At 45.5% G+C, this 144,179-nt stretch overlaps 1 protein-coding gene across 1 annotated transcript; it reads right to left on the bottom strand.

Moving 5' to 3' along the window:
• Window positions 1-36,080: 36,080 nt before the first annotated feature.
• LOC138453331 (coiled-coil domain-containing protein 171-like) lies at window positions 36,081-106,589 on the bottom strand. The gene is made up of 4 exons (XM_069606053.1): window positions 106,505-106,589; window positions 87,851-87,971; window positions 75,079-75,133; window positions 36,081-39,880 (listed from the first exon to the last, which is right to left on the bottom strand). The coding sequence occupies exon 4, from the start codon at window positions 39,797-39,799 to the stop codon at window positions 36,689-36,691; it is 3,111 nt and encodes a 1,036-aa protein (XP_069462154.1). The 5' UTR covers window positions 39,800-39,880; window positions 75,079-75,133; window positions 87,851-87,971; window positions 106,505-106,589; the 3' UTR covers window positions 36,081-36,688.
• Between the last annotated feature and the right edge of the window lie 37,590 nt (window positions 106,590-144,179).

Below are 144,179 nucleotides of genomic sequence, written 5' to 3'. Positions count from 1 at the left end.
TTCCTCCAAGGCCAAGAAGACACAGGCCTGGCAACTCGGACGAAGGTGGGTTTTCAGGACATACTTGCTGTTCCCGGATCCGATATTCCCTCCTTGCTACTCCTAATGTAGTCTTCCTGTGAAGTTGCACCATCTTGTACCTCTCCTCCCTCCACGCCTTGGCCCGGCCTGCTGGAACTTTCCTTGTTCTCTCTGGCCAATAAGGGTACCTGTTCTCTTCCCTCCTCAGACCTTGCAACTCTATCTCCCTCTATACCTTCTCTCTGTTCGCCTCCTGGATAGGGAATGCTTCTCTACCTCCCCAACAGCCTCAGTTCCTCCCACCTCCATATAGTTCTCCCTCCAACCTCAACACCTCTCACTTAAGATGGTAATATTTTCCTCCCAACCTCCCCTTTAGCTCTCCCGCCAATCTCAATAGGATTCTGTCCAGATGGCAATTCTTTTTCTAGCTTCCTCAATAGATCTTACTCTACCTCTTCAATATGATCTATTCAGTTGGTATCAATTGCCTTATCCAATGTAACTTCCTCACTTCAACCTCCAACTCTCACCTCCCGACTATCGTCAAAAGGATAACCTATGAAACAGTTTTCGAAGTTGGGTTAGTAGAAATGGTCCAGGCAGTAAATCAGAATAACATCCAGTTTCAGGAAACAGAGAAAAATCACAAAATACTTTCGAATGAACAAAAGAATAAGATGAAAGACTTTCAGGTCATGGAGTCTCTGAAAAGGTAATAAGATTTCCCCAACTACTAACACATGGACATGGTTATATCTAGCTTCAATCCATGAGGTAAAACCAAGTGGCGCATGGGTTGGGCGATTTTCTTGTATATTGAAGTTTGAGAGGTCACTTGTGTTTTTGTTTTTATTTACAACATGTTGTCTCAGAGAATTAGTAAAAGTACTTATGATTGAATGGGAGAATAGTCCTCTAGTATTTCAGTGAACATTCTCGATAATGGAGTCTGCACATCTGTGCACATAACATATTGTAACTCTTTTGGTAAGACACAGCAGTTGAGATACTTTATGATTGAACACGCTGATCAGAAAAGCAAGTGTGCTAAACCAAAGCGTGTGCTAAACCAAAGCATGTGCCCTTTAAAGCACTCAGTGTCTTAGGGGCAGGAAAAGGAAAATTACTGACACTTAATATCTGCTTAGAATTTTGAACTTAAGAAAGCAATATATGGGTGCAGAGGATTTAATAATTGTCTTCCACATTCAAATAACAGACCTTGCAAGAAAACTGCAAAAAGGCAACGCTAGACCCTTTTAGTTAGAAAAAAAGAGCTAAATATAGGTCAAAATTATGAGAAGCGTGTACAACAACCTACCACAATAATTATTGCATTGCACAGCAATGGCGCCGAAAAAACAAGAGAAATGAACATCCCTCCTGAATCAAAATATTGCTGTTTCGAAAATGACCTGCAAAAAACAAGATAATGTTAATAAGCAGAGGAGTAATTTGCATAAGGAACATATTTCTGAATGAAATGACAGTATACTAGTATGAAAATAAACCCTTACCCTGCCACCTCTCGTGGTAATGCATATATTTAAAAAATATCAACATACCAGCTCATAGAATTCTTTCACATTAGAATGTCATGGTTTTTTTATACTGCAACTGCTGGCCAAAGCCAAACCAGATCTTGAGAGGCCATTTACAAACCATCCATAGGCTGTGAATATTTTATGCTGCAAATTATAGAACAGAATCCAACACTAACCTCTGCAGGAAAGGTTTATTTGCTAGAACACGGTACACATGTGAATGAGGGGACAAATTTGATCTGTAACAGCTTCATAGTTACTTATGGACCTATCAGAAGAGATCTTATAACTTTATTTAGCATTCAGATATGTTTATTAGTGTTCTTGTAACTTATATGGACACCTAAATGTGCATGAAAGAACACCTGTGCTCCATTTTCTAGGAACACCCACCTGGTTTACTAGAGGTATTTTTACTTTACAATATAAATCAATGTCATAGCTCTGTCTGGCTTCCATCACAAACCACTGACGTCTAAATCACATCTGAAACAGGACACATTAATGGAGGTTGGCATTCTTGAAAATCTAACAGTCAGTAATTTGGCATTGTCAAGTGGGGGTAAAGACCATGCTCAGTTGAGGGCCTTACCAAGAGGAAACACAGGGCCAGATTTAAAACTAAGGGGGAAGGTGGAAAGGGAGGTTGGTGGGGGTGTAACCCAATCCTTACCCATTCCCTTTGTGCCCGTCTGCAAGTTTGCAGTAACCCTTTGTCTCACACCATAGCCAAAGACAAAAATACTGGCTAGGTCTTTTCTCTTTTTCCTAGAAAAATGAATTGTGAAGACGGGCCAAGGGGGAGCAACCTAACAGTGGTCTACAACAGTGGGGCCTGTGCAAGAGAGCAACCCTTCAGCATCTTGCACAAACAGCAGTCAGAAGACTACTGCACCAAGTCATCCAAAGCAGAGCGGGCAAGCCGAAGAAATGGGTAGATGCAGGCAGGGAAGCGGACTGAACAGCACTCAAAAGTAACAACTGCAGATGGCTGCTGCAAATCCTCTAAACCACCAGAAGCAGAGACCATAAACGTAGTATTAGGCGGAGATCCCTGGCAGGGGTTCACTGACACAAAATTGAACATTGATCCTTCTCGGCTGCTATGGAGGCTCCACAGCAAGAAAGCGCAGAGGAAGTGGGACGCATGTTATTTTTGTTCCCGATACTTACACAACCTAGGACAGGAAAAACAGAAAAGAATTGGATAGCGTGATGAATCCTACAGACTCATTAAACCCCTGCCTAAAGTCTACTCCCAGGTGGCCAGAGAAAGGTAGACGCTTCCTGATCCTGAACTTGGGGGTAGTGTTCTGCGGGTCGATCACCTGGGAGGAGAAAAGGACCAGGGTGTGAGGGAACTCCTTGGGATGATACACAATATTTATCTTCCTCTAGGGAGGATGTCTCCTTAATGCCAAAGTATGGAATGGCGTGTTGTAATAATCATCTTTACGTTCCACAGGATACACATATAAATAAGGGTGAAAACAATCAAACTCCAAGGCATTGGGAGTAATAAAAAGAAGACTTGTAAAGTTAAAATCTTATCTAACGCCCAATGGTACAGTGAAAGGAATTCTGTGAATAATAACGACCAAAAAGAACTGCCTTCCCCTTTGCAATCAGGCCTGGTAACTAATCCTTAAGAACATTGTAAAGAACAGACTCAGGCATAAAATTGAAATTGACCTCGAAAAACTGGCTGTCATTAAGGACTTCAAGTCCCATAATTTCCCCAAGTATTGAGAAGAGGAAGAGGGCTAAAAGCAAAAAAGGTACAATGCAGCAGGAGTGGTCAGATTATTAATTCAAATGACCCACACCTGAGGAGACAGAGGCTTAAAAGACTCCCTCACTCCCCCCCCCCTCCCTCCCTCCCTCTCAGGTGCATGCCAACGAAAAGAAGATGCAGGGGAAGCAACAAAATAGCATTTGCATCAGGAGAAGCAGTGTAGCAGAGAGCCAGCTGCAAAGGCTGCATGGTTTGTGCAGGAAGCAAATACAGATGTTGGAGGAAAGAGGAGAAAGGCTGGGACCACATTGCAGCAGAGCGCAGCTACTGGTACTGAGAGGGCATCAAGCTGGTCTCTGGTGGCTGGTGTGCACCAGCGGGCCTTGGGAGCAACAGGGGCTCCAAGTACAGGTGGCGCGAGTGAAAACGGACGAAAAGAAGATGTTTGCTGGGTCGTGAGGAGCCAGAAAAACAGAGGTCCTGTGATCGGCGAAGGGACAGGAGGCGCATGTCTTACATGGTGAGTCCACATGCTGGAAAGTGACCGAGAAGCGCTTCGTACTCGCTCGCATGTTCAAGGCAGGCATTCAGCAGGAGAGCAGTGCTCACGTATGAGAGAAAGTGGTTCGAAAAAAAAAAACTAAATACCTGTTAAGCACAGCAAAAGTCTTGTATAATAAAAGCAAATGACTAACTTTGAATGTGCAAGTCCCTGGAGAATCCAGCAACCCGAAGGGGCGTAATTGTTGAAAACCAATACCTGCAAGTATTGTCCAAGCGAAAAGCAACTAAAATCAAGGCAAACACAATACAACATAATACCAACGACAGAAGGGGCCCAATTAAAGCTCCTTAAATTGTGAAACCTGTTGCCCATACTTATTACAACATAGGGTAAATGCTGGTGTAAACTCACATTGCCAAAGCCAAGAGAAAGGCAGATTGAGACCCTATGCTTGTCAGCGTTTGGTAACGTGCAGTGGGAAAACAAGAGTGACAAAAAGGCTGCTCTTCTGGGAAAAGAGATTCAGAAGGAGAGGAGCATTATTTACAGAACATTAAACAGTACTGTGAATCCTGTTTCTCTAAAGAGTTTTAAAAGTGTTAAAGCTGAAAATTGTTGAATACTGTGAAGCTGGTGCGACCCTCTGGTCAGTTCACCTTAAACATAAGAGCACTTGTTGTGAAACATTGTTCTGGCAGGGGAGTATACCAAGATGACAAACCTTTGGGGGTAGTAGGCCTGGCATGGGAGTAAACCAGGTGTAAGTCGAAGAAGTGCTACAAAGAGGTCCTGACAGACAATGTATGTGCTCGTGTTCTGAAGAAAAGAGCTGTGTAAAGCTGCCAAGAAGTTGTGTTTCTGATCAGTTGTGGAAAAATAATCCCAAAACAATTATTGTTACTCTTGATGAACTGTAAAGTTGTTCTTTATCCAAGAAGGATGAATTGTAAAATGAAGAGTCTTCTATTTTCTTTGTGAATCAGAGTTTTGGAACTTTCTGTTGACAATTGAACTTGCAAAGAACAGTGTTAGAAGGTTGTTGCAGACAAGGATTTCCTTACTTTCTTTTCTTGAACTGTGAAGCAGAAAGCTAGTGAAGGGGAATTTCCCCAGATTCTAAGAGATTGTGGTTACAATCATTGTTATGAACTGCCATACATTTCCATATTTATTTGTTGTATGTACACGTGTGAGTGACAGATATCCTTTATTAGAGTGTTTCCATTTTAGGCTGGGAAATCATTGTTAGGATAGGGATAGTGAGGCGTTTATCCAACCTTGTTCAAATAATAAAATGGCATTGAGAGAACCTCACAAAGTGGTCCACCTCACATTTCTAACCCCCCACAATAGGGAGAGGGGGCAATCCCTACAGAGGAGGGGCAATATAAGGCAGTAACTAGAAGCAGCAGTGTGGGTTGTTCGTGTGAGGTCAGATGAGGTGGTGGACCAAGAGACCAGCAGGAAGCAAGGAGCAGCGAGTGTGAAGGAGTTTATTTTATAAGGTGAAGTATTGGCTTAGTGAGTGCAACGGAACAGCAGTGTGACTGTGCGCGTTTGTGTGGCAAGTAGGTTAAGAGGGTTAGAGCAAAGGGTGTATATAAAGTGAATGTTACTGAATCGAAGCAGGGGGTTTGCGTAGGGGTTTGGTTGGGGGGTAGTAGTGTAGGAGAAGGTGGTAGTAGTAGTAGTGTAGTGGTGGACATAATGGTACTGTAGAGTGTGTTAGTAGTGCAGCAGAGGGAGTGGTTGCAGTGCAGAGGAGGGAGTGGTAGTAGAGAGGAGTAGCTTTAGTGAGGAGTGAGTAGCAGTAGTATGGAGTAGGGAGTAGTAAGGAGGAGTAGCATCAAAGTGTGGAGGCAGTATCTTAGAGGAGTAAGAAAATCAGAGGGACAGAGAATTGGTAGGTGGTGTGAGACAGAGTATACCAGAAGAAACAGTAGTAAAGGTTGAGCGTGAAAGACAAGGAGTGAATCTATCAGAGTAACTGTAAGGCAGTACGAAAACCCGATTAGATCATTAAAACTAGTTAGAATAGCGACAGTTCGGTAGTCCCTGCATTTATGGAAACAACTCCAGCACAAGACAACAGTTAGATATTAGGGGAAACAGTTTGGTAGCACTAACCGAGGGTTACAGATGAGGTACAGAGATAGAAGAGGGAGAGAAGAAAGAAGAGAGCAAGCGTAAGAGTGAAAGAGAGGGCGCGAGAGAGAGCACAAGACATTCATAGGGCCCACAAAAATTAACCCTTGTGGCATCTTTAGGGATTTGTGCGATTGTTGTGCCATCTGTGACCAAAGTGAATGGACAAGAGCTTCCCAATGCATCGCTGAGAAACCTGTTTATGCTGTTCAAATGCATAAGAAAACCCCTAAACTGATATCTCTCAAACAGAGCATTGGGCAGACACATTTAAAGAAAATTAAACCATGAAAAAATATTGTTGGTTATCAAACAATGCATGATCAATGAATGTCCTTAAACTAAGGAAGCTTAGGTAGCCGCACCCCCTCCCCTCCTAAAAGACCCATGCCAAGCTCCCTGTATTGAACTCTGAGCTGGTAATATAACTTGCAGTTGCACAGCACTCCACAACTGTTCTTTTTGAAGCATGCTGTTGAAATATGAAGGCCACTCCGCTCTGAAATATATTCAGTTTCAGCTTAGAAATCTCAAATTACTTCCAATCTGTTACGTTATGATCCTCGCTCCCGTTACATCCCTTTATTTCTCAAGTATCCGCTCTTTATCTAGCCAATTGGCAGATTTTTACTGTGTCATGTTGCATAGCTATCCTATAAAAGGTAAGATCCCATGAGAAGGCATCAGTAAAGGCAAGTTACTAGGGTATGCTCGCTAAAAGTCCTTAATCTCGGGAGGATAGCTCAGGGACAACGTGCTCGCCTTGGAAGCAAGACGACATGAAGCAACACAGGTTGGAGCCCCGGGTCCACGCTTAGAAACCTCTGAGTATTAAGCGTTTATAACTAACCAATCATATCATAACCTCTTTTGTCAGTTTCACCCATAATCAGGTCAAGAATGCTCTTCATAGAGCACCACTTGTGACTGGCCATTCTCTACAGCCAGAATATATTTTGCTGTTGAAGATACAGGAGATGAAGTCCGCCTTGGCTCCACGTTGGAAGGGGCCCCACCAGGTCTTGTTGGTTTCAAACACAGCTATTAAAGTGCAGGGGCACTCTGTGTGTGACTGTCCATGGAACCGATTGGAAGCAGACAAGCACGTGCAAGCTGAAAACAAGCAATGCCTGCTCTGTGCATTTATGTTATATTGACTTTGCTACTGGTCTCCAATGCCTCTTCCTCCGAGTTGATGAAAAGCTATAAATCGCTCCAACATGGTTCCCCCACCTTAGAAATCAAGACATGGACATGGTACCTGAGAAGGTAAATATTCATCTGGCAGTGGAGGGCATGTGGGTTTATGGGAAACTGGGAATGTGGAGTAGATTTGCTGCCAGATTTACTTCCCAATCCTGCTATGTGTCCCATTGGGGTTCTTCCCTATCCGTGTAAAACCCTTGCTAATTAGATATCTGATGAGGATTACCTCTGTGCTTTAAACACTGAGTGGAAATCATGCAAATTGACCTCCACCCCAAATGAGTTTGTAAAGAATGAAACAATTGTTGCTATACCAACCCCAGCCTATGAAATGTACCCTGAACAGTCCCATCTATCAGACTTGCTACTGCTATTCTGTTTTGCATTGTACATTGGGACGAAAAGACGACCATATATTGGTACCGCTATTTGACTAATACAACAAAGAGACCACAGGCACCGATTTAGTAGGATAAGACTGTAGTGATAGGAAAGGACTATAATAATTCCGTGAAGCTATATTGCCATTTACTATCAACGTTGACTTCCAGACCACCACATAGGTGGGGAAGGGAGTGTTATAACACTACTCATGCTTTATGCAATTTTAGTACCCGGCGAGAGTCAAGTAGAATGCAACACGCATTCTGATTGGCTCTCGCCGGGACCTTACCCGGCCGAGAATCCTTCGAATCTGGGCTGGGACTCCAGCTGCCTTGTCCTCGGTTGGGGGGCGTGGCAGCCCCTCAGCCAATGAGGAGACTCGAAGCTGTGCCATCCCCGCTCCGAGCCTCCCCACGGCTGAGAGGCTGCCTCTGCCCCCTGCTGGGGACTCGGGTAAGCTCTTTTTTTTCCTTCCTCCCTCCTCCCTCCTCCACCCCACTTACCTTCTTGCTCCTGAGTCCCTGGTGGGGGATGGTGGCAGCCTCCAGCAGTGTGGAGACTCCGCGCCTCCACACAGCTGGAGGCTTCCATCGTCCCCTTGTGTTCCCAGCGCGTCCGCTCCCGAAGGCCGCCATGGAAAGAGAAAACGCACTCCCGTTTTCCCTTTCCCGGCGGCAATTTTCTTGGTCGTTTTTATTTTCTTTTCGGGACAGAAAAAAATGCTTTTAGTGACCCGGTCACGCATATAATGCGGGCCGGGGTACTAAAAGCAATATGACCCTCGCGGCGGGGCATTACCGACTCAGGTAATGCCCCGGGGCCTTCGTTCGGGCCTATAACTATGGGCCCTGGGGCATTACCTGAGTCGGTAATGCCCCCGCCGCTCGGGTCATCTTGCTTAAATAACAGTTATATAACAGAACACGTACTTCAATCCTAGCTTTTCCTGCATTTGAGGTTGATGAAGTCCTGAAAAACACAGATCTGTAATCAGACTCTGTTATGATACAAAGGGCAAGATGGATAGATCGGGGTTTCGGTATGTTATTCCGAGCACCACTCTAGGGACACATTTTCACTATTCTCCTAGTCCATGGTCTGAGTTGCAGATCAAAACACAGTTTTCCAGCTGTTGCATTCGGGCCGCTATCACCCTGCAACAGCAGCCTGAATAATTTTACAGAGGAAGAAAGAAAAGGGAATTAGCCGACTGAATTTGGTAACGGGCCAATCCTTCTCTTGAAGCTTGGGTGTATATTAAAGGGGCAACGGTTAGATGGTAATTTAGGCCGGTTCGAACAAGCAACAGGTCTATTGTCTGGGATGCAGCTCACCAACACAAACATTGGGGAGCAATAGGTCATTGTAATTGGGACTCTAAGTAATCTCACCAGAGATGTCCTAATACAGCTTGTAAATGGAGTAATGCCCTCTGGAGGAATGGTATTATGGGAAATGAACCCAGACGACCTGTGTATCTGAGAAGTGACAACAGCTGGCCAAGAATCATGGCGAATGATTTGGGATTACTGGAAGACATGTGACCCTAGTGAGAATTCTTGAAGTCAGTAGATGGACCTGGGGATGTCTAGAGTGCACCATCACAGCAAAGGGGCCAATGAAAGGTCTCTTGGCCCCCATGAGTAGAATTGTACATGGCCCATGGGCTAGATGAGACTGGGTCACGCACACAGAGAAGTGTGCGAAGTGTGACCGCCCAGCAACTCGGTCAGATATTTGATAACTGCCCCAGGAATAACCCTGAAAAAGTCCGAAATTAGATCAATTTGAAAATTACAGCCCCTTCGATCACCCCAGCTGTAATGTCTTACAGCCTGATTCATGGAATTATTTACGTGAAAAATGCAGATTTGCGCGCCTTTCTGCCCGAAAATCCCCATTTGCAGTATGGGGATTTTCAGCCAGAAAGGAGCGCAAATCTGCGTTTTTCACGCAAATAATTCCATGAATGAGGCAGTTAATTAGTTGGGAAACGGTCAGGTGTTATTGGTAAGTAACAGGATTTGTTGGGATGTGAAGGGAACTGAAATAGCGTTGACTGGTAGACTCTCGCTTCAAGTTGAAGATGTGTATAGAATTGGTGTCAGTTCCTACATCAGGTATACGTTTGCAGACATGAGCTTGACAGTTGAATGTGCATTGGCCAGCAGCAGAAATGAAATCAGTCACCATATTCAAAGGAAATCAGTAAGCCACCATATTAATAAAAAAAAAAATAATAATACTTGAATTGATTTTATCAAAAGGTAACAACAAAAAGACAAGAACTTACAACCAAAGATGAAAACGCACACAAATGACACAATCAGCGGACCCCCAATACTCCCAGATCCTCCCAATGCTTAAGCAGTCAAAGCAAATTAAATCTAGCTCATAAGTCAAGGTTCCTCCAATTATACCAAATCTAGGTGAAGATATACAGACGCCCACAGGGTCTATACACCAGCTCCTCCATTAGCAGGCATTCATCCAAGTCTTGTTCCCACAGAGATTTTGTACATTCCTTTTGCTCCCCTCCACCTCAAGTTCATAGCAATATTCCATTGAGCCAAAAATCAATGCATTTGCAATAGAGTTTTTCATTTTGGTGGTAGGTGTCTCACTGTAAACCCCCCTCCCATCCCACGACATACCGAGCTCAAAGAGATTCGGGTCATTTAGTAAGGGGTGGCCCAGCATGCAAGACACGCATCTTAACCGCAAGCCAGAATACATGGATTTTTGGGAATAACCAAATTGTGACATAGGTGTCCTCTGCATCGTGGCATTGCAAACAGTAGGTGTTTAAGGCACAACCGCACTTAAACAGCAGATCCCTAGTATAGCATACTCTGAAGAATTTTAAGTTGCACAAGACTGAACCGAGCCAAAAAAGCCATCTCCAGTGGCACCATCAGAGCCTTGTGCTAGCCATCCGCTTCAACAGGCCCAGTAACGGACACCCGGTTCTGTTCAAGCTTACCCATAGACCACCGAGTGAAATTGAGGACCACCTAATACAGAGTCCAGACTGCTTTTTTGGGAATGAACTCCAGATTCAAGTTGTCCTCTAAAGGGTTTTGGTCCAGACAGTCCTAGTTCCCTCCAAATTGTGCATGCAAGGCGTGCCCAGATCGAATATATCGGAACCTGTCCACGGGCGACAACTCATGCTTTTTGCATTTCTAGGAATGTCAATAGCCCATCGTCTGTAAGCATGTCTTTCAACAGACATCAATTTTTCCCCAGCCAGTGTCTAGCAAAAACAAGTTTGAGAATGAGCAGTCACACTGACAGGAAGACCATTGTATTGATTGACCTTTAGGTTAGTGATGGAAGAATCTTTTGCCCAGTCTAAAATATAAAGAGCCAATGATGAAAAGCATTTTAAAAATCTAGAAAATATTAGTTGATGAATTGTTTTAAAATTAAAAGTGCTCTTAAATTTGTATTTTATTTCTAAAAAGCTTGTGGGGAGTGCATTTGATTTAGTTTTTTAATGCACTTTTAACTGCAAATCGTCTAACATTGTGTATCTCATCCAATGCAAGAAATGTCAGCAAGGAAAGTGTGTAGTTTAACCATGCCAGGAATCTACACAGGCACAGCATTGTGACAGACTAAAGGAACCCCTGGTTTTGGCATTTAGAGGAGATGTCCAAAAGAAAAGACACAGAAGAACATGGGAATTCAATTTGTTAAAGACACTCCACCTAAAGAATAGAGGTTTGAACAGACATCGGTGTTATGGCTCATTATGGTAAATTTTGAATCCTAGCTCATCAGGCAACATACTATGCGGAAGCAATGCCAGTAATGTACCTTTCAGTTTCATTTTTCATTTAAGCTATTTTACTTTGGTGCCAAAACATAGAAGTCATGCAGCGTTTGCCAATACATTAAAAAAATAGATCGAAGTACCTAGCCAAATTAATCAAAAACGCAGAATCCGTATCGGCTGCCGAATGAGGGTCTATGGCATGGAGAGGCGACAGTGTGGGCCTTAGCATCGCCACAACAGACTTCATTAGAGAGTGCTTAGGCCTAAGAGGACATCCATGGCAACTCCCTCCTAATTGATGAGGGCGCACTTGACTGATCACAGTGACAATTGTCAGGTCAATGATGGAGGTTATTTTAATTTCCTTTCTTCCTTGACTGGGACCGGATTTAACGAAACTTACAGTGCTTTGTCCACAGTGACAAGAGTTAAAGGTTTTGCAAAACGTTTTGTAATAAACTAATATGCAATAAATAAATAAATAATATGTTTACATTTTCTTTTTTAAAGAACTGGCCGAACACTAAATTTTTGTAATGTAAAATTACTTTTATGCAATGTACGACATACATTACTCACTGTAATCTTATTTCTGATGATTATATCTGCTTAAATTCACATGCTGTGCATATAGTCCGACATCTAGTGGTAAGCGCAGATTATTGCATTTTCTATTCGAAAATCGAAAAGGGATGTCAACATGGGTGTGACCAACACTATCCCTAACGTGACGTGTAGTGTACCCAAACTTCCTTACGCGTCGAGGTACCACCAGTTGTTTTTGTTCTTCCGTGAGGGAGCCTTACAAAAGCGTTAGTACAGAAGAAAGAAGGTGTAAGATGTCTATGTTCCATCTACTCCAAGAGGGGAGGAAGGGTGGGTGCATGTGAACCTAAGCAGATACATTACTTGCGGTAATCGTATTTCTGATGATTGTATGTGTCTGATGTTTGTGAATCTGCGTAGATTCGGCGCTAGCGAGTAGTACCAGGAGATGGTGGTGGGATGTGTGAAGGAACAGCAGCAAAGAGATGTCTTAGCACTGCTTGTCCCACCTGAGAATCAGACTTAAGAGTGTGTGTCTAAACAGTACTGTTGGGTGAACATATGAACAGAACTCCAGTTCCTTATTTGCAACTAGAATCGAGAGGAACAGTTGCAATTAATGATATGGCAGCCACTGTGCCTCGAGTAGCGCGAGCTCTAGGCATAAAGGGAAGATTTCTCTTGGTCAGAGAGTAAGACACAGCGATACATTTAACAATCCATCTGGAATTAGCTGATTTAGAGACAGGATCCCAGTTGCCACTGAGACAAAGAATGGTTTTGTTTTTCTCAGAAGTTGCGTTTTTTCAAGGTAGTATATGACCGCTTCTCTCAGCTGCGCTAGTAGGCTTCTGAAAGAAAGTTCAATTGATTGGTTCACATAGAACTTCGAGATGTATTTAGGTGCAAAACAAAAAGGTGTGTGCACAAAACCACCTTATCTTTGTGAATAGTCACAAATGAGTCCTGAACTGACAGAGCCTGCAGTTCACTGACTCGTCTTATAGAGGTAATGGCCCCCAAAAAGGCAGTCTTGTAGGTGAGGGCCATAAGACTAGCCTTATGCATTGGGTCAAAAGGAGGTCCCATTAATCTTGTGAGAACAACTTCTAAGTCCCAGCCAGGAGTTGGGTTGGAAATAGGAGGATTCATTATGTTTACCCCTCTCCATAAAAGGGGCAGCAAGGTTGACCTTTAGAGAATTAAAAACAAGTCCTGAGTCTAATAGGTGCGTTACATAAAGGACCATATCTTTAGGTGAACAGTCCATGGGGTTGATGTTCTTAGAGTTGCACTTACTGACAAACCCTTTCCACTTACTGGAGTAACAGTTCCTGGTGTTAGGTTTACGTGCCTCTTTAAGTATGTCCATAAATCTCTAAGGTAGTTGGAGATGCCTAAACTCGGACTTCAGGAGTCAAGATGCTAAGATTCAGTGTTGTCTCTATGTCTTGTGACAGTATGTTGTAGGGGCAGGGCAGTTTCCAAGGACGGGAGGCTGACATTCTCATGAGATGAGAAAACCAAGGCTGTCAAGCCCATATTGGTGCCACCAGGATCACTGCGACTTCTCCCTGGTGCATCTTGTGCACTATCCTGTTGAGAAGGGGTGTGGGATGGGTAGGGGGGGGACCATAGGCAAATGTCCCAGACTATGTTATCCAGAGACTGTTCCCTTTGGACCACCTATGTGTGTACCTGGAGGCGTAATCTGGGCATTGGGCGTTCTCCAGATTCACAAACAATTTGATGTCTGGAAAACCCCATTCCACAAAGACGTTGAGAAGAATGTGCTCTACGGGTAGTCTACTGAGCATGTACACCAGAAGATTGTGTTCCCCTGGAACATGTTGAGATAGTAGGAACATGTGCCCGAGGCCCACTTCCAAATGTTCTGGGAGAGTTTGGATAGCCCTGGAGAGTGAGTGCCCCCCTGTTTGTTGAGATAGTAGATGGCTGTGGTGGGGCCTTCCATTCTAGGTGTGCTTGGAAGACTTTTAGGGCTTTGAACACTGCAAGTAGTTCTGACAGGTTGATGTGATTGGATGCTACTGATAGGGACTACATGCGGTGTGCAGTTTGTTGAAGGTGAGCTCCCCACTCCGACAGAAATCTGTGGTGAGAGTGGCCTCTATTGCGAGGAAGGTAAAGGGTTTCGCCTGCAGAAGGTTTTGCTTTAACCACCACTGCAGAGACTGAACGAGGGCTACAAGACAACCATTGGATCATCCCACTGGCCGCTGGGTTGACACCATTGGTTCGACAGCCACTCCTGCATGGGGAGCATGTGCAGACGGCACGTGGAACTAGGAAGACGCCGGATGCCATCATACCCAGCAGCAGCATGGCCTTGCGTGCGGTTACCCGGCGACTGGCTACTGTTGAGATGGATTTCTGAACTCTGACCTGGTGGGCAGAGGTTCAGGAGGCCAGCCTACTTTCTTGGAACAGGGTAATCTTCTGGACAAGCCAGACCAACCAAGGTAGCTTGGCGGCGGTCAAGACTAGGTCGCAGGAGGGGTGAGGGTGACTGAAAGACCTCAATGAGCACACAGATTAAAGGACACTTACAAATCACTTCCAGTCAGGTATAGATATATTAAAAATACATATATATTTATTTAAAGGCCTTTAGTTTCAAACACACAAGTCAAATCATAGTAATACTTATAAGGCCAACACAATCCTATCTAAATACATATATACAAGACCAATGGGGTCTAAAGGGTTAATGCACAAAATGGGTCCAAAACCTAAAAGTGGAAGGAAACAGGCAGTACAAATAGTCTTTAGCCCATTCTGCATACAACACACTACTAACTAAGAGGCAGTCCTATCCCTAATAAGAGTGGAGCCTAATGCTCAAATGTACATGCAATGCAAGCGCACGTGGTAGTTAAAATGGACAAAACGGGGTCTCTTCAAGGGTCTGTAGCAACTCAGGAAGGTGGGTGAGGCGATGAAGAATAGGTTCCCACTATTCGAGGAAGGTCTCCACTTGCGGGCAGAGTCGATTCCAAGAGTTGAGAATAGTTTGCACTAGCAGTGGAAAGGAGAGGGGCCCCCAGGGGCCACTCATGCGTAAAAATGGATGGAGGCACTAGGGGCCACCGGCTAGGGTTGCGATTACTCACCGACCCCCAGCGCAATCCGGACCAAACTTCGGCAGTCAAGCCCACTTCAGTTGCCGGTTCAAGTGTGGCAATTTGGCGGCTCTGCGGCTTTCAGCGACGAAGATACAGTGATGAGTCCCAAACGGGACAGTGGTGATTTCTCCGCTCTGGGTGGATGGATCAGGCCAGATTCACTGCAGCAGGCTTCAGAGACAAGAGGGGCACAAATGCAGCGCACCTGCAAAGGTAGTCACCACGGCTGGGCGACACGGTAACTGTGTATGCTCTGGTTCAGGCACACTGGTCTCACTTCAGACATGGAAACGCCAAGTGTACGAAATTCGGTGTGAGGGTGGCGTGAACACAGGCCTAGTGATATAACAAGTTTCGAGGGCCTCCTCGAAACGGCAGCAGAGACAGAGCAAAGGTCCTGCGTAAGCTGGTTGGGCCAGGGACACTTCAGAGAAGGCTTACTTGCAGGGTTTCATAAGGTGCCCAGAATAGTTGGTCCCACTATTCCATTGGGTCGAAGCGTCTTCGCAGATCTTCTAGGACAACCAGATGCAGAGGGGTCCCACAGGACGACAGCAAGCTCAGGGTGGCAAACCTTCCAGCGGGTCACCAGCGGTTCCTAGACTCGCCTTCTTAGCTTCAGGATAGTTGGATCCAGTGAGAACTCCAGAGATCGACATGGTATGGGTATTTGGGGGCTTCTATTATTCAGAATCTCCTTCGCGCCAAAGTGAAGAGGACCAATCACGGACCACGGTGGTATTGCACATTCGCACCACTCCAGACACTTTGGCACCCAGGATGTGTTTTGGGGACAGACACCCCAGCCCACGTCCTGGAGGCACACACACAAGGCATGCAGAAGCCTGCAAAAGCTTTGGCGTTTCACGGGAAAATGCATGCCCAAATAAGGACTGACCCGGGTCGACTCGACTTGGGGAAGGCAAAGGGGTAAAATGGCCAAAGGACAGGGCAAAGAACCTCATTGCATGGCCATTTTGGAGCCAGGCCACCTATTAGTGCCAAACGCGGTAATCACGGTTTACCTGGCACGAGTCTCCGGCTAGGAGCCAGTCATCGAGGTAAGGATAAACAGGGATGGACTGCCTTAAAAGGTATGCCGGCGCTACTGCTGGTACCTTCACAAACACCCTTGGGCCCATTGCTGATGGGGATCACAAACACCCTTGGGCCTGAGGCAATGCCAATGGGGAGAACCTTGAACTGCTAGTGGGGTACTCTGTGTGCTGGCAACATTGAAATATGAAACTATGTATCTTTCATATCCAATGTGGCCATGTAATCCCCCTGTTGCAACTGTGGGATTACTTCCTGAAGAGTTGTCATCCTTAACTTTTGAGGTCGGACAGATCTAAAACAGGGAGAGAAAACCAGAAATGCAGGTGCCCCTTAACCTAGAATAGGAGGGTTTGGGGGGGGAGGGGGGGAACAAAGATTAACAGAAAAAGGTTCTAGGACTTATCAAAGAAACTTTTATTTAAGGTTCTTTTTTTCCACATTAAAAAAATCAATCGTACAATTAATTCAAAAAACGTCCAAACCCAAGAACAGCCCACCACTAACGAAAGATAAAAAAATCCAGCAAACACATACACCTATTGTGTCAATAAATGTGTCTGTAAATGCAAATCATATACTCAATCATACCAATCATACCATCAGAAACTCATTCACACTCAAAAATAAAATATACACAAGAAAAACAATTCTCAATGTAAAATTTCATTAGTCATGAGTGAATCCCCTGTGATTGAACCTTTGCCTGATGCAGTGATTCCACACTCCACAACTGCTGTAGTTAATACAGCGGACGATTCTGCCAAAAATGTGGCGCCAGATGAACGCAAACAATCCGAGAATATAACGGAAACTAGTGACAAATCTAATTGCGCATTCCTGTATCACCAACCAGTGCTCGTTGAGCCGATAGAGCTGTCTCCCCTACCCCCGGCCTGCCTCCCTCTCCCAAGTGGACAAACCAGCACCATTAACGTCACAAGATCTTAGTACACAGAGTGATTCCATCATCCCGTTGGAGAGAAATGGCAATTTGCGACCATCCATACCTCCCCCTAATGACAAAGATAGGTTACCTCAATCACCCATTTTGTTTGAGCACTCATCACACAACATAACACAACTCCTCGGCTCTATTTCATTTACAAAACCAACGCCTAGGAAAAAAAAGTGTTTCTTGCTCTCATGGGACTCTGCTGCCTCCATCCCTTGCCTACCCGCAAGTGAACATTACACTGACAGCCATGAACATGGCGCTAATGTCCCTGACTAGACCATTTGAGGGGTTAGATAGCAAAGTTAGCTATCAAACTTCCTTAATTACTCAACGAAACGGGATCCTGTGGTTGATCATGTTAAGCGCCACAAGGTAATACCAAACAAAGTCACTGACCCCACCCCCCTATAGATGGAGACAATGTCTAGGTAAGACATTCCTGTTTCAATCGGAAGAAGGAAAATAGCTCAGCAATATCATCAGCATTGGGGTCCACTCCTTTAGCTGCTCCACTGAACATAGCCCATGTTACTACTGATGCAAAAAATAACTATCCTGACTGAACCCAAACACTTGTGCAAAATGGACCAGTCGATTTCTTCAATAAATCAAAAGAAGCAAGCATTTAATATCTTCGCTCCCAAAGTGAAAACTTGTTCAAAACTCATTCCAAATGTAAAGAAGATAAAAATTCTACTCCCATACTTGACAACTATGTTTGGAATGGTCTATACTAACTCCTTATACCTGGTTGCACCGGCACACCAACTCAAACTACAAAGAGCCCAACACGCTGCCACCAAACTCCTCCTCGCCCTGGGACACAGATCACATCTCTCCCGCTATTCGAACCCTACACTGGCTCACAGTAGGACGAAGAGCCACCTACAAGACCCTATGCATTACCCCACGAGCAGTGCAGAAGACCGGCCCAACCTTACCTTCAAGAGAAGATAAAACCCTACCTCCCATCATGCACCGTAAGATCAAGCACTGCCCTCTTCCTGGTGATTCCAACCTCCAATTCGATTAGGATTGGAGGATCTGCTTTTTCAACCTTGGCCCAAACTCTGTGGAACTCACTCCCCCGCATATTCAACACACCCATGACTGCATGGCCTTCTGCAAACTTATAAAAACCTGGCCCTTTCCGTAATGCTGATTATGACCATCTAAGGCTGCTGAGACTTGCAACCTGATAATTTTCAGAGAGTCCCCGAGCAATAACGCCACTGAATGGATTGCAAACGCGGACCTGAAATCCGGAACAGCGAGCTTGTTAGATGACATCCTCCTTACAGCCGCTCACCTCTCATATCGCCACGCTCCCTCTCTACTCTACACCAACACACAATTAGAGCACAGCCCCCCCCCGTACCCCCCTCTCAATCAATTTCGGCCTAGCTGTTCACATACGAACAATACTTCATGAACACCTCAACAACGCAGCTATACTCCTTCAAAATCGACCAAGCTTCACACATAAGCGTCCTACACAGGCCTCATGCAGCCTGAACCCAGTCCTGGTGACCATCCTCCAGACTTCCCACATTCAACTGACATCAAATACCACCTCACCTAATGCTAGGATGCAGCTACCATCAGACAATCGCTCCAGCTGCACACAGAATCGGTGCACCCAATGACACCTTACTCTCTCGACTGACCTGGACTACGGTCCCCAATAACATACCAGTCCATTTCGTTTGGTCCAGAAGTCAGGGTTCCCAAGAAAATTATCTACGACCCTGTAGTTAACCAGTCCCAACCGGTCTTGACGTATAGAAATTTCAATATGTCTTCATCAGGGAAATAAACGCACTATAAAACAGAAAATTCAAAAAACCATCCATAAAGGCATAGTCCATTGTACACATATACTAAAAAGCACCATTTACAAAAACCATACCCAACAATTGGAGGTATTAAAGAAACAGGCCTGTGGCGAGACAAGAGACATTGCCGTCCCAGAGCCGCCAGTGTACCATTGCAAAAAGAGGCGGTGGGGGGTTATCCCCAAGGAAAAACTACAACAAGCCACATGTCAGTCAACATAAAGGGATGAGTCACCACCTAAGTGCACAAATGAACATGGATTATAACCATCACTGCAATAGATAGTTTTCTTTACCGGTTGTCTAAGACAGGGCGCATGGTTAAATGCTTTTTGGGTACAAGGAAGTATATCGAACAAAAAAACCTTGTTTACCAGGAGATGAAGGACGACCTCGATGTCTCCCTTTTCTAGCATGACCTGGGCCTGCTCCAACAGGATTTGCAGATGCTCTGATGAGTTTTCTGCGCGTAGCAGGGTGGATGGAGGAATTTGACGCAGTACCCGAGGGCAAAGGTCTTGAATACCCACTGATTTAGAGTGATCCCCCTCCCATGCGTGGGTAAAAGAGGTTAGATGTCCCCCAAACAGGGAAACATGAGAGGGGACCCATAACCCCAAATCTTTTAGAGGTGAAGACCGGGGAGCTTCTGGAAGCAGAGTTCCTTCCTATGACTTTTACTCGTCGAAAACCCCTGCAGAGGAGGAGATTGAAATCCACCAGAGGTACGCTGACCGGAAGACAAATGGGTTCCTCCTGAAATATACTGTCCCTGTGGGGAGCAGGAGAAACACTGCACGCATAAGGACCAGCGGGTACCGAATTCTCCTAGCTGGACGAAGGGTTTGGCCAAGATCTGATTGAGTGCTTTTAAGTTCTCATGCTCCTTTTTGGCAGTTTCCAATGCCTCATCAACCGCCTTACCGAAAAGGACAGCATCCTCCACTGGTTAATTGATGAGGGAAGAAGGGTTTCTGGCTTAAACCCGGAGTTCTTCAGCCAGGCATGGCGTGGCAATTTAGAAGAGTCCTTTCGGAGAGGAAGCGTCCCGCTGTCTCTAGGGTATTTTTAAGAATATTCTGAGTGACCTGCCATCCCTCCGCAACTATAGCTAGAAGCTGGGTGCGAGCGAGTCCCGGGACAATTTGGAGGCCCTGCTGGATGTGTCCGCACTGAAAGTCACTGTAGCTTGCTAGGAGCATGGTACTGTTGCCAATGCGGGTACAGAAGGCGGCAGAGGTGGTGACACGTTTGCAGAGAGCATACAATTTCTTGAAATCCTTGTCTGGAGGGGCCTCCGACTAGGACAGCTGCACTCCTGTCTTTTTTCATGTTGTTGTGACAACTACGGAATCCTGATGCACAGAGGGTCCGATGGTGCCGGGTGGAACATCTTCTCCACTCGAGGGTGTCAACAGAAAGGGGGCCAGGCGTTTCTTCACTGAATTCAACAGAGGAATAGCCTGGCTGAATGGGACCTTTTCTTTAGGAATGCCCTCCACAAAGTCCAAATCAGGGACAGCTTCTTGGGTGGTGATTTTAAAAATGATCATCCGCCTCGTTAATGAGCATTACATCGTCGATGGGCGACGAAACCCTAGATTGGGTGACAAGAGGACTGTCATGGGAGGTAGGGGCCCAAGCATGGCCACGGTCAGGGACATAATGAATGTCGTGGTTGTGATGATGGAAATGCATTGGCGGAACAGGGCCTCTGTGTCCTTGTCCTATAGTCCTTTTATCATGTGTGTTCTATGTTATTTTCTGCACAGGAGTCCATGTGGGACTCCTGGCAGTGCAGCTCTTCCTCTTTTTGGTTGTGGTGAACAAACCCTTGGGATACCCTTATGGCACCAAAGGGTGGGGGTACAACCCTATATCCCAAGTGTATGTTTTAGGGCGCCTATGTGTGGCCCACACAGCAGGGTATGGGCTGATGGCAGCTCCATGCCGAATTTGACAGGTGCTCCGAGTATCTTCTATTTTGGGATACCCAGGCCCTGCCATTGGATTCAGTTGATTCCCGATAGGAGACAAGATGGCCCCAGTTTCCTCTTGCTTTCTATTGCCTGTTAACTTGCTTTCCCAAAGTCTTGGGAAGCCCTGACTCGGTCCCTTCCCCGGACTGGCTGCTGGGTGGAAGTTCCATGTATGGTATAGTGGGAAAGTCCAGGCCAAACTGGCTGGAGCCTTCCCTGTGACTATATGCTGTGGGTACACCCTTGGGTGGGACCTGGGTAAATGGAGTGTGTGACTGATATGCATTTCATGTTATGGGTGTCTGGTTTCTGGTATCTGACACAAAGACTGAGACTGGTATGAATGCAGTGTGGAGTGCTGAATGGCTGAGTGCATGTCCAAATCCACATTCCGTGTTTTGAGTGTCTGGGTGGAGAACAATGTCCTGAATGCATTGTGACACTGATCGGCTGCCTACCTGCATGAATGCCCTTCTGAATGATTGGTTGCCCGAGTGTGACCCAGCAGAGTGAATGAAAGACCAAACAATATATCTGGGCACCTCTCACTGAGGGAAATCTTTCAGACGCTGAAGTCGAAACTTGATGATTACCTTGAAGCCCAGCTGGAAGAAGGCTTTGCTGCTGCTTTCCTTCGCCGCAATCTGAAAGCTCTTGTGTCTCCAAGAACTGATCCAAGAGATGACCTGGCTAGGAGACCTCTTCCCGAGCTATGAGGGAACATCGTGCACCAGCTAACCTTCACCTAGGCTCCCTGGAAGTCGGTCCTTGAAAGGCTGCCGACTGGAGACTGGGACGGCAGAGGAATCGGAAGGGAATCGGCCAGACATTGAAGTCCATTGCCGTCCACGACCAACATCGCCGACCGGAGCCGCAACGCTCCTTGCCCAAGAAAGACACTGAATCAAGTACTCCCTTGCTCATCACTTTTGACCACTTTGTCCTGCCGGAGAAACTCAAGGTCGCTGCCGAACAGAGGAGAATCTGCCAGGGGCTACCCGAAGAACTCAAAGATTCCAACGAAGATACAGAAGCCAGCCATGGTAGAGTCTCGATCGCCGCCACCAGCCGCTGCCGACCCGATGCCCTTGCTGGGCCAAAGTTCTTCACTGACTCTTTGCGCCAACGAACTGTCATCGAGGTGCACTGAACGCCTCATCTTCACAGGACGTCCACGACTGATCGTCAACAAGCATCGCAAGGACCGAAGCAGCTGCCTCTACAACGTTGTTCACCCTTTTCCTTGTGGAATCTCGACGATCCATGGCTACTGCCTTAAATTGAGCTCACGCAAGAAGGGTCCTGTTAGGGAGAATGCTCTTATAAGGCTAATTTCCCAAACCTAGTGAGTCCCCCAGCAGCTTTGCTGGATTTTTGGGGTTCGTTTCTTTCTCCTGCTAAGAGTGAGACTCTTTTTCTCCCACTCTTAGACATGATTTGAGGTATATCTTTGACTTGGTATGTGCTTATGGGCCATGGGGTCTTTTACTCCATAGGGTATCATCTGTTTTTGTATATGTGTTACACAGCACCCTCAGTGCAGTAACACAGGGGTGTCATAGTGACCCACCAAACATAGACACCATACCCTGGGACTGACTACTGTCTCCCAGGGCATGTAAAGTCACCATTGGCTTTACTAGTCCAAAATTGTGAACAGAATCAGTACAGCCATCATATTGTGGAAGTACTGAAAGGGGTTAATTAGATTACTCCTGGGTGTGTTTCCAAGGGGGCACTGTCCAGTCCCCCCCCTTGTCGAGTTTCTGGCTGGTGGCAGTGGTTACCACGCAAAATATTCCACCGGAATATTTCCTATGGGAGTTTCCCATTCATTTTAAACGCACCACTTTTTTGGTGCATTGTAAAGATACCGCCGGTTTATTTATTTAATATAAAATCACTGGTTGGGTCTTTTTGCCAGAACTCTTTCACAAAATGGCGTTCGTGTCCATCTCTGTAACTCCAACCAAGGTTGGGCCCTTTGTTCCACTTTTTGGCGGGCTTCTCCACAGAAGCCCTCCAACTGGTGCCACTCTGTCTGGGATTCACAGGATGTGTGGGTAGGGGAATTGGCACCTGGACTGCGTTACCTTAGCAACAAAAGTCGCACTCTGTCTTGATTGGCCCAGTGGTGAGCCGCCCAGCTCACCACTTAGCATGTATGAGTGACAGCTAGGCTGTTTGAATGGGGGTTTTTCTGCATAAAAGCAGGGCTTTTGGGACTGGAACTTCAGAAGTCGCCATGGGACCCAAGAAATCCGAAGAGGGGAGAAGCTGAGCCATCTGCAACGACAACACCACCGGTGGAGCCCTGCTGCAACAACCTCACCACTTCCCCGACGACAAGAGAAGATCTTCAGCTGCAAGAGTCTTCTCCCTCTGAGCTGGTGGGGACAACCAGTTCGACATTCACCTTCCAGGATGCCCCTTGGTCGAATCGCCAATGAAAAGCACCCCGGTGGCCGGATAGCCAAGCTTCAGTCCACTGGGACCGCGAATAAAAGGAGCGCACCTTTTAACCGAACGAACTCCGCGGCTGGTTTCATCTCTGGGCGTGCAACGACTCCAAGTTTCCTCCTCAACGAGATCTTCTCTTCCCCTGGTTGAAACCACGAACTGCACCCGCTGCTAGGAACAACTGCCACCGCTGGAGCTTCCTCACTTTTAAAGGTACTGTGTTCCGCCTGGCCTCCCTTTCTTTGGATCGCTAAAGGTGACCCTTAAATCCTCTGCCTTTGTAAATCTCACACTTCCAAGACATTCCATAGTGAACAGAAATATACAAATCAGAGAGCCTTCTTTTAAGAAAGCATGTCTTACATGTATGGAGACGCTCAATAGACTGGACTGCTTTGACCATGCAAAGGCAAGCATCATTTTCAACAGTGCAATATTTCCAAATGTGCCTGCAAAGTAACAGCATAGTAGTATAGAACTATGACAGGATCAGGAAGCTAACCATGTCAAGAGTGGATGAGGGGCCCTCTCAACCTGTAGCAGCAGCCCTGCCAGGGTCTTTACCAGGGCCATTCATGGCCCAGACATGGGGTGCAGGAATTAGGAGAGCCCCAGTCTGAATTCCTTCAATCTGTGCCTGGTTGATTCAAGAACCAAAATTACCCAACACTGGTAGGCCCATGCATAAAAAGGGGGCAGGGCTTAAAGTGTGCTGGATGTGTTGTGTCGCATGTGTTTTCTTACTTGTAAACCAATTCCATGGGAGAAGGAAGCCAGCTTTTGGCTGGGGGAACCAGATGAGTTAGAGAACCCTTGGATTTGGGTGAGTAGGGGGCAGACGGGAGGATAAAGTTAAATGAGAGTCAAGGAAGTGTGGATTGCTCAGATGGAAGGATGGTGCAGAGGTGCATCGAGGAGGAATGCTGAAAGAGTATACAAGGTGAAGTATTGGCTGGTGTGAGAAAGTGTGACTTAGGTGCGCAAGTGCATGTAAGGTCAGTGAGACTAACAGACGGAGAGTCGGCGTGAATGTGATTGATTGGGGAGGTAAGGGTGAAAGGAAGGCGACTGTGGAAGAAGGGATGAGGAAGGTGAGTAGAAAAGTAGAGAGTAGAAAATAGAACAGTGTAGAGGGTAGAGTAGTAGTGTGGAGAAGGAAGAGTAGCAGTGAAGAGTGGCGGAAAGTAGGAGTAAGAAAGGGCATCATAGGGATAAAGTGGACGGGCATGAGGGAGAGACAAAGGATTCCAGGGAATCATATGGAGATTTTCAGAAAAGTGTGCAATGATCTGGCACTAAGCACTAAAGGTGTGATAATTGAAATGAGAGTTGCATCGGTTCTGGCCACACCCTCATCTGTTCCCAACCATGAATGAAAGTATAAGCGGAGAAGGGTTGTGTAAACTGCTAGTGAAACACTAAGGATCATATAGCCGCCATTAGAGTAGAAAAGATTGATGCAACGCAAGTGGGATGGGAAGTAGTTTGCACTTTGGAGGTTGCTGAACCCCCCAGACAGGGTCATACATGTAGTATAGAGATGGGCAGGTAGGGGGAGGATGCAGCATACATGGGTATGGAATAATCAAAGGGGGTAGGCAAAAGACCCAAAGATAATAAACATGGTGGAGAAAGAACAGACGTACCGGCATTACTCAGACCAAACTTTGCAAAGCCTCAATTCTGGAATTCAAGGCCTCACAAAGCTCGAACAGTATCCCAAATGCCGGTGGAGGCGGATGTGGGCGGGAGAGGGGGGCTTCTGCTTAAAAGTTGAAACCGCACCAGAAAACGTTTCCCAGGGCACACAGCATGCAATTATTAAAGTTAATTAGCTCCAGTTGGTAGCAGTGAGAAATACACATTTACTTGAATACCAGGTGCAGATAGCTACCGTGCCAATTGATCCTATAACGAACGAACACAGAGCCCCAAATGGCTGCCGGAGTAAGCGAGCACACACACACACACACACAAAATTAGGACATCAGAAAAAATCCAATAAATATATGAAATTGAGCTCTGAACAGTGGTCCTCTACCACATGATCGAACAATGGTCATTTATTCCAGGCCCAATTAGACAGTGCACCTGTAACTTACTTTCTTTGTACATCCAGACACAGATGGGATGCAAAGGTCACAAACAGGCTGGCAGATAAGGCCTCAATCCTGGGAACGAGAAGGAAGTAACTTCTTTAAACTGGATCATAGAGGTTCGCCCATCTCTCTTTCCCCACCATGTACCTTGGCACTGCATAAATGTGCCTGAGGCCGGATGAACAAATAACTGACCAATGAACTAGGTTGATCTTATCGACTAGTGTAGTAGGGTGCCAACCAATGGCATGTTAAATAAATAATTTATAGAATAATCTATCTAGGAGGAGTGATTTATAGTGAAAGAACCAATAGTAGACAGTTTACTTATAGGTAACTATTTATTCTATATACCACTAACCAATCAAATGAGAGCAGAAGTGTGTATGATTATTAACTGTGGCATCAGCTATAATGTTTTTCTTACTTAAACCTTGTTGTTCCTAATGCCATTTTGAGTTTGTCCTTTGTGCTCCCAGCGGCTGTTTGTATCAGGAAAAAAAATGATTTTCTCGTGCACTTGGGAGTTACTCCGTTATTGAGTTTTCCTCTTATTGGAATATTTGAGCCTAGCCAAGGCAGAGAGCCAGAGGTTTCAGCACACTGGATTGGTAATTAATGCATGCAAAGATCCAAGTGTAACCTCTCCAGGACTCATTGAGAGCCCCTTTGATTTTCAACTGTCTAGGAAGGACAATACATTTCTTCTTTGTGTGGGCCCCATGTCCAACACACATAAAAATGTGTATGGGCACCAGGGTGTGACTGCTTGCCAACCAGAATATACTGTGCATTGACATCAATTATCAAAAACCTGCATACAAGTCTGAGAGCAGTCAGCCATCTTGTCAGATTCCTACAGATGGGTCTCTAAAGTAAACATTTCAATAGGCAAGCACTACTGTGCTTCATGCCTGAGGAAGTTACTTCCAACTATTTTTGATTGTGGCAGTGACAAATATGGTTGAAGTCCGTTGTACTGACAGGGTCAAAGACGTGATAAATTGTAACCAAACTATGAGTGTCTCCAAAGTCTTTGAAAATCTCTCTTGAAAAGCTTTAAACTTTTGGGACCTTTTGGTTGAGAACTTTCAAATACATTAGAACCCAACAGGCAAGTAAGCCACAAGACTATGGTCAATATGTTTGGAATCAGGGTTTAGCGTTCAATTACATTCTGGAACTCAACAGCAAGACCCTAGGCCATGCATCACCTTAGCTCAGGGGACAGGGAACAACAAGACACATTTGAGACTATTATGGGGAAAAGAGATATTAGGTTTGTTTGCCAAAATGTTATAACTACTGAACTGGCCCTACTTGATCAGAAAAAAGTAATTGTGCCTTGGCATCAATGCAAAGGAGTTCCTATTTTTTTTTATTGTGTTTAACCAAATTGGTTTTTACAAAAGAAAATCGATGCTTTCATTATTAATACTTGTGGAGTACTTAGGACACCACTTTTGGTCGTGCGGGTTCAGCATGACTAAGTGCAGGCTCTTAGGGTAACAGGGGGCAAGATGGTATCTGACGAGTTTGCTCTTTTTAGTGCCACTACTAAAAATGTAGCTGCCATCTGGGACCATCTAGCAGAATCGCCTGCCATCAGTCGAAACCAACCAGTTTCTTCATCTAGAACGGAGCCGTCAGAAGTAAGTGGTGCCAAGTACAATTGTCTTTCAGCTGTTAGTGCTGGGCATGACATGAGAAGATGTCAAATGGTTTCCACCTGGTCTGTACTTCCACACAGCCGACAATTAGATATAGTCGAATGTGCTTGAATAGCCAGGATTTCCCTAGTGTGGAGCAGATTCAACCGTGCACGCATGAAAGTTTTCCTAAATTCTTTCTCTGGGAATTTTTCACAGTACTTCAATGGGACCTTCAACTGATTGTGAGACGGAGGTAGGTGCTTTAGGATCTTGTATAGCAAAATTTTCTCATTGGTATTTATCCAATCCTGGTACTCAAGTTTCGCTTTTACTCGTCCTGGATTCATAATTAGTTTCTTCCGAGCAGGCGACTTCTTCGAGCTTTTCAAGAACTTTTTTCACCCAAGCAGCTAACGGTTTACAAGTACCTTTCTTGATTTCCGATGCCACAACCTGGTTTTCCTATTCCTAGTTAGCAGCCAATAAGAAGCCATCAAATGTGCCAGTGAAATCTTATGGCTGCTTAGAAACATGGTGCTTTCCCATGTGTTCCTGTCTGACCTCGTTTCACCTGTCGGACCTTTGCCTCTGCCCATACTTAACTGCCTCAACCCATGTCAACAACCTCCTTTTCCTACCACCCAGAAAAGTTCACACTTATCGCACCATGGATGTTTACTGCCCCCAGCTGACTTCATCCTCACTTCTCGAGCAGCTGCCGACTCCAGGTCAACCATGGCCCTGGCCCAACCAAATCACTGAAATGGGAGACAAGCTCTGTACAGAGCCCCAGCTTTCATTGCATTGACTTTTGTTTTAGTTTTCTTAATTAAACAAAAACACTATTAGCTGTGATGAATCCTGTGGAGTCATCACTGATCCCCAACATAAGCTCTCCCACCGTATGGCAAAGGGAACGAGGGCAGTTGCTAATTGATCCTGGTATTTATAAGGGTTATAAAGGCAGGATCACACGGAGGAGATGGCTGTCAGGGAGATGTTGTGACCCCATCAGGTGAAACGCGGTATTCTAACCTTCTAGATGAAGACCCCCGCCCTTCCTAGATTCCTGATGGCATGTTCTCATTATACCAATCCTTCCAGTGGTAAAAACCCTACAACCTCTTCTTGCCAGAGACCGTAGGCGGGATACCATTCACACATCTAATGTACATAATGCTCACTTAACATCTACTAGTTCTGACATTCTTGATTTGAACAAGGATCCAAAGCAATACAGCTTTACAAAATGTAAACACTTCTATGGACTCCAACTCCCAACCTTCATTACTGGGACAAGGAAGAGGAGAAAGGAGTTAATGTGGAGCAGAAAACACACCACGCTAAATGTGCAGACTAGTTGCTGTAAAGACAATCAGCTGTGCGGGACATTTAAAAATGGTGTGCCTTTTCAAATTGAAGAGAAGAGAAGAGAGATGCAGATCGGGCGCAACGGAAAGCAGAATCGAAGGCAGACTCACACGAGCGGGCTAAGCTAAAGGAGGCAGGCGCTTCCTACCGGAGTGGAGAGAGAACGGGAACAGTATAGGGAGTGCTGAATGGGGACCGCCTAAGAGCCAGCAGCAATGGAAAGGCTGTCAGGGAGGCAGTCACACCGAAGAACAGCAATTCCATCAGCGAGTGAAGGAGAAGCCAGCAGGAGAACCGCAAGAGGGTCTGCAGACTGGCAAACACTTTCCCGCAGCAGGGACTTTGCTGCAGCCAGACACCATGGGTCGGAGATGCCAGCAAACACCAGCGAGTCTGCCCAGGAGTATTGGGAGCCCCAGGGTGTACTGACAAGCACACAATCAATTGAAAACCTATAGTGACTATCAATCAAGTAATGTAGAAAGACATATGAGATGTTGATATGGGGAAAGCTGGAGTACATTTTGTCATAAGCAAATCAACTTTTAATGAAGAAATTGAAAGGCAAGATCTGTACAAATCTTCATATATGGGAAGTCAAAATGGGGAAGATTGGAACAAGCATTGCCACAAGCCAATTGATACTTACTATGAAGTTAAACCAAACATGAACAAGTCTCCATTTAGGAGATGCCAATATGGGGAAAGTTGGAACAAGTAAGACCTGGAGCCAATAGAGTATAAACCGTGAAGGAGTAAAATTGTGTTAATCTTAAAGAGAACTGAAAGATAAAAGAAAAGACTAAGACCTGGTGAAAGTGGTACATCAGGCAATGAGGCTTTGGGGTAAAAGATACCTGGCAGAGCAGTATACCAGGGGATCTACTAAGCCCAGAGCAGGTTGCCGGTCAGTGGAGTACACCAGGTAATCCATCTAGAGTATGAGAAAGGAAAGACATTGTGGAAGGTCCCTGGCAGTAGAGTATGACAGGAGACCATCTTTATTAAGTTGCTATGTAAAAGAGACGATTTGCCATTCCTGAAAACATCAAGTTACAAAGAGACAATTCTAGAAAAATAAAATTTTCATCATCTTTAAGAAAATGTTAGATGAAAGACATTTCTACTACTCTTAAAGAACAACATAACTTTCTCAACATTCTACCTGAAACAGTTCAGGGGAAGGAAATCGCCCCCTCGATACAAGGATTGTTTTCTTGGATTTTCATACTTAGTACACCCAATTTGAGGAGTAAAGACATTTACATTTCACCTTTTGTGATTCATTTTTTTTTAAACTCTCTTTATTGTATTTAGTAAAACATGAGTATAACCAGAAGCAGTATCAATAACACCCCCCCCCATATTCCCGCCTCCTATCAAACCCCAAACACATGAAACGGCTAAGATAAGATTGCCAGTTTTGCAAGATCAGAGCGGAGTCACTATTTCAAAACAGGTTAAGAATCTGGATATTGTGGGGACACCACTGAAGCATATAGACCAGGGGTGCACAACTGATTTTGACAGAGGGCCGAAAGTACCTTACATGAGGGCTATAGTGGGCCGAAAAGTAAATGTGGGCGGGGCGGTAGGCAGGGCGTGGCAGGAGGCTTTTTAAATCCCCAATTTGTACTAAACACATGGAAAAAGAATGTTTTTGAGGGGTAACGATTTTTATTTGCATTTCAAACTTACATTTTGTACTACACATTTTCCATTGTTATAATTTATTTCTATTTAGTTATTGTATCTCGCCTGTTTAATTAACTTATATATATTTTATTGACCCTAGATACACTATGCCCCATGTCCCCCTCACCCCAACCAAACACTATGCCCCATGTCCCTCACCCCCAACCAAACACTATGTCCGATGGCCCCCTCACCCCCAACCAAACACTATGCCCCATGGCCCCCTCACCCCCAACCAAACATTATGCCCCATGGCCCCCTCACCCCAACCAAACACTATGCCCCATGTCCCCCTCAACCCCAACCAAACACTATGCCCCATGTCCCCCTCACCCCCAACCAAACACTATGTCCCTCACCCCCAACCAAACACTATGCCCAATGTCCCTCACCCCCAACCAAACACTATGCCCCGTGGCCCCCTCACCCCCAACCAAACACTATGCCCCATGGCCCTCACCCCCAACCAAACACTATGCCCCGTGGCCCCCTCACCCCCAACCAAACACTATGCCCCATGGCCCCCTAACCCCCAACCAAACACTATGCCCCATGTCCCTCACCCCCAACCAAACACTATGCCCCATGGCCCCCCTCACCCCAACCAAACACTATGCCCCATGGCCCCCCTCACCCCCAACCAAACACTATGCCCCATGGCCCCCCTCACCCCCAACCAAACACTATGCCCCATGTCCCTCACCCCCAACCAAACACTATGCCCCATGTCCCTCACCCCCAACCAAACACTATGCCCTGTGGCCCCCTCACCCCCAACCAAACACTATGCCCCATGTCCCTCACCCCCAACCAAACACTATGCCCCATGTCCCTCACCCCCAACCAAACACTATGCCCCATGTCCCTCACCCCCAACCAAACACTATGCCCCATGTCCCTCACCCCCAACCAAACACTATGCCCCGTGGCCCCCTCACCCCCCAACCAAACACTATGCCCCATGGCCCTCACCCCCAACCAAACACTATGCCCCATGTCCCTCACCCCCAACCAAACACTATGCCCCATGGCCCGCTCACCCCAACCAAACACTATGCCCCATGGCCCCCTCACCCCCAACCAAACACTATGCCCCATGTCCCTCACCCCCAACCAAACACTATGCCCCATGTCCCTCACCCCCAACCAAACACTATGCCCCATGTCACTCACCCCCAACCAAACACTATGCCCCATGTCCCTCACCCCCAAAAAAACACTATGCCCCAAGGCCCCCTCACCCCCAACCAAACACTATGCCCCATGGCCCCCTCACCCCCAACCAAACACTATGCCCCATGGCCCCCTCACCCCCAACCAAACCCCCCAACTCAGCACACACACACAAATATGCACCAATACAGACCCGAACCCCCACCCCCCAACTCAGCACACACACACAAACATGCACCCATACAGACCCGAAACCCCCACCCCCCAACTCAGCACACACACAAACATGCACCCATACAGACCCGAACCCCCCCAACTCAGCACACACACAAACATGCACCCATACAGAACCAAACCCCCCACCCCCCAACTCAGCACACACACAAACATGCACCCATACAGACCCGAACCCCCCCACCCCCAATCAGCACACACACAAACATGCACCCATACAGACCCGAACCCCCCACCCCCCAACTCAGCACACACACAAACATGCACCCATACAGACACGAACCCCCCCACCCCCCAAATCAGCACACACACAAACATGCACCCATACAGACCCGAAACCCCCACCCCCAACTCAGCACACACACACTCAAGCATGCACTCATACAGACCCGAACCCCCCACCCCCCCCCAACTCAGCACACACACAAACATGCACCCATACAGACCCGAACCCCCCACCCCCCCAAATCAGCAAACTCTCAAACAAGCACCCATACAGACCCAAACCCCCACCCCCCAACTCAGCACACAAAAAACATTCAAATCAAAACATTCATACACATCCTACACACATCCGACACCCCCCCACCCCCGTATCTCAACATAAACACAAAATACATTCAAATACAAACATTCACACACCCCCCCACATCTCAACATACACACAAAATACATTCAAATACAAACATTCACACACCCCCCCACATCTCAACATACACACAAAATACATTCAAATACATTCATATACATCCGACACACCCCCCCACCCCCGCCTCTCAACATGCACACAAAATACATTCAAATACAAACATTCATACACATCCGACACACCCCCTCACCCCCGCATCTCAACATACACACAAAATACATTCAAACACAAACATTCATACACATCCGACACACCCCCCACCCCCGCATCTCAACATACACACAAAATACATTCAAACACAAACATCCATACACATCCGACACACCCCCCCACCCCCGCATCTCAACATACACACAAAATACATTCAAACACAAACATTCATGCACATCCGACACACACCCCCCGCAACATACACACACAAACATAAAGCAAAACAAACCCGACACACAAACACAAACAGACCACTTACCGGAGACGTGCTGGAAGGCAGGCAGGTAAGCGGCAGGTAAGCTGGAATGCTGGAATCTTACTACGGCTGGCGTGGTCCAAGGCTGAAATGCCTTCCGGCATCAAGCCTTATGGACCACGCCAGCCGTAGTGCTGGCCCTCCATTGGTGCAGCACACACGCATTACGTGGCTCGTAGGAGCGACGTGATGCGTGTGTGTGCTGAGCCAATGAGGGCCAGTGTTTTCACCGGGCCGGAAGACAACAAAGACTTTCCTAATGGAGGGCGGCCGCGGGCCGCCCTCCATTAGGAAAGTCTTTGTGCCTCGCGGGCCGGTCAAAAGGGCATGGCGGGCCGCAACTGGCCCGCGGGCCGTATGTTGTGCACCCATGATATAGACACTCTGCAGGTACTGCAGGACTGGGGCCCAGTCTAACTGGAAGTTCTCGGTAGTTCCCTGCACCTTGCATGTCATCCACTCCATTACTATAAAGTGCCATACCTTCCTGAGCCACTGGAGTTGTGAAGGGGGTGATCGTTGCTTCCACCCCTGGGCTATCACAAGCCATGCCGCTATCACCAAAACCATGACGACCTTCCGCTGACGTCTGGTGTGGGTTTTCACCTCGAGGTCCCACAAGCCCGCCAGCCAGATTCCGTCCCCCAGCATTTCTACCCCTTGGATCATTTTCCCGGCTTGAGCTTTAATCTCATCCCAGAAGGATGCAATACTCGGGCAAGTCCCCCACATGTGCCTCCAATCGCCCACCTGACCACATCCACGCCAGCAGAGACCGTCCATTTCTGGGTACATTGCTTTCAGTTTCTTTGGGGTTAGATGCCATTGCAGCAAGATTTTGTGCCACATTTCCCTTAAGTGGATGGATCTCGTCAGCGAGGTGACACTACACCATACCTCCTCCCACTGCGACCGCGGGATTGCCCTCCCCAGAGTTTCCTACCACCTCCTCATGTAGAGCCATTTGACCTCCTCCCCCTGCGAGTTCAGGTGGGCATAAAGGTTAGATATCAACTTACTTGAGCCTGGGTCTGTTATCATGAAGGTCTCAAATCGAGTGAGGTCTCTCGTCCCAGCCTCCACAACAGCCAGGGAGGAGAGCCAGTGGCTCAGTTGGGCGTACCGGTACCCATCTAACGCTGTCACCCCAAGCTCTTGAACACAGTTTTCATATGACCTTAGCGATTTCTCTAAGTACATATTGCCCAGTCTTGTATAGCCCGCCTGTTTCCACTGAGTGAAGGCCCTCAGGTCCATCCCCGGCGGGAAGTCTGGATTATGGAATAGTGGTGTAAATGGGGATGGGTGTGAGGTCAGGTTCCCCCTCTTTACTGCCGTGTCCCAAGCCTCCAGGGGGGCTCCCAATATCTCACTGAGACGGGTATTGGCGTGCCTATGCCTTTTGTGTGCCCAAAGGAGATTGGAGAGGGGCCCCCAGCGACCGCAATATCCTGCTTAGCCCATTTGGTCCGTGGGGCGTCGGCCACCCATTCTCTTATAACCCTCAGTTGTGCTGCCTGGTGGTACCTTTTGAAGTGTGGGAAGGCCTGCCCCCCTCCATCGCTGCTGCCGTCAGAGTGGTCGACACTCTTGGTCTCTTGCGCTGCCATACATAGTCCGACGTCATCTTGTTGAGTGAATGGAAGAATGACTTAGGAAGTAAAAAAAAGAAAAAAAAAGAAAATAATAGAGTACCTTGGGGAGGCTCGACATCTTCACTGCCGCCATGCGACCCCACCATGAAGTAGACAGCGGCGTCCTTGCGATTCATTTATAGTGCGAGGGTCAGCTACGTTTTGGACACAAGGACAGTTTGCGAGAAATTGACGATTGATTTTTAGTTTGTTTTCATGGGCATGGAAACTCTTTAGGATAGGGATAGAAATGCCTTTATCTAACCCTTTTTATTTTAATAAAATGTCGAAGAAAACATTACAACTTTGTGTCCGTCTCTCATTTCTGACCCCTCACATAGCACACTGACAAATGGCAGGTGCTAATAGTATTAATTCCTGCACTCATGGGCAGGCTTTGCCAGTAACAACCCTGAGCCATCCCCGATACCCTTGCTTTGCTTGGGTCTACCATGGCTTGGACTGGTGGGCCATTACCAATAAAGCATGCCTATGAATGTGGGAATTAAACAGTACAGTCCAAGAAAACTTCAGATTTATTTGGACAGGTAAACACTAAGGAAGTGACGTGCATCACAAAAATACAGTTTTATAGGAAGATTTCTCTAAAGAGGACACTGCCATATTTACTAACTCAACAGCTTTTGCTTCAGCATAAGAACAATAGCTTAAGGGAGAAGAATAATTGGCCAGTGTGGGTCATCTGTCATGTACAGCATAAATGAAGAGTGCCAAAATGCATCTTCCGATGATGTGTGAAGTTTGGAGCAGTTGTAATTCAGTTGGTCAACTTGTCTTGGGTCTGGCGGGCCATTCTGGAATATTCAACATTGAGATGTAGACTACCGTTGGGGTAATGCAATTACTGTCAGCTTGATGCCACCCAGCTGAGAAGACATTTTCCATTGTAATGGCACAGCCTGCAGGTTATATGGTAGTTTGTGTTAGGGTTACTGTGAAATAGTACAGTGCAAATTTAAGTTGGGATGTCCACAATGGTCTTTACTCAGTCATAGGATTTATATATTTCTTTTAATGTGGGCAAGACATTTTGTTTACAAGTAAGCTTGTTCGCTGTGCTGAATTATGGCTGCCACCTACCTCATGCACTCTAGCGTGAACCAACCAATGGAACAGCCTCTGTTCTCAACAGTAGAGAAGTTCCATCTTTGTAGACCATTGCACACACTAATCCAGATTAAATGCCTTGTTAACCAGAAAATACATTTGAAATATGGTGTACCTACCAATAAACATCAGAAAACTACATGGACAAATCACCTACAAATGCGTCTATTAAAATAAAAGCTTTGTATATTAATAAACCGAGAGTTTGATTCCTTCAACTTAAGAGGTTTTCATTATTAAACCATTGAAAGGAAATAGGATCACATTGGAGGTTTATCCTTAAAATATATATATTTAAGTGCCTTTTTTTTTTTTTTAAGGCTGGCAATACTGCACAATGGGCTCCTTCGACAATATACAAATAAGCCAAAAACTGTATTTGATTATTCTATGCAGTTACTGAAAGACTAATCCTCAAAAAATGATGACTATATAAATCTGCACATGGTTGCAATCTACTAGCCAGGCATAAAACCTCACCCCCCCCCCACCTTGATTCTCTAAATGTACACAGCACACCATTTCTCACGCGCCATTGGCTACTGGCAAACTGGCATTTTGAGGCTGAACTTACAGACTAAAATAGATAGGGACAGCAAACCAAACGAGAGGAAACTGGTGACAAAATACATCGGTGCCGATTCTAGGCTGACTGAGTGACTGAACGTGACTCGATTGTTGCATTGGAGAAACACTTTATTCTGGGAGAGAATAGTGTGGTATACAGTTTATTTTACTGTTCACAGAGGCATGGTTTCCTTAAAGACAAGGACTTGTGCACCCCAATCTGACCAATCACATTACTTCATTTGTCCTTTTCGCCTAGTATTCACCAGATGTAAATATTGATACATAACCATAGCACTAGTTTACATGCAAAGTGACCTTTCCTGAGCCCTGCAGCAATAACACGTTTGCGTCTATAGTTATGCTCTGAAATGCAATTGGGTTGCCACCATCATTTTTTGCAATAAATGTATTAGCAGTTATGGTGCGACAAATTAAATTGTCAGAACACACAATTATCAGAAAATGCAACAGTAAGTAGCATCTTAAGAATCAACACAACATTTTATTGTGTAATCAGAAAATACAACAGGTTACCCAGCACGCAAAATAACTGTTTTAGGATCTCTTGGCTTCCATGAAATGGGTCCATGATGTTTTATCAATGAATTGCAAGAGAGAAAACAGGTTTACCTTTTTCTTACACTGTAGTATCTTTGGCTACTACTTCAAGTGTGAAAGTTTTAAAAGAAAAGCATGCCTATGTGCCTAGATACTTATTTTGCTGATAATTGAAGACAATTTTCTGCCTTATGGATACTGTCTTCTAGTTCATGCCTTTCCTGATCTGGATTGCTAATGTGTGTACTAATCTGTCCAAGACATGCATCTTTTCTTCGCATTTCTGACTTCACCTTAGATAGATTAGAGTGTGAATAACCCTGTATTTGGCGATTTTGAGTGTCATCAGCTTCTATGATGACTTTTTCAACTGTACATTTTAAGGCGGCTTTCTCCAGGCGCATAGCCCGTCGTTCTTCTTCACATTTTTGTAGTCTTTGCATAAATTCACATATTTGTCTCTGCAAGGCTGCTAAACATTTCAGTATGGGTTCTTTGCTAATGAAACCCGCTTTCACAGCCTTTGAATCAACTTTATGAAGCCCACAGGCCAACCTTTGAGACAATGAGCCTGCATTAGCTCTGAGAAGATTTCTACTCACAGGTACATTGGTCATGTGGAGACAAAAATGTTCCATTAGCTTGGAAAAAGAACATCTGGCAGCATTTACAATTAAATGTCCACTCGAACGAGCAGACGTATCCGTTGTGCTCAGAATTTTCTGTAAGTCAGATACAGAGCGTATAACAGAACAAAAATGGTCAGAGTTTCGAAACCAGCTCACTAGCTCATGCAAACGTCTTTGTTCGCTTTTCTGCCCCGATAACTCCCTTGGTGATCCACCACAGACTACGATTCCTGCACCTTCATTGATGACATCAATCCAGGTGAAAAGAGAGTTGCATGACTGGCCCAAGTATTGAAGTCTATTTGCTGCCAAAACGGCAATAACACCCTTTCGGAAAACATGGATCATGCTTTTAGGATGTTTGTTCTTTATCTTGGAGTCATGCTTCTTTTTTTCATGTGCATTGGAGAAAGCTTGTGTCATTGCCCTAATTTCTTGTTTCACAACCTCATAGGTTTTAAGCTGCTCCTGGAGAATGTCTCTTTGGAAAGACAGTGCACATGATCGGTTATAGAGAGGGCATAAAGCCCCTGCCATGAGGGCACAAGCTATCAAGAGAGAAGCACTCTCTTGTTGACTGTTGACTAACTGATCTTTACATTTGGAATTTTCAAGAGACAATCTGTCCTTCACCTTTTCAAGCACAGCAAACCTTTCTTTGGTTTGATCAAAAATCTCCTGACTTTGGTCAGCCCTTGACTGAGACTCCTTGAGAAGAGAAGAGAAGTGTAGTGTCAAATCGTCCTTCTGTTTCTCGCAACTTTTTTCCTGATCCTTCATTGCACCAGTAATTTCTTCCAAGGTTTCTTCATGGGTCCGCTGAAGAGCCCTCATAGCATCATCCTTTTCCTGAAGCATTTTAACGTACCTACATACCTTTTGCTTTTCCTTCTCAAGTTCTTCAAGCAAGTAATTAATGTGTTCCTGTATGGAGTCATAAAGTTCACGAATTGTGAAGTTACCCATCAGGACATCGGTCCTTGACTGTAGCCTACTGCCAGAAACAAGATGCTGATATATACCATATAAATCCCTCTTCGTATCCTCTGCATCCACCTTTATTGACTGCATAAGGCTCTCTGCCTGATGGTGACATTCCGTTAAAAGTTCTTTGTCTCTGTCCCAGGACTGGTTTGTGAGCTGCAATTGTTTTTGCAAATCGTCTATCAACTGTTTGCTTTTTACATAAACTTCACGAAGCTCATCCAACTCCACACTGACCAGAGTCAATTTCTTGTTTGTGTCCTGCAATCTTCTACTTAGGTAAGAGTTACACTCCTGGGCAGTCGCTGCCTCTTTACCTTTCTCCTCATATTTCTTTTTAGTGTCCCCCAGCTCACTATTTCTCTGAGCTATCTGGTACTCATACGTCAACAGAGTTTCTCTCAGTGCCTTAATGGATAAACTAGGGCTTTGACAGTCATCTGTGCGAGTTCTACTTTTAACACTTGGGATGAAAAAGGCATTCACTAGGGCCTGCAAATCCCTGTGGAAATCTCTATGCAAATCTTCAAGAGTGATATTACGTGCTTTTATCTGTTCAAGGTCTTTCTGTATATCCAGATAAGATTTTTCATTTTTCTGAAATTTTTGTACAAGGTCTGCAATGACCCCATCCTTCTCCTCTTGTTCTTCCTTTAGCTCTTTCACCGTACTAATGCAGTCTTCCTGCAGCTGTGACAGCTTTCTAGAACATGCTTCAGCATTTGCCCTTTCCTTCTCACAAATAATTTCTAACTCTTTGTACAGTGTCCGGATTTTATCCAAATTACAAATGGTTTCTGCTTGACAGACCTTTTCTGTCTGCAAGGCTTTTTCCATTTCTTTAATCCGCAAGTGCAGTAGGTCTGTATTAAATTTAGAATCACGAGAAGCGGCACACTCTGCTTCAATATCATCTTTCAACTTTTGTTCCCTCAATGAGGCAGCCTCAATCTCATGTTTCAGTTGTTGTTCTCTTTCACAATAGCGATTCAGATCCTTTTCCTGACGTTTGATTGATTCATGACAGTCAATCCTTTCTGTTTCCAACTCCTCCAACCTTTTGTGTGTCTTTTGGATAATTGTATCCTTCTCTTGAAGTGACTTGTCAAGTTTATTTCTCTCAGAAGTCAAAAATTCGTTCTCTTTTTTGTACGTTTTTATAATGTTGTCCTTTTCTTCCAAGTTCCATTTTAGCTGTTTCTCTTCCTCCTGCCAATTGTGCTGTGAAATATTAAGAATTTTCTGAAGGTCGCTCAACTTTTTCTGCAGCTCTTCTTTTTGTGCTTTGAGCATTTCCTGTTCAGTATTTGCGTTCACAAGCATTTTCTCTAAAACACATCTTTCAACTCCAGCGTCTTTCCTGGCAACAGCTAACTCATATTCAAGACTTTGCCTAATAGCTTCTCCTTTCTCAACTTGTGATCGTAATTTAGCTGTCTGGCTTTCACAGTTTAATAGCTTTTCATTGCAATTGGTCAATATTTCCAGTTTTTCCCTTTCTGCCAAATTCAATTTACGTCGGAGTTCTGCATGGATGTCAAAATCACCTCGTCCAAGGTTCTGTGACTTTTGAAGCTCATTTTGAAGCTCACAAACAGTGATCTGCAGTCTTTTTACTTCATCCGCAGAGCTGCTTAGCTTAGCAGAGGTCATCGTGACAACTTCTCAGGCTTTTCTCTTCAGCCTTAGTTGACGTTTTATACCGCAATTTCAGCTTTTAATCCAAGCCTTCACCTGCATCATCAAAATAGGATTCAACAATTCAGTTCAAAAGTTTATTTAGAGTTTAGACAACACACAGTTAACATACTGAAATTCAAATACAACTCATGAGATCAATCAGTAAGGGGCTTGTGCACCAACAACACAATACACGCATTCACCCAGCTGTCCAATAAAATAAAACGACACATGGAAGAATTAAGGAGACAAATCAAGAAGCCCTCAAGTGCCACGAAGGATGCAAAACAATCCAGCATAAAACGATAAAAGACACTTAACTCCTCTTAAATAAATAAGAATGTCAATAATGCTACTGTGCAAAAATAAGAGCCATTAAATATATTATATTGTTAATAAATGCTGCACACATGAAATGAATGGGTCATACTAACACTTCTGTTACAACTATATTCTTTGCGTTGAACAAAATAAAATCAAGAATAGAATTAAAATAAATCACCTACCACCCACAGGATCCAAACAGCTCCAAAAGAAAAGACAATCACAGATCGTACTAAAATTAAGACCATTCTAACCAATGCTTCAGGATTCTAAATTCCTGAGTTCACTCCAAGCCTACATTTAAGATATCTGCTACCATATAGTCACCAATTCCCGCAAACAAAGCCAACCAGTATCCAACTGGTTGTGCTCTATCCCAGGGATATTATCACTACCCACTTTGATAAATAACAATTTTTCAAAGTGTATCAACTTGTAGTTACTCCAGTTAACTGTTGCTACTTTCCAACTAACACCAGAACTGACACTTGGACGCATGGCTAACACACCCCAATCACGGTCTACTAAGAACATGCTGAAAAACCGAAAATGAAGCTGCTAGTGGGAGGTGTCCAGAGCCACCTGGTTAGAGGTGTGAAATTATCCTAGGGGTAAGACTGGATTCCAACCAAAAGATAGATCAAACTCCCTTTACAAGTATCTATGGCAGAGCAGTCAGTCTACACTCAAGGGAGGCGAGACAGCTGGTGGACAGGTACATTTAGTTAAAGTATGCAACTCAAAAATATACACTTTATTACACAGTAACATAGCCACTAGAAGGTCAGTTTAGGACACAATACACCACAGTGTAGGTAAAAACAGAAAAAAGGTCCTAGTATGACCCCTATCACTCCTGTATCTTATACAAGAACTATACTTCGAAATACACCTGGATTATTATAATGCTAAGGTGTGCGAATAACGAGAATGCCTAGACCCAAGCAACTCAAATTACTTGGTCATGTTCAGAACCCACAATGCCAACACATGACCAGTTACTGTCTAGCGTACAGGGAAAACATATCATACACAGCTAAATCCTATACCAAGTATGAACCTAGAGGAAGTGAAGGGGTACAGCAATTTAAAACAATGCCCAGTGGGCCAACAAAGTCAAATAAAATCAGTCAAACAGTACCGGTCTGAACAGGGCCTAGTTTGCTCCTATCCGTTTGGCCATTTCCACAGTGAATGAGTTTATCTAGAGGAGACTATGGGTATTTCTCAGAATCCTACTCGATTCACATAACAACCACTATCACACATCATACAGATACCCTTACAATCACCCATCGTGCAGGCACTAATATTTTTAATAACCAGTTCATCAACAAGGTCCAAAAAATATCCAATATCGGGAAGAAAACCAGGCATACCTAGTTTAAACTACGGGGTGGAAGCTAGGGGTACAGGGCTACCTTGGAGTGAGCCCATGTCAGAACAACAGCCATTTTAGGCCTACCTTGTGGTCTGCACAAACCAAAGCGACGACCTAAAATAAAATGATTGGTAAAGGGGCTTAAAAAGCCCATATTACCCCAGTGACTACTATACTGATATTTTGAGCTACAAATGCAGAACCAAAAAAAAAAAATTATAAAAATAAAAAAAAAAAAAAAAAAAAGGACTGCACCCTGCCAAAACTAAATTAGAGCCGCCGCCACCACCTTAGATCCCAAGACACACGGTGAAGGGATCAGCCTGGTGCCAAACTATGGTAATTAAGCAACCCTGTCCTAGAAGCCATATGGGTTAGCATGCAAAAAGCTCATCAAACAGGATTGTAGTGACAGGAGAAGATCTTGTGGCCACAAGAATGTCAATGACCCCAAAAAAGCAACAAGCAAAAAGTGTAGGTGTCTCATAAAATGGGACAAGAGACCCCCACACACGTAATTCAGTCCTAGCAGACGCTCTTGCCAACACTAGTTTCCTAAATAGGGAACATATTGTATTGTATTGTTTAAAAAGGGGCATGAAAAATATTCTAACATTAAATTACCAAATATTTACCATAAAGTGGAAACAAACATTAGCAGAGCACTGTCAGTTTTCTAAATAAAAAATCCTTTATGTTGGAAAAGGTACATTTCTGCCTTAAAAAGCTTGATGCAAATTTCTTGCACGAGATGCAACTAGGTCACATTAGAGGACTCTCCTATGAGTAGCAGAGGGGCTCAAGTGGCAAGGGATGCACACCAGCAGGTTGAAGTAGGACCTGGAGGTGGAACAGGGAATTATCAGTCTCCCTCCATAAATCACAAGCAACCAAGCTTCAAAAAAGTGTTCAGGACTCTGCCTTGGGTGCCATAAATTCGGCTCCTGATTTGGAGACAAAGGAAAGGGCGCAGAAGAACAAGCTTGAGCTACATCCAGACAATTATAGAGATAGAAGACAAAGAGCCTGGTGGCATTTATATTCCAGACAGTAATTTAGATCAATCCACAAATGGAAGAGAAGATTAAGAGTTTGCAATGCGGAGGCTTGTTTCACAACTACTGACTAAAATGTGACCCAGAGACAAAGACAAAAAGCCTGCTGAGAGTTATAGCCTGTAGAAGATGACCTTTTCAAGATTGGGAAGGGACATGAAAGTGAACAAAGCCCGAAACACTTGACAGAGCAGAGACGCAAGTCTGTTTTTTTTTTTTATAATCCATGGTCGGACAAAAACAACATAACCAATGGAGATCAACTAATTGCTGGTAGCAGAGTTTCAAAGGCAACATCTCCCTAAATATTGGTGTGGGAGATACCTGCTGCTGTGTTAAACCAGCATTGGCAAAGCCAACAGTTTTGGCTTTTGTGTAGGAATGGGAAAAGCACTTGCTAGACATCTGGCTATTTATGGAAGCATATGCAAAATGGTGCGAGTACCTGGCATCAAATAGCAGTACCTGACTGCCCAATACCAAAAATACTGGCTTTGTCAATGCTTGCTTTTAACAGGATGTCAGTGAAGGACACGCATAGTGCTCATAATTCGAGTGGGTGAAGGCAGACCTGGTTAAGAATTTGTTTTACACTAGTACCGGGTATACAGCACCAATTAAGCCATGAACTCTCAAAAGACTAGTAGGCTGTAGTTGGATGCAGGGTTAATAAGTTAAGATTTATTGCTGTGTTAACCTTTCCACCAGCCCCTCAGTATAAACAGCAAAACATGCTTATTTTTGCCTCAGCCGGCTTGCGGTGAAAAGGGTTAATCAATTCAGTGTTCGTAGGAATGTCCTCTTAGGCTTCTCGCCTCTTTGAATGAATCATAAACAGCTCACATAAATTCCTTTTCTCGGACGCTAGCTTTCTGTTCCTTCACCAGCTGTCCAAAATGGGATTTCAAAACAAACAGAAAAGATAAACCCACGGAAGCACTGTCTTTTGAAATGGCTTGCAGCCGGGTTTCCCTTGTCAGTGAATCTGCCTCGGGTGTGTATTTCTGCGCTGCCACTCCTCGAGCCTTTCTTGGCAGAGAGTCTGCCTCTTGATAAGGATCTCCGCAATGCCGCTCCTTCAGCCTCCTAGTATGCCCAATGTACAGCACCTGGGGATTCCTCCCACTCACTCCTCTGTGGTCTCCGGCCAGGGCTGCCGCTGTAATGAGAGGCACCTGGTGAGTTTCCCGGGGCTTCTTTTAAACCACGCTCTGCTCCTCCCCTCCATTCAGCCTCCACCCGCCTTTCCTGCCCACTTCCCACACCTGCAGCGTTTTCCTTCCCCCAATCCACCCCGTTCCATGCACTGTTTGTCCATCCCAACCTGTACTTCTGTGTGTACCGGCCACTATACCATATGACTGGGCTGTACCTATACCGCATCCTTTGTTCATTTTGTCCTTTCCCCCACCTTGCCCCATTTCTCGTGGTGGGTTATGGGACATGTAGTTTTACTTTGCCCTGCTGATTTAACCTTTTGGGGGCTGGGTCTGAAAGTTAGAATGGGGTCGTCTTTTATCTCCATTGCCTCTTTGACCGCCTCACAGACTGCTTTGAAAAAACACTGTCGGGCACTACAAGAAAAGTTTGATGGCAAGGTTTGATAAAAGTAAAGAAAAGTTTGATGGCAATGTTTGATAAAAGTAAACTCCAAGAGTTCCATTGAGGAGTGGTTTTGGGTGGGGAGGGCAGGAACTGAGTGGGAATGGCCACATTGTTTAGCATGGCTATGGACAGTCAATGGGTGGGCAAATAACCAAACACCTACAAACTGTGTGTTCCTCACATGACATTTCTCCCTATCTGTACTCTAATGCAAATGTTTTGGCTTAAAGGTGGTGCAAGCGCCATCTAATAGCAGAAACTAACAAATTATTTAAAAGGGATGTAATAAGGCCAAAAAATATGAGGGCTACTCCCTGCTTGCATCAAGGACTGAGCAGTGCCCATGCAATATATTTTGCTCCCAGACTCACACCATTGATTGCAACATGTATTCTATTTCATTGGTAGCGAACACTCCAACAGGTAGAGAAATACAGAGTACCAAGGGGTCTTGAGTGTGTGTTTGCAACAGTTTGCATGGCGGTTTACAGCAGCAGTCTCAAATGTTTTGTCTCGAGCGCTCCCCTCTCCCCAGTGTAAAATAATGTTGGTCAAGGCCGCAAATGTTGAAACTACCAATATTTTCCGGGGTACCTCCAATACCCCTCGACCCCATCCAGAGTTGATTAAAGAGGAAACTTCAGTCACTCTGGGAGACTGAGCGGTGGATGTGTTCCTGGGAACCCCTCTCTTCTTCATTTATATCTCAAATGCTATTTATTTAGATTTTGGAAGCGCCTCACAAGCAATGAAGCAGTAATTACATCATAATTTACTGCAGACCTAAATACTTTATTGGTGTGTCGTGTTCAGCAAAAAGTAAGGCTCACAGAGGTGATGGATGGCCCAAAAATGCAATAATAGTGATTGTTATATTCTCTGGACTAATGCAGTGAAAAGGTTCATTATTAGAATATGCAATTTCCAACCATCTTGCAAGTTTGGGTCCAGTTGTCTTTTCAGAGCCTTCAGGAACCGAGATTCAGAATGCTGTTGGCTACCAGATGACTTCCGTCCAAGCAAACCCCTTTTTGGTAACATCCAGTAACCAAGCTTCTTCTTTCTGTCAATCCTGGGTGAGAGGAATATCTAGCATGAAAATGACAATGTGTGATGCACAGTAAGAGAAACGTTTTAGTTTTCGCCACCTGTGAGTGCTATTTCATACACATTCTGAATATAAAGGCTGTGTCTTTAAAGCGTTTTTTGAAACACTTGTAATGTGAATGGACAAAGGGTTCCTTGTGCTTAATATGTTAAAAGCTTCAATGAGAGGATAAATCGTTTGTTTGCCACCAGAAAAGATCTTCACGCGTGAAAGCTCATTTGTGAAGTTTACGTGGAAAGTGTAACCGTACTGTCACATTTACAGCTTCAAGCTTGTACACTGAAGGAGTGATTTTAACAAGTGATTCTAAACTCATCCATCAGCATTCCCTGTAACAGTGGACGTTCTGAACAAAGATTCTGAGAACTGAAGATCCATCTGTGAGCCACTGCATGACGAATTCTTGTTAGATCTCAGCACATGTAGACTTATACCAATATTAGAGTTAAGGTTCCATCCTTTATAACGTAATAGCCTGTGGGATATCAATAGTTACATGCATCTATACAGGCTGTGCTGCAGGGCCCACATCCTAAACCAGTTGTACTATACACATTCCTCTTTTCTTAGACTGATAGATTACACAGTGGGCATCCAACTTTGATGAGGATTTTCTCTTCAGAGAATTTCAATACACAACGAGTTTTGGCTCACTCCATAATCCAGGTGAATAATGTCTCTTGAACATGGGAGATTGTAGAGATAACACAATTGAAATGTAAATGATTTTCTGTTTGAGATGACTGATATGATATTTTGTTGATCCTTATTTGTTGTTCTTACCTTGAAGAACAGGAAGATTGAAATGTACTGGAATGATGAAATAATGTTGCTCCTGATGGAGGTGGAATCACGAAACGCATTGAGCTCTGTTCTATATATGGTTTGATTAAAATAACTATATTTTAGGGGAAAATAAGTGCTTCTTTGGTTTTTGTCATAATCAGAACAGTCATAGATTTTATATAATTTTTACTGCATTGCAGGATAGTGGTGTGCAGGGGACGCAAGTGTCCTTATTTCTTTGGGACGCTTCTTTATTTCTCTTATGACTTGCAGCCTTGTGGCAGGGTGGTATTACTCTCCCCCACACCCCAAGTATATCTAATTACCAATTTAGCTTAGCTTACACATTTCTAACCAAGGTGTACAAGCTCATTGGGGCTCCTTTTTTTATGTTAATTGTGCTCTCATCCCCTGCAAGTGTTCTCGCAGCTTCTGCTCTACCCACGTCCTCTCCCTCCCCCACCCCGGGTTCCCTCCTTTATAAGGAGGCCTCTGAGCGTAGCCTTGGCAGCCTCCCATTCCATTTTCCACTGCACCTCCCCTGTGACATTGGTTTCAAAATAGAGGCCAATCTCCTTTCGCAAATAGAGACGAAACACAGTGTTCCTAAGCAGAACATCATTGCATCGGGGCCCCACTCTTCCCCTCCCCTCCTCCACCCACCAATCCTCTGTGGTCAGAATAGGTCACTGCTTTCTCTGCTGGTGACCCCACCATAGCTTCCTGTTCCTGGGGGACAAAGAGATCAATCCTCATAAATTTGGTGCAGGGGTGACAAAAGGTGTACCCACCCGAGTGAGGATACCTGGACCTCAAACATCCAGCCAAAAGTGATCCTGAAGCAACAGCGCAAAGGCCTTATGCTCCCTCACCCCGCACAGACCACCAATCCACGGTTGGATGTGCGATAGCATTAAAATCAACCCCCCACTAGTGCGGACCCCCCCCCCCCCCCAGTCCTCCAATACTGCATACACCCTCTAAAGGAAAGCCAGTTGGTTGGCATTGGGAGCATACAGGGACACCAATCTGAGCTTGCTCCCCTGCAGAAGGCCATTCACTGCTACGAACCGACCCCAAAACCCTCTCTGTACCTGGACCTCCCTCATCTGCATGTAACAAGACAGGATCATCCCCACCCTCTCCTTCTTACTGGTCCTGTGTGAGGCCCAGTATATACTTGTCCAATATTTGCCCCCTTCAATACCCGCTCCCTCCCTTCCCTATAGTGTGTTTCTTGTAGAGAAAAAGCCAAATGGGCTTTAGGCAACAGGATTGCAGTCAGCAACCTTTTAATCAGGGAGTTCAGCCCGTCACATTCAGGGCGGCAGATTTCCAATTAACCATTTTCAAATTTCATTTTATTCCCCCTGTCCTCCCCCGTGGTCAAGCCAGTACACCCATGACGCGTCGAAAATATAACACACGTGTCCCCCACCACTGCTACAACTGATTTAACATATGCAACATGCTCAGGTATCAATACCCATCTGGGGTGCCATGCCCCAACTCTCGAAACACCCAGGTCACTAGGGTAACAGAGTGAGCATCCCCGCCGAACAACAACATTGCAAACTTCCCGAAACACCACCCTCCCACCTCAAACACGAATCAAACATCAGTCGACTCACAAGCCCCCTCTTCAGCCAGGGGCCTTTGATTGGGATGCCTTGACTTTTTTTGACTTTCTGGCAGCCCTTTGGCTGCACAAAGGCACCATTTAAACACTTGTGCAACTTGCGTTGGCCATCTCTCTCTAGGGTAGTTCCTTTTTCTTTCTGCAGCTCTGCCAACAGTTGGTTTACCTCTTCCCCGTGTTTGAATTTGTAATTCCACCATACTCAAAAGAGCAAAGGGGAACCGCCAACGGTAGCACACCCATTCCCCTCCTGCAGCCATTTGGTTAAGGGCATGCATTTCTTACTTTGTTCCAATGTGTAGGCCGACAAATCCTGAAAAAGTAAGTAGTAGCAACACAGTCGGCAGAGTCCAAAGCACTTGCAAAGAGGATCAGGGGAGGAAAAAAGGCTGCAGGAAACTGCAGCTTGTGGGTATGTTGCCCAACATGCCACAATAAAGGAACAGTACAAAAACAACTAGATTCACTGCGCCAAATTCCAAATGATTTCAAGCTTGATTGCAGATATTTTATTGTAATGAAAAGTCAGCCTAACACGTGTTTCAAGTTAAACAGCTCCTCTTCTGAGGCTTAAGTCTTCTGATATTATTGAATATCTCCATTAAAGTAAAGCTCCAGCTGTTTTGCTAAACTTTGGGATTTTGACCTTTTTAATTCTGTGTTTATTTCTTTTGGTTATGGAGTTTTAGACAATGCCATATGCATCATCTTTTTTTGGGGTGTCACACAGCATCCTCAGTGCAGTAACACAGGGAAGCTTTTTAGGCTGTCCCAAGGTTTAAATACCTTCTCTGGGATAAACTACCATTTCCCAGAGAATGTAAGGTTAAATTGACTTTACTAGTCTCTTTAAATTCCTGGACCCACACAAACTATCTTCCTATAAAGTGATGGAGGGGTTACCTAGTCTCCCTGTGTCTAGAAACTCATGTAGCAGTCAAATGCTACCCTTTCCTATCGAAATGGCTGGTGGCAGTGGTTTTACAACTGACTACCATGATTTTTCCAGACCCCGAACACCAGTGGCTAAAAATCGCGGGAGCCATGTTTTTCAAGATGGTGCCAAAAGCCCCTTTGTTTACACAGGCCCAGGTCTTCTTTTTCGCCATTTCTTTTTGGAAAGGTCCTTCTAGAGTTTGTCTCTGCGCGCCAAACCAGATTTGGTCCCTTTGTTCCTACGTCTTTGGCGGGCTTCAAGACTGAAGACCGCCTCTGGCTCCCGAGTGTCTGGAGTGGGCAGGAAGTGAGGGAGGCGCCCGAAACTCCCTGTGCTTAGTCTTCTAGGAGACCCAAATGCACTCTGGTGTGATTGGCTGGCTGGCTGACTGTCCAGCAAGGACAGCCACCCTGCTGTGTGAGTAGCATCTAGGCTGGAATTAATGGGAGAAAACTGTTTAAAAGGCGAGTCTCTTGGACTGAAAGGCAGAGTCTACCACTGGAACGAAACAACCGAAGACGAGCTGGAAGAGGACAGCTGCTGCAACTACTGGGTCGTTGGTTTGCCCGGTGGAGCCCTGCTGCAGGTCCGAATCGCCAAGTTCTTCTCGACATAGAAGCCCCTTCAAGGACGACTTCTTGCTTTGAGTTGGTTGGACCAATCAACTCATAAGACACCTAAATACCATTCTCTGAGCTGGTTAGGATTAATGAGGGGGAAGGAGACCAGCTTGTGTGCTTCAAGAAACAGCTACCAGAATCAAAGAATTGCCAATTTGCTAACTTGGTGACCAGTCCCCTTGCAGTGCAGGAGTCCCCCGACACCCTCCCTCTTGTCCCCACGACTGAGACTCAGAAACAGCGAGATCTGCAGGAGTCTTCAGCTGCATCTTTTTCTTCAATGTAAGGTACTGTGAAAACCAGACCGAGAGAACTTACCTCTCACTGCAAAAGCGCATACAACTCTGGCAACTTGTAGGCCTAGTCAGCTTGTGACCCGACAAACAAACCTTTCTTCCGTGAACTACTTCTAAGAACCGTGGCAAAGACTTTTCCATTTTAAATACCAGAACCGTTTTTACCTATACAAGATATCTGTCCATTGACTTTGGCCTATCTATTGCTTTGAATCAACTCCTCTGGTGAACTCAAACTATTTGCACTATTTTAGAGTAACTGTAATATTTGTTTTACTAACTTATTCCTTTTTGCTCCTACTTCAATGCAATTTTGCTCCTACTTCAAGGGAGCTCAACTACTTATAAATGATTGTGTAATAAATTAAGAAGTGTTTTTACCAAGAAACCTTGAGTCCAAGTGTCTATCTTAATACTTGTCATTGTAGACCTTTGTGTAACACCCTTACAAACTCACATTCCCTCTTGAGATAAGTCTGGCTGCTCTGCTTGCTACCAAAAACGGTATCAGGTAATCAAAATTGCGACAGAAATGCTTTGGTTTGACCCGGTAAAGGTGTACCCCATTATACCATTTAAGGGGAGCGGGGATGCGGGGGTGTCTCCCGCATCCTTTACATGATTGTGGCAGCAAGACCACAGCATTTTTGCCACAATATTTTGTATTCACAGCCATTTCTACCACGATTTTAAGACATGGAACCCCAAAAACGAAGTGGTACAGAGGTATACCAAAGGTTGGTTTTGCTTACACCTGTAGTCATAGTTGTGTGTAGTGGTCCAAGAGGGTCCTGCATGCAAACTCTGCCTAACATCGAGCAACCGCAGTGTACATCAATCCTGAGGCCCTATTTTACAGTGAAAGGAGCCAATCAGCGTTTACCCTCCACCAGCAGCATGTTGGATCAGGATTGAACAGAGGGGAGCAAAAGCATGTGGATGGGAGCAGGGGTGGATACATGTGGCAACCAACTATTCACACTTTGAATAGTGGCTTTGTGTTTTCTCAGACTGCAGTCTGTGTGACACGTGATGTCCCTGTGTGTGCATTTGGATGCACACCCTTCCCTGGATTCACAAGCGAGGGAGACAGACTAGATGGGCAACAGGGGTTAATGCAAGCTTTCCATGGCTCACTTAGTGGTAATGCAGCTGAGCAGGTTCTCTTAGGCTGGAAACAGGCTGGTTGGGACACAGTATAATACATAATAATCAATAAAAGTCTACCGACATAGAAGTAGTTTACAAAATAAGCTTGATCTTCTGTAAAATTAAGGGGGTAATTCATAGAATTCAGCGCATAAGTGGCACATGCAGCTGGCGCACAGTGTGCGCGTGCGACAGTGTGCGCCAGCCGCATGTGCCAAAACCCATTTCCATGCACAGCGTATTCATGGATTTTAACATCCATTAACAGCCGTGGCGCAGCGACCCTGCAGCAGCGCCAGTTACGCCCTCAATCCCTCCCCGTGCGCCATGTACAGCGCACAAATCCCGTACCTGGCGCACAGGCCAGTGGACCAGCATACAGGCCCCCAACCACGAAAACGCCTGTAAAACTCCCTGCGCACCCCTCCGAATACAGGTACCCCGCTGCGTGGGGAGAATCACACGCGATTGGCCCTGTGCAAGCGGGGTACGCGTATTACTGGGGTTCGTGGGGAGTTCCACACGCAATTGGCCCTGTGCGAGCGGGGTACGTGTATTTCGGGAGTTCGCAGAAAGTTTCACACGCGATTGGCCCTGTGCGAGCGGGGTACGTGTGTTTCGGGGGTTCGCGGGCAGTTTCACACGCGATTTCGCGGTGAGAGAGGGGTACGTGTATCCAGTGGGGTGCACGGGGAGTCCCACACGTGAATTGGCAGTGTGGGTCCTTCCAGGTGTGCCCTCTACCCCCTCCACGGCCCCTGCAGGCAGCCCACACCACAGGGGACTACCCAGCACCCCTGGTCATGTCCCACATGCAGCCCATCCACCATGGGCATGCCCCTAAGCCAGCCCAAATGTCACCTTGCACTAGTGATCACCAACTCATGTCCCCCAGCACCCCCACCCACCCAGCAGTGGGGGGCACCTGCCAGCAGGCCCCGAATCATGTCCCCCCCTACATGACATAAAGATGCACAATCATGGCCCACATCTGCACCAAAATACCACAGCACGCTACCCCAGTCTTGAGACGCAATGATTTCCCAATCCACCCCACACTGACATGCCTATCTCAAGACACAAACCAAAAGTCAACTATGTACATCAACACATGTCCATCACACCCACACACACTGGTTGGCATTGATTGTGTAAATCCACATTTTCACATGCATGAACTCAGAGCGAATTACACACATGGAAGTAAAATATCAAAATGTGTTCTGGACAAAAATAAAGCAATGAAATGAAAGCATAAAAGAATTGCAAACATGAAATGAAAAAGCATGTCCAAAAGATGAGTACATGAAAAGTATAACCAATCCAAAGAAATCCAAAAGAAAAATAGTACAAACTCTCCCTCCACCAAAGCAAATCCAAAGGAAACGTAAAAAGTAAAATCCATGGTGAAATCCAAAGAAAAAGTTCCAATAAATCCATTGTCCAAATATGTACAATCAATTGTCAAGGGTCCATGAGCCCAACGAAAGAACAGAAACCTATGAAAAAAACTACCTAATAAAAAAAACTATATACAAATGTGTGGGGCAAAGTCCAAACACCCCAAAATAAAGGAAAACGAAAACGAAAATGAAACCGAACACTAAAAACTACAATACAATGGCGGCGGGCTAGTCCGATGGCTCACTTTCCGATTTCCCGGGCCAGGGCATCATCGAACTCCTGCTCAATGTCCTGGAGGCGGTCCTCTTCCATGGCCCCGAGGGTTCGCAGGGACGATGCCATGTTGGACTCCAACTCCCTGCGAATAGCCTCGAGGCACTCGGCCCGCCTCAGTGCCCTCCGCATGGAGTTCTCCGCCCTGACCATTGTGAGCCGTGCCTCTTCTGCCTGCCGCCGCTCCGCATCTATACGCCGGCCCAACCGCAGCCACACGGAAGACACACCCATTCTAGGGCCCTCCTGCCCTCTGGCCGATGCCTGCCCCTCTGATGTCAATGGCCCAGAGCCATCATTGCTCCCACCTAGAGCCTGCTGCTGCGGTCCATGTGCCCTGTCCGATGATGCCTACACATCCTCCATCAGCTGGTCTCCAGTTGTTGTGGTGTCCACCCCTGCTGGACTGCCGACTCCCGACTGTGGCAGGGATGGGATCTCCACCAAGCTGGCTGTGCTGGTCAGGCCAGGTCCACAGGGGGCCCTGGTGGAATCTGGGCTGGAAGACTGCAGGGAGAATGACTGGCGCATAGTCTCCACAGAGGAGGAGAGGTCTTCCAGAGTGTGCGACACATGTAGGAACCCACCGACCAGGGCCCCTCCCAACAGTGCCACGTTGCGACACTGCTCTTCGTGATGGTGTGCGTGCTCCACCCCGGAAGCACGCACGTCATCACGAATGTCACGCATGCGCAACACGACACCAACCAGGACGGAGCCCATACGTTCATGGGACCCCTCATCCGCAGGTAGTGGAGAGGCAGATGACGTGGCACTCCCCCCTACCTGCGGACGGGCCTGGGACGGGGCATCCCTGCTGGTGCATGGTGGTGCAGTCACAGGGCAAGGACAGCGACATGCACAGGCCCCTCTGCAGAGACCTGTGCTGCCTCCTGGCCCTGGACTGCACCACTGGTACAACCCCCACCAGTCCCCATGTGCGGCTCAGTAGCAGGCTCCTCCCCCTCTGTGGATACCACCAACCTGGATGTCTCCACACCATCTTCCGCCATTGCAAGCCCCTGTGGGGGCTAACCCGGCCCTTCCGCTACAGCCGTAGTGGCAGACGTGGCACCAGTCCCCTCGCTCCCGGATGATGGCAATTCCTGGGAGGGTGGCTGGGCCTTGCATCGCCGCCCGGTGGAGGCATCCCCGCCGCTTGGCTCCACAGCGCCGTCTCCGCCCTCTTCTTCACTTGACGCTGCGTAGAGGGAGACATAGAACAATAGCATCAGGGTACAGTACAATATTCCCTAGACAGGAAGCAATAACACGAGTGGCACTGTCAAATGTCACTTCCAACCTGTCCCTCCACAATACATGGGTGAATGCATGCAACACACATGCAGAAACAGGCACAGCACCTGCAATCAACATCAGCATCCATGTACAAGGGCCTCTTTTAACCAAAATGTTGCCTTCAGACTCACATGCATCATGGCTCACAATGATCCCATGCACACACATCACCGGAGGGTCATGCATCATGGCTTGTACACCACAAACACAGTGGATAGACACAGTGGATACAACGGTGACCGCACTGCATGAGTGAATCTACACATCATCACGGACATGTGTCATGCATCCATGGCGTTTCAAAGTCACACACACACTTCTCAGACACACACACACACATATGTGCACCATACATGTACATGAGAGCAGCAGCCATCTCTCACCCCCCCCTCCATGTCCAAGAACAGAGACTGGCATGCATTAATGTGTGCATTCCGCATATAGCTCCCCATGTTGCATTGGAACACATGCACCATCCATGTGGTTCACACATTACTGGTCTCACATGCATGGCCATGATGTTCCTGCACACACACATCCATACATGGCCTATGTCACACATAGAGGCAAGTATCAGACTACCAGCACACTGCAATATGCCCTGTCTCACACAACAATGCTTGGCCACTTACTGCTCAACTCCAGACGGGTCTGCCTCTGAAGGATCTGGGCGTGGAGCGCTGGGCCTACGCGTTCCAGGACCCTCATCTGGATGTTGGTCATGCTGACCCGGCACCCCTCTGCATCCTCTGCCTTCGCGAGGCGCCGGGCCTTGTAGAGTGTCTTGGACCTGAAGTCCTCCCAGTGCTTCCGAACGTGCTTGATGTCACGGGTTGCCACCCCCTCCGCATTGACGGCAACCACTGCGTCCTCCCAGATCCTCTCCAGTCCTTCCTTGTTGGCGCGCAATGTTCCGAAGAGGGCATCATAATGCCCCAGGACATGCTCCACCAGGACACCAACTTCCTTCTCACTGAAGCTGGTGGCCCTCTGCCTCTCTGGCTGGGGGTCGACCGTAGTCTCAGATGGTGTTTGCCCCGACATGGCGACCCCCGAGGCAGGCGTGGGTGGGCAACTGGGTCCTGGGGCTGGGCTGTGGAGCGATGGTATCCCAGTCGGGAGTCTTCTGTTCCAGCAGGGGTGGACACAGCAACTGGACCCCTGCAGGTGGCTGACGTGCAGGCACCAAATAGCAGGGCACGTGGGCAGCAGGCAAGCAGCTGCAGGTGGCTGGTGGGAGCGTGTTCGGGGCTCTTGGGGGCAGGAAAATGGCCTTTTGGGCAGGAGTGTGGTCTTCCGTGTGTTTTCGCGTGGCCAGCTTGATACGGAGTGATTTGGCACGTTAAAGTGCACGTCAGCGTGAAATCCGAGGAAAGGCCCTAAGCGCGTAAGTGACGTTACGTGCGCGGGCGTTCCCCACAACACAGGTGCATTGTGAATCAGCACGTGAGAAAACTGCACATCACCGTGCTATTGGAGGAAAGGGCCTTAGCGCATAAGTGACGTTGCACGTGTGGGCTGGATTGAAAGGTACGAGTATCACGCTATTTTCTTGTACGTGCTTTTTGTGGAGAGCGAGCGAGTGATTCTTGTACTTCTTGTCGGTTCACACGCGATTACTTCACAATGTTTCCAGTTCGTACTCCCAGTTTCCTCAGACTGCCTTCTTTTCTTCTTTTGGCGGGGGTGTTGCGCATCTTTTTCAAGTTCTTTTTTTCAAGGCAGACGGTGAGTTGCGCACGTATTTTCCAACTGTGGTTCCCCCGTGTGTCGCGTATCCCTTCAGAGGTCATTGTAGGCTGTGTGTAACACGTGTTCGCTTATTTTTGTGTTTCTGGGTGCCACAGCATAGTGCAGGTTCATTTTTCCACGCACGTGGTCTACCAGGGGTTGCGTGCACGTTTACTTTTGTTTTTGGGGTGCCTCTGTGTTGCATGATCCGTCATCTTCCCCCAGGGGTCACATACAGCTGTCAGGGCCAAGACCAGACCTAGGCAGGGGGTGCAGAGGGGCATGGTGGGGGCTGTGATGAGTGTACGAGTTATTCCCAGAAAAGTGTATCCATTTAAAAGGCTGCTGTGCCCCTTCTGCAGAAAAGCAGCCTTCAAAGACTACAGTTCCCAGCATGCTCGGGGGCGCCGCGGGCCAATCAGGAGTCCAGCAGGGTGTGGCTCGTCAACGCGCATGCGCAAGCCCCGAGGCACGGGGCTTGCGCTTGAGACTTCGGAAGGAGAGGACGTGCAGAGCCCAGCTCCTCCAGAATCACTCGCGAGGGGCCCCGCCCCGCCGGAAAAGCAGTTCGGCCCCTCGCTCCTGCAAGATAAGTTCTTAAACCCATCTTGGGAATCAGAGGGATCGGGGGAGAAGCGCAGGGGGCTTTAGCCCGCCCATTCCTAGCCCCTGTGCCTACCGAAAAGATAAGTGCGCCTGTATCTTAGACGCGCCGCCAATCTGTTGTGGGGAAGCGGAGCGTACGAAAGGCTTGAACGTGTGTTCCCGCCTCCTGGGACCAGGGAGAACAGGGGGCACGGGAGGCGAAAACACACGTGGCAAAAGTTCCGCGGCGGTCTGAAGAAAGACCCCTGTGGAAGTTAAATAACGGCATTTTTTCCACATCAGGAACTAGTGGAAAGCCTCAGAAAAGTGGCGAACTTGGGCACACTGAGAAGCCCGTGACTTGAGCTCGGGTGGCAACAAGAAATGTTGTGTTTGTATGTGTGTGAGGAATGAATGAGAAGGTTATGGGAATGCAGAGGCAAAACCCTAACTCGTGTTATTTCTTTTAGCTTCTTGGACCAGCACTGAACACTACGGACCTGCCACAAGACTTGACGGCTTCATCACGGACAGGACACTGAAAACCAGAGCTAAGTGTGCATGCTGAAAATGCTAATTAGTTGTGCACTGAACTAGGTGCATGGTTTAGACTTGTATGTAGAATTAATCAGTGGCCCTCAGTCTGACTAAGTGGAAGTGGAGTGTAAAAAGCTACTTGGTACCAAGTACTATTGAAGGCGTGCAACAATCAACCCTTTCCCCTAAATTCCCCGTCCTATCCACAACCACTACCCAATCCTCAATCCGGTTTTCCTAATATTCCCCCAACCTATCCAATCAACGAGACCCTAACCCTCCTTCCCTGCTCTGGTCCGGGTAGCCTGCGTAAGCTTCGACTTGCAGGCTCCACGACCATAGTGGGGGTGGTTGGTACTGCGTCGCTCCTGCGCCTAGGACCAGAGTGCTTTGACAGAAGCGCAAGCCCACGTATTTTCCAGGCGCCTGAGCGGCACAGCCAACCCTCACAACAGTCATGGAAGAGATTGCTAAAGCCTTGCAGGATTTGCAAGGGGAGTTAGCCGCATCCAGGCAAGAATACGCTACCTTGTCCGCGCAAGTACGGAGTTTAGCAGCCCAAGCATCGCCCTTACCTGGTCAACCGTCTACCCCGTTACAGGTACATGTAACCCCGGAAGCCGTAGTTCCTCTTGCACCTCCAGAGCGATATGCAGGGGATCCGCAAAAATTCTCTACATTTTTGACCCAGTGTCGTCTCCACTTCCTCACCAAGGCGTCAGCCTTTCGGTCTGCTCAAGCACGTACTGCCTTTGTGATATCGTACCTTACAGGGGACGCCGCCTCTTGGGCGAATCCTTTAGTTCAAAAAGACGATGCTGTCTTGTATGACTGGGATGAGTTCCTTGGGGAATTTGAGAAAATCTTTAATCGACAGGCAGCCACCCTCTGTAAAGATCGGGAATTGCTGAGTTTAAGACAAGGCAATAGGGAACTGGTGACTTATGTCACGCAGTTCAACCGGCTAGTGGCAGAAGCCGAATGGCCCAGAGAAAAAAAGATGTCCCTATTTTATCAGGGACTGAAAGATGAGTTAAAGGATCTTATAGCTCAGGTTGATCCACAGCCAAGAGAGTGTTCGGATATGATTAATCTAGCCTTGCGTCTCGACCACCGCTTGGCGGAAAGGCGAGGCGATAAGAGAAGAGGGGACTTCCGTCCTGTACCACGGTTAGACCAACATAAAGGATCTCGAGGGACGGGGGACAAACCTGAGGGGGATGAGCCGATGCAAATCGGCTCGATCCGGGGCCCCCTAACAAAAGAAGAGAAAGAGCAGAGAAGAAAAGACGGGGTCTGTATGTATTGCGGTAAGGCTGGGCATTTCGTTCGCGAATGCCCTGCCAAACCAAAAACCCAGGGAAACGCCTCGGCTCGCCGGTAGTGGGGGTCACCCGGTCGAGCCTAGTTAGCAGGGCCCCAATTGCAGGCTATTCGAATCATGGCCCATATATCACCCAGAAGGGTTACCTAGAGTTCTTGACAAAGAAAAAAGGGGTTACACTGTTGATTGACTCGGGGGCGACTGGCAATTTCATCGATGCCCAGTTCGTGGGTACTTTAGGAATTCCGGTGCAATGTAAACCCAAGTCAGAACTGGTACATGCAGTAGATGGTACTCCCCTTAGTTCAGGGCCCGTTACCCATAGTACCTGTGTTTTGATCCTTCACTGTGGAGATGGGCATACAGAAAAGATTGCCTTTGACATTATTGCCGCCCCGCAATTTGGGCTTATCCTGGGATTGCCATGGTTAAAAAAGCATGACCCTCACATTCAATGGACCTCAGGGTCGATAGACCTGAATTCTCCATTTTGCAGAGAACATTGTTTTAAAAAGGCTTTGCCGGGCTTACACTCCATCAGCATAGCTAATAGTCAACCAGAGGTACGTCCTGAAGATCTGCCCCAAGAATATGCCGATTTTGTGGACGTGTTTAATAAACAGGCTGCCGAGTCTTTACCTCCACACCGGCCCTTTGATTGCCGGATAGACCTGGAGCCAGGAGCGGTATTGCCATGCAGCCGCATCTACGCTTTGACCGAGGCTGAAAATGACCACCTCCGGGAATATATAGCATCCAACCTCAAGAGTGGTTTTATACGGCACTCTAATTCTCCGGTTTCGTCACCTCTGTTCTTCGTACCGAAGAAGTCCGGGGAGCTCCGGACTTGTATTGATTACCGCGGAGTGAACCGGATAACCATTAAAAACCGTTATCCGCTCCCTTTAATCCCTGTACTTCTTGACCAAGTTCGGGATGCGGTCATCTATACCAAGTTGGACCTTCGAGGCGCATACCATCTGGTACGGGTGCGAGAAGGAGACGAGTGGAAGACCGCCTTCCGAACCAAGTTCGGATTGTATGAATATCAGGTCATGCCATTCGGCCTCTGTAACGCCCCCGCCGCCTTCCAACACTTCCTGGACGAGGTACTCCGAGAATATTTAGACGTATGTGCCGTGGTGTACATCGATGATATCCTCATCTATTCCAGTAGCCTCCAGGAACATGTCCAACATGTACGTGCGGTATTGCAGAAACTGCGAGAACATCACCTCTACGCAAAACTGGAAAAGTGCGAATTTCATCGTACCACTGTAGAGTTCTTAGGTTATTTCCTAACCCCAACCGGCGTACAAATGGATACCAAAAAGGTGCAGGCAATTTTGGATTGGGCACCTCCGGCTAATGTAAAAGATATACAATCCTTTCTAGGGTTTGCAAACTTCTACAGACGCTTTGTTAAGAATTTTTCAGCATTGGTTACTCCAATCACGAAGCTTCTTCGTAAGGGTTGCCCGTTTGTTTGGGATGCCTCAGCCGAACAGGGTTTCAATCGGCTCAAAAAGGCCTTCACCGACGCTCCGGTACTAAAACACCCAGACTTGTCCAGACCGTTTGTGGTTGAAACGGACGCCTCCAGTTATGCTCTGGGGGCCGTTCTGTCTCAAAGGGATCTCACGACAGGTTTATTACATCCGGTGGCCTATTATTCGAGGAAGCTGCTGCCAGCTGAGGTGAATTATATCATCGCAGATCGAGAACTTTTGGCAATAAAAGCAGCATTTAGTGAATGGCGGCACTATCTGATGGGAGCACGTCATACGATAACAGTAATCACAGACCATCGAAACCTACAATTTATCAAAACCGCCAAGACCTTGAGCCCGCGTCAGTTGCGTTGGGCCATGTATTTCGCGGAGTTCGATTTTATCATCACATATAGGCCCGGAAACAGCAACCAGAAAGCTGACATCTTATCACGCTATCCTGAGCCGACAATCCGAGAGGCGAACCCCACGCCCCAGTCCATAATCCCTCCCGCTCACATCATTGGAGCGACCTCTGACTTCTTTGAAGCCATTCAGAAAGAAATCTCTATGCAAGAACTGCACCATTGGTGCAAACAGGACCCTCGGAACTTAATTCTTGCAGGACTTCCCTACCACGCTCATGCACTGTATCTGCCTACTACGGCACCCCGAGAAAAGGCCATGTCGTGGTGTCATGATTCATCCCTTGTAGGTCATCCGGGACGATCAAAAACACAAGAATTGGTGGCTAGATATTTTTGGTGGCCAAAGTGGCGACAGGATGTTCAACAACACATATTGAAGTGTGACATCTGTGCCCGTAATAAGGCCAGTCACCAAAAGCCTGCGGGTCTTCTGCGTCCCTTACCAACTCCGGACGTACCATGGCACACTGTAACCATGGACCTCATTGTGGATCTCCCGCCTATACAAGGTCACACTTCAATATTGGTGATAGTAGATACCTTTTCTAAAATGGCCCATTTTATTCCTTGCAAGGGGGTCCCAACCGCTAGTGCAATTGCGGAACTCTTCCTGCAACACGTCATTCGCCTACACGGGCTTCCACACCATGTTATTACCGACAGAGGCCCACAGTTTACCTCACGATTTTGGCGTGAATTTTGTAAGATCATTGGGATGGAAATCCATTTGTCATCCGGGTACCATCCCGAGACCGACGGCCAAACAGAGCGTGTGAACCAGGGGCTCGAGCAATACTTGCGTTGCTTTGCTGCAAGCAGAGAAACCACTTGGGTCCAGCATACTTGGTTAGCTGAACTGGCCTACAATAATGCCGTACACATGTCCACAAAAAAAACTCCCTTTTACTGTCTTTATGGACGACATCCACATATTCTTCCTGTAGCTGTCCCGTCCTTAGAAGTGGAATTGCCCACACTAGCGGGACAGCGAATTGAAATTGAGCAAGTATGGAAGGAGGTACAGGGTAATCTCGTTAGAGCGAAACACTCTTATAAGTATTATGCAGACAAAAAGCGCCGTACCGGTCCTTCTTATCGTGTGGGTGACAAAGTGTGGCTTTCCACCCGCAATATTCGATTGGATGGTCCCAAAAAATTACAGCCCCGTTACTTAGGCCCTTTCCCAATTGTAAGAATCGTGAATCCAGTTGCAGTTCGATTGGAATTACCATCCCAAATGAAAATTCATCCCACGTTCCACAAGTCCCTGCTAAAACCTGCCCCGTATGGAGCTCCCGTCAAGAAAAACCCCCCGATAATGGTTCACGGAGAACCTGAATATGAAGTTTGTGCAATTTTAAACTCCAAAAAAGGCGCCAATGGCCAATTGTATTATTTAGTGGACTGGGTGGGGTATGGACCTGAAGAGCGCTCGTGGGAGCCCTCACATCACGTTCATGCTCCAAGATTGTTGCGCACTTTCCATAAGAATTATCCAGATAAACCCGGAGGGTCTACCTTCCGTGGGAGGGGGAGTGCTGTCAGGGCCAAAACCAAGACCAGACCTAGGCAGGGGGTGCAGAGGGGCATGGTGGGGGCTGTGATGAGTGTACGAGTTATTCCCAGAAAAGTGTATCCATTTAAAAGGCTGCTGTGCCCCTTCTGCAGAAAAGCAGCCTTCAAAGACTACAGTTCCCAGCATGCTCGGGGGCGCAGCGGGCCAATCAGGAGTCCAGCAGGGTGTGGCTCGTCAACGCGCATGCGCAAGCCCCGAGGCACGGGGCTTGCGCTTGAGACTTCGGAAGGAGAGGACGTGCAGAGCCCAGCTCCTCCAGAATCACTCGCGAGGGGCCCCGCCCCGCCGGAAAAGCAGTTCGGCCCCTCGCTCCTGCAAGATAAGTTCTTAAACCCATCTTGGGAATCAGAGGGATCGGGGGAGAAGCGCAGGGGGCTTTAGCCCGCCCATTCCTAGCCCCTGCGCCTACCGAAAAGATAAGTGCGCCTGTATCTTAGACGCGCCGCCAATCTGTTGTGGGGAAGCGGAGCGTACGAAAGGCTTGAACGTGTGTTCCCGCCTCCTGGGACCAGGGAGAACAGGGGGCACGGGAGGCGAAAACACACGTGGCAAAAGTTCCGCGGCGGTCTGAAGAAAGACCCCTGTGGAAGTTCAATAACGGCATTTTTTCCACATCAGGAACTAGTGGAAAGCCTCAGAAAAGTGGCGAACTTGGGCACACTGAGAAGCCCGTGACTTGAGCTCGGGTGGCAACAAGAAATGTTGTGTGTTTGTATGTGTGTGAGGAATGAATGAGAAGGTTATGGGAATGCAGAGGCAAAACCCTAACTCGTGTTATTTCTTTTAGCTTCTTGGACCAGCACTGAACACTACGGACCTGCCACAAGACTTGACGGCTTCATCACGGACAGGACACTGAAAACCAGAGCTAAGTGTGCATGCTGAAAATGCTAATTAGTTGTGCACTGAACTAGGTGCATGGTTTAGACTTGTATGTAGAATTAATCAGTGGGCCTCAGTCTGACTAAGTGGAAGTGGAGTGTAAATAGCTACTTGGTACCAAGTACTATTGAAGGCGTGCAACAATCAACCCTTTCCCCTAAATTCCCCGTCCTATCCACAACCACTACCCAATCCTCAATCCGGTTTTCCTAATATTCCCCCAACCTATCCAATCAACGAGACCCTAACCCTCCTTCCCTGCTCTGGTCCGGGTAGCCTGCGTAAGCTTCGACTTGCAGGCTCCACGACCATAGTGGGGGTGGTTGGTACTGCGTCGCTCCTGCGCCTAGGACCAGAGTGCTTTGACAACAGCCTTGCTAGAGCACTAGGGTACGAATTCCATCTAGTACCCTACCCCTTTCACCGCAATTGCCCAGGACAATTGTTTACTGCAACTCCCATACACACAACAAAATCAGTGCCATGGATGGGTTGCGACCAAGCAGTAAGGGAGTCAAAGGTGGCCGACCTCCAAAAGGTGGGCGCGGTAGGGGACGTGGCCAGGATTTGCAGGGTGCCCCTAGAGCCCCGTGTGTGGAGGACCAATCGGGGCCACCTATGCCCCCCCCAATGGTTGTGGGAAACGTATCCGACACCATCCCAGCTCAGCCCTTGTTGGACCGGCCCATTTTGTCACCTGAATCGGCACAGGATGACTCCCAGGCTGACTTCCAGGTCAGCAAGTCTAATCCACGTGTGTAAAAGTTGCTGTCAGCAGGCCACGTGGATCTGGGGCAGCAATGTCATCTACTGCCCCAAGTAGGCAGGGTGGGGAGGCTGCAGGGGCAGCTGCAGCTCAATCCACCCCAGCTCCGAGTCTCAAAGCCGGGACAGTGTCAGTCCAGGTCCATCACACCGACGTTGGCCCTGCCGACATCACCCTGCAGCCAATGCCTGCACCAAGGCCTATGGTCATTGTGCCTTTACAGGCTTCTAGTACCCAGTCCACCTGCGCTCCTGCCCCTACTGACCAGAGCGGCGTAAGCCACTCAGGATCCGCACCACCTTACAAGAAGAAGAAGGGTGCTCTTGCACTACAGGCTGAGACCCCAGACACGGCTACACACTCCGGCACGTCAAGGAAGCAGAGCTTCAATGACGCCGAACTTGATGCACTTGTGGCCTATGTGTCGGCACATAGCCGCAAAATGTTGGTGACTGCAGGCTGTAAGACTACGATTGCTCAACTTAGGGCCCACTGGCAGACCATCGCGGACCACATTAGTGCCCTTGGATTTGTGAGGCGCACAGCTGATGATTGCTACAAGCTGTGGAATGACCTTAAACGCAGAGCAAAGAACAAGCTGGCTTCCAATCATGCTTCTACTCTGGTGACTGGCAATGAGTCTCCACCAGAGGACGACCAACTCACTGAACATGAGTCTGTTGCTGGAACCTTCGTCACAGAGGAACAGATCCAAGGCGTGGGAGACCTACCAGATTATGAGGCATTGTCCGGTGAGTGCCTGTGCAAGTGTGTGTAATCCATGTGTATGTTTCTTGGGTGATGTATATTGATTGAGTGCCAGGTAAGGGTGTGTACTCCTGAGTGGTATGGGTCACCCATGTGCTTCCTCCAAACCATTCACCGGCCTTGGGTTTGGGTATGACAGCATCCCTTCTGACCACATTAGCCAATTAGCGCCACATTACTGCAGTTGCCCTTGAACTGTCATCTTGCAACAACATTGTTCTGATTTTTCAGTGTTCATTCAGCCCGATTGTTTCAATCCACCCATTTTTGCAACGCATTTTTCTACCCTAATGCCACATATGTGACATGCTTCTGTCATAGATTACAACCCACATTAATTACCTTGTTATGGGAATGATTTGACCATTCAGGCTGATTGAGTAAGGGCCTTAAGAGCCTGCTCACATTAATTTTTGGGGCCTGTTTGAATGTGGAACATGATTGTTGTTTCCTATCATGTTGAAGTGACCAACCATTGATGTATCCATCTGCCTGCCATCACTGTATTATTGCACACTGGATGTGTTGCAGTGTGTGGCACATGCGTATTTTGTCACACTATTTTGCATTTTTCATCTCATCATGTCCATCTCACGTGGATGGGTGACATTCACTGACATATGGCTGTACTTGTCAAATGTACCATGGCTATGCTACGTGCCATATGTGTGCTGGCATGTGTCATGTATGTGGATTGCCCATGCCACTCACAGGCTAATATGTGATGCCAGTGCGATCCAGCATGCAGCACATGTGTTGCTTTTCTATCTTGGAGTCCTCAGTATCTGCTTTTTGCCTCCCCTTCCAACTCATTGACAGTGCGTGCATGCCAGGGTTATAGTCATGTGGGACATGTGTTATTCATGTACTGGATCTCTGCCTTGTCAGGCCTATGTGTGTGCTATGGTGCTCATGCCCGTTTCCATTTGTTGTCTCATGTTTTTGCAGGGGATGACGCACTTGATGCTGTTGAGGTGGAGGAGATGGTGCAGACCCAGGAGGAATCTCAGCCACGACCGGGCACCAGTGGAGGAAGTGGTGTGGTGGTGGGTGAAAGCCCTATCCTCCTGCAGACCATACTGTCCACGGGTGTCTCTGGGTGCACCTCCCCAGACCTCTATGATTCAGGTGCTGAATCGGACAGTGGGACTTACGTGCTGTCGCAGGTGAGGGTTTCTGGCAGGGATGCTGTTCTGTCCAACCCACCTGCACCGGTGGTAGGCCCCTCTATGGGGATGTCAGTGTTGGTAACACCCCCTTTGGCAGTTACGGATGCAGGGTCACACTCCACTACAACTGTTCCTGTTCCTGGGCCAGCAGATCAGAGGGGGAATGCAGTCCTGCAGCCTCAGGCAGTGCCAGCACAGCAAGGTGCAGATCACCTTGCCCCAAACAGGTGGGGTGCCCGCCGACGTGGTGGCTGTATGCCACCAGGCAATACTTTATGGGAAAACTCCATGTACAGTATAGCAGCACAACAGGGAGCATCGGTTGAAATGATGGCTCAGGCAATGGAGAGGGTGGCCACTTCCATTCTCCCCCCTGAAAGGCAGATGGAGCAACAACAGCAGACAACAGACTCCATTTGCCAATCACACAGGGAAGACATGTTGGCATCCAACAGGGACCGACGGCGGCACTGGAGACTCTGCACAAAGCCATATCTGTAGAGTCACAGGGCCACATGGAAGCCCTGAGGTTAGAACTCCATTTCCTCAGGGAGACTCTGGGTGAACTTGAGGCTTCCCGGAATTTTAGGTCAGAACAGCAGCTGGAGCAGCTCACACATTCGCTCTCAGCCGAGCTGCAGGCAACTCGTGAGTAGATCCGGTCATCACGCGAGGCCATGCGTACATAAATGCAGGCAACCCATGAGGTGTTGCATGGGGATCTCCGTACTATCATCCTCCAGAACGAGACCTTCCACACCTGCATGCTTGCTGCCATGGAGGACCATACCAAGGCTTTGCGTGGGCTGCCTCCCATAGCGTGGGCTGCCTCCCATAGCACCGCCGCCTCCTGATGTAGCAGCAGAGGGTGAAGAGAGCGACAGCAGTTCTCCCACATTGGCGTAGCCGTGCAGGCCATGAGCCCATGGAGGTATTTTTTTTTTTCGCAACATCCACGCAGGTGGGTGTTGGGGTGCACCCTGTCTTCGAACCTCCTGGGTGGCTTCACCCCCCCCCCCGGTCCACACATGGCCATTTTTGATTTTAGTATATTTTTTGTTTTGTTTACAGTGTGTTGCCTTGCGTGGCTCCCGTGGGCATCCACTGTGTATTCCAGCTGGGCACATGCAGGCTTGTCCTGTATTTGGGTTAGATGCTTGGGTTCATGACACACACACACCCCTCCTGCTTCCCCTTTCCATGGGCTTGCAAAGGGTGTGACCAAGTGACAGTGACTTACACAGTGACATTGGGCTCCCATGAGCTTTGTGGGCAGTCTGTAGTCAAAACTGTGTGGACATCCCTAGTGGGGATTGTTGTTGTATTGAACACTGCATGGTGTATTAATATGTGCTTGTGCATCCATGTCTTCCTCCTTATTCACAAGTACCTTCCTCATGTCTTCACAAGGCTGTCTCCTTTGCAGATGCAGTTCACGTTGTATGCAGTACACCGACACATTTGCCTGACAGCAACACTGCAGTTGGAAGGGGACGATGTGCTGGCTTATTCAGGTTGTAAGACTTGCACTACTTTGATTTTGTACTGTCATATTTTGCCACTGTTTCATCCTGTGTTGCTGGTAAGTATTTGTTCATGTGTGCTGTTTGTTATCGATTACTGGGAGCATATTGTCTGTGCCCTGTTTCCATTTGGGACAGTGCACTTTGTGACACTTGTGTCATGTGTTGTGCATTCATTTGGTTGCTTTCACATTGCATGACATGCCATGGTGTGTTGGGTAGCTGAGATGGGGAGGGGTTTGGTGACATGGCACTATTTTCATGTTGTATTTTGCAAAGGGGTAGTCATTCATGCATCATAAATGTGTGTCTTTTTGTGACACAGCATTGGTTGTCTTTCAGTAGGTAGGGATGCACACAATGTAACGCTTCCAGGTGACCAATCTCAGGTTGGTATGGTTGTGACAGTTGACCGTCCCTTATGTCATCATCGATTGTCAGCTGGTATGTGCCAGGGCTGTGTGCACTCACAGGGGTGTGATTTTAGGTGAAGTAATTAGCCACCAGCTGCGTACGGGCTGCCTCACCACGAGCCCTTTCCCCTCCCATGCGCAGCGGCCGTGCATGTGGTTGGGGGTATGGGGGCACCACCATGTCCACCGGCAGGCCCCGGCGGGTTGCACCGTTGTGCAGGACACATGCTGCCACTATGATCCTGCACACTACTGGGGGCGCGTAAAGCAGCTGCCCACCAGAGCGGTCAAGGGAGCGAAAGCATGACTTGAGCACTCCGAATGTGTGCTCCACTATGCCCCGGGTTGCAATATGGGCTGTGCTGTATCTTACCTCGGGTGGTGTGGAGTGTTCCGAATTGGCGTCATCATGTGGGTGCTCAGAGGGTAGGCACTGTCCCCTGGGGAGGTGAAGATGGGTATCATTAGTGGGGTTGTGACATTACTCAGTATCTGACATGCATGCATGTGCATAGGCATTTATACTCACCAAGCAGCCATGTATCGCCATGCCGCCCAGCTTCTAGGTCCCGGTTTAGGGGTGACATTCTGAAAATGAAACTGTCATGGGAGGACCCTGGATAGTTGGCATATACTGAGGTGATGATTCCCTTGGCATCACATACTACCTGCACGTTGATGGAATGCCAGTGCTTGCGGTTTCTATAGATGTGCTCAGTTGCCCTGGGAGGACATAGAGCCACATGGGTGCCATCAATGGCACCTAGCACTTTGGGGAAGTGTGCCACCCCGTAAAAGTCCTGGACGGAAGCCTGCCTTTCTGCAGGTGTTCTGGGGATGTATATGTGCCTGCGGACTGAAGAGCGTGCAGTCATGATGGCCAACACCTGGTGTAGGCAGTGTGACTGCGTGGCCTGCGACACCCCCCCACTATGGCACTTGTCCGCTGAAATGAACCAGTGGCCAAGAAGTGCAGTACATTGAGCACCTTTTCCAAGGGGCTCAGTGCTTGGGAGCACAGGGTGGGTGATGCAAGGTCATCCTCCCACTCTATCACCAGGTTGAGTATTATGTGTGGTGGGAACCTGTACCTCCCATACACCTGGTCATCAGGCATCCCAAAAAGGCTGGTCCTGGGTGTAAAAATTCTGGGCCTGGCTATCCTCCTCCTCCTGCGGTGTCCCACAACCACTGCTGCAAGGAATGGTATATTCATCGTAGCGTCTGAGCTCGTTTGTCATTTGCGCGCACTTTTTGTGCTGCGTGGGGCCACGTACGCCTGCTTCCTGCTGGCGTAGTGTTTCCGGATTAGCGCGTCTTTTTTGGCGCACGCATTTCCCCTGTTCGATTCCATGAATACATGTTGTAGGCGTGCGTGTGGGCGTTCTGCGCATTTACCTCCTGTACTTCCCCCGTAACGCCCACATTTTCACACGTTGTTCCCCATTCCGCGTGTTACGCCCCGTGTTACGCCCACTTTTGTTGTGTGCGCCTCGCTATGTTCGCTTTTGCTGTGCACGTAGCGCACGCCGTTTGATGATGTGTGCGCCCACATGTGCCACGCGCGCTTTTAGCGCACATCCCAGGATTTACACGCGCACGGACTTCCATGAATCGATGAGCGCGGCCTTCGCACGCTTGCGCTGCAATTCGCATGCTTTCGCAGCGATTTTCGGCGCACATTAATTCCATGAATCGGCCTGTAAATGTCCTTGATGCAGGTTACAGGAAATTAAACGTGAATAGGAAGACTTTCAGCGTTCTGAAATAGTGAACCTAAAAGTTGGTATCACTGTCAAGGCCTCATATTCAGTTGAATATCTGGGAAGTGTGAGAAACCTGAAGGTATCTCACCCGCTAGTCCCTGGGGATCTGTCATCCAGTTGGCCAGGACATGGCCATCGCTTTTGGATCCAGTTCCTGGGGGTGGACCAGTGTGGGAGGATCACCTGGATGAGGGTGTCTTCGGGGAGTGGAAGTGGGACACCAGAGGGTGAGACGCTGTATCCCATTCCCAATAACACCTTTTCCCCCTGACCTACCAGGAACTCAACCCTCCCCCATCACCTCCTGACACAAACACTTTCTCACGGACTGCCCACCGTGAGCAACAACAGACTTAACACCATAGCCGTATACTGGACATGTCCCAACACCAGAGTCAGGCAAGGTCAGGCATTTACGGATTAAACACACATGACTTCCATCACACTTCCCAACATGGATAAAAGGCAGAGCACAAAAGCACACTCTGAACGAGGCAAGACACACGAGGAAACAGCAGTTCCAAGATGGCAGTTTAACACAAGGAGAAAGACGGCGAGACCAGAGAGGGTCGCAAGGAGGGAAGTACCCTTGACCTCCAAAGACCGCTACTTCGTTGATAACCCAGGCGGGGAGGAGTGATTGCCGCTGTGGTACCGTCATTGGCTCCTACTACAAAGCAACAGCAAAAAAGACAGCACAGCCAGTGAGACAAATAGCAGACCGGCTTGTGTTTTGAACCAAGGTTGCAAGCGCCAAAAATTCTCTGAACATTGTTTAAAAAGGCGTTTGTGATGAGCGACATGAATATAATTGGACCCAAAAGGAGTAATTGAACTTTATATTTGAAGTTTGGGAGGCCAAGAAAAGATACCATACACAGAGAGGTCCGGCGCAAAGTGGGCGCTCAGTCTAAAGTCTCTGTTAGGAATCCAACTGATGGGGAGTCTGGGAAAAAGAAATATTGAAATCCAAGTGGTCATGCAACGGGTCACGCTAAACCCTGTACACATTTGAAAGTCTTTGATAGTTTAAGGAATATCGCAATTGGTCCGAGCCTGGCTGAGGGAGACTAATTGACCGAAAGAAAGGGATCCAAGCCCAGCTGAGGGGGATGCAGGATGCACCAAGAGTCACCCGAGAAAGAATTCTCTGAACATTGTATAAAAAAAGGATCTGAGCCCGCAAGAGGGAGGGGGGGGGGGGGGAGGTCCACGGTGAACACCCAACTGGCATACCTGTGAAAGGAAAAGAACATTTACGTGTTGTGTTTGCACAGCAGGCCCTTGAAGTCTAGAGAGGCTTCAACACAGAAGGTCCTGAACTGTGAAGATTGAACTGTATCCTCATGCCGCAGAAGCCAGAGTGTGTGCTTTGCTCGAGTGTACCGCCTTGTCCCATGCTGAAAATGTGGGGAAGGGAGGCAACAGCTCAATTATCCTGACATCATTTTGTGAACACTTCCTTCTTTTTCATGAACTTCATCCCACACTATTTGTAAATTAGTAATAAGGATTGGCATTTTTTTAATTTATTTTTTTAATATAGGCTGTTTTATGCTGATAACACTAGGACTAGGACTGCTCACATCTTTGGGTAGGCATTCAAAAGGCTAAGTAGGGGTTCAAAAGGCTCACTAGGCAGGAAATAGCTAGTAAAACGTTGTAAGTTTGCTGATTCAAAGTTCACCAGTGGCAGCGCTAGTCTCTGGTGCGCCTGCAAGAGCCAAGATGGCAGCAACAAGGTACTCCGGAGAAGGACAATGACTGGATCACTGAGTAAGGTGCATAAATCGAAGAATTAACTCTTGCAGCTGGGTTAAGGTGCAGCTGTGCTCTATCTAGAGCATGGGTGCACACCAGCCCGCGGGCCAGTTGTGGCCCGCCATGCTGTTTTGTCCGGCCCGCGAGGAACAAAGACAAGCAGCATCGGCCGCCCTCCTTTAGGAAAGTCTTTGAAACTCTTCCGGGCCGGACAAAACACTGGTCCTCATTGGCTCCTACGAGCCACGTAGTGCGTGTGTGCTGCACCAATGGAGTGCCAGCACTACGGCTGGCATGGTCAATAAGGCTTGATGCCGGAAGGCATTTCAGCCTTGCCACGCCAGCCGTAGTACCACTCCAGATACCTCGCCAGCATTCCAGCTAGCCTGCCTTCCAGTTCCAGCACGTCCGGTAAGTAGATATTTTGTTTGTGTGTCGGGTCTGTTCTGCCTGTATGTTTGTGCGGTGTATGTGTGGATGCAGGGATGGGGGGGGGGTGGGAGGGGGATTTTGGGTCTGCTTGAATGTTTGTTTTTGTCTGCAAGTGTGGTGTATGCCGAGTTGGGGGTGTGGGGGGCTTTGGGTCTGTATGGGTGCATGCTTGAGAGTTTGTATGCTGAGTTGGGGTGGGTGTACGGGTCTGTTGGGTGCATGCTTGAGAGTTTGTTTGCCGAATTGGGGGATGGGGGGGGTACGGGTCTGTATGGGTGCATACGAGAGTTTGTATGGCGAGTTGGGGGGGGTAACAGGTCTGTATGCCGAGTTGGGGTTTGGGGGGTCCGGGTCTGTATGGGTGCATACGAGAGTTTGTATGCAGAGTTGGGGGGTGGGAGCCATGGGGCATAGGGTTTGGTAGAGGGGTGGGGGCCATGGGGCATAGTGTTTGGTTGAGGGTGGGAGCCATGAAGCATAGTGTTTAGTAGAGGGATGGGAGCCATGGGGCATAGTGTTTAGTAGAGGGGTGGGACCACTGGCGCACAGGGTTTGGTAGAGGGGTGGGACCACTGGGGCACAGGGTTTGGTAGAGGGGTGGGAGCCATGGGTGAACACAATAATAAAGCTAAAAACAGGCACAGTTAGGAGATGTACATCCTTTGCTTTTTGAGGAAACCTGACTCAAGGAAGGCCATACTCCTCTTGGGCAACCCAAACAGCAAAGTATAGCAGTCCAAAATAACGTAATGTCCAATCAAGGTTCAATAAAATATATATAATAATTAACAGACGATATCAAATAGAAATAAATTATAACAATGGAAAATGTGTAGTACAAAATGTAAGTTTGAAACACAAATAAAAATCGTTACACCTCAAAAACGTATTCTTTTTCCATGTGTTTAATACAAATTGGGGGTTGAAAAAACCTCCTGCCACGCACCGCCCTTCGCCCCACACACTTTTACTTTTCGGCCCACTATAGCCATCATGTAAGGTACTTTCGGCCCTCTGTCAAAATCAGTTGTGCACCCCTGATCTAGAGGGTACGACTCAAAACTGGGCAGATGCAGATGTGTTTCTGCAGTCATATTTCGATAAGAAAGCGGGCTCCATAGAGCCCCAATGAAACCTCTGCCCTGGCCGTTTCTTGATTTTGCAATAATAGGCTGTTAGCACATTTTCATGACACATATGTGCAGCAAGGAGCACACAGGCTTCTCGGGGAACAGGAATCATTTGCGGCCTCAAAAACAGTTGTTCCCACCAGTAGAGGGGAAAGGAACAGCCCCCCAATCTGCTCCCTTTGATCTCTCAAGAAGTCAAGTTATCTGCAAGAGGCTAGCAGAGCTTGGTCTTTGCACGATTTTTGGCACCTTGTGGTAGCAAGGCTTCCTTGGTATTTATTTTAATTTTATTTTAACGTTTGTAGGAAAAACCTTAAGCACAGCGCTTTGCAACATGTGGAAGACCGCATTTATTTGACCACCAGCACAGTAATATCGGCGATGGCTGGAATGTCTGCTTGAGTTTTGGCACTCATCCCAAGCTTAGACGAAGCAATGGAGCACACTTCCATATAGAAATTTTGGGAGTTGAATACAAACTCTGCTTCCAATCAGGAGGGAGCATCCGTTCAAACATTTGTGGTCGCCCAATTTCTGGTAGTCTTCTTTCTGAGAAAGAAATGGTCTGCTACCCGCGTCTATAGAATTGAGATGGCAATGATGCTGGCTTGATGCTCGCAACTTAAAATGCATACCTCAGATAAAGATTTGAATACGGCGAACACAGAGGCACCATTTTCATTCCACATTGCTCCCTACTACATCTTGCCGTTTATTAAAGAAACATATGCTTCAACAAGAGGGTCATTTTACACAAAGTGCACATTTATTGCATGTAGCACCAGTCTTAAGACGTAAGGGTTATTGAATTTCATGCAGGGAATATTAAACATTTACAAAAAGAGTTTCAAATTGTTAAAAAAAATATATATTTTAAAAAAAAGAGAAAAAAAGAAAAATCAATCGCTGTAATCTTCGCTTTTATGCTCAGTTTTGTCAAGTTGAAATACTGCCTGTAAATTACGCTTTGCAGGCAGCATTTACAATGGATACCTATGAAACATGCCTGCTGAATGGAGGCAGATTCCATAGTAACGCATGTTTTGCCCTGCTTGCAAATCTTATGCAGGTGTAAAATGAGCTCTTCAAGAGGGAGGAGGATAGTAGTACGGTGGAAACGTTCATTCCGATTTGTGCCCTGTGCCTTCAATGAGTTTATGCCTTGGTTTACCACTATGCCGACTATAAAATGACCTCTACATTCACTACACATTTCACTTTGTACATTATTACTAAACACTACAAAACGTAACTTCTATTAATAGCAGTAAGCGCAAAAAGATCAGCAATATCACTTTCCCACAAATGTACATGTCCAATACATTGAAAGTCGATAAAAGGTTCTGAAAGACGGATAGTTCGAAAAAGTGTCAGTTTTACCATTGTGGATCGTTAGGAAGAACATACTAGAACTAGGCTATGCTGCAATTCAGGTAGAGGTGTTAGGGCACTAGGGTCTGAGTCCTCTTGCGCTACACTTGGATACTGTCTGGTGTGTTTGTTTGAATGTACTAATTGGCTGCAAGATCATGGATTGTCAAGGTGTTGGCTGCACCTCTTTTTTTGGGGATTAGTACTTGTATTTCCAGACACCTTGTGCATGAAGCTAAGGGGAAAGCTTATTCATTAGATGGTTTGTAAACATTGTGCTCTATTAATAGGGTGATTTATGTGGTCAGCCGACACGCGTTTCGACCGGTCAGGGTATTTATCAAGGCTAGTGCGTTGGTGTCCATTAACCAAGTGGTTGGTTTGAGTGGATGCTTTCCACTGGTGGTCCTGATGGCCTGCGTAAAATAGGGCCCAGATGGGCACTGGTCTTGCCGGTTAGCCTCAAGCTCCTTGGTAAAACGTCGGGATGGCACTGTTGGTGTAGTGATGCTGAAATTCAGTCTGCACACTTTGCATGAGAATTATTATTTGGTCAGGTGGATATAGAAGCAAATTTGTATTTGTGTAACATTTCTGGAAACAATGCTAAATTGCCCATGACAAGTGTGTAACATTACTGAAAAAAATGCTAAATTACCCATGACAAGTGTGGAACATTACTGAAAAAATGGTAAATTACCAATGACAAGTTGTAATTGTTTTAATTTAAACTGATAAAACAAAAAAGGTTATCCAGTCACAAAAAAACGGCATGGGTGTAGCTGACTGGAGCCATGAGACAGCAAAGGGCGTTAACTGTGGGGCCCATGGAAGAGGATGAGTATTTTATGTACTGTACCCTGTATAATTAAAGAAAATGTTTCACAAAACCGGGCTGCCTGTGTTTTGTAAAATCTTAACTTTTTTCTTTAGGGAGCAAATACCTTCCATTTGCATGACTAAATGCAGCGCCTTTCGCAAACATGAATGCTACTTTTGCATGGGTTTAATGGGACTGAGATATACATTCTGTTCATCTTAATCCATTTCTGAAACCCAACGCTTTCCTTCAGTCATAATGCTGCAAAATGTATCATGTGGCATCACCATGACAGTGGACCGTCCTCAGCCCTACAGATAAGGAGTTTATCAGCCACTTAACGCCCTAAAAATCGGCATACTCCCAAAAAAATACAGATAGGAAGTAAAAATACTCCCAACAAAAAATAGGAAAAAGACTGAATCTTGCGCCCCTGCTTTCACCCTCACAGCTCCATGGATATGTCTGGACCAGTAGTGCATGTGGAACCACAGGAAGGAAACTACTATTTTAACTGCGGGATTGTAAAAATTAAACATGTATGTTTTAATGCGCATGAATAACTGGGTGCAAAGAAGTAAATATTACAAACACATTTCAGCTTTTGAGTTAAGCATATTTTTACTCGCTTACAAAACTACTACAATTGGAAATTGGATACTCCCTAAAAAATCATTTTACTCCCAACGTAAAAAAAAATAGGGGAGTAAAATACTCCCACTTCCAAATCTTATCTGGAGCACTGACCGTCCTTGTTTGATGAATTGTAGGTACACACTGGCATGAAAGATTCAAAAATTTCATTCACAATCACGGCTTGAAAAATCAATTAACCCTGCATCTCTTTGCCTTTGCTACTTACAAACTTTGTAATAATCAATATCACAAGAAATGTTAAAATTACCTCCAGTTCATAGCAGCAAATTCATTGATGTATTCAGCACTGTAAACTAATGTCACTGCAGAAGAGAAAAGTAAATAATCAGACTATCCTAAAGATGTGGGTCAAGCAATTGTTCACTTATTAATGCTACCAAAACCCACCAACTATACAATTAAAGGAATCATGCTGAAGCAATTGTTTTCAATCTTGTAAAGGAGCCCAAGGGAGTACTTGGGGCACAGAGTTATAATCAGACAAAGCATGTGACTGATAGTGGGACTACTAGATTCCCTTCCTAGATTCCAAAACAATTGCTAACACAGATAGCAACAGAAATTTACATTAAAACAATGATACTTTGTGAAACTTGCAAATGTAAACTCTTGAAAAGCGCTTAAGACACGCACATTATTCATTGGGGGGGGGGGAAACTACCTGTTCAGTTCAGCGTAACAAAACCCTTGAAATTCAGTGAAAGACGGTCTTTAGTTGAAGTGACTAAAACTTGATTTAATGCCACAAAACACCTAAAAAATTCAGCAGATGTTGGAAGCTACACCACATTAACTAGGAGGCCCCATTGCACAGGCCCGCACACTCAACACACTGATGGCATTGCGTGTCGTAAGGAGTGTTTGATATGAAAGTATTTAGCATACAAACATACACAGTATTTGACATTGCTGCTCTTTTTCCCTACTTAAGGAGCCCTCCAGCATCTTTTCCTTTGAAGATGCGGAGCAGGTGCAACTGGATCTGGGTCACCTGGCCTAAGCACCACCCACCTTCTTAGCCCTGCCTCTTCCTTCCTACTCTCAACTCTTAGATCAAGGAGCGTCTGTAGCAAAGGGCAGACAAAGAAAAGGGAAATTCCCGTTTGGACCAGGAGGACCCAGGGCCCGAACCCCTGCTCAGACAACAGGTAAGCATGCACTGACATGTGTTTACTCCCTCTGTCCCCACAGGCCATCCCCACCCCCTCTCTTCCCTCGTGATGTTCTGTGTGCCCCCCCCTTTGCGCACACAGGTGTTGCCCGTTTTGCTTGATTCTTCAACTTTGCTCCACCCCTCCAGCCTACTTCTGCAGGAGCCTGTCCTGATACATTCTGGTTTTACCATCACTGTCTTTTGGCCAATGCTGGATTCGACTTTTATTTACTTCATTGATTCACAGTGCGTCACCCTTTCTCAACTCTCATGCTTGACTTCCTTTGCATCTTGTACTCATGGTGGCCCCGAATCATGCTATTCCCATCTTCATCGTGTATCCTGGCTTGCAACATTATGTGTTACAACGGACTTCTGCAATTGTATTCACTCTCCCCTCTTGCTTCTCCACTCTTTTTGACTGCTTACTCTCTGTTCTCTCCTCCTTTCCCCCTCTTCCCATCTCCTCCCCTTACTTTCTTCTATGTACTTACTTTATCAGAATTGTCCCTGGACCTAGTAGGATAACAACCTCGTCTGTCTCCTCCCCCCACTCCTTACTTATTCCCTGCCATCCAGCACCATCTGTCGTCAGGACTAGTACGATAGTCACTTGTTTTGTTCCTCCACTCCCTTTCTGCGCCCCTCTACCTCACCTTTTTTTTTCTTTTTTCCCCGGCTCTACCAGAAATGTTGTCAGGCCTAGTACGGTAGTCGCCTGTCTATTTCCATTTCCTTCCCACTCTCCCCTCCCTTCCTCATCTATGTCTTAGCTCTTGAACTATCTGAAATGCCATCAGGCCAAGTACGATAGTTAATTTCACATCCTTACTGTTCATGGCTTGCAAGAATGTCATTGTATTTTCCCTTGTTCCCTCCCTTGCCTTGAAGCGCTTTGAAACACATTGTGGCGCTATATAACTAAACTATCATATCATATCATAACAAGTGTATGGCGTATAAGTAGCGTATGAGTGTTTGGTATTCATGCATTTAATTTCATGTTACACGCTGCAGGCCCCAGGGCGCACAAAGAACAAGGATAAGCCAAATAAACAAAAGAATGCAGAGGAGACTAGAGAAATCCGATAAACTAATCAGGTTTCTGGTTAAACAAATGGGTTTTCACGGCCCTCTTGAAAGCTGACAGAGAATTGGCGGCTCTCATTGTTAGCGGGAGCATATTGTTGGGAAAGAGCCTAGTGCTTTCCTTCATTCCCAAGCTTCCCAAGTGCTTTAGAATTAGGCAAGACTTCTGTTAACTGTTTTCTAAGCACTACAAGAGTCATGGGGGGGGGGGGACGAGGGTCACGAAATATAGTTAGGATTGAAATATAAGGTGCAAATAACTATTTAGATGTATATTTGTAAAACTGTTAGAATTGTAGTTAGCTTTGCTCAAAACACACAGTGCAGCCTGTGCTAAAAGTAGACTACAGGCATTGCGTCACAGCAGAGCACACGAAGTGGCAGAGCAGCTGTTCCTGTACATCAAAAGCCCATGCAGACCAAGAATAGGATAATGTACATGCTCATGCACACAATGCAACATTATGTAAAAATAAGGGGTTTTATGAGAATTACTGGACCAGATGAAATATTATTATATGGAGTAAGGTGTTGAGAGTATGGCGGGAAGAAGTGTTTATGTATGAATGTTTATAACATAGTAAATGATGCTAAGCAAGAGCTACAATGTATTCCCGAGGAGGCAGCAGTACGTTAAGCAGGATTGGTCTAAAATAAATGTAAACCTGGCCATGCAACACTGGAGACTACAGCATCCCTTGTATGGCAAGAACAACAGTTTTGGATGAGCTCTGCCAGTATCCAGTGACCAAGTTGACGAGTATAAAGGCGTTTGCTTGCCATTAGTCTGGAGGAGCCAGCCAAGGAAGATAGAATGCTGCTAGGAATGGCAGAGTCCTCTGTCATTCCCACCAATCCTCATAAAGATTAAAGTTTGTTATCTCTTGCAAGATAGACTCATGGCCTTCATTCCCTAGAGGGGTGCATTTAATCTGGTGTGAGCGTGATCAGGGGGTAACACAGTGTATTTAAGGGGTATAAGTATGGCCTACCTTTCAATATTCCATTGTCTGGAGACCTGCACTGGGAAGCTACTACCTCCAAACTCAGCCAGCCTAAACCGAGGCAGTTTAAGTTTATGGTTAATTGCTCGAATGGAGATGTCGAGATGAATGAGAAACAGTCAATTGCTTTGCCAGATACAGAGGAGCAATGAAGGTACAGAACGTGTAGGTTAGTGCTAAGATCTTATGGGAGATCCTGTGCTTGACAGGTAACCAATGCAGTGCCTTTCTATAATTGGTAATTTGATCCAATGTAGCCCAACAACTGCACCGTTATGGGCCGTCTGCAGGGACTGAAGGTTAGCCTGTGGTGTCCCCGACAAGAGGCTATTGCAATAATTAAGCACCAGATTCACCAGCCACAAAGCAAGAATGTGTTCTTGAGCGAAAGGCCCAATTTGATTTGGTCGAGTAGCCTAACCACCTAACCACAAGACGAGCGGGTATGAGTTGCATGGACTTTCAATTCCGCGTCGAGGTAACCGCCCAACATTTTGACGCAGTCCGAAACCAGAATCTGGCTGTTTGCAATGTTAAATCTTTTATAAGAAGCGTCAAGTTTGTTAAGTCGCTGTGCAGTAGTCACGATGAGAAGCTCTGCCTTTTTATCATTGAGAGCCAAATAATTAGAAATCATTCAGGACTGTATTGCTGCTTAAAACCATTAAGGGCTTCAGAGTCTTGGACGTAGTTGCCAGACAGCTCAAAGACCACCTGGGTGTCATCAGCGTAATTGGTATACCGAACACCCAGATGGTCCAGTAAGACAAGCAATGGTCCTTATGTAGATATTAAAAAGTGAGGGTGAATTAAAAAATAAGTGACATCACAGGATTACAGATCCCAGCCCTCCCACACAAATATCTCCTGGGCGATATCGGAAATGCCTCTGTAAAAACTCGTAGATTCGTGGCTGTGGCAGTGGCAAAAAGAAACATACTACAACTATGGAAATCTAAGGCCGCCCCCACTGAGGAGTCATGGCTACGAGACTTAATATATGTACAAGATACGGAGGAGCGATACGTGAAAAGTGTTAATCCTACCAGCAGACCAAAAGACATTTGGGCACCATTACAAATGTACCTCAGAGACAACCAAGAGGGGGAATCTGAAGACTCCTCATGAGCCGGTCTAGCGAATATAAATAGAATCAAAAGACAATACCTTTCAAACGAAATGAAAATAACTAAGAGTGATATAACATAACTGCAAAATATGGAATACATGCAGTAGAAAGAATGTAATGGTATGCGACCAATGGGTCTATGTTAGTACAATCTCTCAACAAATGTTTTGTTCTAATGTATATTGTACTCAACAGCAAAAATAAAGGTTTCATAATTTTAAAAAAAGTGAGGGTGAATGAAATACAAGATTCCTGTGGGACTCCCGTGTTAATATAGTCAGGAGAGGATTGAGCATCTTCCAATGCTACTCTCGACACCCGCGGCCCAAGGAAAGATGCTATCCAGTCCGAGGCCATGTTGGAGCAGCCACCCAAACCCTTCAACCTGTCGACAAGAATGGAATGATCGACCAGGGCGAAGGCAGCAGAGGGATACAGAAGCATCAGCAGTGCAGGAGGCCCTTTTTCGATTTTACTGGACATGGTAGTTTTAAGGTCCAGAAGAGCTCTTTCCGTCCCGTGCCATGCTCTAAATCTGGATTGATAAGTGCCCAAGATGTTATTTTTCTCCCAAAAACCCTAGAATTGGAGGTAGGCCACTTTGTCCAAGATCTTGAGCAGGAACCGGACATTGGTTATTGGATGGTACTTCTTGGCTTAAGATGGATCAAGAGAACTATTTTTCAGAAGAGGAGCTATCCAGACTTCCTCAAGAGAAGATGGAACAACACCCTCACTCAAAGATAGGTTAACCATCCTAGCAATCCATGTAGTCAAAAAAGCAAGAGATTGAATATTTGCAGGATAGTTGTCGCCCCTGCAAGAGGTAGGTTTTAGATTATTATCTCACAAATCTCTGCTTCGGGGCATTGTTTAAAATGAAACTGATGTTAGAGAACCGATGGAGGGGGCATCTGGTAGAGATCCATCTTGCATTCAGGTGCTGGGACACAGTTTTAATCCGGATGGTTGTTTGATGGCCAAGAATTTGGTTGGAAAATTCCTCCTAATCATTTGACACCAGGCAGGGTCTCGCTTGATGTTACGAGTGTCAGTGGTCTTTCCCTCCGCTTCCTTTAGAACTGTAAACAGTTCACTGGATCTTGATTTGGCGTTGCTAATTCTGGTGTTATGTGGTTTGGGTTTTTCCTCAATAGTTCCCTTCTTATAGTTCTTCACAGCAGTTTTGAAGATTTTTCCCCAATTGTCTCTCAAGTGTTCAATAGTCTGGATTTAAGAACGTTGTCATTAAAACAGGTGTTTTTTAGGGTCACAGGTTTAATGATTTTGGTTTTTTCAGGGGCTAGCGCCTCAATTACAGCGGAAATAGCAGATGACAAGTGAATGACCAAAGCTGTAAAATTTACGAAGGAGTCCGGAGGGTGCAGTTTAGCTTTAAGGAGGGAGATGAAATTGAATGAGAAAACATTTCTAAAATTACTGCGTTTTTTTCACATTTCTTGGCAGCTTGTCAAAGCGAATGGGTGCATCAGGTCGGAACACTGAAGTTAATCATAAGGTGATCTGACCATGGGTAGATCGAGCATACTAGGTTTAAAACATCCAACCGATGGTTAAGATCCAAATCAATAGTATGGCCATCCCTGTGTGTTGGATCTTTGATCCATTGGGTGTATTCAACAGTATCAAATACTTCAGTAGAGAGTTAGCCAGTCTGGGTTTCTTTTCCTCTGCCCAGTAGTTAAAATATTAAGGGGAGATTTGTGTTTAGTTAGATTATTGACAAGGGTCAAAAGTTGTTCCTCGAATGAGGATATGTCCTTATGAGGTCTATAGATGAAAAGTATAGAAATTGAAGTATTTGGATTTATTTTGAGTTTGATAAGCAAGCTCTCATATCCTTCTAAAGCAGGGCGTTTCATTATGTGACAGTCCCACTGTTTCTTAATCAGGAGTGCCACTCCTACCCCGCTATGATCTAACCGATTTCTTCGCAGGATATTATAGTTATGTGGAACAGAAGAGGCGGCTGCCATATTGGCAGTGTCGTTCATCCAGGTCTCAGTAATGACTAATATATCTATATCGGAAGTTCCCAGATAGTTTAGCATGGAGTGAAGGTGGAAGAATAAGTAACGGGGGTCAGAAAGTGCCATTTTGAGAGTAGATGAAGAGATACAAAATAGAGATATGTGCAAATTCGGGACAGTAATGGAGTTACAGACCGCAGTTTCAGCGTTAATGGTCTTGAAATAATTCCCATGTCCTATACATATGAAATCTCATATTGAAGTAACATTTTGACTATGATGTGAGTTTTTAGATGTGTAAAATATGCATAACCGTTGCACGGTTCACACATGTACATAATTTACATCTCCTTGAAACTGACAGTCTATGCTGACTCTTTCCGATATATTAGTGGACATCTCCCACATGCTTTTCTACAGTTGGTTTATAAAATTTACATGAATTCTGCTAATGTTATACCCCTCTCATACGTATAAAAGCTCACATTAAAGCAAGCTTTAACTTTGATTTGAGTTTTCACTACGAATACGCGGTCTAGAAGGGTGACCAGTGATTACGTTGCTGGACAAATAAAGAGTCATTGACAGAAGGTGCAATTATAACTAATTTCAACAACGAGTGTAAAAAACATTAAATACCGAAGTGCACGTAAAAATGAACATTTGCAGATTGGAATTTTATTCTAAAATTAGGTCTAGTTAGAGATCAGAAAAAAAGTATGAAAGGAAGGAACATTGGTGACTTTAAGGAAGAGAGTTCGGGGGTACCCCCCCCATAAAGAGGTATTTGTAAGTCTGGTGTTGGTAGTATGCATGTTGGGTGAGGGAAAAGGACAGGGAACAACTGTACAAACATTAAACGCAAACACATTATTTCAAGAACCACAAGATGGCACTCCGATACCATAGATCGTGAATGCAGGCAGACCTTCGGCGTGGTGAAAAGAGTAACTCAATATTTTTTCCACTGTTTGCGGATCGTTAAATAAGGTTGCACAGTTCATACATGCAATTTACATATCCTGAAAACACACTTCAAAGTCAGTTATACTTTAATGGAGTTTTCTAACATATATTGTAGTTGATGCCTCCAACTTTGAGGTCAGTTCAGTTTTAAATAAGCCAATATCTTATCAAGCCTTTTTTTATGTCACATTATAAACTTCAGTTAGTTCTCAAGACGATGATGGGATAGGTTACCAGTAACAAGGCCCTAGAGCATCATAGAGAAGACTCCTAACCCTGGGCCAACGACCTAACGCCACAGAAGGTTGCTACTTTTTAGATAAGGAATTCACACCTAATGCAAGTCAATGTTGGTAACGCTGCTTAAAGAGATAGAAGCTATGTCGACACTCACACTTGCAAAGCCAGAGAAAACCCAGAACTTCAGTGGCGAGAACAAGTAAGTTGCTGAAGGCTCAGAGGCTGGAGGTTGGAGGCTTATACCAACGTCTAGGCCAGGCCCTTACAGTGGACCCTTGAGGGCAATTTCAGTTGCTGCAGCATCAGACAACCCCTCAGTGGCAGCATATCGAAGCAGATGTTGCTGTGACCCGTGACAAAGTTGACAGGCCCACTAGAGAAACAAAGTCAGACTTCTGGTTACAGCAAGTTCTCCTAGATGCAGCAGCAGGTTGGCGAGGATGCCAGCAAAGGGCAGGAAGGTGCCCATGCAACTATGCAGTCCAGTTCCAGGAATATGCAGGCCAAATGCAGACCTAATGAGGAAGAGGTTGGAGAAGCAATGGATATTGATCATGGATTCAGACTAGCTCTTCCCACCAGTCCATAGAAGAAAGGCATCCAGGTCAAGTCTTCTCAGTCGATTTGAAGGTCTGTTACATGGCAGATGGCTTGGCCAATGTTGGTGAAACAACAAGGTGATGGCTGGAAGTTCTAGAATTAATCTTAAACCTCTGGGAATTGCTCTGATCAATTCTGGTTGCAGCAGTCATCCAGCGTGTAGTTTGGATTGTGGGGTTGGCGATCTAAAATGTCTCCAGGCGCTCTCCTTTTGCACAGAATTAGGGATATTGGTGTTTTCCCAGTTCCCCCATGGGCTACCAAAGCCCACCTATCGAACATTCAAGCAGGTGAAGGTTGTCCACACAGAGTCAGCCTGCAACCTCACATTCTGCCCAGCTCCAGGCCACACCCAGCCTGAAATTTGAATTGCAAATCATAGTCTGTGCATGCTTTTTAATGGCGAGTTCTGACCCGAAGAGGAAGGAGGATTGCCAACCAAGAAGATAGCAGCAACAAAACAAAAAAATTGCCTCATTAAGGGGTTTCCGGCACCGCTCAGTAAATCCGTCGTGATACCAGCAAACAGACTTACAGTTGCCGGCGCCCGATATGTAAGAATTACCAGAATATGACTGTCCAGGCAACAGTAGGTTACTCCATAGGACCCGGCTGCTTTTTGCTGGTGGGGGGAACGAGTTACCTCCAGCTCTTGGCTGGCGGTAAATCAGGCCACCCCATCGGCAAACATGGAGTATGCCGGCCCGGAACTGTGCTGGTATACGGAATTACCAGCACATTAATTACAAACCGGCATACTCCTAATTAGGACCAAAGGCTTATACCATGGTGAAAAACCCTTTTGGGTATACAGTACTCAAAAGGCATTAGATCTGTAAAGAAATAAAGATGCAGGGCTGTGCAGAGAAAAAAAAAAAAGGTTAAACAATTCACTGCAAAGAGCCTGTTCAGTGAACATCGCAAAAGTACCTGGGATGAGAGAAGACTATTGGAAACAAGTCTGAATGTTGATTGGGATACACTGTAAACTTAAAATGGAAGCAGTCCATGTGCTCGTAGCCACATAAACTGACCAACACACCCAAATGAATGAAGCAATTCAGTGGAAAGAAAAGGGCCCCAAGCCACCAAAAATCAGCTGGGACCACTAAAAATAGGATATCCTGCACAGACTCCCTCCACTGAGCCATCAGAAGGACGACTGTGGAGCAAATCAGAAATGGGCTCTTCCTCTGTCAGATACCAGAAGTAGTGCAGTAGTTTAAACCCTAGGGGTGAACTCCTTTCAGTCCATTTATACGTAAAACTCTGTAGGACGTTTTGGGCATCCCCAAATCCAGTAAATATTTGAAGCTTGGAAACAACTTGGTAAGGTTCAGTCCATTTGTCTTGTAAGACCTAGGCCTTACAGTGTCAATGACTAACACTTCCTGCTCTGGATAAAATTCAACCTGTAAGGCACTCTGGTAATACCAGTGCTTGACCAAAGCTCTATGTGCCTACATATTGGAATTTGCTTGTGCCTTCACCAGTGTCGTCCTCTCCTTGAGACCGATACATAATACGCAACAGGGCTCGAAATTGAGATTGAAAAAGAAGAGATAAGCAGGTCCTGGGTATCCATCATTAACCAGTGACCAGGAGCTAACAATGAGGAACGAGGAGCTTGCGTCCTACATATCTAACTTCCACACATAAGATGGAAAAAGTTTATTTTATACATTTATGACCCCTTAAGCTTTAAAATGTTGTATAGATGGGTCCTAATGTTTGTTTAAAGACTTTCCCAAATGAGCAGAGTTAGATTCACATAGGTGTGTTCGTTTGGCATCAGTTGGCCTCGGGAGCCAAAAGTAGCTTGTGGTTGCTGTTGGTGTCAAGCAAAACAGGCTCCTCTAAGCTACAAGTAGGAGCTAAATAGCAACCAGCTACCCTCAATTTCGAACTCTGCACAATGCTCAGATCGGGTGTGGAGAATTGGGGTTAGGGGAATCTATGTCCTTTGGCCATGGTAAAAGGGTAGAACAGAAAAGGCCAACAAAGCTGAAACGAACACCATCCTGCGAGACCAGTGGGTAAGCACATGATACAAGGGGCTCAAAGTTCCTTCTCATGGGCTCTTCTAAAAACACCCATCATGTTCTTAATGGTTTGGTTAAGTTAAACCATTTAGGCAGTGAAAAACTTATGTTATGCAATACTTCTTCCACATTAACCTCATATAATTTGAACATGAAGTTGGACACCCTATCAGATTCAATTTAGAGGATCCAACTCAGATATAAATACCAATAAGAACTGCAGCATTGTCTTGGAAGTTTAGTGGGATGGTCTTGGGGTACCTTGTGGCAATGGGATGAATCAGTTCCAGCAGCACAGGAGGCTCGCCAGTCAGGGTCAGTAGAGGGGAGCCGATGTTTGTGTGACACAGGAAAGTTCAGCAAGCCCACGGGAGCAGCATGCTCAGACTTTAGGTTTCAGAAAGCCCTTTCATGTGGTGCGTGAAAGCAGCAGTAAGTAGTCGAGGTCCCAGTAGAGCTCTCAGGAGGCCAGCAAAGTTTCCAGCGATGAAGCTGGGAAAGTGCCCGTACAATGGTGCAATCCAGTTTCAGGAATCTGCAAGTCAAAAGCAGACCCGGCGATGATTCTGACCTTGGAAAAGCAATGGATGTAGAGGAGGTTTTTAGATTGGTTGGTTGGTTCCGCCAGCGCAGAGTAGGAATACACATGGTTCAGGTCTTTCAGATGCAGAGAACTGGGTTGTTGTAGTCAGCTTGGTCAAAAAGCTGGTCACAGCAGCAGTCCTTCTCTGGTGGTCCATTGGCTTCAAATGCTCAGATGATGAGGTCAACGATTTTAAATATCTCAAGATATTTGCCTGCCCTCCCCCAAAACTGGTATTTAACGCTATGTTGAAAAAGTGGTTATCAATGACAGGCAAAGTTCATCTTGTCCATCTGAAGTTGAAAATGACCTAGCCCTGCCTGATGCAACACCTCATTACATACTTAGTCTCAAGCTATGACTTTCCTTTAACATTGTAAACTTGTTGAGTCATGCAACGTTTGAACTCCTCCTTACACAGCAAATGATAGGTCAAGCACGCAGTATATGGCACACTGCAGCTGGGCATGGGACAGTGTTTCGCACTTGCCCATTCATACAGCCCACATTTACATTTTACAGACACTCATCTTACGACTGTCTTCAGGAGGTACCCAAAAATGCTCTATTATTGCTAAATTTCTGTCTTGGGCACAAATAACATCTGGTGACATTAAGAATATTAGTAAAACGTTGCTAATCAAATACGTTTAAATAGCAGACTTTGCTAATCAATTTTTGAAAAAGAATTCATACCTTGTATGGAGAGTCATATACGACAATATGGCCCAAAAGGAAACTGAAATCTTGCTTCCAACTTAGCTATAGTATTCGTCTATTGGGTACAATGGAACGCTGGGTCAAACAGACTGAACACAGCCCTGATGGACTGGAGTGGCGTGCTCTGGGCCTTTGAATAGGAGTGCATTTGGACCAGAATACTTCTCGATCAGTGGTGGTTTGGGCCTCAACATACCCGAATTCAGATCAGTTTTTTCCATTTAATTCTTTGAATGGTATATGTATTTTGGTGTTGCTCATATGCCTTCAAGAGCTCTTTGTGTTAAACCAAAAAATAGTGTCACATCACTTGCACTGGTAGCCATATGGATTGTCCGGTGCACCCCAAACAAAATGAATAGTTTTACTCATCCCAAAAACCAGCTAGAATACAGGCATAGAACAGGTATGCTGGGGACTCCGTTGAAGCTAATGGAGGAACTTTGTAAAAAGGTGTTGGACTGGTTTAGCTAGTAAAACTAACTGTTGCCATGTGTACACCATCTTAAAAAAAAACAGTGGGTTAGATTATGCTTCATACATTTTTTAATTATTTGAAATCTCATGTCCACATGGGCCACTGAAAGTCCACATTGAAAAGCATGGTCCATATATGAAGGTTAGCCAAATGTGTAACTTTCTTGCTGTTTGTGTATCATGAAGTGTGTAAAAAGAGCCGAACAATCATCCCCTCGAAAAGACAACACTGCAGGCATGTCAGTGGACCACATGAAAAGACCACATCCTCATTCCCAAAAAACAAACAGTTTGCTGCTATTTCATGAAATAATTATTCTATGGCACAAAGCAAATATACTGTGGTACAAATACATTTAATGTGTGTGCCAGTAATCCAACAGTGGCCATACATGTGGTATCTGGGTAGAGGAAGTTCTAAGGAATCACAAAGAGTGATCCAGTAATGCATGCAAACAGAATTCTCGTGAAGTAGGTGTGCTTTCTTGTACACAAAAAAAGATTATCCTGTGTTCCTGCTGTGTCAGAATTTCGTGAAGGAATCTGCAGTGGCAGGTATCAGAGAGAGTCTGTTAGAGTATCTGTATGTTGTTCTCGGTCGACAGATATTTCACATATACCAGATGTAAAGGAACATGTGCGTTGCAAGCTATTACTGCTGTTGCAAATACTATAGCTTTGTCCCCTGTTCTCACTATGCGCCCACCCATCCACTGCAGCAAACCTATCGCAGTACAACAGCGATTTATCTTTCCGTGAAAAAGGTGCATATTTCTACATCAATGGGTGAGACTGGATGAAACGACAGATGACTGTTCGTCCATTTAAAAAAATGAAAATTGGTTTGCAGTGTTTTGGATATAATGCCAATCTCTATGGTTGGTCATCTGCAGCATTAAAAGGAACCCCTAGTAGGTCAGCAATCATTGTTCTCAAGACCATCTATGCATGGTCATATACATACATACATACATGCATACATACCAGTGTTACAAGACCACTTCAGAGAAATTATTTGTACTTACCCATAGATAGAAAATGACCAATCTGAAGTTTGTAAAATTTGAACGAAATGCAAGTGATTAAGATACACAATAGGTGGAATGCCACAAGTCCCATCAGCCATGGTTCGTACCAATCTATAGGCTGTAAAAAATAATGGAAAGTAAGTTAATTACAACAGGTTAATCAATAATCTTAACCAGTATGATTTTGCTTGTAAAACAGAAAGGAGCAATTTTACTAAAGGCACAGAGATAGGCATGTATTATGCAGTTTACTCTTGTCTTTATTTCAACAGCAATAAAACACAAAATGTTGTGGAATATTATCATATCTAGCTGGCACTACAAATCCCACAGTGGGGAGCCAAATTGAACCAGCCCCTAGATGTTCTTAAACTATCTGAACTGAGGTCCTCTGTACTGGAATCTGGACAAGCTGTGTCCAATATCTGTTGCTCTTATACCAGCTTTGGATCCAGTTCTCTTGTCCCCCTTCAGTAAGGTTGACCACTCCGCCCTCTACCAGAGACTGAAAACAATATCAGTAAAGTAAACCAGTGGCAGTTCATAGCAATGTTGAAGTAATACTTGTCTTGTTGCAAGGGGGCTGAGTGGGCACCACAGAAAAGTTCTGGTTGAGTTCAGTTAAGTCGGTAAATTCAAAAGAGCACTACAGAAAGCCCAGCACCGCCGTGTGCAGATAAGTTAAGAAGGTAGCCCTCAGTACTGTGTCCTCACTCCAAGAGTCAACTGACTCCAACGCACGCTGAAGGACTGTGCTGTCAACGCTTGCCTGAGGGATAACGCATCAAACCAATCTAGCCACTGTGGGAACGGTAACAGTTTTGTGTGGTCTATGCAAGGAGATAAATATCTGCGTATCTGAACCCCTCCTAGCCAGTCCTTTGCTTGTAAGCCTAGAGGCATCTAACCCCACACCATACCGGAAAGAAAGAAAAGGTTGGGAATTCAAAAATAATTCTTAGTACTTAGGAGAATTGGAAAAAATATGCTGGGATGGAAAAAAAGGGCTCTGCCATTGAAATGCCGGGTTCTAGCATCTAAAACACAAGAGTATGAAATTAAAGTAAGGTAACCAGTTTGGATGACGGTGCTTTACGGGGATAACCTGTCATTACCTGCCCATTCCTTAAACAGAGACAAAATCAAGTTAACATCCCATAAGCCTATTTGGTGGGAGAGACTTCAAGCAAATGCTTTTTAATAGTCTAAAAATAAGGGGCTGCTGCCGCACGTCTACGACCATGTTGTGCCGAAATGACTGACCTATAAAAACTGACGGATCTGTAAGAAAGGATCTGTAAGAAAGGCAAAGAGCCAATTCCCCCACTACTACACTTCTGAAGTCACAAAGCAATCCAAATGTCTTGGAAGACACCAGCATAACCAAGCTCTCCATGCTGAAATATATACTTTGTTTGTATCCAGAGGCAAATATTCCCATAAGAAAGACAAAGCCATTACCGAAAATCCGTCTGGAGTTTGCAATTACCTGCAATCTTCTATGCCACAAACTGTGGAGATGGGATACAAATGAGAGGATAACAATCCTGGCAGAAAGTCATCTTGAATCATGTGACGCAGAGACAAAATACCAGAAACTGCCCGTCATGTGAGCTAGGGTGCGAGTCAACGCGGTCCTTGTTGCAAGCAGCATTGATATTTTCAAATTACCCTGAAAAACGTGTTTTTCTTTTTTTTGTAAAGGTTGAGATTGCAAGTGTACCAGCCAGCATATCAAACAGTTTATCTGCATTCTTGACTCTCACACTGAACATAGCATCCCAGATGAGATCTTTCCACACCTTGCTCCCAACATACTTGGCTGGCACCGATTCTCATAGCAAATCTAGGATGGAACCAAAGACTGCTTCTGCCCAGGACTCCATATTCAACAGATTTCTGCTTTGGCCTCTGGGACTAGTGGAACTCAGTCTGCATAGGTGTAAACCTGTATTCGATAATGGATCGTTAGCCTGGAAATATCACCTGAATGGATGAGAACAGAAGACCCGGCATAGGTTTTGGAAGGCTCTGACTGAACAAACTGGGACCCTCTTTAATTATTTCTTTATTAAGTGAATCTTTGATTGGGACAGCCGCCTGGGCATTGTTCTGGAATACAAGGAATTGCATGTGATGGGCCGTCACATTTCTGATTTGTCCCCACTGACCATGAATCCCAGTCCCTGTGAGAGAAGACTGGTTGACTGAAGTTTTATTCAATAATTCTGGGTTTTGAACCATCAGATGTATGTCACCCAAATATATCAGTAATCCGATTGCTGCCTCTAGAGGGTAGCCACTACTGGAAGCAGGAGTTTGATAGAGAAATTAAATGAAACATGCATCTTCCCCGGGAAAACAGAATGGATTTCCTGCTAGAGAGAAAATAGGATTTGAAAATAGCTCCTTTCAAATCCAGGCGCAACATCAAATCCCCCTTAGGACAACATCCTGTAGATGGTAAATTGTCACCATCTCAAAAAGACAAAATACCAGGACATGGTTTAGCCACTTTAAATGTGGTGGGTGGTAGATATACCCTTTGTTTTCCTTAAGGAATTCTGCTTAAAAATCTACAATCAAATTCACTTAAAAACAAACAAAAAAAATGTGTTACGATGATGACAGGACATATTCATCTATCATATGAAACTACATATGAATTGCCCGCTTTTAATAATTGTAAATAAACATTATTCATATTAATAACCTCAAGAAAAAGTATGCATTTGTGCCAGATATCCAGACAGCCTTCTAGGTTGGGGAATCTCATCATTCCTTATTTCATCATGGTGGCATGTTGCTGCAATGAAATATGGAATACAAATGATTTTTGCATTCTAAAACTTTAAGAGCAGATTAACCCTCACCTTTTTTTTTTTCCACATGTAAAAAATTATAATCAACTAATGAAGATCGGCGGTGTGTATTCTGTAGGACTGTCAGACTATTAGGCTGGTCAATAAAAGAAACGTGACCATCAAAAAGCATGGCATAATCAATGACAAAGCGTGGGAATATGTGGGATTATAAAAAGGCAAACACCTAGGGAGATGGGGGGCAGAGAGGACTGTGGAATCAAAAGCTGCACAGAAGAGATATAGTATGCTCCAAACAGATTCGTGCTGAACCTAAAACTTACTGGAGAATGGTTCCCTACCCATGAGAAGAATATAACCTGGAGCTTGCTTTCCAAGTGGGGGTGGAGGGGGAGAAATGACTGGGTGTTCTTTGAAAACTCCCTAAAAGAGAATATTTCAAAGTGAGCATAAAGATTCCCCAAATGCGATTAGAAAAGTCCCCTAGAATCATGGCTACTCAAGTCCCTCGAGTGGGACGGAAAGGGGAGGAGAGTTTCACTAAGGAGTGCTCATTCCTAAAAGAATACATTGGTATGGTTGTGTGAAATCTAACAGTGCTTTCCCACTATATTTAACGTAAAGTGAGAGTTGGCTACTTATAGAATACATAGCATTTTCAGCTCACAGGGGCTCATAAATCAGAATGAGAATAGGGTACTGTACTATGCTAGTGTGAGCTATATCCCACTTCCATTGGTCAGAGGTTATATTTCAATAAGAACAAAAACGTTTTTTCTGTGCATAGAGTGCTATGTAAAATAGGGAGCACTTCTCAACAAAGACACTATAGCATTTTGTATGTGATAGAAATGAATCACAAGATATGCAGTTATAGTCTAACACTTTAGACTGTGACTTGATCGCCACGCTTCATTTAATATAAAATGGTTGATAATTTCCAACCTGTGAAAGCCATAATGATATAAAGAATGAGTAGGGAAATGTAAGGTAATTTACCCATCAATAATCCATTGCGAAAGAAAACCATACTAAAACAAATACACCCTCCTCTCTCTAGACATTGCAGAGTAGATGGAAGAGCTCTGCACAATGGGATTCAAATTGCGAGGTGTAAACATCCTTGTATTAAAGAATCATAAAACCATTTTCCAATGCTGAATGGGTGAACCAATATACTCTGTGTTCTAAATTGAGGACGTTACATCCCAAACCAAAATTTGCAGTTTTAAAAGAACGCAGTACAGTGTGCATTCAAACTGCATGCACATGCTAGAAACCGCCAACCTCGCGTTCACACAGGTGCAGGCGAACTGATATATGTACATAAATAATGTTTCTATGCAATCTTCCTCGAATATCAATTCTTATTTTTGAAAATGGAAAAAATTAAGCGAGGGGCAAAAATGTAAGTTACAAGCTTCTAGCCAACCATAAAAAAAAATGTTACTTGCTGCCTCAATTTTATTATACACAAAACACACCATTTCCTAATTGCTAAGAGTCCATTATCACTAGCCAATGGTGAGGGCAAATTTTGACCCCGAAAATAAAATGTTCTAAATTGGTTCATGCGACGTACGAGTACTTCAAAACGGGCCAATAAGCTGCAATTTTTACATGGAATCAGGAATGCTGCTTAGAGGTGGCCTTAGATCGATGTGGTGCGATTGCGTGTGTGCTACTTAATAGAGAGATGTCACAAGCAAGCCATTCTAATTGTGTAAACAAATCAAAGTTCATGTATCTGGTTATGGTGACTTGTCACCTTTCTTTTTTTATTTACATAAATTTGAATTTTGGTGATACACACAGCTTGTCATTTGTCCTAGACCTTTGGGGTGGCCGTGAATATACAGGGACTTTTAGATTAGTGGTTGCCACTTAGTGAAAGAGTGACATATCAACTAATATCTGTACCGAGTGAATTACACAATTCAATGTCAACGTGTTTAAAAGGTGCTAATTCAGCGCCAGAAGGGGACGCACCTACCAACTGCAGTAGTAAAGAAGATGCACAGTGGGGGAGGCCACATGGGGAACACAGATACTCAGAGCCACAGACACACTGTATAAAAGGACTTAATCGGGAATGGTAGGGGTGTAGTGATACATTGACTGTAAACTTGGCCCAAAACACTGCTCTGTGACTAGCTAAAGGGAGGGGAGGGACAATAATAGCACAATCACAAATACGTGTAGCGGGAAATACCTTGGGCGGGCTGGATCATGGGACTTTCTGGTTACAACACGTGGCCACAACGTCAGGGATATGCAAAGGGGGCAGGGGGAGGCTCAATATACTCGTCATATGTGAATGAACACAACCGGAACTTGGTGATGTAACTGTAGGGAGGTCAGCCAAACAAGCCGCCCTGCAGGTAGCAGGAAGGGAGGCTCTGTTCCAGTGTGCCGGTCACATGACAGCCAATGACCATCGACAGGCGGCAGTGGAAAGGGAACACTGGAGTGAGTGGCGTTCCTGTGGCCAGCCCTCAAAGTATCTGAGTCTGCGAAGGTCATTATCTAACAGATATCGTGTGAATGTCCCCTTTCCCACCAGCTGCATGGTGTCTTGTGTCCCGTTCTCAATGCTGCTGACCAATGGCAGTGTATTAAAGTTACGGCAGTCAGCACAAATGTTGGGTCATGTTCCGGGTGGGTTGTGAATAAACTGTGGAACCACATGGGGAGGTGAAGGGATGGGAAACTATTGAACTGGTTGCTCTAATGACGTTAAGTAATGTAAATCAAGGAGGAGATTGGTGCAATCAAAACCCTGGGAAGCACGAAAAAACAAATTCTCCAATTTACAAGTGTTTCTCCCGACTTCCGACTACTGTTCATAATCCATTCAGATGTTCAGCCTCTTGATCGGAGCTAATCCACTAATATGTGCTCACCCAGCTGTAATAAACTATGTTGCTTCTTGCCCGGCTTGTGCAACATTTTTGAGTATCTGGTTTTTAATATGCACTAATTGGTGGACCAGACTACATTTTTGGAGGCCCCAGCGAGATCTCAGTACTCCCCAGACTACAGAGTGTATCCAGGCCACCCTGCTTGGGGGCGCAGGTCTGGCGACTGCAGACCTGTTCACACCGCATCATGGAGGAGGCCCTGCAGATGTCGAGTTCACGAAGGTCTGCCAGGTCCCACGTTTCGGTGGAAGGGCAAGCTTGTGGTGGAGGCTTAGTGCAGAGGGGACTTGAGAGTATCCAGGACATGAGTATAACCGTGCAAGAAGACGCTGCACAATAGGTGTATGCTAGAGGGGGGCGGGATAGATTGTTTTTACGATGTATAGGACGCATCCTCGATAGAAGGGAGGACGATCAGCCGTAGTAGTGTAGATATTAGAGCGTACCACCCGATTGGGGGTGGACGCTGGTGTGGGTATGCATGCAGTAGAGCGGATGGGGTGCGTTCTGAACTCCATTAGACAGGAGTGGCACGTAGTACAGGGAAGTGTATAGTTGCGTCATTGGGGTACGGGTTGTGTTGTTAAGATCCTCAGATTTGTGGTCCGTTTGAAGTAATCTTCTCAACACTCACAGCAATGAAGACAAAAGAGCGTTGTGCATGGATTCATCACACCGTTGTTTGACGAGATACCAGCAGCACGCTGGAAAGAGGAGGAGTGACTTGACAGGAAGTATAACCCAATTTACATTTTGTACTATAATAAGGTGTGAAACAAAACCCACAATGAAGATGAACAATGAAAAAGAAAAGGGGCTGGGATTAATGAGATGAGTGGGGCAACAGTAAAAAGTATTATATTGTTCTGCATCTTTGTTCTCTTCTGGTATTTAGCACATATATATTTAAGCCCATGAGCTGTTGGCGATAGGGAAACGCACACTAAGAGAAGTGTGGCTAGCACACTGGAATTATTAAACATTGTCGGGGGAAGGAGTAGATCTTGCCTCAGAAAATATATGGTGTGGTGAAATGAAGAAAGTGGGACTGGGAGCACCAATGATACCTGCTACACGTGCTCACCGATAGCATCTCACAGGAACGCCAAAGCAATTCTTGCCACAAGAGGCGACATCAGAAGAGGGAGGGTGTCTAGTACATCTGGCCTTGTCCAGAACCAGGAGTATGTTCCAGGGGCATACGGTAGACGTAAAGTGGATTAATGAGGAGGAGGTGTACGAAGACAACTTTATACAACGGGAAAGAATGGCCTAGCAGGAGAAAAATAAGCACATTGTTCTGGAATATGTAACAGAGGAGGACCACAAGGGAAAACAGGTGGCCACTGCCCATAAAAGAATATACTGTAAAACATCCACAGGGTATGATGTGCCATACCAGGACCTTGATGCAAATCCAGGGTTCGGTGTCACACAACGGAAAAGGGGGATGGCACAGTGCCGTGCAGAAGGGCTGCTGGGCTTTGAAGAAAGGGTGGTTAAGAAAATACATGCTAGATGTAAGAACATTTGGAAAAGTTATATACATGCGTCCAGAAGCCACTGGAACAATATTCTCTTATGTTTTAGAGCCAATGTAACAATAAGGCTTGGGATGAATACCGGCTTCAGGAGGACAATGGGCATCGCAGCATTGCACAAGTGGGCCGCTGCTTTGATGGGACACTTGGTGGCTGAGGCAGAGCAAAAGCATACGCCCAACTACCATCAGATTGGAAGAGATTTTGTGCACTGGTGACTCTTCATAACATTACATTAGTGGTACCCCTTGCAGATAACACTCAATGGGCAGTCCACTAATGGGCTAAAGAGAAAACCGCAGCAGAAAAACAAACCAACCAACATAAGGTAACAAGGAAGAAAAGGTCCAGTATTAACTAGACCTCGCAGAGTTCACCAAGAGCTTAGAGAACATTCCATCTCATTTGAAACTGTACAGTTCAGCAACTGTTTTCTTTACTGCTCTTCTAGTACCTGGGGTGCAATCTGCAGCCAATGCAAAATGGTTGCAGATCAACTGTTACAAATTGTTCCAACTGTCAAATGCAACTGAAAAGGGACTCAACGCGGTACGTGAAGAACTATGGGCTCTGCGGTTGATGACCCTCAATCTTATAACGGAAATGGAGGGAGGAGTACGTGATAAGAGGCAGCTCATGCTGTACCACAATTCCCGCCAATTACGCTACAAATGGAACAATCACAGAGGTGGTAGAGGAAATAAGAACAACACACAAGAGAATGACAAAATAGGTGCAAGACAATTCATCGCCATCCTGGTTGGATTCATTGTCACCTGCATCGGTCATCTGATCGTACAGTGGTGTAAAGGTATGCAATTCAGGTCAAGGAGGTATTGGGGGGGAAGAGAGAGAGAAAGAGAAAGAAAGATTTCAGCACCACCACCAGACTTGGGGAATTATCATACAGGGGTGCGGGGCATTGCGTGGCCTAAATATTGATTTTTGGGGAATACTTGGATGGGCACAAGGAAGAGGGGAACATGGCCAGGGTAACAAGGGTGTGGGTGTGTAAAGAAAAGGAAAAGGAGATGAAAGGAGCAGAACTATCGAAAGAGGAATGTGATAAAGGTGTAAATTCAGATCCAGATAGGGGGGGACGCACCTACCAACTGCGGGAGTAAAGACAATGCACAGTGGGGTTGGCCGCATGGGGAACAACACAGATACTCAGAGCCACAGACATACTATACAAAGGACTTCACAGGGAATGTAAGGGGGTAGCGAGACATTGGATGTAAATTTGGTCCAAAACACTGCTCTATGACTAGCTAAAGGAGAGGAGGGACAAAAATAGCACAATCACAAATATGCATAGTGAGAAATCCCCAGGGCGGGCTGGATCTGGGAACTTCAATTTAAAAACACGGGACCCTAACGACAAGGATGTGCAAGGGGGGTGTGGGGGGGAGGCTCAATATACTCATATGGAAATTAACACGACTGGAGCTGGGTGATGTAACTGCAGGGCAGGCAGCCAAACAAGCCGCCCGGCAGAGTAGCAGGGAGTGATGCTCTGTTCCAGCGTGCCAGTCAGGGAACACTGGACGGAGTGGCGTTCCTGGGAGGACCAATCACACTTTAAGTTCCTGAGGGCTGACAAAGTGGCCAGTCCTCAAATATCTACCACAGAGTCGAGGAAGGTCATTATTTAATGGGTATCGTGTGAATGTCCCCTCCTCCACCAGCTGCAGGGTATTTTGTGTCCCGTTCTCAATGGTGCTGACCAATAATGTTGCAGCGGTCAACACAAATGTTGCTGCATTAATAACAAGATATTCCGGAGTGAGTTGTGAATAAAATGCAGTACCACATTCGGAGGCGAGGTGATGGGAAACTATTGAACTAGTTGCTCGAATTACATTTTCACTAAATAAAGTAACTATCGTCGGGGAGGAGATCAAATTCCTGCATAGCCCCCAAATAAATATCCAACTTTTAAGTGTTTCTCCCGACTATTGTATTTCTGTTATAAAACTACGGTTCATAGTCATTTAGAGGTCAGCCTCTTGATCAGAGCTAATCCGCTTTTTGGTTTAATTTGTGCTCACCCAGCTGAAATAAACAGCGTTTCTCCTTGCCCGGTTGTTGCTCCACTTTTGAATATGTGGTTTTTATTATGCACCAATTAGCGGACAACCGACTACACCAGCATCCCCATCTTCTCACACATCTCTGAAAACTGATATTATGCCAGTTGTAAAGACTAGAGGGGGTTATCGGTACTTCTGCTCAATATATTGTGGGGTAAAAGCACAGAACACTGCAGCAAGGCTCTCAATTTGGTAGCAACGGACGAGCAGCCAGGCTTAAGCTTTCGGGAGTTGATTCAGGATGGTTCTTAAGTACAGTGTTTCCCCAAAGACCCCACAAAGGAATGTCCACACAATATGTTAGGTGATAACACAGCTTCTTTATATAAAATAAGGGTTCAGCAATATATACACATAGAAATAACACTTTGAAATTGGAAAACTTATTCAAAGAATGGCAAATATATTCACTCTATGTGGTACCGCACATTACTTAAATCCAGTAATAGATGCAATTACTGCAGACAGTTTTAAATAGGCAGGTGGATTCTTAAGTTAGGCGTAACGCCATAGAATAGGAAAGAAATGCAGGTTAGGTACGAACAGTGGCAGAATGCTTTCTTTATAGGTAATTCTGAGTGAGGATGCCCCCACCTTGGCAACCTGTAAGGGAAAGGTTAGGCAGTAATATATGTTGTCTTTTACAGCTCAGTCCAATAATGTTCTATTACCTTGTGCTTTCTTTTAAAAGGTTCTACCAACCCAAAGTACCCGAGAGGCCACAGGAGACCACGATCCAAGACGAATCTGGGACCCCTGAACGACTCCTGAGACTAGAAGATGCCCTTCCTCATCAGAGTACCTTTTGGTGCCTTGGTAGGTGAAGTTGCAGAGTTTCTCAGCTTTACTCGACGATTCCCTCAGAGGATGGACCACCTTTGGAAGAAGAAGCCACTGGGATGCTGAGTCCAAGAATAAAAAGGAAGCAAGGTCTTTCTTAAGTGCAGCAGTTTTACTCTTCTCGCTGCTCTCCTTTGGTCGACGATTTCTCCGACTGTAGATGTCCTGTGAAGATGAAACTTGCTGTGGGCTCCTTAAAGGCTTGGCAGATGAAAGTAAGGCCCCTGGACCATTGTATGACTTCTGGCGGCGACCGGTGCGTAGGTCACATTCAGTGACAGGTTTTGGAATATCAGTTTTCCGACTTTCAGTCATCGGTGCTGCAGCCGCAACATGGACCTCCGGGCAGCTACTGGTGACCTGGAATCGATCACTCGTGTGGACTTCGGACCCTCACCAAATCTGGATCCTCAGGACATTTTCGTTACCTTCTGGTGGCAGGAAGCTCACCGGCAGACCTTCGACTGTACCAAACTACTCTGGCCTATCTCTGGCAGGCAAAAGTGGTCAGGGGTGATGGCAATGATGTCCTTTCAAGTATTTAAGGGCAGATTGGAACTTTTGCAGCACTGGGTGTTCAGCAGCACTATGCCAGCGTACCCATTCTTCTGGGCGGTAGACGACAAAAGCTTCCAGCAGTCACGAAAGACAACTCCAGACACTAGGTGACACCAATGGACTTCTCTGGCTCGAGATGTTCAGCACACCTCTTCCGGCCTTCGAAGACCCTTTCTCCGGATGGCAGGCACACAGGACTTTCTTCCAGGATACTTCGATGAATTTTCACGATGGTCCCTTGTAGCTCGGGGAGAGGTCTCCTTTGCAGGCCCTCTCTGGGTCAGTCCTTGGGAGACACGACAGCTTTCGGATTACTTGTAGAAATTGCAGCAGCAGACTCTGCCTCCAGTTGGGCTTCAAGGAACAGCTTCTTCTTGCTTCAGCTTCGACTTCTGTACCAATTGGTAAGTTAGAGGTCCCCAGATATACACATCTGTCCCCGATGCTTTAAGTGGGCCTCCGCCACCTGGGTCTGGGCCCCAGCAGTCTCCAAAAAGTGGTGCTGAGTCGGGGGCCTGCCGGGGCCCCCGGTCCCACCACATCACAGCAGGACACATTATCCCGCCGTGGCCGCAGCCAGGACTGGAGATGCGCCCCGCCATTGAGTCAGGCAAGCTGACAGAAGTGCCAGACAGCCACAGAGCATCGCTCGGGCACTTCTGTCAGTCACTGTAACTTCCTCGCATGAGGGGTCACCAGAGGAAGTTACAGTCCTTTTGTTTCAACCTCCCCAGGTCACCGATGTGTCGGACCCTAGGCATATCTGGGGACTGTGACATATTTCGAGGTTTACAAAAGATGGCTCGAAAAGTATCCAATTCAAGCCCTCTTTTATAAAGCTTTGCCGACAAAGATGGCTCAGTCGACAAAGCTTTATAAAAGATGGATTGAATTGTGTACTTGTCAAGCCATCTTTTATAAACATAATATGTTACATATTTCTATGCTTATAAAAGATGGCTTGCCAAGTACACAAACCATAGTAAGGTACACATACAAACATATACATTATTACATACATGTATGTACATTTGCGTACCTTACTATGGTTTGTGTATTTTTCAGGCCACACCCCCAAATGAAGCCCCCCCCTCCCTCAATTTCTAACCCCAATTAAAGCCCTGTCTGTCCCTCATTCACTCTGGCTGAGCCAGGCTCAGTCAGCCAATCACACAGAAGGGCATTCATACAGACAGGCAGCCAGCCAGCCAGCCAGCCAATCAGGCTCACAGGCATTCAGGCCATTCACTCCACCGAGGCACCCATAACAAAGAGTGTGGATTGGGGCAAGTGCCCAGCCTTTCAGCACACTACACTGTATTGTCTGTTTCAGTCAGGGCTGTCTCATTCATTGTGTCACACACAGAAACCAGACACCCACAACAGAGAAAGTAAGTTGACTCCCAACTCCATTCACAAAGGTCCCACCCCTAGGGTGTACACACAACACCTGGGAAGGCTCCAGTCAGTCTCACAGGAGGCAGCGCCAGAGCCATGTATGGTGTTTCCACCCGACAGCCATTCAGGGGGAAGTGACAGAGTAAGGGCTTCCCAGGATTTTGGGCGACAAGGTAAAAGGCAATAGAAACCAAGAGGCCACAGTGGCCATCTTGCCTTTGTGTAGGAATCAACCAATTCCTATAGTAGGGCCTGGGTATCCCAAAATGGAGGATACTCAGAGCCACTGCCAAGTCAGCATGTCACTGCCACCAGCCCATATCCTGCTCTGTGGGCAACACACAGGTGCCCAAAAACACACAAAGAGTACAAGGGTGTAACCCCAACCATGGGTGCCACAAGGGTATCTCATGGTGGTTGTTCACCAAAAGATAAAATGAAGAGCTGCACTCCTAGAGGTCCAGGCTGGACCTCAGTGGCAGAAAAGATATGGAAAACACACAAAGAAGTGTTTGGACAAGGATTGGAGGCGCAGTCCCTCCATAAGGCATTTCCAGCAGTGCAACAGTCATAAAACTTTATTGTGGGGGGACCGCTTATCATGGGCAGGGCCCAGATTTGCAAGCATTGCCTTCCAATTTCGTGACCCACCCAAGGTTGGAATTTTGTGAGTTGCCTTTTCCTGCTGCCTCTTGATGGGACATGGATCATCCGGGAGAAGATACCCAGGAGTCACTCACTGCCAGCTAGAACCTCAGAAGGAACCACGACCTGGAGGGCCAAAATGAAGCCACCAGTAAGACACCCGCATTCGCTCACCCACCATGATCCCAGATTTGGGAACCTGGAACAGAACTGTGGAACTTTTTCATTCTGTTGAGATTGAAAGAGATCTGGAACCGGAGTCCCGAACCTCCTGCACGTACTGTGAAATGTTTCTGCCACATCTCCCATGTCGCTGATGTAAACGCCCTACTCAGCTTGTCTCAGATTTCTCAGTGCCTCTGATGTGTACTGCCCCGATAGCCAAGGGTTTCTACGCTGCCCATTCCCTCAGTTCATGAACTGTTAAAATGGCTGTGGAGCGAGTCCCCCTCTGTCTGTTAATGGAGTCCATTGCAACGTGTTGTCCATTTGCAGAACCACTGCTTTCCTCTTAAGCACTGAGTTGGTGGGGAGAGGGGAGAACTCCAGGGCGTTTAGAGCTGCAACTTGCCCCCCCCTGATCCCCCAGGTGAAAGACTGTTTACTCTTGTATAAAAAAAAAAATCTTTCTCCTGGTGCCTTTGACACTTAACCATGGATCCATAGCCCATCTATCTGGTAAGAATGATTGATAAGACCAAGAGGAAACTCCCTTAGACGGTTGCTCTTCTGCAAACACCACTGCAACCCGAATGTCATCCCTGGGATTTCTCTTTCCAGTGTCTGTTCAGATGGGACAATAAAGGCCTCATGTGGAGCCATGCCCACCGAACCAGAACAGGCAGGAAGCCGTGTAACCATGTACCTGCAGAAATTCATTGGCCAAAGCTTTATTCTGGGCCAAAAGATCCAAGGGGGCCCATCTGGAGTTTGACTGCCATATCCTCCGCTAACAATCTTCCTTATGGCCATCCAAAATATTGCTCCTATACATTGGAGTCCTGGGATGGAGCTCTCTGTGTACATAATGAATTATACCGATTCCAATGTTCTGCATGTGACCTACACACGCCAGGCTAGTTGCTTCTGAGACAATGCTTTGTACAACTAGTCTTCCAGTTATGGGAATGTCTGTATACCCTTTTGGTGAAGAAATTTCACTTCTGGCCCTAGGACCGACACAATGATCCAAGTGGCCCAGTTCAATCCGTACGGCAGGGCCCTTAACTAGAGAAGGCATTTACCCACTGCTAGTCGCAGAACATGTAATGCTCTGTCTAAATTGGAATGTAACGCCCACAAAACTGAGAATAAATTTTATAAGACATTTTTACAAATGAAATCTAATTATAAAGAATCTTTTTTAATATGTGTACAAATCTTAGATGTGAAGTAGGAATGTATTAATATTTTATAATGGAGATGTGACAGTATGAATTGTTTGCTGAAAAATGTCCTTCTCTCATGTGTATGTAAACTCTAATGTGAGTGTGAAAAGTTTTAATGTAAAAACTGAAACACTTAAAAAAAATGTACTGTACTTAAGGACACTTATGTGGAATGTAAGAATAAGTGTCCTGCAAGTACATTTAGGCCAGCAAATATTCACATTTCAAGGGTATCACTTTCTGAAAACAGTTAATTTTTAAGTGTTTGGTGGCGACATACTGGTTCTAAATCTGCAAGTACAAGACCAGCCTGAACTTCCACAAAGCACTATAAACACGATGGAGTAGACCTCTGCTCCCTTCTCCTGCCTGGCACCTTTATCATTGCCTTCTTACAGACCACGTCTTGGCAAGGCCCCTGGGCAGAGGGGTGAGAATTGTTCCCGAAGCTACACCCCAATCATACCAGCTGTTGTCCCAAGCATCCATTGACATCCTGCACCACAATTCCAAGAACCCCCAAAGTCGGCATCCAACTTGCCTGGCTTCAGGACCTCTGTGTATTGGGGCATGACTGGAGCCTCTTGTTTCTCTAGAAACACTTGCCTTTCCCTCTAGATCATCTTCTTGCACCATTGCGTGACACCCGTTTGTCACTTTTGCTTGTCGAGTGTGAAGATGACTTGTTTTGAAGATCCAATTTCTTTCTCAATTTCCCAGCATGTTTATCCACCTTGAAAACTTTATGCACTTCAGTGGGTCCCAAAACAACATCTGCCCATTGAAGGGAATTTTCAATGCTTTGGCCTTTTGGTGGAAGTCAGCAGGGGTCGAATTTGCTGGGAGCTATTTAGTTCTTACTTCTAGCATAGGAGTCTTGTTAGCTTGAAAGCAGCAGCTACCAGGAGCTACTTTTGGCTCTGTAGGACAACGGGCACCTTCACAAACATGCATATGTCAAATTAACTTTGAATATTTGAGAAGTATACTAAAAGAAGAAATAGGGTACAGTTAAACATAATGGATCATACATACTGGGCAAAAATGTAAAGTTTGCCACTTCTGTAGAAGATAATTTGTGGTGCATTGTGTACTCGCTCCTAGTTTCCCACCAGTAATTCCCGCCTACTCGCTGATGCCTGACACCCAGGAGCTGGTTTTTAGCTCCTGTTCCTTGAATCACAATTTCAAACACTGAGTTAGTGTGCCAACCTCCGATATGCAGCGGCTAGCAATGGCAGAGCCTACATTTATCATAAGCCAGGTCAGACAGGAATAGTTTTTGAGTATTGACATCCTGTAAAACAAAGGCAGTGCCTGTACCATCATGGAGTTCTTTAAACAATGTCTTGAGATGGCCCAATGCTGTTCTGAGCGGACATGAGGTAAATGTGCTGCCCTTGGAGACAGACGTGCCTCAAAGGCCTTTTTTCATGGCAACATCATCTTTCTTTTATGTTGCATCTCTGATTGTTCTTGCAAAGCCACTGAAGATCTTCTCAAAGCTGGGAAGAATAGTGGCCATCTGGATAGACTAAAGCAATGACCTCAATCCCCATTCAAGGAATAACCTTTAGCCAACACACACAGGAAATGTCAACTTTATTTGTTCCTTCCACTCTCTAAATATCTCTTTAATCTAGAAAAAGGAGCAACCCGCTTAGAGGATGCGCTTGAAGTGAGGGGGCAACATGGTTACTTCTGCTGCTTGAGCCTTCACCTGCTCAGAAAAACCCATATAGTTTAAAACCTGAACAATGAAGCCACCGTTTCTTTATCCAAGTATTTTCCCTTTTGATCATCTTCCCGAGACAATACTGAAACAAGGGTTGTCACTGAATAAGACCAGGAAGAGGGGGTCTGAAGTGTAGGGAGACCTTACCCTTTTACCCTTCTTCTTAGTACTTGGTGCCGTAATGGCTTTTTCAAATAAATTCAAGATGGTATGCTCCGATACATGACACTGCCATTTATGCCTCTTCATGGCCCTATCTGGAGAAGAATTGGAAACCTTTAAGTCTGTCTCCACCTGTTTACGTTTCTCAGACCTTTTCCCCATGCTTAAAAAAGCCTGATGCACACCTTGCCTGCAATGTTTACAAAGTAACCACACTCCTGACATTAAACATACCTCTTTCCTCAGTGCCCAATGCGCACTACTGTCTTGCCGAGCCCAAATCAACACGGCTGCCTTTCTCGCAATGTGGCTGTCACACATGCTTGATCACAAAAGACATGGCAAGCACCGACTCGCCCTGGGTCTTCTCACCCCCACCCCCTCAATTCTCCTTAACGTCACCCAATGAACGGCACACCATCCATGGCCCACAAGTAGATGCAGACCTGTGTTCTGCACCTTATATGCAGATCATCATGTCTGCACAAAGCACGCAAGAAGCCCTGCTGGTTCACCTTCTGAAATTTCTGAACTGAGAATAAACTTCTTTAACCATACCCTCCATGTGTCGCGTGTCAGCACCACATCAGTGGCGACCAGGACGTGGTACCGCTCGCACAAGAAAGAGAAACATTGGAGGCAGTGAAGATCTGCCATTAGCAAGGTGAGGCGTGCAGAGCGACCCTGCATCAAAAAGCGAGGGGCGGTGGACAGACTGTGAAAAAAAAAAAGTTTTATTGAAAGCAAAAGGAAGTGGGATACAGAAGCAACGTTGCGCTCGTGAGCACCTCCCCCATAACAGGAGTGACGGGCAACGCCACGTGCGATGGCCCTCACACCAACCATTGTGACACGCTGCCTAGCAACACAGCGCATCACATATCTGCAAGAGACTCAGCCAGCATTGTCATGTGTTGCCTGGCCCAACAAGAAAAAGACAGAAAGGGTGATTTTCTACACTGAAAGAACGGAGGTTCCCAGCACTGAATGAAGATCACATAAAGGTTACATGCAACGGGCAGAATTTAAAGGAAGGAAGGACTGGAGGCCAAGTTTAAGACACACCAATTTAAGGAGCCAAAAGAAAATACAGCATTGTTTATAAGTTTAATAAAACCTGGAAAAGCTCCCTACAAAAATAGGGAATAGCCTTGTCGTGCAAAGCTATGAAAAAAAAACAAGCAAGTGCCAACCACTACCCAACCATGGTTGCGGCAATTACTCCTCCACCCCCGTTCCCGGCAGAACCGGGAACACCCCCAATAAGATGGAGAGGTGGAAAAGGATGTTTGAGACATACTTAGCGGCCATTGATGGAGACAAGATCAACCCATCCAGGAAACGAGCTTTGTTGTTGCACAATTTAGGCCCAGAGAGGCGAAGCATTTTTGATAGACTCCCAGAACCACAAGGAGAAGACGCAGAGGACCTGGATGAGTTCACCTTGGCGGTGAGAAAAATAGGAGGAGCATTTTAAGCCAAAGAAGAGGGGCTTTTGAAAGATACCCATTTTTCCAAAGGACTCAAGCAAGGCCCATTGGAACCCTTAGAAGGGTATGTGGCTGTACTGAGAACATTAAGCCACACTTGTGAATTTGGTGTTTTGACAAATTCGTTGATTCACATGTGGAAGTTGACACCTCACAAGTAAGTACACGGACGAGGAAAAGGGACGTAGAACGGTTTAAGTATGAGTTTCTTTTGGAGTTATTGTGTTTTTAACAGAAAACCGCTGAAAGTTTATAAAGGTGCAAGATTTAGGAGGCATATATTAGATGTCCATATTAATTTGTCTGAAAACAGCGCTACCCAATCGATTGATAAGAGTGCACGAAGAAAAAGACAGCATACGTTAAGATCACACCAAGTAGACGAAGCTGCACACTTTCGTAACACACTTAACTTATGCGATGTAAATGTGTAAGCGCACAGTCGGTGAAGCCAACCGGCCCCCGAAATGGTTTTTGAATACGTGGGTTCGTGTTGCGGTATGAGAGGGGATCCGTCAAAGCTGCAGTGCAAGCGAACACAACGACACTCTTTGCACGACAGTCACGACTCCGCATTAATGAAGACAGCCATTAATTACCTAGTGAAAACGAGACAGTACGGCTCCACACAAGCTTCTGTATCTGAAACACCTGCCTGCATTTGCGCTACAGATCTGCGCCCCTCGTGGTTTCTATGGACGCCACCAGTGGTTACTAGGCAGCACACCGCCTGACCTGTTCAAGCCGAGCATCTCAAGGCAAAAGTACGCACTGTAGTAACAAAAATGTGCCGATTTTGCAAAAACTAGAAATCGTGTGCAGCATTAGAGTGGACAACGACACGTACATTTCCAAGAATGCGGTGGCAAGTTTGTAAATGGGGTAAACACAGTTGACTTGGAGTCGGCGCTTACAGGGTCTCGCTGGTGAAACGCTGTACACGTAGACCTATTGACAAAGATCCCAGTGTTGGAATAACTTGGGCATGGTCACCCAATGCCCCTACAGTTATTACAATTAAACTCGAACGGGTGCACGGTAGCTTCAACCCCACTTACCGCTCGGGAGAAAGCTGAAGCCAACCCTGCATCTGCCATGGGACAAATCACAGCCAACGGACAAAAGGACCAAAACCCCGTATCCGGGTAATGGCTGGTTCCGACTAGAGGAAAGGACCCAGCGACGCTTCCCCTCCCATCATACGCCTGACAGCAGCGAACGCCACAACTACGTAGAATTCAGTTGCACTCCTCCCGCCAGAATACTCCAGTTCCCCGCTGCAATAGACCGTGTAACTGTAATGCAGCCAGGAAACGGAGTAATGATACAGATGAGCTCTGTGCACGCGCAAACGGACATTCCATGGCTATCAAGAAAACGTACATAGTTTATTTAGGGTGCCACTTTACAAAATGGTTTCGTTGCACACTTTGATAGCGCTCTAGAAGTGGCCTGCTTTGCGTGCGCTTGCCCTCCTGCTTTACCGGCAGGTTTTTCCCGCAGTATCCTGGTTTTCGTGCTCGTCTCCGAGTAAGAGCATAAAACCCCCGGGATTGTTACGGCTGCAATAAAACGCGAAACGCGGCACAGCGTGTGCCTCCCCTCTGTCTGCAGCGATTACCAGAGGATGCTTGCAAGAACCAGGCTACACAATCCCTGCACTGCTTGTGCACTCGTCTTCGACCATACCTGCCTACATTTGAGAATCAAAAACCCTGAGATGTATGACCCAGTGTTGCCAACGCCTCAGTAAGGAAAGTAGTTATTGGCTGTCATAAAAGTAGCTAAATGACGTCATTACCTAATTTGCATAATTCACCAGGTGCATGATGGGTGATTGCAGAGGGCATGGCTGTTATAGCCTCTCATTGAGCCCACCCCTTTTTTGTAATAAAAGTCCCGAATGCACAGATGCAAACTCATTACATCCATATGAATACATGGACATGCAAATGCAGTAGATAAAAGGACATGGAATCAATTGCCTGTGTGTTTTTATTTATTTATTTTTGCAGCCCCACACAGATCGTGCACTTCCTCCACTGAAGCGAAATTTTGTAGAAACAAAATTGCCAGAAGGCAATTTGTATATAATCATTGGTGTGGCGTGGTAGTCGGGATTAGAAAATACCAACATATGCTGAGACCTTCGTCCACATCTGCAATTCCACGCTTGACTGCATCTCCTTCTCATGAGAAGACTTTGCCCTTTCTGCTACTATTCCGTTGTGAACCTGTATGTGAAAAGCACTTTTCACCCCTGAAACCCTTGAAAAACGTGCACTTTTTTCTATTGGTTTGGGAACTTGCGTACATGACGCAATTCTCCAATCCAATAGAAAAAAGTAGCTAGATTTCTCACTAGCCGCCTTTTTTTAAAAAAAAGTCACCGGGGGTCTGTGCTTTCTCGCTAAATATAGCAAGAAAGTCACCAAGTTGACAGCACTGGTATGACCCACCCACTTGCACACAGCTCCTCCCACACATCCCACCCACATGTCAAAAAGGTAAACTCAGTTGTTGTAGCCAGTGGTGGAAATAGAAAAAATGTGGTCGGGGATCCCACAATACAAGGGCCGGGGTGGGGGAGGAGTTTGGGGCGGCAGTGCCCGAGGGGCATGGTCTAGAGGGCCGGGGCTCGTAGTGGACATCCAGCAATGCTGGAATACTTAAAAAGAAAAAAAAGCACTTGCAACGGCAGCATTGCCTTTTACTGCCAGCTTTGGCACTGGTGGGTAATGCACAATGCTCGCTACATGTACAACTGAAAGGAATCCGTTGTACATGTAGCGAGCATTGTGCATTACACACCAGTTCCAAAACAGCGGTAAAAGGCAATGCTGCCGTCGCGGGTGCTTTTTTTGTTTTTTAAGTATTCCAGCGCGGTTCTTGGGCTTGGGCGGCTGACTTTGCTGGATCCCGAGATCCGGCTCCATATATGGTGCCGGATCTCGGATCCGCCGAGAGCCGGCCCAATGACCAGCTCTGGTTGTAGCTGCAATTAGAAACACGTTTGCATATTACAGTTGAATGCGAATGTCCAAGAACATGCAATATGTTCATCTCCTCTGCCCACTTCTCCCCCTAATCCACAAAATGGATTGCCTCCTTCCTGGAAGGTAGGGCCATGAGAGTAGTCTCAGAGACGGTCACAGCTGTTCCTGCACCCATCCCATTATATCTCTCAACTCACCCGCTTTCGGCGAGTGTCACTCGCAAAAGGCATCGAGACACCAGCCCACCCGCCAGCTCATCTGTTTCGCCCGCCTTGGAGCCACAGACTTGCATACCTCACACAGGCTCAGTCTTAAAGGAATGGTTCGGTCAGAAAATATTATTGTCCCTATGGGTCGGCCATGTGGTTTTAACCATAATTCGATCGATCGTACAAGCATTTCCTATGCACCTTGCCCGAGTTTTCGTCTCTTGAACACAAGCAAAATCAGGCAGCAGGGCACAGCCATTTTGTGATAATCTTATGACTTTCCGCATCACCCTGGGTGACCTGACTAGACGCGTACCGCCCATTTCACAATGCCAAAGCACGTCTCGTGTCAACATTCTCTGCGCCTCAGCTACTGACGTGTGGCAATGGAAACGGCAGGAAGCCTCTTTCCTCGACAAGTATAAACAGAGCATTTCACAACACACAACAGCAGATTTTCTTTTCCATTCCTCTCGCTGTATTTCTTTAAGTATTCTGTGACTCGTTTCTGTGCTATGGCGTTAGGGAGAATTCTCTGTTTAGGCTGAATTTCCTAACCTAGTGAGTCCCCCGGCAGCTTTGCTGGATTTCTGGAGTTTGTTTTTTTCCATCCTGCCAAGAGTGAGACTCTTTTTTTTCCCACTCTTGGACATGAATGTGTGTAATTCCTTTGAATGTCAATGTGTTCTTTGGGCTATGGGGTCTTTTACCCCATAGGGTCTCATATGTTTTTCTATGTGTGTTACACCGCACCCTACGTGCCGTAGCACTGGGGCGTCCTAGCGGACCTCCATCATAGACTCCATACCCGGGGACTGACTACTGTCTCCCCGGGCATGTAAAGTCACCATTGGCTTTACTAGACCTAAATTTACTAACAGAACTAGTACACACCATCCTATTGTGGACGTCCTAGTAGGGGTAATTCGATTACTCCTGGTTCTGTTATTCGAGGGGGCACTGTCCCGTCCCCCCTCGTCGAGTTTTGGCTGGTGGCAGTGGAAACTACTTGTTATATTCAACCCTGAATATAACCCTATGGGATTCTTCCCATTGTTGGAGGTTGATACTTTTTCTCGTTAATCTCTAACATACCACCGGTTTATTTATCTTAAATAAATCTATCGGTTTGTATTTTCTGCCAGAACTCGGTTTTTAAAATGGCGTCTGTGTCCGTCTCTGTGACTCCTAAACCAAAGGTTGAGCCCTTTGTTCCACTTTTGGCAGGCCAAAGTGGTACCATTCTGTCTGGGTACCACAGGGGGTGTGGGAGGGGGTTTAGGCACCCTGGACTGAGTTGCCTTGCCAACTCAAGTCGCACTCTGGTGTGATTGGCCCAAGTGGTGAGCCACCCGGCTCACCACTTAGTGTGTTTTGAGTGACAGCTAGGCTGAATGAATGGTGGTTTTCTGCATAAAAGCAGGGCTTTTGGGACTGGATCCTCAGAAGTCACCACAGGACCTAAGAATCCGACGAGGGTAAAGCTGAGCGGACCTGCAACGACGACACCTCCGGTGGAGCCCTGCTGAACCCACTCACCACTTCCCGACGACAGAGGAGATCTCCCCGCCGGAGAGTCTCTTCCTCTGACTGGTGGGAACAACCAGTCCCCTTTGCTTTTTCTTCGTTCCAGGACGTAGTGGTCAAATTGCCTGTGCAGAGCACCCCGGCAAACAGATAGCCCCTACCCCTGTACTGCGACCAAAAGGTGGTGCCTTGTGACGGAGCACTCCGCGGCTGGTCTCTTCCCTGGTGGTGCAACGATCTTCAACTTTCCTTCGACGACAAGATCATCTCTTCTCTTGGCAAAGACCCGACGTGCATCCACCACCAGGAACAACTGCCCCCGCCGGAGCTGTCCCTCCACAAACAAGGTACTGTGTCCGCCTGGCTTCTCGTGTGTCGGTTAGTGTGAGGTGTCTGAATCCTCGCCTCTCCATTGGGTCGCCTCCAAGCTTTCTCATCTCTCTGTTCTGAACTGGTCTAATCTTTCTATAACAATTTGCGACAAACACTCGAAGTGCATTTCCACTGTGATACTTTTTTGGACACATCGCCTTGCCTCTCTCCGAGTGGGCCTGGCCTCTGAACTTTGCGATCTACAGTAGACCCTGCCTTACTTGCCTTGCATTTGTTCGTAAAAGTGTTGGTACCGAGTTGATTTCATACCCTGCCTTTTCTCTCCCGTCCTAACGAATACTAGAGTGCCATCTAGGTTAAAGCATTCACCTCTGTCTGCAAATAAGTGGTGCCGTTGAACCTAGACTTGTCGAACTATTGTTAGGGGGATTGATTTTTCTTATAGTAATTGTGCTTGAAGTGTTTACCGTATTAGTGCCAGTGTGTTTTCATAGATGTGTTTTTATAAATAAATAACTATATATCTTTACACCGAAGCCGTGTTCCGTGTTTGCTTGTTCTACTGTGTAAATTGCCCTATTGTGTATACTCCACATACTGCCTAACTCTTCTTGAGGGAAGTCTGACTGCTCAGCCACAGCTACCAAGTGAATCTGTGTGGTACAGACTGCTACCAAGTGGGTTTACTGCCAAACACCTGTAGTCCTAAATCTTTTGCAGTGGTCCCAGAGGGAACTGCACAGGTTTCCGCCTAACACTGGTGTACAGCGGTGGGATTTGTATCGAGTATACAGTTTAGAGTGCTTTTCAACACTTTAGGATAACTAACCACAAAGCTTAGCACTAAAAAGCAACTTTCAAAAATATGTCTACTATGGAAGTTTACAGTCAAGAATCCTTGTCAGGTGAAAATACTGTGAGTTTACGAGCCCTCTGTAGACAAGAAAATCTTTCTGTAAAAGGCAAGAAAGTGGAACTGATAGCGAGATTGCTGGAAAACCAAAGCTTGGGTACTGGTTCAGAGGAACCAACTTCTCCAGCAAATGTAGAAAACAGTAATGGTATTGATCTGAATCAAAGTCTTGATAATGAGTTAGGAGAGGAAAGTGAACCTAATGAAGTTAGCCACTCTGAACCTCTATCTGCCTTACCTACTGTACCTACGGGGCCCATATCAGGTCCCACATGTAACCCTGCTTATTTTGAACTTGAAAAAATGAAGCTCGAATTAGAATACAAACAGTTCTTGGCTCAATCTGAAAGAAACCAAGAGCTCGAGTTCAGACGGATGAATGCCTAGGCTGAGCAGAAGCAAGCTGAGTTAAGACTCAGAGAAATAGAACTTAATCACGAGTTAGAGATGAAAAAGTTGTCTGTGGAAAATGCTTCTCTCTCCTCTGGTTCCTCTAGAAGCTCCAGTCCCAAAAGACCCCGGATGCCGAAGGAATTAGTGGGTATGTATGAACCGAGATTGGATGTTTTGGATTGGTTAAAACTGTTTGAGTACAATCATGGGCTCCAGGACCTCACCGGGAATGATCTACTTCCCTGGTTGTTCTCTAGGCTCCCCCCTGTTGCGACTGATGTGGTAATGGAGTTGGGGGAGGCGGATAAGAAGGATTACGAAAGTGTGAAACTAGCTTTGATAGCTAGATTCGGGAAGACCCCTTCCCAGTATCTTAAGAGGTTTAGAACCCTCAAAAAGCATGATGGTACCCCTTGGGCTACGTGGGTGAGTGAAGGGTTGAAAAACTTAGAGGGATGGATTAAGGGTTACAAAGTGAACACTTATGAGGGTATGAAGGATCTTTTTATGTTGGAGTCTATTTATGATGCCTGTTCTCCTGAGCTCAGACAGCACTTGGCCTATTCGAAGGAATTGGATTCCGGGAAGCTAGCTAAGGCTGCTGACTTGTGGGTTGCCAACAGGGCTACTCATAAGGATTCTGGGGCAACTCAGAAAAAGGATGAGGGAAAACAGCCTAAGAAAGACTCAAAAGAGAATTCGAATAACTCAGATTCCAAAGAGGGCCCCAAACAAAACCAGAAGCTTAAGCCACAAGGAAAATCGCAGCAGAATAGTGTGTCTTCTGGTGCCAAACCGGAAGGAGGCCAGAACAAGCCACCATTCCTGAAAGCATTCGGTAAATGCTTTGTTTGTGGCTCGACTGACCACGTGAAAGGAGATCCCAGATGTAAGGGTAAACCTTCAGGGGTCCAGCTTGTCTCCTTAGCCTTCGCTCCAGAGGAGGAAGTCCAAATGGCAAGTAGAAACTTTCTACTGCTAGCTGATGAACCCATTGGAGTCTCAGCCAGCGTTTCTTTAGTGTCTCTGGGGTTGTGGGAACAACAGAATTTAGACGTCTATAATTCTATCCCCGATAATACTAAAGAGTATTATAAGGACAGTGTCCAGGTGAATGGTCAGGAGACTCCTGCCATTAGGGACACTGGGGCCAGCATAACTGTGGTGGATAAATCGTTTTTTCAGGCTGAGGATGTTGCTAAGGCACCCAAACGCCTCACCAAGTTAGCTGGAGGGCCTGTGCAGATGCTTCCCCAATTACCAGTTCTCATCCAGTGTAACGACATGACTGTGAAGATCCCTGTCAGCATACAGAGTGAGGTACCAGGACGCGTTCTGTTGGGTAACGATTTGAAAACTCTCTGAGTTGTATCGCATACCCCCAGACCTCCTAGTAAATGGTTACAGGAGCTAACCAGACCTGCAAGAGAGAGAACCATGCGCGGTACTCTCCAGGAGATGATGAAGAAAGAAATCACTCCTGCTCCACTGGAATTGTCGGCTGCTGTCTCGAAGAAATCAGACGCGAAAGGGAAACCTAAGACTTCTACCCCGAAACCAGCCGCCAGCATTCCAGTGCAGCCAACAAGGACTTCCCCGCCGTTGTCCAAAGTTACACTCGTAACTCCACCTCCAGCTGAGGCTGAGAGGGAGGTACAACCCTGTGTGGTAGAATTAGACTCTGACGAAGAGCTAATGGAAGGCCAGGAACTCATTGGAGATCTGGATCCTGTTGACCATCCTGAGCTGCAGTCTTTACTGGCAGAAGGTGCACCCAGCAGGGCAGACTTCAGTAAGGGACAGAGAGAATGTCCAACTCTGGAAGGTCTTCACCACCAGGCAGAAGCTCAGGCTGAAGGGCAAGAGCCTGGTAAATACAGGTTGCACTGGGAAGATGGCCTCTTCTACAGTGAACCGGCCGAGTCTGCACCTGGAGACTACAAACGACTTGTAGTACCCCAAGAGAACAGACCACAGTTCTTGCAGTTAGCCCACGAGATTCCTTTGGCTGGTCACTTGAGTTTCAAGAAGACTAAGGAAAGGCTCTCCCTCTACTTTCATTGGCCAAAGATGGGGGCCAAAGTAGAAAAACACTGCAGGAGCTGCCACACCTGCCAGACCTCTGGTAAGGTTGGCTCCAAGAATGTGGCACCTTTAGTGCCTCTCCCAGTCGTGGGAGTCCCATTTGAGAGAGTTGGGATTGACATTGTTGGTCCCCTTGATCCTCCAACCTCCTCAGGCAACAGGTTTATACTTGTTGTAGTAGACCATGCTACTAGGTATCCTGAGGCAATTCCTATGAGGACTGTTACAGCTCCGGCTGTGGCTAAGGCCCTCCTTGGTATTTTTACTAGGGTCGGGTTTCCTAAGGAAGTAATCTCTGACAGAGGGTCAAATTTTATGTCCCACTACATGAAAGCCACGTGGAAAACCTGTGGAGTTACTTACAAGTTCTCAACAGCTTACCACCCACAAACAAACGGGTTGGTAGAAAGGTTCAACCGAACCATGAAGAGCATCATAGGTGCTTTAGAGGAACCCCTTAAACGTAAGTGGGACCTTCTACTGCCATGCCTTCTATTTGCTTATAGAGAAGTCCCTCAGGAGGGAGTAGGTTATTCTCCCTTCGAGCTTCCCTATGGTCATCCCATCAGAGGTCCATTGGCCCTGATTAAGGAGGGGTTGGAGAGTGCTCCTTCCCCCAAGCCAGTCAGAGTGACTGACTACGTGATAGGTCTCCGGAGGAGAATGTCGCACATGATGACAGAAGCAAGCGATAACTTGAAAGCTGGACAAGCATTGGTCAAACACTGGCACGATCAAAAGGCTAACATGGTTGAGTTCGCTCAAGACCAGCTCGTTCTCGTTATGATCCCAACAAGGCAGAGGGCCTTGCAAGACAAATGGATGGGACCCTTCAGAGTTGTGGGTAAACTCGGAGAGGTCAACTATTTGGTGGACTTGGGCAATCCCAAGGAGCGTCTGACAGTCTTCCACACCAACCGACTCAAAGCGTATGTCTCAAGACCTGATGTGGGAGCGTTGCTTCTAGCATCACCCGAGGAAGAAGAGAGTGAAGCTCTTCCGTATCTCCTCAGAGGCTTGCCTTTGGACGAAAAAATTGAAGGAGTAAATCTCTCTTCAAATCTGACACCCGAGCAACGAGAAGAGTGCAAATCTATGTTGAATCAGTTTGCCTCCCTGTTCTCGCTTTCACCAGGCTTGACCTCTTGGGGCCAGCATGACATACTCACTGGTGACTGTCTGCCAGTCAAAAGCAGAGGATACCGAATGTCAGAAAATGTACGAACCCACATCAAAGGTGAGGTCAGCAAGATGCTCGATCTCAGGGTAATATAGCCCTCTACTAGTCCATGGTCTAGCCCAGTTGTGTTAGTACCAAAGGCCGGATCTAAAGAACTTAGATTCTGCGTGGATTATAGAGCTCTTAATGCAGTCACCAAGACTGATGCCCACCCTTTGCCAAGAACAGATGAGTTGGTGGACAAACTTGGCGCGGCCAAGTTCCTCAGCACATTTGACTTGACGTCAGGCTATTGGCAAATAGCCTTGACAGACCATGCCAAGGAGAAAACTGCATTTTCTACCCCCGTTGGCTTATACCAGTTTAAGGTAATGCCTTTCGGATTGAAGAATGCACCTGCTATATTTCAACGGATGGCAAACCAGGTTCTGAATGGGATGGAGGACTTCTGCATGGCATACTTGGATGACATAGCAGTGTTCAGCAATTCCTGGGAAGAGCATGTAACCCACCTGAGAGATGTTTTGCAGGCTCTTGGACGAGCCAATCTGACCATAAAGGCGAGTAAATGCCAAATTGGACAGAGTAAGGTAGTCTATCTTGGACATGAGGTAGGAGGTGGAGAAATAGGGCCTTTGCTCAGTAAGATTGAAGCTGTGCAAAATTGGACAACACCTACTACTCAGACCCAGGTGAGAGCCTTCCTAGGCCTCACTGGGTATTACAGGAATTTCATCGAGAACTATGGGACCATAGCTTCTCCACTGAATGTCATCTCCTCACCCAAATTTCCTAAAAAGGTTAAATGGAACGAGGAGTGCAATCAGGCTTTTGAAAACCTGAAAAAGGCTCTTTGCCAAGCCCCAGTACTCAGAGCTCCTGATTACCGCCAAACTTTCATTGTGCAGACAGATGCTTCAAATGTAGGAATAGGTGCCGTACTCAGTCAACTGGATGGGAAAGGTAGGGAGCACCCCGTTTACTTCATCAGCCGCAAGCTGAAGGATCATGAAACAAGGTGGGCAACAATCGAAAGAGAGTGCTTTGCTATCGTGTGGGCTCTGAAGAAGTTTAGGCCATACTTGTATGGTTCTACTTTTGTCATTCAGACTGACCACCAACCCTTGAGATGGTTAATGCAAATGAAAGGGGAAAACCCAAAACTACTGAGATGGTCGATCTGCCTGCAAGGGTTTGATTTCACCATTGAGCACAGGTCAGGGTGTCACCACCAAAATGCTGATGGTCTCTCTAGGATGTATGTCATCGACTAGAGGTATGAGATTCATCCAGGAGTGGATTAAATCCTCCTGTCCCTTAGTCTGGGGGGGGGGGGGCGAGTGTTAAGGAGAATTCTCTGTTTAGGCTGAATTTCCTAACCTAGTGAGTCCCCCAGCAGCTTTGCTGGATTTCTGGAGTTTGTTTTTTTCCATCCTGCCAAGAGTGAGACTCTTTTTTTTCCCACTCTTGTGTGTAATTCCTTTGAATGTCAATGTGTTCTTTGGGCTATGGGGTCTTTTACCCCATAGGGTCTCATATGTTTTTCTATGTGTGTTACACCGCACCCTCCGTGCCGTAGCACTGGGGCGTCCTAGCGGACCTCCATCATAGACTCCATACCCGGGGCCTGACTACTGTCTCCCCGGGCATGTAAAGTCACCATTGGCTTTACTAGACCTACATTTACTAACAGAACTAGTACACACCATCCTATTGTGGACGTACCAGTAGGGGTAATTCGATTACTCCTGGGTCTGTTATTCGAGGGGGCACTGTCCCGTCCCCCCTCGTCGAGTTTTGGCTGGTGGCAGTGGAAACTTCTTGTTATATTCGACCCCGAATATAACCCTATGGGATTCTTCCCATTGTTGGAGGTTGATACCTTTTCTCGTTAATCTCTAACATACCACCGGTTTATTTATCTTAAAGAAATCTATCGGTTGGTATTTTCTGCCAGAACTCGGTTTTTAAAATGGCGACTGTGTCCGTCTCTGTGACTCCTAAACCAAAGGTTGAGCCCTTTGTTCCACTTTTGGCGGGCCTCTACACAGAGGCCCTCCAAAGTGGTGCCATTCTGTCTGGGTACCACAGGGGGTGTAGGAGGGGGTTTAGGCACCCTGGACTGAGTTGCCTTGCCAACTCAAGTCGCACTCTGGTGTGATTGGCCCAAGTGGTGAGCCACCCCGCTCACCACTTAGCGTGTTTTGAGTGACAGCTAGGCTGAATGAATGGGGGTTTTCTGCATAAAAGCAGGGCTTTTGGGACTGGATCCTCAGAAGGCGCCACAGGACCTAAGAATCCGACGAGGGTAAAGCTGAGCCGACCTGCAACGACAGTAACCGGATAGCCCCTACCCCTATACCGCGACCAAAAGGTGGTGCCTTGTGACGGAGCACTCCGCGGCTGGTCTCTTCCCTGGTGGTGCAACGGTCTTCAACTTTCCTTCGACGACGAGATCATCTCTTCTCTTGGCAAAGACCCGACGTGCATCCACCACCAGGAACAACTTCCCCCGCCGGAGCTGTCCCTCCACAAACAAGGTACCGTGTCCGCCTGGCTTCCCGTGTGTCGGTTAGTGTGAGGTGTCTGAATCCTCGCCTCTCCAATGGGTCGCCTCCAAGCTTTCTCATCTCTCTGTTCTGAACTGGTCTAATCTTTCTATAACAATTTGCAACAAAGATTCGAAGTGCATTTCCACTGTGATACTTTTTTGGACACATCGCCTTGCCTCTCTCCGAGTGGGCCTGGCCTCTGAACTTTGCAATCTACAGTAGACCCTGCCTTACTTGCCTTGCATTTGTTCGTAAAAGTGTTGGTACCGAGTTGATTTCATACCCTGCCTTTTCTCTGCCGTCCTAACGAATACTAGAGTGCCATCTAGGTTAAAGCATTCACCTCTGTCTGCAAATAAGTGGTGCCGTTGAACCTAGACTTGTCGAACTATTGTTAGGGGGATTGATTTTTCTTATAGTAATTGTGCTTGAAGTGTTTACCGTATTAGTGCCAGTGTGTTTTCATAGATGTGTTTTTATAAATAAATAACTATATAACTTTACACCGAAGCCTTGTTCCGTGTTTGCTTGTTCTACTGTGTAAATTGCCCTATTGTGTATACTCTACATACTGCCTAACTCTTCTTGAGGGAAGTCTGACTGCTCAGCCACAGCTACCAAGTGAATCTGTGTGGTACAGACTGCTACCAAGTGGGTTTACTGTCAAACACCTGTAGTCCTAAATCTTTTGCAGTGGTCCCAGAGGGAACTGCACAGGTTTCCGCCTAACATCTGGTCAGCTACCTTCTTTGCTTGTAGCCTGTGTGAACAGATACCAGTACCATCGCTATAATTTATTTTCGTTTCTTTACCACATAATGCCAACAATAATGCCCTACCTGTACGAGCCCGAGTATTCTGTGGAGGAATTACTGGAAAGAGCAAGCACTGTAGACGATGGGGATTTGAACAACAGTTGGGCGGACGTTTCAACAGATGAAGAGCCTGGGCCTAGTCACATGGACAGTGTTTCCACCTGGTGTACCTGCAATCGGTGCGCGCTAATGCCAACCGAGGTGGAGAACTGTTGCTGCCGAGAAAACTCTGGATGCTTGTCCTACATATCGCAAGGCCATCCACAGCCGCAATGTGTTACCGAGCTGCCAGACTTCACAGCAGTCTGTCTCACACGGTCCGTGTTGAGGATTTTGATGGTGCTTATGCACGAACTTCGCGCAACAGTTTGCCCTCGTAATCCAAGAAACGAGTAAGTGTAGTCTGGTTGTGATGTCAGTTAGATACAAAACTTTGAGAGACTAGAGGGAATATTTTTCTGGACCTCTTTAAGACAACCCTCAATACGTCAAAAGACTAAACATACCACACTACTGCTTAAAGGGTCCCTTGCTTCTCCAATACCTTATTCTGACTCAATCTTACATGCTGTTTAACTCATTAAATTACAACATACTTTTTCCAACCGATTTTTTATCAAAAATATCAATTTATTTACTTCCAATAAAAGCATCACTAAAAATACATTCATAGGTATCTCTAATACAAAATATTGCAATTATGTCTAAGATCAATTATTACACATGTGTCTCTATTTATGGCACTACTGACAACCACATTACCTACATAACACTCTGTTGTGATGTCAGTTAGGCCACTACTATTTCACGGTTGTCCCCTATATTCTCGTAACTTCAAGATATCATTGTCATATCCGTTTAGTCTTGCAATTCTCTAGTAATAGTCGCATAAAAGTCGTTCAATATTGTGCAGTGTCTAGTTAGCATTTGTCCTGGCAAAAATGCCACTGTATACAAGAATTGTCATTGATAACTAAGGTTTAATACACTTATCTTGGTCATTTAAAAACAGATTGTATCTTTTTCTTTCATAGGTGGTACCGGCTGGTGGCCTATCATTCGTACACCAGGTGGCTTCATGGGAGGCTTGGACACCGCGTTCGACGAGAAATACCCGCCTGTGTCGTTGGCGCCACTAGACAAACTTTCCCCAGCGACAGTGGTCAGTACAGGGGATTTTCCCTCACCGAGCTGCAACCAGACGTTTACAATCTGTAGTATTTTTGTGCCATCAAAATAAGAAACCAAATAAAACACAACATATTTTTTATCTATGGTTGTTTCAGTTTTTAAGTGAATCAAGTGTATCTCAATTCAGCAGTGTTCTGGTGCCTTGTCTGCACGCCTCCCGGCCCATCCATCCCACCCCCCACTATCAAAGGCAGTTCGCGCCAGTGGATGTGCGCTGCCATGGGGGGCTGTCAGGGGCGCGAAGGGGCAAGGTGCCAAACAATATGTACACTTCAAAAGCTGTCTTACGCCCAGGGGCCATTGTTCACATGGCCTCCTCAGACCCTGTGTCTCCAGGCAGGCTCCCCTGAAGCAGACTGTGCCCCTGCAATCCACATAAGTGTGTCTCCATTCAGCAGTGATCCGGTGCCTTGTTTGCATGCCTCCCGGCCCATCCATCCCACCCCCCACTATCAAAAGCAGTTCGCGCCAGTGGTTGTGCGCTGCCATGGGGGGCTGTCAGGGGCGCGAAAGGCCAAGGTGCCAAACAACATGTACACTTCAAAAGCTATCTTACGCCCAGGGGCCATTGTTCACATGGCCTCCTCAGACTCCGTGTCTCCAGGCAGGCTCCCCTGAAGCAGACCGTGCCCCTGCAATCCACATAAGTGTGTCTCCATTCAGCAGTGTTCCGGTGCCTTGTCTGCACGCCTCCCGGCCCATCCATCCCACCCCCCACTATCAAAGGCAGTTCGCACCAGTGGATGTGCACTGCCATGGGGGGCTGTCAGGGGCGCGAAGGGCCAAGGTGCCAAACAACATGTACACTTCAAAAGCTATTTTACGCCCAGGGGCCATTGTTCACATGGCCTCCTCAGACCCCGTGTCTCCAGGCAGGCTCCCCTGAAGCAGACCATGCCCCTGCAATCCACATAAGTGTGTCTCCATTCAGCAGTGTTCCGGTGCCTTGTCTGCACGCCTCCCGGCCCATCCATCCCACCCCCCACTATCAAAGGCAGTTTGCGCCAGTGGATGTGCTTTGCCATGGGGGGCTGTCAGGGACGCGAAGGGCCAAGGTGCCAAACAGCATGTACACTTCAAAAGGTATCCCAAGCCCAGGGGCCATTGTTCACATGGCCTCCTCAGACCCCGTGTCTCCAGGCAGGCTCCCCTGAAGCAGGCCGCGCCCCTGCAATGTACATAAGGCCACGACATATACAGGTCATTCATTCATAAACACACCCCTTGTTGTTATTGTTTATAAACCACTTGATATTTACCATGAGAACATCCTTGAGCACTGCAAGTCAACTCGTGAATGTGCTACTCTGTGACAGCTTCGAGTGAACTCGTCAGTGTGCTACCTGTGAACATATCCCTGTTCTCCTGCATCTAATTACTCTGCTTGCTGAATCCAACTGTTTGTTGGTCAAGGTAAGGACATGTATCCTAATCATATATCCTTCCTTTGTAAATTTATATCTATTCCGAAGTATCTAACTTCGTAGTGCTATGTTAATTTGTATCATTGCTATTGACTTGAGTTTCTTTTGTTATGTAATCGGTATATCAATTTTTATCATTGTCAATTGGAATCGTATTGCATCCTTCGCGGACCGTGCCTATAGTATAAGCATGTTTCATTTTCGTGCATGAAATCAAGGGACGAGTAACATGTTCTGATTTTCAACACATCAATGAATCGTTTGTGAAATGTATCCTTTTATACAGCCGCACACGCTGCACTGGTTTTGCTGTGGTGCCCAAAAGAAAGCGTGCATCGAACAATGTATGGTCCAATTCATTCTTTCTCACATGTTTATGCAAAATAATGTTGACCTTTATTTTGCAGAATTCACAACAATGCCTGCATGTTCTATTTTCGGTTGCCCTTCGAAGACCCATGACAAATCCGAAGTCATTACAATGCATGTATTCCCTAAGACTTTTGATCAAATAAGAGTGGGTCAAACGTTGCGGTTATCCACTGGAAGACCTTGAAAGTAGAGTCAACCAAGTCTTGGAGGACAAGAGGGGTCATCGATACCGCATCTGCAGCCTGCACTTCTCACCGGATATGTACGACTCATCCTTGTACACAAAGAGGAATCAACCGAGAGCAACTCGGAAATTGCTCCCAAACGCTATTCTGACTTTACTCGTGAAAATGCCGCCACAGGTGAGTCACGCTGCAGGATTTAGCTTTACGGCTGTATTTTCGGTGTAAATGCCACTTATAGTACTTTCCATATTTATGTGATTGAATAGCTGCTGAAATAATGACTTTTTTGCTAAACATCAGTCCTTGTTTTGTAGAACCCACATAGAAAAATGATTTATGGGGATGAATAACTATGCTATATTATGCGTTTCAATAAGTGTAATTCTCTAGTATTCAGTCTCCTTACATGCCATTTTGTAATGTTTGAATTTCTAAATCGAATAATACTTTCCCATTACCACTCCATTACTATCCACCGAATATTAAGGAACAAGATTCAACATCCACGTGTTGCCTGGAGTCATCAACCACTTTGTGCGTATCAGGTAATCTTACCTAGCTATTCTGTTCCAGACTGGTTTTATGTATGGAATTCTAGATAATGTGATCATATTTTTGCAACGTATCATTGCATTACACAATGTTTCTTTACCACTTTACTGTTGATAAGTACCCTTGTCGTCTTTCCAAATTGTGTGTCCCATTTCCAATCTTTTCAACCTCACTAATGAAAGTACTGTGTTTCAGGGAGATGCTAAGGCGTCCACTACAATCCGAACACCCCTCGTAGTAGATCCGGTGTCAGGGGTATTGGTCATCATAGCTCAATAGGACAAGATAATCTGTTCATATTTTCGCAACGTATCATTGCATTGCACAATGTTTCTTTACCACTTTACTGTTGATATGTACCTTTGTCGTCTTTGTCCCGTTTCCAATATTTTCGACCTTACTAATGCAAGTACTGTGTTTCAGGGAGATGCTGCAACGTCCGATACAATTACGTTATCCATTGTGGTTGTTCCGGAAACAGACCATACAGTTGCTCCGGAGCCAGAGGTATGCGTATTGACAGTACCATCGAATAAAAGAATGTCAGTCTAATTAGATGTGCAATGCCAATGACTTATTTTAAATGGATACTATTCTTTGTAGGGATGTATACAAGATCCGTATATTGAACCGGAGGAACGTGTATCAGAGTCGGTCCGCCAGTTTGCTGATGTTAGAGTAAAGAAGGTTTCAAAGAAAAGAAATAAAAATAAGGTAAGTTATAAACACTTTCTATTGTTGGCAAACGTTTTGTGCTAAGGCCTTTATTATATGCTTTTTTTATGTCAATTGTGCAACACTGTATGCTGGATTTAGACTGAACATCCCTTTTCTATCTGTCCTGTAGTTGCCCAATCGAGTACGGACTATGCAGACACAGACAGCGATACAAATGACAGATGCTGCTTGCCAAACTGTTTTCACCATGGAGGAACTATTCATTTAGGCACATTGTGTTCACACTCGAGATGCCTATGTCTGTCAAGCCGCGCGCGCCACTCACCTGTTCTGGGGGTCGGGGTCCTCAGCTGCGACGGTCTCCCTCCTGGAGATTGTATCCGCGTTGGCGCCTTTCTCTACGGCGTACCGCGGTCCATCTTGAATGTCCTGCGCATGCGCGGAACGTCAGTATCCAACGTTTCGCGCATGTGCAGTGACAGCGGCTTGCGTTCCAAGCCTCGCTTTGGTCCCAGGCTATAAATAGCTTCCGCAGACCCGGAAACAACGCGTCTCAACGCGGTTTGTTCCGTGTATACGCTCCAGGAGCCCTGCTTTGCCTGAGTCTCTGTTCTGCTCCTGTCCTGTTCCTGTTTCTTCCTCGTGCTTAGCCAGTGCTCCTTTTTGCCTTGCCTGGTTCCTTGAGCCCTGCCTTGGTTCCTTGCCCTTTTGGGTTCCAGTCTGGTACTTGGTCCTTGGGGTTAGGTAGGTCCCTGCCTGGGTTCCTCTGGTCCTGCACCATTCCTTGGTTGGGAAGGGGTCCGGTCCTAGGGTGGTCAGTTCTCTTCCCCTATTCTTTCCTTCCTTCTTAGAGGGTCTGCCTCCCCATTACCTTTTCTACTGGTCTTGTGCCCTGCCGGTATCTGTGCCATTTCTACCACCGAGGATATATCGAAGATCTGTCCCTCGAACTGCTGCTACCTAAGTGGACTTCATCTGGCCTTGTCTGTCAGTGTTTACACTGTCCTGACGTCACGTAAATACAGAGAAGTGCTACCCGTGACGTTGGGAGCTGGTTCAGCTCAATCCTGTCATTTATTGTCAGGAGGGTGTTGGGTCGGTCCCCCGCGTTGCTCTTTCATCTTTGCGAAGATTCATCTCGACAGTCTGGCAGCCTCACCTCCTCGCTCCCCAGGAAGAAAAGGTAACCAGCGATCTCGTGACGCCTCTTATAACAATGTCCAATGGCCAGAAAATGAATTTACTAAGACTGGCGATTCCAGCAAAGTGTTCTTGGAGCATTGCTACAATGCGCCCGCTCCGCCAGAGGAAGACGCAATTGAATTTATAGAAGATAGTTTTACATTAATCGATGACCACTTGACACAATCAACACCCGCCAAAAAAATGCCACCCAAGAAACAGTCCACATTGATGTTTTCTCCTATCCATCGTCAAGTAACAGATGTTGAAATGACAGAAACAGAAGCATCAACACTATTGACCGATGAAACAGACAAAGATATCGACTGTAGTATGTCCGGTTTGGTTGATATGTCCACAACGGATCAGTCCGAAACAACAGTGTTGCCAGATGACAGTATAATAAAAGAGGCCAAATACATAGTATTCGACAGCAGCTTGATGGAGATTATAAAGATGCTGAACTGTGTGCATTCAGTGGGAGGGGAAGTATGTGTTAACCCATAGTTGAGCGTGACTCGTCTAACACAAGGCAGTAACCTGAAAATACATGCCACCTGTGAAAAGTCACGTAAAGCATTTTCATGGTCCGCTCAACCGATGCTGGGGAAACTGCCAGCTGGCAATCTACTAAGTGCTGCAGCTTTACTTTTCAGTGGCTCTAGTTTCACGAAGTTATCGAGTTTCTTTCAGTTTGTGGGACTACATTTCATTTCTAAAACCCAATACTACAAATACCAACGTGATTATCTATTACCTGCCATTAGTGAAGCTTGGAAAATTGAACAATTGGCTATTCAACGTACATTCCCCGACAAACGGTTCAGGCTAGCTGGCGATGGACAGTGTGACAGCCCCAGATTTTCTGCTAAGTACTGCACCTACCATCTTCAGGACATGGAAAGTAAGAAAATTGTGAGTTTGGTGGTCGTGCAGGTGTCCCAATGTAAATCCTCGGTGGCCATGGAGAACCTTGGTATTATAAAATCACTGGAAGATCTACAATCGAGGGGAATGCAAATCGACCTCATAGCCACGGACAGACACATTTCAATAGCCAAGACAATGAGAGAGCAGTATCCAAACATTAAACATTAATTTGATGTATGGCATGTTGCCAAATCAATTAATAAAAAAATCTTGGTTGCAGGGAAAAAAAGGTTTTGAAAGTATTTCACAAAGGTCCCAGTCTTTCAGCAACCATCTTTGGTGGAGCTCCAAAACATGTGATGGATCTGTGGAAATTCTACTGGAAAAATGGCGCTCACTGATGCATCACTGTTCCAACGTTACCCACTGGACAGAAAACCAACATTTCCACCAATGTGAACATGGCCCTTTGTCCCCAAGCAGGCACGGAAGAAGAAGTGGTTGATACCATCTTCACCTACACACAAAGCCCTTGAGAAGATTGTGTTTGATAAAACTCTATCAAGAGATCTGAAGGGACTCACAGAATTCTGTCACACAGGAGATTTGGAGGTGTTCCACAATATGTGCCTAAAGTACAGGCCAAAGAGATTGCATTTTGGCCTCCAGGGGATGAAATGTAGGACTTTACTAGCGGTATTAGCGCATAACGAGAATGTGGGCTGGGAACAATCTAGGACTGCAGGAAACTTAGGGATGCTTCGCTACAATATGGCCTTTACAAAAAGAAGCAAAAAATGGGTGGTGAAGCCAGTATATGATCAAATGGAATTCGATTTTGTGAAAGATCTCATTGTTAATGTCGTCAAGATGCATAGTCATGGAATCGTGCACAAATCTATTCAGAGCGCACATACATTGCCACAAAACATTGCCAGCGTACCATGTCAACCCAAAGCAGAGCTTGTTAAATTGTTGAAATCCTGGTTGAAATGATTACCGTCTGTATAAATAAAGTATGCATTTTGTCTTTTGAAATCTATCCTCTCAGTCCTTTATCTTGAAAATATATTACAATTATTACGATTGCTTTCACATTTCACAGTTTAGTTGAGATACTGTGGGACCTTCATTTTTCGTGTTAATGAACAATGGGTAACAGTGTGTAAGAATATTTGGGTTTTGGCAGTTGACTTGAAATAAAGTTCCGCAAAAAGCTGAATAACTGCTGGACCTACAAAAGGGATTAGACATAGGCCACAAAACATTCTAGGCACGCAAGAAGTACAGACTGTGAAAACACGCCATGGGGTAGGAGGTCATGAAATAAACAGTGGTGGCCCTATTGACAAATTTCACCTACAGCTGAGCAGCGCCACAAACAACGAGCGACCCTCTATTTCCTGAGCCCGTGTTTCAAAATTAATTTTATCATGGATGCGTTGACACAGGATGTTGCAAAGTAAGAATGTACGTTCAATTTGAGTGAAGGTCAACAGCTTTGAATTTTGGCTTGGGAGCTGTGAGGCCCCACGCGTCCCTCACACAGTATAAGGTTCTATTGTTTTTTGACCTTGAGAGGCAGGGACCATTCCGAAAGGGATTGAATTGAAGGGGGGTGTAATAACGTATGATATGATTAGGTTGCCCATTCCGAAACTGCACCTAGTTACATGTAAGTTCAGTTTATGAGAAAACGTTGACACGAACGGAGGATTCTGCATCACGGTCTGCATTACGCCTAGAGAATGGAAATTGCGAATATAATGTACACTTTATACGATTTCATACCAGATCTAATCGAAATAAGAATAGCTGACCGTTACTGATGGGTGACATTGTACTTGTTTGTTCTGTTTGGCATATTGCAATGAAGTGCTAGTACTTCTATCTACCGGGCAACAGGGGCAGGCCAGCATCGAGACGCATGCCACCACTCGTTTCTCCCTGGCTCAACGCTAATAAATCTTTACATTGTTTTTGCACCTCGAATTATTGCCCCAGTTTATGCATTACGTTTAGAGCTCAACATTCTCATTCGCACTATCCGCGGAAGCAAATGGCAGAGTACTTTGATATTCCACATTGTATTCTCTCGGTTCACATTGTGTCACCTCTGCGCTAATAAAGGAAATAAATAATTGTAATAAAGATCGGCTACTGAGACACTTTTCGATTTTTATCTTTTGCAAACAGTTACATCGTGCCGTTCTGCGATTGTCATCTTTTCCAGACCCCGACCGATGGCTTCTTCAACCGCCAGCTGCAGCTACATGTCAATCGCTGGATCTACTTCACCATATTTTGGGACGACAGACAAGGTACAATCTGTCAGTTCGTGGTACCGGCAATTAGGGGCAACATAACAACCTTTACGGTGGTCTAGTGCCAAGTTGAAGCACCAGCCTTGCAACTCAGCGTGCGACCGAAGTGCTTCGATTACCCAAAACTAACACCCTGTGTACCCAAACGGAACAGGGCATGACTCACAATAAACATTTACGGATTTTTTACCCAAAACAAACACCCTGTGTACCCAAAAGAAACAGCGCGTGACTCACGATAAACATTTGCGGATTTATTAAACTACAGACAAGGTCCAATCTGTCCGTACGCTGTACCGTCAAAGAAAAAATGTTCTATTTTAATTGATTCGGTCACACGCCGATTGTTATCGAAACATTTAACGTGAAATAAATGTACTTTACCAATTGTACAGTCTTGTTGTTTCCACTTAAAGTACAGTTTCATATTCCTAATTGTGACGCGCCGCGCTGTGAGATGATGTGTGTTGTTTTCCGGGTTCCGCGTCTAGTCACGTAGGTGACGACTGGGCGCGTTTGGCCACGCTGCCCAGCAACATCACGGAGAGAGGCGGAGAATATAAATGATTTGGTGATGTCAGGCTCAGGGGCGGGGGATATGATTTAGTGCTGCAAACGCAAGTCACCCAGGGCGATGTGGCAAGTGATAAGATTATCACAAGATGGCCGCGCCCTGCTGCCTGATTTTGCTTGTGTCCATGAGACGAAAACTCGTGTAAGGTGCATATGAAATGTTTTTACTATCGATCGAATTAAGATTAAAAGCACATGGCCATTCCTTTAAAGCCAAATGAAAAAATAGGGAACAGCCACATAGACTCAAGTCTACCAAGTCAGCACTGATAAGCTTCAACTTTCTATGTTGTGTTTATTTAGCCTCATGTGAGACAGTATGTTTTAGTTTATAAATATAATACGAGATTCATTTGTAACAAAAACGTCACCCTCCTTACAATGAGCTGTCTCACTTGCCAAGCCCCCTATACGCCCATTCACTTCAATGGGCTCTCACCCCAACCCAAAAAAAATCGGTGTTTTCACCCGCCTTGATGTCAAAAAAGGTTGAGAGCTATGTCCCATGCGAGTCCCAAAAGGCTTCTGCTTATCTCCAACACTGTACAATATATTTACGAAGCCCCTCTTTAACATACTTGAGTCCGCTGGCATCGCATTCACCAACTATGCCGACAACACCCAGACACTTCTCCTGCTCTCAGGCAACTTCAAAGATGATTCTCATACCCTCAACAATGTCTACTCCACCATCCAGGCATGGATGGTGGCTAACCGCCTGTGTCTGAATAGAGATAAGACAGCTCCTATTATTGGCCCCCCTGCTCTCCTAAAAAACCCCAGTGCCCAATACACAGCTTTTAATATCCGAGACACCACGGTCCCAGTCTCTGCCTCGGTGAAAACACTGGACGTCTACCTCGACGCCTCCCTCTCAATGACCAGGCAAGTGAGCGCCATCGCCACCTCAGCTGCTTATGCCATCAAACGTCTCAACGCCGCAAGACCCTTCCTCTCCACAGTAAGTTGCCTCACAATTGCCAGATCGGTCATAGGTGCCAAACATGACTACTGCAATGTGCTCTTCGCTAGTACCTCATCTAAAAACCTAGACAGGCTTCAGATCATTCAAAATAATGCACTAAGGGCAGCACTCAACATTCCCAGAAGAGATCACACCTCTGCTGCCAGGAGAGCCTCCCACTGGCTATCCATACGTGAACATATCCGCTTTAAAATACTCTCAATTACCCACAAATGCTTGTCCAACGCTACACCAGCATACCTCTGCATACAAATCTCAACCACAACCAGTCAGACCCGTCAGAACCCCCTATACCGATCGCCTGCTCCAACCCAAAGTCAAAAGGCCAAAGCTGGTGGTGCTTGCTTCCTATTCATCACCGCTAAAGAATCAAACTCCCTTCCCCCGGCCCTAAGAGCCGAATACTCTTACTGGGCTTTCAGAAAATCCCTCAAAATCTTGCTATTCACATAGAATGTCTCCTGATCATCCACTTGTCTTGTGTGTCTTCCTGACAATGTCTGTAAAACCTGCAAATAGCTGGTTGTATCAGCCCCTCGATGCCCCGGGCCGTTAGTGCGCTTTATGAATATAAAAATAAATATCAAAACTAATTTTATTTTAGCACTAAGTTTGGAATTCTTGGGAAAATTTCCAGTAAAGCGCAATGTCAACCAGTAACCCACGAAAAACACCCACCAAACTGAAGAACTACCATCAGCTAAGGACCAGTGCCCGCTGTGCCACAGCCACACACATAACCCAAACCGTAGACAACTGCCAGCTGAGGAAAAAAGACAGGCATGCCATGATTACACAAACACACCAAACAGATAAAACATGACATGTTTTGAGATGAACACAAACATACACTAAATGTATGCATTGCTGTTGTTTAAACATAATGTCAACATCATAGCTCAGTGGGTTAATGTGCCTGCCACAGCCTCTCAACAAGAAGTGAGTTCAGGAAAAGGATTGCCAAATGAATTATCCAGTGGGTCCCATGCACAGCAGTACCAATGGGGACATAAAGCAAAAGCACACTGCCCACTTAGAAATACTTTTTTTAGGAGCAAATGGCCATGATTTAGCTCGCCCGTTCAACAAGCTGCCTTTGCATTTAAGGGTGGCTAAAATATGAGGCGAACTGCCGAAAAAGAATGAAAGCTGAAGCAAAATAAACATATTGACCATTATTTGGAACATGAATGCTGTATTCAGTATGGAGTAGGAAATGTTTTTAAGATAGAAGAATATTCAAAACATTTGTTTCTGCTAGGAGCTGTGGAACACTGAAAAACAAGTTTCCACACAACTGTGTTCTGTGCCATTGGCAACAGGACAGCAGATCATTAGATGGTACATGCCCATTTTTCTTCAAAAATAAAGATACAAGTTTAAAACGCATCACAGTAAATTAAATACCAAAGCTGCAAATGGCACCATCTGTGAATAAAACTTGTAATTTTTTTTAAATTATCAATGTTACACAGTGACATTAAAATCTGCTTACCTTAATTAGGGGATCCTGAGTTGCTGGTTCCTGGCTCACAGAGATGTTGACACAGTCGTATGGTCTGCCGAAGGCTGAGTAGACTGGAGTGGGCTTGGCTGGATCCAGGTGGCGGGCGAGAGATCTCTCTGCTGCAGTTGGTCCGTGGCTCCTGTGGTGTTTTCATCACACACCATCGCTCTTCTAGTCAGACTGCAATTTAGCCTTAATATTATAACGAAACGCGTCGCTGTGCAGAAACAGAGACACACGACTGTTTGTGGTACTTAACCGACCCGGACTGCCGTTATTACGTCAGTTCCGCGGGTTTGTTTATTCTCCTCCCTCCGTGTTTACTAGTGTCACGTGGCCGGCTATTCCCCGGCACATGACACCACAGCTCTGTACAGAATCTGCTGCATTCACTGGTGGAAAGACATCGGGGTCGGGTCACTTGGGTCAGCAAAAATAAACAGTTATGAGCCCGCCACCAACGGGCTCATATAGTGCTGGGACAAGCGAAATTTGCACCATTTCCGGGTCCTGGCCACACCTCCACTGGATTGGCTACCAGCAGCGGCTTTTGTAGCCAATCAGATGGAAACTTGGACGGGACCTGGAAACTGCGGCAAAAACCCAAAGACTCCAGGGTCTTCACCGGAGACCCAGATAAAAGCAAAAAAAAACAGAGACTCTGGGGAAAACTCTGAGGTTAGGCAGGTATGGCTCCGACTGGGGTGTTTTTAACAATTAACACCTCTTTCTGAGGCTGGCATTAGCTATTTTGCATCAGAAAGGCCAAATAAATACTTCACATCTGAATCTTGTGTTTCTCTTCAAAGGGAGGCGGGGGTAGTAGAAAGCTCCAATTTTACTGTTTTTGCTTAACATTTCTATAAGGACTTTTTTAAAATTTTAATTTCATATGGTTCATTACAAACCTTTAAAATGTACTGATCATGTCACAATGTATCACACTTAGTTATAATCTTCAGTCAGAGAATCATGGACATTATTTTCAAATTATAAACATTATTATTCACTACTTTAAGACAAGTTTTTTTGATCCAGAATGAATATTGCAGTTCATTTCAATCCTTTTCCCCCATCAAATACATTTCCAATTTCTCCAAATAAGATAGCAGTGCAAAAGTCAGTTCTTTGTCCGAGCATTCTACCATGTGCTTCCACTAGTCTTCACCACTCCAGTGGTCCCACTTTGCAAATATCCTACTCATATGAGCAGTTCTTAGATCTCTTAATTTCAGGCAATACAACACCAAGTGCTTTAGTGTTTCATTTCCATTATCACAGAACCTACAGCAATCGTCAACTGACACCCCTTTAGTTCTCAAATTCCTTACTGCTTTAGTCTGGAACAGGTTGAGCCGGAATTTCAAGAATATCCTCCTCTTTTTCCCACATGGGAAGATGTTTAAATACCCAGGTGGCGTGTTCATTGCTTCTCCTCCGGTGCCACTTCAGATACATATTTTTATCTGTCATGCAGTTTTATGAGGATTTCTATTCTGCTGGTCATTTTCTTTTTTTTATAAAACGCAAACCTCTTAAAAGCCAAACATTAACACATACATCTACCAACTACACCTGAGAAGTTGTGAAGTGCTTTATTGCAGATTGGTCTCAAATCCTGGCTTCGTCACTTAGCTAAAATGTGTGATCCTTGGCGTATACATTTTTTTCTTACTGTGCCTTAGCTACAGATTTTATTGAAACATTTGTAAACCTTGCTTTTGATCTCAATTGATGAATTTGTAAATGGAATATTTTTGTACAATTTTTTCAATTATTAACAAAGCAGGAATATTTAAATGTACCGAGATGGAAGTAAATTAGAGATGCTGATAGTAAGTTGCAATTCCTGTATTTCATGTCACAGATTCCTAATAGTAAATATTCTTTTGGCATGAGTGTGTGCATATACTAGCAAAAAGTACCTGTGCTCTGCACCGGTTCTATAGACAGACGTAATACTCACATGAATTGTTGAAAATCAATGATCCTGTATGTTGCTGTTCCGAGTTGCTTGTCACTTGATGTGCTTTGCACTCTGAAGTAAGCAGCTGTATTAAGAATGGGTGCGTGTGGCTGGCTGACATAACCTGGAGCAGACGTGGAGGGGAGGCAAGAGTTGGCGTGCTGCAGCATACTGGAACCCTCTGTACGCTCTTCCCACCTGTCTCCTCACTTTGGTGTGGTGCGTTGCAAATATCTCAGAAACGGTGCGTCCTAGGGCCATGAAACGTGGTTTTCGAGGCCTTCGAGTTTTGTTCCTTGCATCGAGATGCGCTTAAAATTAGATTTGTCCGGTCCTTCTATGACCACATTGATGTTTCGTTGATTTCAGGCAACCGTCTCGTGTAAAGGGGCTGAAATCCGGGGAAAGTGGTGGGGTGCTCAAATGTCATGTAGCCAGTAATGTCTGGAAGGTCCTAACAGGTGACTATGCAAAATCTGGTGCAAATTAGTGGAACGGTGTGGATTTGTAAAAGGATCATACTAACAGATGTTCTGCTTTATATATAGATGATTATCTCCTGTATCCTAGGGTGTGGCAAGGGACTTATGGGTGCATTTCCAAATGTAAGCAGGTCTGTGTGTATCATTAGCACCCGCCAGCCCCTGCCCCTCCCCCCAGTTTTTTTGGTAACATTAGTGTCAGATGGCATTTTAACACATACATGTAACAACAACAAAAAAAAACTGTAGGACTATTACAGATGCAGAAAATTCACCTATTGGAACTCAGTCTTGGCCCTGTGGGGAAAATACATGCACACCGCCTTAATTGCATAAGCGTTGACACCAACAGAAGTAACTTCACAGAAATGATATTGCAAGGAGCATTATCAGTCTGATACTTAGAGGTAACATAAGAATTTACATTACATGAACTAGCCATACGTAAGTGAATAACTTTGTGGTGTGAAACCCATGAATGGCTGTCATTCGGCTTCATGCTAACATAAGATGTTAACTGATTCACTTACATAGGCTCCAGATAAGACACAGCAAGATTAAATGATTTGCCCAGGATCACACACTTTGGTTGAATGGTGAAACCGAGATGTGGACAATTTAAGCACCTGAACACATATCCTCCCAGGTTTAGTTCGCATTAATGTTTTATTCAAGTTTTGCTTTGGATTTCATGGACTTAAATAATACTTTATTTTAGCAGTGCCTTGAAAAGAACCTAACATTATATAATAAACTGGCCTTTCATAATACACTAACCTTGCACTATGTAATTCGTCATAGACATATGTTGAGCAATAATAGTATGGCTTTAGGTTATTAAGGCGTCACAATAATCAATCCAACCCTGTGCATTGACTAACTAGAAAATTCAAACTCATGCTAGAATCGTGCTTGTGATGAATTTGCCATGTGGTATAGGTAATTTGCTGGATGCATGCTATATACGTGTCCTTAGTGGAAACCCCGTTCATGAACAGTTATGATAGTAAGATAACCACCAATGTTGAGTAGAAAGTTTACCCCAAACTTTGGGTGACTTATATACAGTCTGTAAAGCAGTAAAAGGATTGTGTTAAAGTGTCCGATCACTTATCAAATATTGTAATGATTAAAAAGGGAGACATGGCACCAAATATCTACCTTCGTAAAATACAAGGAGTACGCTAGGGCATACTACCCTAGATGCCCAGGAGATATGATTTACACAAGAATATCGTGTTTTTTGTCAAAAGACAAAATGTAAGCAAAGCATTTTCTTTTAATCATTTGCTCCTCGATGCGGGTCCTCTCTATTTGTGACATCCTGTGTTGTTTGTACAAAATATTTTCTTTCATTTATTTTCTGTTCATCTACATACTGAATTATAACAATGGTTTTATGTATGGTCACATTTCATTTTATTTACTTGTAATATCATTTATTGAAAACAATTTATCAGCCTTGAGAACGACCGGAATTGGTCGAAACACGTGCCGACTGCTTTGTTGCATATTGGAAATAACACAGAATAAACAAAACTTTGAAATTGGAGTTTCAGTGATTATATGTCAACGAAATTTGTGTCACAAGAAAATGTGAAGATTGCATACTAAAGAAGTCTTTAATGATCCCAGTCCTTGGAGCGCGAATATTATCTCTAAACGTTTTTTACTGCTATATTCATATTATACGAACCTTAGGTGGGTTCTCTGTTTGGAGATTTTTTCGCTGCCAGGTTTCACCAATCTGGTTAATGGAGAATAGCGCACAGTATTTTTGTATCTAACCCACTGTCTTTGATTACTATTAAGTTATTCAGGTTTTGCTTTGAATTTCATGGACTTAAATAATACTTTGTTTTTAGCAATGCCTTGAGAAGAACTCACATTATATAATAATCTTGCCTTTCATAATAAACTAACCTTACACTATACAATTCATCATAGAAATATGTTCAGCAATAATAGTATGGCTTTAGTTTTATTCTCCCCATCCTGCAAGGAAGGTCACAATATGATATGTATGATGAGTTATTTATAACACGCTTAAATACCCAGAGGTTTCTAAGCGCGAGCACGTTGCCCCTGAGCTATCCTCCCGAGACAATAGCACCATGCAAATTAATGTGAGACTAAACAAATCCTCCTTCATAGTCATGTCATAAAGTGTTCAGCATTTTCACCCTTGTCACCCCCATACTATTTCTTAAGGGACAAAAGTCCCCAGCTAATTGTCCCCTCCCTCCCATCAGTGCCCAATTGCCTCCAGTATAATGCTCTGTTCGCACAGAGACTGTCGGGTCCCTGGGAGAGCCACCATGCTGCTCAGAGTTTGAACGAAAGAGTGAGCGCTGGAAAGGCTGAGTTGACGGGTTTGGTCCTGCAGATACCCTCTCGCCACCCCCTCCTCCCGAATGCAAAAATGAACTTTTGATGTCCCGCAGAGGGGTTCTACAGAACGCAAGAACCGAGCTGTCATTTTGGGACAGTCCCACTAAAAACTGGACGTTTGGCCACCCTAAAATAGTTCCTTAAGAATTTTCCAGGTTGATTTGCAGTTAGCCCTGGTACACTTCTCAGTGATTAAGTGGGATGAGAAATCAAGGTGCCTTTTTGTACAGGCTAAGAAAGACTATCCTCAAAAAGACTGCCAGGGTCAGTCAGTGTCTTGGGCTCTGAAAAGGGAATGTGTCCTACGTGTGCTGTTCATGGCCTAAAGGAGGGGCAGGTGGCTTAGCCAAACAATACACCATGAGACCTTGCTAAAGTGTTTTGGGCATTAGTCAAAGTATTAAAAAAGTAGTGGAATCGTGGATCTTTATGGAAAAAGGGTGTTTCTTCAGTCATGGCTAGATAAGCTACAAAATATCATTCTAGAGTGTGGGCAATACATTACTGTAGCGTATTGGCGTATCTGCACTTCTCCATCCCTACAAACACCTATTTGCACAGATTGTTACTTATCTTTTCACTAGTTGATCCAAATGTCATTGCTGCAATAGTTGATGGCTGAAAATGTGGCAAAAACTGGTGCAGAATTGTCCAGCGGCTCTGTGATTTATGTACTCTGAACACTGATGTTTTCCACAGAGTAGCCTGCGCGCATCTCTAAATGCAATGTGCAGAAACTGTATTGGGCAATACACTAGCTCAGTCGGATGATCTCCCATGGCAGCGATGGTTGTGTACCTTGAAGGTTCGAGGGAGGAATCCCAACAGTGTTGAGACAGCATTTCATCCTTCAGAATGCGTTAAAATGTGTACAACTGATTTAGATAATAACGAATAAAGCGCCAAGAGGCATATCAGTTAGTGTTGTGCACTATGGAAATTTTCAACTTTTAAAAAAAGAAGTTGGCACCTCCTACAAACCGCAAGAGCTCCTAGAAACATGCAGTGAGTCTGGAGGTGGTATATCTGTGAGTAGGCATGACAATTGGGGGCGGGGGAGGCTTTCGTTAGGTGATATGCTGGTTTACTTAGTCACAATGTTACTGTTTCAATTTTTTAGTTTTCTGAAAAATATCTACAGCTTTATAGGTGTAGTGTTGCTCCTGCTTCCCACATTGAAAAAGGCATGTTGTGGCAATATTGCTGATGTAATAACAGACTAAATTGCTACCCAAGAGAATGGTGCTGACAGAATCTGTATAAATGTTAACCAACTTATCCTTTGCTATATTACATGCACATTTCAAAGCCACACATTCTGCTGCCTGTGCAGAGCGTACCTCTGGAAATTGCCTGCTTTAAAGTACTGTCTAAGCAGTACATACTGCTGTCACAGACTGCCTCACAAACTCCAAAGTATGGTTCAGGAGTTTTTATTAACACAAGATAAGTTATTCAGACTTGCTACAGATTGATCCTGAGTTTCGGCACACTAATGAGCATCCTTCTCTCATCTTGCTGTGGACGTTTACCTCCCTACCTCAGACGTCCCTAATCCCCAGATGATCATCTATCAATCAGTAACTTCTACTATCTCAGAACTAACTAAGATGAGGGCCTAAAGGCCATAGCCTTCCCAGGCAACCTGCTGGGTTCTAAGGGTTCCCTATACTACCACTCCCAAGTCAGTTTATAGAATGATGTTTTATCTGTCTTGTGCATTAACAGGTATTAAGATGGATTTCTAAAATCTGGCCCAGTTCCCAGATTTTAGGAGACCACCCTAGTTATAGTGAACATGGGAACTCAGAGAGGTTAGCCAAAACCCAATCAAGGTAGCAATGGAAAGCAGTCAAGGCTATTCTTAGAAGAGTGTGAGTGGCGTCAGCGGTCCACAATGAGTCCATACAGTGAAGCACACAATAGTTCAATTTAGACAGGAATGTACAAACATACTAGGCCCAAAACACAAAAAATGAAACAAGCATGCAATAAGATCACACAACAATCAACAATAAACACATGTACAGTCACCATAGGTTTTTAATATGGATTCATTGACTTAAATCAATGTAAGAAGTTAAGTAAGTGATGCAGTAAGTCCCAAGAAAAATGCCCTAGCGTCAGGTGTCCAATCCCTATGAAGAGTAGGGCTTTTGGCCCAAAAGTCACAATGCTTTTCCCCAGAATGTATCTGTTACAGGGGAAGTTCTTGTGTTCGTGATTGTTTGTAGATCTACAGGGGGAAGTTCTAGCAAGTTATCAGCTGACTCCCATTGTGCGATTTTGTTGCTATGCATTTGGTATTTTGTGCAAGATTCAGGTGAACATTGACTTGCTTATCATGGCGCCTCTTGTGGTCAAGAAGCAGCTTTTTAGAGGGGATTGGATTGTGTGAGAAACCTGAGAAACCTGAAGGTGTCTCCCTGGTTAGTCCCCGGGGATCTGTCATCCAGGTGGCCAGTACACTGACGTCACTATTGGATCAAGTTCCTGCGGGTGGACCAGTGAGGGAGGATCACCTGGATGGGGGGTCCTTGGGGAGCGGAAGCAGGACACCGACGGGTGAGACGCGGTATTCCCGTTCCTTCAACACCTTTTACCCATCCTCTTCCATAGGACATTCAAAAGCACTGCCCCCCCTTCTGACATGAACACTTTCGCACAACACGAAAGACAATGGACTAACACCAGAGCCGTTTACCTGACATGTCCCAATACAAGGGTCAGGCAAAGTCAGGCAATTCCCCTTTTGCTTTCTTGTTCAACATATGTACTGCCCCAAATCCACATGGACACCAGGGGGCTACCCTAATTTTTGTGTAAAAGTCAGGCAATTGACCAGACTCACACACACCTGACAGCCCTTTTACTTCCCCACAGGGATAAAAGGTGGAGCAAGCAGCACAGTACAAGCAAGGCAGACCGCACACCGAGACAGCTATCCAGGCCCAGCAGAAAAGCGGCGAATATCGAGAGACTGACAAGGGAAGACACGACATTGCCCTTATTGAGTCAGCCCCGCGAAGCCTCCGCAGAAGGAATCGTAAGACCAAGAACAATAGCTATACAGTCTTGCAGCAGATGTCAATGGTACACAGGGCATGCCTAGGCTGGCAAAACGGTTCATCACATCCGGTGAGTCGAAAGGGAGAACCGATAAGAACCGGGTTGTGTTGAATGAAAGTCGCAAAGTGGCATATTGAGAGAAGCCCAGCGCGCTGTCTCAAGAAACCTTGGTTTATCCCATAATGACGAAACTACAGATACCAGAAGGCTGTAGGAGAGCCACCAAAATAGGTCAAAGTGGTCATACAGGAGGTCTAGCAAAATCCCTGTACAGTCGAATGCCTTTGACCTCCAAACTGTTGAGAAAGCAAGGGAAGTGAATCCCACAATCATTGAAAGCAAGAAGAATTGCCAAGTGGCACGAGTGAACCCAATAGCAGGTTGCCAATAAAGAGGGGCAAAGTCTTAAGTCCCAAGAAAGAGTGTGTTGACAAACATGAACCCAGTAGAGGGATGTCCACGGAGAACTGTTTACAAGGACATTTAGATTTGTGAAGCCCAGGAAAGCTATAGTGGACCCGGCGGAGTGAGGCTGAAAGATTTGCGAGCGGTCAGTGCCCAGAAGAGGGGGACCCAGGAGTGAGGACTCCTCATCCTAAGTAACATAAGGAAACAAACTGCCATTTGTTTAAAGGAACTTTTATTTTCCTGTTTTGGATACATTAGATCTTCAGAAGCAGGAGAAACAACCTCCAAAGCTACTGATATTGATAAAGAACTATTTGAGGGGTCCGCACCCAGAAGAAGGGAACCCAGTGGTAAAACCTTCACATAAAGCAAAGATTCAAAGGTCCTGATATTGCTAAGGAACTTTGCAGATCTGAGTTCAACAGAAGGGGATCCAAGGGTGGAAAGCCACCACCCTAAAGTGGTAGAGAAAAACCACAGTGCGCCCGGCAGAAGGACATTAAGATTCGAGAGCGGTCAGCGCCCAGTAGAAGGGGACCCATGGGGAGGAAGCCTCATCCTAAGTGTCATAAGAATACAAACTATTATTTGTTAAAGGAACTTTTATTTTGTGGTCGTGAATACATCAGTTCCTCGAAGGCAAGAGACTTTTAGGAGAAACAAGACATGGCCATCAACGACCCTGATAGCTGAAAGCAGAACTGTTGTCTCGTACTGGGGAAGCTCGAGAGTGTACTGTGCTCCAAGATCCTGCCTTACCCCGTGCTCAAAACGTGAGGAAGGGAGACCCAGGCTACTACATCCTGACATATTATATGTGAACACTTCTTTCTTTTCTTAAAAACTATCCCAAACCCTTTTTGTATTAGTTGTAAGGATTGGCAATAGGTTTTCTTAGTATAGGCCCTTTTATTTGATACAACGCCACTAGGACTGCCTTATTTTTCATTTTATATTCAAAGCTTGCTCCCATCTTATATTTAGGTTTAGATTAGTCATTTTTCCAACCAGCATACAGTTTAATAAACACCCTTGAACTGTGATCACTTGTGTCTGTCTTTACTGTTGCCACCATGAGTTTCTTACAATTGAAATGGTCCAAAAAATGAGATCATATACCCTGAATACAAGCTTAACCTGGATTGATAAGCCAGTGAATGTGCTTCCAAATGATCTATCATGATTTCCCCATCCTTACTGGCGCCAGCAGTTTATGCGCTTCTGGCTGAACGTGCTCCTGACTGGTGAAATATTGGCAATCATGTCAGGAGTGTTCCTAACTTTTGAAGTTTGTGACTTGTGTCAGATCCTAGGTACCAAGCACACCAGGCAACATCTGGTTATTGAATGTAACACCATACAGGAGTTGATATCCAAGTACATTGTAACGTTTGTCAAAAATGAAGATTAGTTACAAACAGAGAACTTTTTTCACAGAGTAGTAGGGTCCAGGAGATAGGCTTAACTAATGCCCTGTTGAAGTTCCTTGGTTGGTGCATTGGCTATAGCCCCTATTAAAGAAACATAGAAATTTCATGTATTTTGCTTAAGAGGTACAAATATAATTTTGGAGGGGAATTTGACTAATGCTCTGATATAAAGCTGAATGAATTGGGGTGATTTTGTGATTGTCCATTTTGTACTGTTGCTGGGATGGTAGGGGATTCCTAACCATTTAATCCTTTAACAATCTAATTTGATTTATTTGGTCAGAGTGGGTTACAATTTAATTTAATTTGGTTTATTATTTTTATTTTAACTGTTGCAATCTTTATTTCTTTTATTTACTTGACATTGGGTCTCATTACAACGGTGCTGGTCCTGTAACAACGGTGCCGGCACCATTGTTACCGGATTGGCACAGTAAGACAGGCTCAGTTTCATGGAAGCACCAGTACCATTATTAACGGTGCCGGTGCTTCAGTGGTCCTGATTCCCATTGAGTCCTGAGGATTTAATGGGAATTGAATCCCATAGCACCAGCAGGGTTACCTCCGGACTTGTTATGAGGCCCATTGTGCCAATTGTTGTTAGTGTTTATATGCACAGTATGATGAATTATGAATTATTATGTGAATGTTTGATTCTTTATTTATATAAGGCCAACGTGTTTGGCCAATTCATAATAAAACATTTTAAAAATGTTTCAAGAGAAGAGATAACAATTCAATACAGGTAACTCTTATAAGGTCCCCTAAACAAGGTCTATTGCGCAGACCTACTGACTTCCACTGTCTGGGGAAACCAAGACAATGTTACAATATTCAGACTGACTATATGACTACGTGTTCTGAAAATCAATTTTTGTTCTAAAGTGATTAACTTCTGGTCAGTCACCTCTTTTCCTGTACCATGTACTCGTTTTAAGATCAACCATGTGAAGTACTCATTAAAGTGACCTTTCTCAATAATTGGTCCCGTGTAGCCTTTGTTGTTTTTTTTCCCTGATGCTGCTTTGCACGTACTTTCAAGATGACACTGGTGTCTACTGGGTTGTTTGCTGACGTTATAGAATTATATTGGGGAATTTGTATGGTGCTGGAGCAATAACGCTGTTTTGGAAAGAAAAAAACAGGTTTGAGAATTTTGCATTTGTTTTTTTAGATCTTTGGGGAAAGCAAGGCAGAGAAACTTTAATATGATCGTGTGGTGATAACAAGGCATGACGTTTAAAGTGGTTGCTGATCCCTGATATATGAAATATTTCACTATTGAGAGGTATGACATTTAAGTGTTAGCCTAGTGTGTGGCTTATGAGGAGCACTGGAGTGAATTTTTGAAATGGTAATGCAGTCTTTTGTGGTTGTTCATACAGTGTACTTATCCGGTACCCATGTGAAGGTAGTTGAAGAATCACAGAAGTCCGACTTAGAAGTATTTGAGATTTCATTTCCCATTGAATGGAATATTGGAACATGACCGTTGAAGGTACTTTATAGCAGAAATATTGTGCTATTGTGTTCTGTGGACACATAAAGGGGTGGTTTATCAATAAAGACAGACCCTTAATATTGATGATGGGGATTTATCTCTAAGTGAAAATTGTATGATGGTGTCTGAATTAGTTATTTTTATATGTTTGTTATCGTGCTTAATAATAATAATAATAATAATAATAATAATAATAATAATTTCGCATTTATATAGCGCTACGAACCCTCAGGTATCTGAGTGCTGCTTATTATTTCCCATTGTGTGTGGTGCTCATTTATCGACCTCGGAAGGATGAAAGGCTGAGTTTGGCCCTGCCGGGATTCAAACCTGCGTTAGCAAGCTCTGCACGGATGTCAAAGCGAGCGCTCTACTCGCTGTGCCACTTGACCGGCAAAAATAATTCTAATAAGAATTACCCTACCTAGGATATAAGTGGTCGTTCACGCAATCCAAATCGACAATAGGATCCCCTGATGAATGTCTGACACTAATAGGTCTTTAGACAGAAACATGTTGGGTTAAAAAGCAAACGCAAGAAACGGATTGAATATTTTATGTTTGGTGTTGTTGGGTTTTCAGCAAAATGTCAAATGGCTGTTATGTAATGTGCATTGATGTGTAGTATGTGTTCGTACTTCTGACCTGGGTATAGGGATTTGAATTTTAAAAGAAAAACGTTTTTTATGAAACTGTGAGGTTGTCTATTGGAAACTGTATGAATTCAAAATAAAATTGTATATTTTATACTGAACATGAGTTCGTGAAAATATGTTGGTTAAAAAAAGTTAATTTGGCACCATCCCTTGGATATAAAAGTAAGAATAGTAGAGTCTCATTTCCTTGTATGAATATATTGTAACATTGTCTTGGTTTCCCCAGACAGTGGAAGTCAGTAGGTCTGCGCAATAGACCTTGTTTAGGGGACCTTCTAAGAATTACCTGTATTGAATAGGTATATATAGAGGCTTGTAGGATCTCCTTGGTTTATAGCTGTATAGGTGTTTGCACTGTGATGATCACAAAATAGACTGTATTTATGAATAGTGTGTGAATAACAATAAATAATTGGGAACATGGCGTCACTATCAGATAAGTGTCTTAAATACAACAAGGACTATGTTAAAAAACTGTTGGACTCAGTGATTTCTTTGGGCACATCTGTAGACAATGAAATGATGCAAAATAGTGATCAATGGAATGAGTTATCACAACTAAAAAACAGGCAATAAGAAGTGAATTGCACAGGGTCATTATGATGGGGTATTTAAAAAATCAGACGTTACCGCAAGGGCTAGTGGTAAGAAACGAACCACGCCTCATTCTTGATAACTGAGACTTTATAATAAAATGGAGTTGCATTGCAAATAAGTGCAGGCGAGATGGGCTAGTGCTGATTATTGATACTGCTGAAGAAGTATCTAAACAGATTGAGATTGACCTTAATAAGATGCAAGAAGACCTAAAGAAAGAACTAGCATTAGATGTTTTCAAAAACAAGTTGGATCTACTCATAAAGGAAATTACTGAGTTTAAGAAGTATAACACCATGAGAGGATAAAGAGAATGAAAAAGGACCTTCAAAATTTTAGTCATGAAAAGGTTTTTCCCTATGTCACTGAACATCATAAATTTTGTAACAACTATGGTGGGGTCAATAATCAGAGAAAGTTCATTTTCGTGAAACGTCCTATAGTTCTAGTGACGATGGGAACAACAGGGCCAGCAATGGAAATGAACAAATAGGAGGAACAAGAGGCAGGGGTTATCGAGGTCAAAATCGCTGTAGACAGGGCAGGCCTTTTTTAGATCAAGGAACACGATGAACCGATTGGAATTATGATCCGATCAGAACACAAAGCAAAAGCAAAAAACAATGGTAGTCAATTTGTCAACCTATATCTTGAGTCCTGTTGAAGAATCAACTCTCAATAAGGGTCTCAATTATGTGATTACTAAACATCATGATCTGTTTGGGTTTAGGTTGGAATTTCAACAATTTACGCGCAAAGTACACCTTAAAGAATTTTTCAAAGGTCAAGATAATATAGGAACTACGAACATCAGTGGCCTTCATAATCTTTCTACCTTTAACGCTCCCTCTCATAGCTTTTCTCATGAATCTATGGTTTTTGAAAATAACATATTGGAAGAGGTTTCTAAATTGGAAACTACAGACAGAGGGATCCATTCCAATTTTAGTAAAGAACAGAGAAGTCTTATGCAAAAACTGGCAAGGAATAACCAGATCATAGTTCCGACAGGCTGATAAAGGAAGGGCAATTGCGCTATTGAACCACTATGACTATGTTAAGAGTGCAATAAATTGCTGCAAGACAAGAACAGCTATCAGTGTGATCCTACAAAGTCCTTGATAAAGGTTATCAACGACAAGGTGACTTTGGCTTTTGAAAATAACATGATTGGGGGACAAGAGTACCAGTGTTTTATATCCTGTCTAAACTCCATAAGAATCAGACAAATTCCCCACGCCAACCCATAGTATCTGGTGTTAACTCAATCTTGAGCCCTTATCCAAGTTCGCTGATGTTTACTTACGCTATTTGTGTTACAGATGAAAAGTTACCTTATGGACATTACCAACGCCATAAACAAGATTGAGGGTGTTGTTTTTACCCA

The sequence above is a fragment of the Ambystoma mexicanum genome, chromosome 4p, assembly GCF_040938575.1.
Source record: "Ambystoma mexicanum isolate Mex_15411 chromosome 4p, UKY_AmexF1_1, whole genome shotgun sequence".
In the NCBI taxonomy this organism is placed as follows: Eukaryota; Metazoa; Chordata; class Amphibia; order Caudata; family Ambystomatidae; genus Ambystoma; species Ambystoma mexicanum.
This window is presented reverse-complemented; position numbering and strand designations above follow the sequence as displayed.

Coding starts and splice junctions, on each gene's coding strand:
- LOC138453331 (XM_069606053.1), bottom strand. CDS start 39,799: ATGACCTCTGCTAAGCTAAGCAGCTCTGCGGATGAAGTAAAAAGACTG.